This window comes from Patella vulgata, chromosome 2 (assembly GCF_932274485.2).
Source record: "Patella vulgata chromosome 2, xgPatVulg1.2, whole genome shotgun sequence".
NCBI classification, from domain to species: Eukaryota; Metazoa; Mollusca; class Gastropoda; family Patellidae; genus Patella; species Patella vulgata.
In genome coordinates, this window is record NC_065880.2 from 14,896,750 (window position 1) to 15,005,567 (window position 108,818).

General features: G+C 33.9%; 1 protein-coding gene across 9 annotated transcripts; it reads left to right on the forward strand.

The window, feature by feature from the left end:
* Nucleotides 1-13,136: 13,136 nt before the first annotated feature.
* Nucleotides 13,137-94,206, forward strand: LOC126811343 (paired box protein Pax-5). 9 transcript variants are annotated; one of them, XM_050536862.2, is made up of 12 exons: nucleotides 13,137-13,270; nucleotides 38,734-38,775; nucleotides 65,225-65,390; nucleotides 70,966-71,163; nucleotides 78,069-78,283; nucleotides 83,757-83,791; nucleotides 84,004-84,217; nucleotides 84,612-84,728; nucleotides 85,501-85,659; nucleotides 86,509-86,628; nucleotides 90,968-91,075; nucleotides 91,347-94,206. In XM_050536862.2, the coding sequence occupies exons 1-12, from the start codon at nucleotides 13,222-13,224 to the stop codon at nucleotides 91,409-91,411; spliced, it is 1,488 nt and encodes a 495-aa protein (XP_050392819.1). In that variant the 5' UTR covers nucleotides 13,137-13,221; the 3' UTR covers nucleotides 91,412-94,206. The 9 variants fall into 9 exon arrangements, with proteins under 9 accessions (XP_050392819.1, XP_050392822.1, XP_050392817.1 ...); XM_050536865.2 differs by lacking the exon at nucleotides 38,734-38,775; XM_050536860.2 differs by lacking the exons at nucleotides 13,137-13,270; nucleotides 38,734-38,775 and adding an exon at nucleotides 48,006-48,997 and having other exon boundaries at nucleotides 91,305-91,433.
* The last annotated feature ends 14,612 nt before the right edge of the window (nucleotides 94,207-108,818 follow it).

Genomic DNA, 108,818 nt, shown 5'->3' on the forward strand with positions numbered 1-108,818 from the left:
GTGATCAGTGTACAACTTATGCCTATTGTTAATGCAACAGTGTCTACAGTTTCAAATCGATCATTTTGATATTTTGCTGGAAGTTTCATGAGAAGAATCATATTGAATTTTAGAGGGTGTTTATCTATTGAAACCAAGAACCACATAAACCTTTAGTTCTGGCGAACTAACCAAACTTATTTTTTGAAAACAACACGAAGACAAAGTTCGCAACACAATATGTGAGTGTTAAGTTCTATACTTATTAAAGTGCAAATATTAGCTTTGGTTGGGGGGGGGGGGGGTATTGGGAATATTTGTTTGGTGTTCCTGAATGTAGACCCGACCAAGCAGGACAACCAGCTATACCAAAAGACTAGTTTTTCAGACGATGGAGCTTATTTGTAGATGGTAACCTTATTTGTAGAAGTGTTTAAATAGAACGTAGATCCCACCCCAGCAGGACAACCAGCTATAACAACTGACTAGTTTTTCAGAAGCTGAAGCTTATTTATAGATGGTAACCTTATTTGTAGAGGGGTTTAAATGTGACATAAATTGTTAGCTCATGAACTTTGTAAACAATAGGAACCGCCTTTCCGATCAAAAACGCCCTCGTTGCTAGGTATTTTCCACCATGCATAAAGATGGCAAATATGATTAAAGTAATTGTCCATAACCATCGCAACATCCACTAATAGTATAAAATTCAAAGTGAATATGATGGGGAGAGGGGGTCCTTTGCGATGGATACCGCAACGCTTTGGTTTTTATTTCTGTGTTCATTACTACCACAACTTCCATACATACATCACTTTAACTGGACGTGGTCGAACTAGCAAAACATATTAATTTATGCTCCCATAATATCAAGGCATTGCCCGAGAGGTCTTTACTTTGGATATCAGTGGAATCAACGACCAGATACACACGCTACCGACGGAGACTCAAGCTGTCTTGGTATTTACGTCGTGACCATTTATTAAAAAAATCCCCTTATTTTGTAGATCTCAACGTGCACACTGCAGACATATCCCATTTTTATTTGGACCCTTCATATTGCTGCTGAGTATGTTGGCAAAGCGGTTTGCAGATCTGAACATGCACACTGCAGACATATCCAATTTTTATTTGGACCCTTCCTATTGCTGCTGAGTATGTTGGCGAAGACGTTTGGGACATTTTGCTTTATAAATCTTAAAGGTTTGCCAAGTTAAAATTGTTAATCAAATTACAAAACTTACAACACACTGTTTACAAGAAACCATGTTTATTTTTCTAAAACTTTACATCTTTATCATTTACATCTGTATCTGATGTGTAAAATTGTTTACCAATAAAAGAGAAATGGACTAAAATATTTGATTAATTCTTTTGTGCGCTTGAGTATTTTGCAGTGTGTGTGTGTGTGGAAGAGGGCGGGGTGGGGACGTGGAAACTGGAGAACATGGCAAAGGCAAGGTTAGGCAGGCACATTTATTTCTTGCCATGTACCACCTTGAATTGAAACTGCAACAACCGAATTGGTCCACCTGGCCTTCTAGTTGGTGCAGTAGTATTATCTGAGGTTAGACGTCTGTTTCCACAGAAGTGTTCTGAAGCGATACCGCAAACAAAAACGTAGTAAAAGCAGAACCTGCTCCTGTTGTAGAAATATGATTTGGCCATGGATTGGTTTAGTTGGATGTGATTCCCTCTGAGCTCAGTTTCCGAGCTGCGGCAGTAGGAAGTCCATCTTGGAGAATGCATGTATTCTAACCTTTATGCATGTCTTGATTGGTGTTGGATTTGCATATCAGAACAGTAGGGCGTTAAACCTCATTTTATTTCAGATTTGCATATCTACGTCTGGAGGTTACCCGAATAGGTACGGGTGTGTCTAAACTAACGTTAACACCCATTATAACAGTAGTACTAGTCGGCCACCAATCCAACTCTTTCCGCAATAAATTATAACAGTAGTACTGGTGAGATGCGACCAGGGATAAGCTAACATGATATTATCTCATTTAATGTGCCATTCTAGTCGCTAGGTGTCACTGTGTATAATTTTGGAGATCATTTCTGTAGAGATAGACTCATCAAGACAATGGTAGGGTTTATTTCAATGGTTACATGTGCAGTGTGAGGGGATTGGAGGGTTGCTGGGACATCGGTTCTTCGGCCTACTCTAATACATTTCAAACTATCAAGGGTTCTTTTACATTCAGGCCTATATGTGTGCACGACTAGGCCTCGTTTTTTGCGTCGTATTCCAACTTTTCATGTCGCCACCACAGACCAGCCTTCAAAAATGCAGCAGGCTCTTCTAGGCCCAGACTGGGACTTTCTAGTCGATAGTCACGTCCCTAGATCGAATACTCCCGAGTGTTTTTCTCGTTTGACATTATGCACATTATATAATATTACTCGAATTAGTAAGAGACAAAACTTTTCTCAGGGGGCTCATTTTCTTCAATGTATTGTCAGACAGGATTGAAAGTCATTCGGGTGACTTGAAATGAAACATAATATGGCTTACCGGTGTTATTAATGAGAATGTATTTGGGCGATGTGGTTGAATATGAATATTACTCGTTTGGTTATGAATCATTGACCCATTGTTACCACATATACAGATGGAGTTCGAGTCCGAAATGTTCCAATGGAAATTATGGAATTCCAGCCTTTACAAAACCCATTTCCATAGAAAAACCTGAAAGAATATTTAAGAAAAAACTATAGTAAAGCAAACAAAATTGACAATTCTACCTTAAATCGATTAAATTGAATGGTTTGCATGTGTATAAGGTATTTATCAGAAAGTAGAATTGTTGCAATGACCCTGGCGATAATTTGATCAGTGAAGTGTTTAGCCTGTGAATGTGGTGGTCGTCGAACACAATGAATAATTCAGATAACGTTGTATAATTGTGTTATTTTTGCCAGGTAGATTCGGTCGCTTCCCCTTTCGGCGACAAGAATGTGAATTGCCATTATGCATCAGAAGAGGCGATCCCTTACAGCATAATTATTCTCCTCACATTAGCTTCAAGGCAAGCTCCATGAAATTTCTTGGACATTAAAAATTTGAACATTTGGATGACCTTAATCTTTAGAAGCACACATAGAAATGCCATGAAATGAAATGGGTTGTAACGTCCTACTTTTCTGCTCCAAATGGGATAGTGAGGACGGGCATACGTCACGCAGAGGGGGGAATGTTGCCCAGACAGTGGCGTTTTCACCTACTCTTCGTCGAATTACAACTGTCAAGTGTTCTTTTACGAACGTTTTGATGCTGTGTCTTGTCAGGCCCTCTGCCCTGCACCTCGGACAACGTTGAAACCCGAGGTATCTTGTTGGCCAAGGTCGAGGTCGAACCCGATTCCCCCTTGTTTGCGATCCAGTGCCATACTCACTGAACCACAGTGGCACCCATTACCACATGACTGTCACAATCGGTTTTGTTCTAGTCCTGGGGCCTGTGTCACGAAATTTTAACTAAGATAAAATCCAAATTTTAGTAATTTGATTGGATAATATTAGATTGATTTTAGTGCTTAGCCAATCCAAATTGAAGTATCTGCTAAAATTTTGATTTTATCTTTAGATAAGATTTCGTGAAACAGGCCCCAGGTCATAGAAATCTATATATAGGCAGTGACTTCATTTTCGTAGGTGACATCTTTTATTCATGTCAAAATCATGAATATTAACATAAATTTGGCGATTCCATCTAAAAAGGCAACAGAAATTAGCATGCGAAAGGGAACAAAGGGGGTGGGGTGGGGAAGAATTGCTATAAATAGACGGACTAGCATGACATCTGGGAAACAAGTACTAGTCTTAATCCTTATATCAAAAAATAACAACGTGCAGTTGTTGTTCTTAATTGTCGGCCGCTTCCACAAGTCTTATTTTTATTATCTTAACGCACATGCAGGGGTCTTTTCTATGGGAGGAAACCCGAGTATCTAGAGTAAACCCACGAGTTTGAGAAGGCGCCCCCTATCTCCAAGCCACGCACGCTCACATCAGGGACCGAAACCACGATCACAAGCCAGAGGTGACTAGCCAGCTAGAGCTCGAAGAGCGACACTCTAGACCACTATGGGCCACCCTAACTCCCAGCGTGCAGTTCTCTGGCGGAGCTTCTATAATAACAATTACCTTGTGTCTGGAAAAACCTGTCTATGACAACTTTCCGCTAAAAGGACTGGGACTAGTCATACACCCCCCATCGACTTGAACAATATTTAAATCAATGATATTTCTTGACCTATAACATTTTTGAACATTCCGATCATATTAAAGTAGCTAAGTCTCTAACTCAATATCATCTAAAGCCTTCGACATTGAAAACACGAATTATTTGTCAATTTAAATCAATAAACATTCTACCATTGGTACACGAATCGTGTATCATAATGCGTTTCAGCGCGATTTGTAAAAAGGGACTCGAAGAACGAGGCTAGACATATTCCACAAGTCATCTCAAACGGTGACATTATATTCTTATCTGGAGAGCATGCGCAATAAATACTAGCGGTGTAGACTGGAATAACCAGACGCTCAATAGCCTAGAGGTCGGGCGTTCGATCCTTGCATTGGCCGAGAGAGTTCATCCAGATTTTCCCGCGTGGTTCTCCCTAGTCAGTGATGCATGACGGAGATCATGACAAGGACAGCTGTCTAGTCGTTCGGATGGGACGAAAAATCGAGGTCCCGTGTACACATTGGCAGTTGGAATTCGATATAAGAGTAGGCCGTAGTGCGATTTAGCTCCTTTAATCTCTATAACCACAAAGAGTCCAATATATCACTATCCTCTGATAAATTATTGAAGGGGTTGACCGGTGCCCAAAAGAATCTATAAGCTGTAACATCCTATAAACTCATTTCGGGTTCATTTCAAACGGCTCATTATTTTGAGCTGAAACTCTTAAAAGGGGTGAAAGAGTCGTTTCAGTTTTCTTGTCTGCGATATCACCTCGGTGGAAGCGGACGTAAAATACAACTAACTAACAACGTTTCAGTTGCATATCTATACGATTTCGGAGATTAGGTGAAAACTTGGATCTTTTCTTTACGTCACCATGACACGACATTAAGCTAGCGGACCTGGCAAAGCTACCGATTATCTAAATGCCTTAAATGAAAACCCCCACAAAAAACCACAATAGTAAGCTAGCGGACCCGGCAAAGGTACCGATTATCTAAATGCCTTAAATAAAGAAAAACACAATATGAAGCTAACGGACCTGGCAAAGCTACCATTTATCTAAAAAAAAAAAGAAAACTTGTTATAGAGAGAGAGAGAAATGGGGTTTAACGTCCACTCGACACAAACTAGGTCATTTCGGGACTAACATGTGGTTTTAATTTTATTTCAATAATTCGCTTGCAAGAAGGGGTCTTTAGCAGTGGGAGAAAACCGGAGGTCACGGAGAAAACCCACGAGGTTGGACAGAAACTTGTTATAAACATGTTACATCATAGAAGACTTCGTTAAGGTTGTAAGTATAAACGTGTGTGTAAAATCAATCAACATCATCGATCTTTAACCTCACGTGGCGAGACGTGCCATCTTAATTCATAATAAAATATTTTAAACATATGTATCTCAACAAATCAATAAAATAATTAACTACATATCAAAATCTGCTTGAACGATTTGTCAATATTTACCAAGATGACATTTTTTTTAATACATAAAATTGATAATCGATGCAAATAAATAATTATCGATTTTCGTATCTAGCCTGGATCGCTTAAAAACATACACTCCAAAATAATGAATGTTTTGTTTCCATTTCAGAGTTTTGATGGTTGTAGTCACGTGAAGACAATGATACGAAACCGTGGAATCAATAAGGAACGTCCAATCAACTTCCCCATTTTACGTTCTGTCAAAGTTGGTGTTTCCGTCACGTGTCAACGTCTCTCGTCAAAAATAGAGGTTTACGGATAATTAGGTAAGATAAAGAAAGAATTATGCCTGCTTTCTATCGCTAGATGTCTCTGCGTGTCTCCCATCAGACAACACACTGGATGTCAGAGCATGTGAATGAGATTTTGTTCTTCCGAGGCAACGCTACCAGTACTTAATGACTAACATTCAATTGTAATCAAATACAATAGAAAATCGTTTTGCTTTCTCCATGTTTTCTAAACACTAGCCTTTACGTCTCCTTGTCTTTTATCAATATTAACTATTTACAAGTCTAAATGTCTCATCAAATAGAAGAAAAGGGATTTAGACCCGAAAACAAATTGAAATGAAAATTACTTTGAAGCTCTTTCGCTTAAATTTTTATTTATGCTTGCTTAATGTGACTTGACTCATAATAAGAAAATAGTATCATAGTACTGGAATTTCAATAAAGTAATCCGTATAGAGAAGTCACTGTTGTTTAGACTTATATGTGCTTAAAAAGCAGCGATAACAGAGAGGTATTAATTCAGGCCTAGAAAGAGGCCACTTGACACTGAAATTGTTAGGCACAAATTCAGACTTTACCAGGAACAACTCCTATGGTCATTTTAAGAATGACAGGCACTGATTGTCTTCTTTTCCCTTTTCACAGATATTTCGTGGAACAGGGACTGGTGTCCGAGCGTTTTTCGAAAAAAAAAAAGCCTCAGTCTCCGCCAATTAGATAGGATACTTGGCATGCTTGTTCCTTTGACAATTTTGAATTGATGGACGGAATGCGATTTTGATTTAACATCACAATTCCAAAACTGGTGCGATGTCGTCATGCTCGGTAGTACGCTACTGTTTTATAGATATTCTTATTGTCTTCTATAGAAACATACATTTAATTTTTTTTTAAAAACATGTTTAATGCATATGACACAAAGTTAAAATGTCAGGGACAATTTTTAACTGACTCAGATATTTGTTTATTCGGGTACAACTAAAATGTTTAATCTAGGTCTGCTAATGGCAACGAACCCAAGTACATATGAAAGGATAATAATGCTATTTTCAATTATTTACACTCTTCAATTTACACTGTTTAACAACTTTTCACATTTCATCCAATTACTCTTGAAGATATACCTGTTTATGAACGTTCTTTATTGATTGATAAGGCATTGTTCTAAACATATTGGTTATTTAATATTAATAGGTCTTTCGGTCTGATACCGAATTATAACCAGTCATTATTTCTCCCAAGATACGAAATAAAGACAAAAGGGTTCTGATGTCTCCCAGGAACTAACCAAGTTATTAGCTTCTTCAATAATCGATGTCATCAATGCAAAAGAATGTTAAGACAATTTTGTGAAAATGCCCGGGTAATTAAATTGAACTTCTTACTTTTCTTCACCAACTGGGCTAATAAAGACGGGCATGGGGGAAATTGTGCCAGACTCTTATTTCGATTTCCACGTATCAGGGGGTCTTTAACGTACTGTTTTTCGTACGTGAATATTTAATTAGCCCATACAGATCTAGAACCACCACCTAGTCGAGAACCCAGGAACATCAGATGAACGAAGATCTAGAAGCACTTCATCGCCTCTACAGAGACCTAGAACCTTACCTATTACAACATTTATATAAAACTAGACCCATGAGATATACGATATACACTAACCATCAGCATTTACTCAACTATACAAAAATCTAGAACGATAAGATATACACAAAGCTTCAACATCACTCAACTATACAATAATCTAGAACCATCAGATATACACCAACCTTCAACATCACTCAACTATACAAAAATATAGAACGATAAGATATACACAAAGCTTCAACATCACTCAACTATACAATAATCTAGAACCATCAGATATACACCAACCTTCAACATCACTCAACTATACAATAATCTAGAACCAGATATACACCAACCTTCAACCTCACTCAATTATACAATAATCTAGAACCATCAGATATACACAAACATCCCTGTCCGGGCAAAATTTCCCTCATAGCACACTGTATGGCGTATGCCCGTCTTCATTAGCCCAGGTTAGGAGCAGAACAGTAGGACGGTAAACATCATTTCATTTCATTTCATTTACACAAACATCCCTAAACTATACAATAATCTACAACCATTACATAAATGTACACATATCTAGAGCCACCACACGTGTTAAATACGATCAGGTGTATATATTTAAAGGGTTCATCTTCATTACAAGTCGAAATGTACCAGTTAAATTTTTAAAAAAACATCGTTAATACCCTAGCTTGTAGAAAGATTACAGGGTTTCGTTGACAAGGGAAATAACTATTTGCGCTGGTAAAAGACACTAGACAAAATGACTCTAAAGACATTATACTATTTCGGTGCCAGCCGCAATAGCCCCGCGAATAATAGGTTGTTTTAAATCGCTAAAAAAAACCAGTGAAATATCTAATGACTACAAGAACTGGACATGTTGATGAAAATATTAATTGTATTTAACTGAGCAGGAAATAAGTAACATTTTTAATTTTCGGAAAAGATACAAAGTTGGTTACTAGGGTAACCAGATTAACATATTTTCGGCTAATAAGGTGAACAATAGTCTAAAGACGACTAACTGTATTTACACCTTTCATTGACCATCTCAACAAAACCCATTTATCCCCCTTCATATTGATACAATAGATTCTCTTCCATTATTATAAATAGAACACAATTTATACATGTATTAATTATATCCAATTCTTTCCTCGGCTCAAGTACTTGTCAATATACGCCTAAGTTTAATCCTCTACGAGCCCCCCAAAAGGGGGTTAAACCGTTGTTTCGTAAAAACTTAATTCTATAATGACAATGGTCAATGACTGTGTACTATTGGGTATAATCAGACAAGTAAATATGTGTACTGTTCAAGGCATATCAAAGTCATATATCAATATTATTTTATTCTATTTTCTTGGATTGTTTATTTCTCACAGTCTTTTTATTTATATAATGAAAATATCAACCCATTAAGATGGCTGACTTCTTTAATCAACTTTTTAAGCTCTTATCAAGTGCATTTTATGAAATAAATGATATTAGACCAATAGTTCACAGGGTACTTTGGGTTTATAAAATTGATTGGTATGTTTTTAATCGGGTAAGGTAATGCACACCTAAACGGGCATAATATACATGGTATGCATAATATACATAATTTTTGTTTCAAAGAGATAATATCTAACCATGTCGTAATTGTGTATGTATCAGACAAAAATTCATCTGATTGCTTAGAGGTTATTCAATCTTTTATATCTCAATATGACTAATATAGGAAAAAAACATCTTGAACATATCATTTCTTCATTTTTCATAATTATAGAAGCATTTAACTTGGTATTATAAACCTTTTTTTTGTGACAACTGTGCTATCTACTGTTGAACTAGATGGATGTGTATTTAGAATGGAAATCTTCTGATCTGATAAAACTTGCGTGGGACAAATATTTTAAATAGTGGATAAACACAAATAACGCGGGCGCCTTCTTAACCTCGTGGGTTTACTCCTGGTACTCGTGGTTTCCTCCCAAAGGAAAGACTCCTGCGCGTGCTCTAAGATAATAAAAATGAAAAATAAGACTTGTCAGCGATATCACCTTTAGTGGAAGCGGACGTTAAACACTAAGAACAACAAATACCGCAAACGACAAGTTTACAGAATCTTATGAACAATTCGAGCCAAAATTGAGCAAAAATAAGTGGACTTTCCAAATGGGGAAAACAAAGTTAAATTGAAAATTGGTACGAGGGTAACCCGTTTGTGTCTCGTACGCGAAATCATTTCTGGATATTTAGGAATTGGGTCTATATTGTGATAGTTTTACTAACATTCTAATTGTCTAACTGGGGGTGGGGGGATGGAATGAGGGTTAAAATCTTGTCAACACACTATTTTGGTAATTTTCAGGTTAACATATGGTAATTTTTATTTCTATGGTTACCTGTGCAATGCTAAGAGGACAGTGGTGTTTCCACCTTCTTTTCCTCATAATTCTAAAGGCCCAGGCCACGGTTTCACAAAACATTCTTAGACTTAAGTTAGGACTTTACTCGAACTTGTTCGTCTTATTTTAACTAAAACGTAACTCATTATAAAACTTTTGTTGTTTTAATGTATCAAATACATCAATAAGAAACCAACTGCAATTTTTTGTGTTTCTGGATCAAAGGTATTTCTCATAAAAGTGATTGAAAGTTGAGTAAATCCTTAAGTCTGAGAATGCTTTGTGAAACCGGGGTCAGGGTCCATTAACGTGTACAAGGCTGAACCTCCCATCCGAACGTGTAGGCACAATTTTCATTATTAATCCTCACAGACTCTTCTTGCCCCATGTCGGGCTTACAACTCTAGCGGGTAGGCTAGTTCCCTACGGCTTGACTATACCACGGTGCGAAATTTGACTCCAGTCAACGCTAATTGGTAAAAGGTAACCTACACCGATGTCCAATACGAAAGCACGGGGTAACCATAAGCCATTCGCTATGTGGATTGGTGTGTGGCTTTCCGGAAAGTGAACACGTTCATAAAGTGACTTAAGTAGACGAGGTTTTACGACAGAAGATATAACCTGTACGGCAATGCCAAAGTGAAGATATCTCGGGTGCTCTAGAAATAGAAATACCTTATCTGTTACACCACAGCCATCATCGCATATATCTAATTGATTTGAATTTTTAACAGTGGAAACTTTGTTTTTTGTAATGGGTAACAGCAGAGCTACAGACCAAATATTTTAAATGCAAAAAAAATCATTAAAAAAAGAGAAATTGCATGTATGCAGTTAAAACGCCCACAAATGAACGCTGTCTGTCCAATTAATCTTGATGAACTGTTCAGATGATGACGTTGTAGTTGTTGATATGTTTTGTCGCCAGAGAATAACACGTTTATTTATCCTAAGGGGATCAAAGCGCGACACGTTTCAAATGCATAAATATGTTATTCTTTTGTTTTTATGGGAGCCATCGTGGCGATGCCGGGTTCGGTACCAGTGTTGGCTGAGAAAGTTCTTCGGGTTTTCCGGCATGATTTCCCCTTGTGAATGGTGCAGGACAGAAGGCTTCGCAAGTAGCCGTGTCTAGTCGTTCGGATGGTACACAAAAAAATCAGATCCTATGTACACGTTGCCGTGCACGTAAAAAAGAACACTTGACAGTTGCAAATCGAAATAAGATTAGGCCGTGGCGTCATTATCCGGACAAAATTTCCCGTATGACGTTAAACCCCATTTCATTTTCTCTTTTTGGTCTGAAAATAATCGCAACTGCTCGTGTGGTAAAACTGTTGTATTAAAATAGTGTCAAATCATGAATATTCCTAGCCATAGTTTTAATAGTTACACTAAGCATGTTGCTTTCTATTTATAAACATCTTTTGTTATGAGCGACATATAACGAAGAATTTGTTTTTATTGCCTTTGTTCCTCAGTGTATAGGTATGCTGAGTAGAAGAGCCGTCAAGTGAACGGGACAAGAATTCTACTATTGTATTCGTTTAAGTTGACCGGTACAATACAACAAAAACAACCCACAATAGGCTTATACGATCGGCTCAATATTTCTTTCTCATTTCTACCAATTGCGAATAAGGGTAGCGACTTATGAATAAATTCAAAACATTCTTATGTATCCGAATCCCATCAAATACGGGGTTAAAACATGGCGGATAGGTTCAAGATTTCTTGAAAACATTTATTGGCGTCCTCCATTACGACATCAAATTACGTAGAATCAGCAAGATTAATTAATTGGTAAAGGGACAATTGTTAACATTAAAGATTAGCTTGTTGCGTTAATTAGCTGAAACTAATCGCCAAACTTTCCTAATCCAGACGTGAAATTTCTTCACTGAGTAACGTTCAGTCCTGCTTTGATTAAATCTGTGACAAGTTTGTCGTCTCTCGACGTCTGAATTGCTTATCTAAACTAAAGGGACAACTTAAGTTTTTACTGCATTTACAAGAGCCTTTTCACACCGATGTGAAACATAATAAGATTCGTTAGCTTAATCAGCTAAACCCAATTTACAAATCAAGCAGACGATAGGAGACCTGGGAAAAATTGTGAACAGACGTCGTGTTTTAAACTAGATACTGGAAAACAAATCTTGCAGACGACAATATTCCAGGTATAGTGTATATTGAATTATGGTTTCATATCATATCATATTTTCAATGCGCGCACTTCCACGCAAGATGACAAACCACCGCCTGCTGCAAACTCCTGTAAAAGATGAGTGACAAAATGAAACGACAACCATTTTGGTTTATATCTCTCAACACGTCACCATTTTGCCCCAAGCTATATTAGTAAAGAATGTAATGGTGTAGTATCGTCAACATATTTCAACCCGTTACAACTATATATACCAGCTATAGCTTTAATGACGCCATCGCGCAATATAACCTGACCTACATTATTCTCCAGGTAAATCAAATTAGATTGAAAATGGCGAAGCAAATTTTAAAAAGCCCGAATTGTAAAAAATGACGATGGTTGATGAAAATTGTAGTAGTCTGGCCAAGATGGTGAGATTATACACTAAACAGCTATACGTTAACAAACCACTCACCTACCGTTTTAAAAGGCGAAGGTAGAGTCTCCGCAGCGCCGCGTTCCGCTCGACCAATCACGAGACGGAACGGGGTTTAAATATGCATGACATGGAAAAACAAGTAGAAAAGCTTTACAATGGAGAGATAGAATCCTGGTTGGCTATCAGCGCGCTATAACACAACACAACACATATATCAATACTTTTTGTAGGTAACGTGTAAAGTTGGTGAGGATCGGGTTCACTTCCAGCCATTTTGATCTCGTACTTTTCCCTACGGATCAGCCAAGCGTGGCCGAGCTGTTTTCACGGCTGATCGCCCAGGTGAGTTGACAAGAATACAACTTCTCCGTCTCATCTCAACGCCATTCGTTGATATATTTACGGAATATGGATGTCATCACTGAGGCATTTTCTACAACTGTTTAACAATGTAATATTTTAGTTTTTTGGTTATAATACTATATTTTCTTCTGTTTGTTGCCAAGTGGATTTGTCGACCGTGTTTTCATATTAATCTCTGAAGTGATATTATTTCCTTACAGGTGGATAATCTTCTGTACTTCAATGTGAACAGTCTGTAGATGACAAACATAGATCTGTTTATTCTAAAATAATATAAAAACGAAACTAGGATCTTTCGTTCTTGAAGTCTTCGTCATCTGTAACGTCTGGAGACCCATTAAAAGTTTGTGTTATTTTCAAGTAGCGGTGTTCAACAACGATCTATCAATGTTGAGACCCATGGAAAACATGTCGCAGTCCACTAAACAAGGCAAAGGTAAGATCACTTATTTTTAATTTTTAGTTGACAATATTCCGAGTGCGTTTCACGTCCTTTTTTCATTAACCCACCTCAGTGTTTACGCTAGTATGATTGTCACTCAGCCAGCAAATTGTAAACGTTTAAGAGAAATCCAAGGTTAGTTAGCACTGATGTTTATGAGACTAACACTGATGCCTTGAGATTAGTTCGAATTATAATCAGTCAAAAATTATGGTACGATGCTTTAAGAAAACTCTTTAGATTTTATATCCCTCTTCACACAGACTTTATATTCACATAGACTTTATATTCACATATCGTCCTCATCGCATTCTAAACGAAATGTCTTATACTAGCATAAACTACTATAGGTAGAGTATTCAGTTGTGTATTTATTTTCAACGATGTTGCTAAACTCTGCCCCGTATATTAAGTTTAGATAGTTTTTCACCGTGAATTTGAAGAGGCTCATAACGGTTCGTACAAACACAGAAGCGTTTGAGTCGCAGAGAGAGCAAACATTTGACAATATAGCATATTTGTAATGAATCTTTCTCATTTAGGGTCATATTTACATTCCGGCCTTAGATTTTTTTATATTTAATGTATTGTACTTATATTAAGACCTTGTTAGAAGAAAGGGAAATGTATGCTACACATGGTCGCATTTAAACGTACACACAGAGAGAGTAGACCGTCAACCAATCATACAAGTATATGATCATATACATATCATCGCCTTAATACATTTAATGTCATAACATAAATAGTTTATTGATGTGCCTGGTTGTTATATATATATATAAACACACACATGGGTTATATATAAGTAAATATCTATAAAATACACCTTATTACTTATAATTATCTATCTGTGCTATTCATCAAGATACATGACTGTCAACTTTTCTCGTTAAAATTAACACATTTTTTATATTATATTTATATCCTTTGTACTTGGACGTAGATAACATTTATACCACAGGCATGACATAATTTTACTTACATGCCACACCATTGTTACGGCCTTTACTTGTCTTATATAATCAAGTAAATATGGGACTTATGTGTGTTATGTCATAATGAAATATTTTCATATATATGTTCCTTGAATGAATAACCAACCAACAACTATAGTCCAAATCCGTTACAAATGTTTGTAGACACTGCTGTATGGTCAATGACGATATCATACAAACATAAACATTACTTTAATAGATAAAAATAAAATATAAAACAAAATCCTGTATGTTTTATAACGATTATTCATTAAATAACATTATCTATCTCCAAATCTCCGTTGCATGAATCTTACTTCGTCATCGTGTTTTAAATTGTTTTTAAATATTACCTTTGTACTGTCCCCATGTTAAAATTAATGGAGCATTTACTCTTGATTTTTTTGATACATTTCTATCGCTTACTAATAGTAAGTTCCGGACGACCGAACCATACATAATAAGCATAAACCAATAAAGACAAACACCAGAAACCAAAAAGACAAACCCGCGGACAAAGATACACAAAACAGATACTGCAAGCTGTATGCATCAAGTAATTTGTTAAATCTTCATTTAGTAGTTGAAATGATATGAAAGCTAATTCAAGCTACAGTGATTTTTAATAAAAGAGTATATAAAACGCCATCATTAATGAATGTTATTTATACGCAAAATAATCCCATCTGCTACCGATACCAGTATAAAAATATATGTACATCCAGATGTTAAATGTATATTATGTATTTTATTATGTTTCCACTACTTACATACCAGTATAAATTTTGTATTTTCATGACATATATCGTTATATCTATTAATAAACATGTTGTATTGTTCAGTTGGTACCAACATATTCATGTAATTATACAAATATAACATCTCTAAAATTATATTTGTGTCAACCATAACTATATTTTCAAATTTTATTAGGATTTGTAAAAGAAAATTAAAAGAAAAGAGTAAAATATTTTTCATATAGGCCTGTACGTACATTGTGCTAACGTTAGTAAAAGTTTAACATCAATATACATTTAAACATACAGATAAGAAAAACGTGCTGTGTGCTTGAATTAATATTAGTTTTATTGTTTCATATATAAATTTAATATTTATTGATAATAGATTTGCATATATTGTGATATATTATTGATATATATGATGGAATTAAATCGTATAAAGAAATCAAATTATGCCTAAATGCAAATATCAATCATAAATGATCATATTCATATATTCCTGAATTAATTTTATTAATAACATTTACATCATGTATAAATGTAGATCTGGGCAGTTAAAACGGAATCGTCATTTATGCCACATTGAAATTGAAAAAAAAAAAGAATTTTAAATAAACTAAATTAAAAATAATTTTAATTAATGAATTTTAATTAATAAATTTTAAAATATAATATACATTGTCAATACGACAAGGTGTTCGAATCTAAAATTTCCACAAATTGCCTAATGCATTGTAGCTTATCAGTTAATTAATAAATTGCTGGTTAAATCTTTGCTGCTAAATATTAGTAAATACCAAAGTTTATTCAACAAAATATTCAATTTTTTCTTGTAAATAATATTAAATGACAGAATATTTTCAAAATTATATTCAAAACAAGATGAAAATGCTCATAATATTTTATGTGATAAACAATAAAATGTTTATGGTCGATTTGTTTAAACATAGTATAAATACAGTGTGGGTATTGAACTAAATATAATTTATATAATAACTAATATTATAAGTCCTAATAATTTACTTATAGTCCATAAAGTAATATTACGTTATATTGTCGATAATTTGATATAAGACTTGTCATTAAAGCCTTGGTTTCACTTGACTAGTTGACCGTTACTGTGGTCAGTGAGCGTGATCACATTAAATTACTATAAAGCTTCTCTTATACAGATAATTGTCATACACCCACAGTTCAAGCTGGTTTGTGAAACATATACTCCAATAAAATTAAATTCCCATCAATAAAACTACTAAACTTTAAAAAATTAGCTGATGATTGTCGAAGTTAGTTCTTATACAACAAAACCTAAAAATAACACAATATATATTTACAATACAGGTAATTACATGCATATTATATTGACAATATATTCAATTAAGGACTAAATTATATTTATTTTTGCAAACATCACAATTGATATTTTGCTATGGAATTTTTTTTTTAGTTTTTTTTTAGTTGGAATTTATTACATATTTAAAGGGGTATTAAATAAGATTTAGATACTGAGTTAGCAGTTCTCGCTATAATAGTTCAAAAATAGTTAAAGATACATTATGGGAGATAAGATAAAGAGATGGCAGTTCTCGCTATAATAGTTAAAAACTAGATAGTGTAACGGTAATTTGCTGTAAATTTCAGTCAAATTGATCCACTATGAGCCGAGAAAGAAGCAGGTGAAATTTTTGCATAGTCTCGGTCATCATTACTAAAATCATTTTATAAACAGCATAGTCTCGATTATCCACTTTTTTCTGTTTTACTTATCAACGGCCGTTAGCGGCATATAGGAATCTAATCCAGCCAACATCGAAGGCTAGCCTTGACATCGAGAGTTTATTATGGTCTGGATAAGTTAATTAATGTCTAATTGATAATTTAGATAACATGTCAGGCCTAAAGAAACACTTGTAATAAGCAGATTTTGCTCTTGCATAATGCATGTTTAAGGCAAAATGAATATATTGAAAGTTTTATTCAAATTACTTTATTTTGAGCGAAGTTATCAATTGATGTGTGCATTGATCGTAACCACCGTACTGGTAATTCGAGTCTTAACCTAGCTCTTCCTCTCCATTTTAAAATTAAATCATTAAATGGCAGAATTGTCCTAATGTACTTAAAATCGGGGTCATCCGATGACTTCGAGAGCTGATAATGGTCTTGTCATATATATAATGTATGATTAATCATTTATATAACATTTAAGGCCCAAAGAAAGACATACAATAGGCAGCTTTAGCTCGTACATAATGCCTGTTTAAGTGTGAAATATTGTGACTTTTCAAATATTTTATCTTTCAAGTATTATTACAATCAATCTTTATATAATTCTTAATATGTGTTTAAATCATGTATAAAACTCTATCTTATAATGAAATATAAGACCTCAATAATTGTCTTAAAGGCTCAATACCACTCTTGTAGTAACTGAATAATATGTCCCAATCTTTATTCTGGCCAACAAATTGTACTATTTTACAATATTCCAATTAATTGATGATACAAATTTCATCTTAACACATCTAATTTAAAAAAAATGGAAAAATTTAACTAAATGATTTGAAAAGCCTAACGCAAACCTTTTCAAATGTGACTTGGATTTTAAAATATTTTCGAACCCTCTGGACAAGTATAATAGAATTTAATGGATAATTTACACAACAGGTAGGACACTAACACATCCAGTACTTAGAATAAGGCTATTTTTTATTTTCTGGAGCTGTCAAGCCAGCAAGAGTGTTATTGTCCCTTTAATATAAAATGTATTTAGCCTGGTACAAAACCCCTAAAAAATATTCAAAATTAACTGATAGAATAGAATTGCGTTTTATAAACAAAGTGTGCATTTTATTTTAGTATTAGCATAAATAGACATCTTTATTCATATTCATTTTTGATTACTGGACTGAACTGGGTTAACTTTTTAATTAAGGTCTATCAAATTTGAATCAATATACCCATAAGCAATTCAAAAGACCGACCCGAAAAAAACACGCTAGACAATCTTCAAATTCTTTTGATGTTGAATTTAAAATTCTGATATGTTAATAGGGAGGTGATAAAGTTAAACTCTGATTTAATATAAGCCAAAACACAGCTCCTTTAAAAGCCATTAATAATACTCCACAGTGGGGGACATATTTATTCAAATTTCGGTCCGGATTTTATACAAGCACGATTTTTGTTTTGATATAAGAAATCTGTAGGGTTTTGTTCAGTTTATCATTTTACCTACATTTAGGACAAACATCACCTTTAATTCCCTTTTCAAAGCATCTCGGTGTTTTTTTATGGAAAGATTTAAATTTGATAACATGCTGACGGGTCTTCTATAGGTTTCTTTCAAATTTCTAAACAAAATTTACTAGGCATGGCTGAAAGGGGAACTTTAAATAACAAAGTTTTAAGATGGGGATGATAATCATCTTTTAAACATCTACATATTTTTAAACACAAATTCTCTAAATGCGTTGTATTAAATCATAATTTTTTTTGTAGGCGAGCTTGATAAAGACTATAGCATTTAAAAACTTCAAGACCTTGATTTGACATTATAAAGTAAAGTACATGTAACTATATAACTTCATTCTAACCGTATTGAAGTCCCCTCTATTGTTAGTAATATAAAACCTAGGTCTATACTACTGATGGTATAGAATTAGTTCCCCTCGGATTTTTTGGCATGGCTCGTTTTACTGTTTTGTGAGCCTTGGGCGACGCTGAGATAGTCTTAACGTTCACCTTAAAAAAGGTGTATTTAATACCTTCACCCATAGGTAGTTATAACCTACCAAAAGGATTCCTCTAGTTTTCTATTGTTAAAAAACAAACCTTAGGTCAAATTTAGGCTCAGATTCAAGTAATTTTAGTTTAAGGGGAAAGAAATGTCCCAATAGAGAAATTTGAGTAGAAAATGACTAAATGAAGTTTTTAATGACCCACAAGTAAGCATTCATGGAATTACGCAAAGGTGTCTGATATAACAATGACAGTATTTTATATGTTTTATTTTTTTTCTTAAAGATTTGGTTAAAGGATCTTATAGAAACAAATTCTAACCATTTCATTGTTGACAATCTAGTTAAAACACACATCCTATTTCGTTTCGTTTTTATAGTTCAAAATTTCGTTTTACTTGTCTTTTGTAGGCCATCGAAAGTATAAAAAAAACGAAACGAAATATAGATCTGTACTTTAATCAGATTGCATTGTTGATGAACTTTTGAGATTCAATTTTGGTTGAGGGTTAATAACAGATACTATATTTGGTAGTGTCTTGTTCATTATTAAGGCCCTAACAAGATCCAGGCTTTCTGAAGGATTACAGGTATCTAATTATATATATAGGTGAATACCGTTTCCAGGTCATAGCTATATTAAGATACAGGATTTCTGATATCTGATCACAGATATCTAACCCAAAATCGTATACAGTTTTGATGGTACAAAGAGGGAATTGGAATTTTGTGATGGATCACGTGATATCCCCTCCCTCTTAATGTCAGATGAACAAACACCTTTATTTAATATTTCTTTAAATCTTGCTAAGTAAATATAAGATAATTAGTCCCTTTCTTCCATACCATAAATACGATAACTAGACACATCGATCATCTGACAGTGTCATTATCCATGTTCATACTTATTTCATAAATATATAATACCTATATTGTTAGAAACAATACACACTTCAAGACAGTAGAGTGTAATATTTTTTATCCTTGTAATTAATTCATGAATTATAAATCTATTTGATGGAAGGGAACGGTATGCTTTGAATATTCTGCTGTCGCCATTTGATATTGTGTGGCAGCACTCGAGTTGGCCCGTTCATTGTTACTCTAGCCAACAACTAATTTATACTCCAACTATTCTGTCGTGCCCTCCATTATCAGCTATAACCAACACATTGAAAAGCCCAGCAGGGAACTTGCATTAATAGCTTGGAAGTATCGGCGCTCACCTCAATTGTACAATTTCTACACAATTGCCGCCATATAAAACGTTCAGGTAAACTTGGCTAGTCAATGTACAAGAACACTGGTCTCTCCTCACCTACATACGCCTATATCTGGAAGAATATGGCGGTCATTACTTGACGAATAATGGAAACACGCCCTCTATTCACTAAACTTGACTGAAATGGTTTAGTTCTAAAACTGGTTCACGCCGATTGCATGCAAACTGCTATTACGTCCAAACTCACAAACTTTCAGATGAACATCTACAAGAGACTATAGAGGAGTTCCTAATTGACGCTTGCCATATGACATAACATCTCCAGTTGGCGTGTAATTTTATCATCTTTCAGTCAAATTTCTAAATGATCAATCGCCCATAAAATACCTGCTGTCTATGTATACACGAGCATCCACGTGACTCGCCTAAACCGTCTGCATATTTTGTAAGATGGTTCCATTTCCACCATTTAATTTGGTATTGCAGTAAGTTTATCAGAACACAACAGACGTCACCCGTATGGAAACCAGGTTCGCCTGTCTTCTTAATAAACGTTTTACATTATCAAATATGACTGTCATCCAAAGCTTGAACTATCCATATTTTATTTTTTAAAAAAAGAGGCGTTTTGTATATGAAACCGATAATAAATATTTTGATAAGTAGATCTGATCAAGTAGTTGTTTAAATAAAGCTGGAAGAGTCAATGGGGTGGTGAATGTTTTGTATGTTTTTGTTGTGTATTGAAGCTTAATAGACCCCTACACCAAGTTGATAAACGCTGAATGATATAGAAACATTCTATAATAGGTCGTTTTAAATCTTTGAAGCATGACCTGGACAACTTGTTAAGAATTGTTGAGCCAACTTGACTTGGAATAGTAAAAATTTGTGTTTAAACGACTCTCTCTTATTGACAATCATCGGAGTATGACGCCATTTTACCTAAAATCTAAACACGGAAATGGCTGAACACATGTTCAAACAAACCACAAGCCAGAGACCATTATAAATATACTGTTTGACTATAGATCATATTGAAACCTATATTATATCGAACATATTGTATCAAAACAATTATATTCATCATTACCGCAAGTAGAGGTTAAAATACGTCGTGCATGAGGAAGCTCATCTCATAATATTTGCTTTGCTCTTATCTTTTGACGACGGAAGGCAATAAACTTTAATACATTTAAGGTGCATATTCAGATTAAAGACCACTTTTACTGGATGATTGTGACTATCCTTATTTATAGTTAATAAAAGTATTCTGTAGATAGTAAAGTTTTTCTAGACGATTAAAACAACAAAACAGGGGCCTTGGTGTTCGTAGAGTTGCCTGATAAACGAGTACAAGACGTTAAAAATGGCAGTGGGGTGTCATGCAGAAAGTAATATGAACTTCTTTTATTAAACAAGCATCATGCAAGAGCTAAATCGGCCCATTGCATGTCTTTCTTTAGCGATGAAATGTTATCTAAATTATTAATTAGACATTAACCTATCCAGACCATAATCAACTCTTGATGCCATCGTTAGCCTTCGTTATTTAGTGGATTTTTTTATACATTTTGTGAAGGATAAGTTATCGTAAAAATGGCTAATGGAGACTTCGTTTATTATCGTACCAACGCTAATATCTCGGTTTATAGTGAATCAGTTTGACTGACATTTTCAGCATATTCTGTTTTCATTATCAATGTTTTAACTATTATAGCGGGAAATGTCAGCTCTTTATCTAATCTTACCTAACGCCCCTTTAACAAACCATAACTTATGGAAATATTGATCTTTAATAATGTTTGTACCAGTATGATTTTTGGTAAGAAATGAAATGAAATGGGGTTTAACGTCCAACTGATTTTGGTAAGACATTTTGAAAAAATATGTATAGTCTGAAAGTCTACATATATTTGCCTTTAATTCTGCAATATTTTGGGAATTAAGTTTCAAGTGAATTAATTAGCAAATTATCAAAAGGTGCGCATACAAAATCTGTATCATGTTATACAAGTTTAAAACATGAATTGAGTTGTATTATATTCCTTTAATACTTTTAGAAACAGTTGAAATAGTTTTAATCTGGGATTAACACCAAGTTCAAATACATAGGATTTCAAACTTTACTCGTGAATAACAAACAGTATCTACCACTAACAATTAAGTTGGGCTTTTTAATTTATGTTAATTCCGCTCTCGAGATCTTAACAAACAACTTATTAATGGTGCCTCTGGGCCCCTGTGGTCATCATATCAAACACACAGTTGAGTACCCATTTTGCCACATCACTAATCCGATTTGCGCAGTCCAAGTTACTGTCTTTGTGTCCACTATTGCCCCCGGTGGAGGTCAAGGCCAATACCAATAGGCTCTTAGTACATAGTGACCATAATTTTCTTTCAAATGTATCATTCCCACGAAAATAACTTGAAAATTCCTATGTCTGGATGTTGTTTATATTAAAGAAGCGTTTGTGTTGGGCGTGTTTCCATAGCTATTATATCTAATTTAATGTAGACTTACTAAGGAAGTACTGAAATAAAATATAAAAATAATCTGTCAAATTTGGGAAACTCCGCACCAGTATCAAAACACTATGGACTACATTTACACACATAAATAACCCGACAGTAACTTCATGCATTTCCATGTACATTGTTATTATTTATGGGACTTTTTTTACATCGAAAGTCAGAGATACATTTTTACGGGGATTAAATATGTGTGTTAAATTCAATAAGTTTGAAATCCTCCTTCTAGGCTGGCTTTGAAATAGGATAAAAAAAAATAGACGATTAATAAAAGAGGAGATAGAATCTGTAGGTTTGCTATTGACAAGTGGAGTCAAGATGGCGGAGTACCTGTAGCTCTCATCTTTAAATTACTATAGACGAATTCTAACTATATATCAAAATAAAAGATCGGTGGCAACGCCTAGCTCTAAAAGATATCCTCAAAAATCAATTTACCTATGTATATGTTTTTCAATTTGAAAGAAAATATCAAACGTATTGTAAATTCCCCATATAAGATGGGTGACTGGTCATAACTGAAGGTTTAATTCTTAAGCTGATACATCTAACAGTATTAAAATGTTGATGGGCTGCATCCTCATCAACACGTCACTTTAGAACATGGTATTACAGGGAAATATTTGTTGAATATTTGAGTCAAGTGCAATTCCCAAAACGCCCCCACAGAGAGAAATATTTTGAAATGTCCCGTCTTTTTGATTGTTAAGGCCACATTTATCAAAAGGTGACGACTTTCTTTACCTTCATTTCTCAATAGATATTATTGCAATGACGGGGACCTCTATTCAGTGTATCTTTTATGTGATCGCCGACTTAACATTGGTAATAAATGACGATGTTATTGAACGAAGAGAGAAAAGCCATTCTTCTGCTATTCTATAGAGGTATTCGACCTTTTGGTGCTGTTTAAGCAACCCATAGGAACATCTTCACAGCTTTTCTTGTGTCAAGCGGTCAAGGACTTTTTCAACCCATGATAATTTTACCCCTGCCATAAATAATGTGTTTTCATGAAAGAAGTTGAGCGACATGGAGTGTTTTATTATAAGAGTTATGGTAATGTTCGAATTAGATATTTTCTACTCTGTCTACACTGTAAACTCTTTTGAATGTGAAGAAAACAAATGCGTACGCACACTGCTCAAGCAGGACAAGTCATGTTATATTGAAAACTGTCTATTGAAGTGGGTTTATAAAGTACATATCGCGTCAATAACAGACTTTAGTATATATATATACTGAATAATAGTAAATAGATATATGCATGCCCTATCTTTTAAAATTCCGCAATTATATTTTGAGGTTTATTTAGTGTATGTCTTTGTGTTTTCGTAAACAAAATATGAAAAGAAATAAATGGGGTTAACGTACTACTATTTTGCACCGACTATAGGCTAATCAATTGTGTCAATGGCATTTAGTAATTGAACTTTTAATATACAGTTGATAATGACTAGAGAAGCCTAGTCGAAACGTCGCTCAGTAATAAGCAGTAATTATATTTCATAGAATTGTGACCTGTATATAGGCTAATCAAGACGGACATATGCCATGCAGTATGAGGGAAATTTTGCCCGGACAAGGGCACCACTCCTGCACATTTGCAGGGGAAAACCCGGGGAACTTTCTCTTTCAACACCGGGATCGAACCCCGACCTCTTGTTAGTAAGCCAGCGCATCACATTTTCCTAGTAATAATTTTAATTACTTTAAATAGATATTTATATAATTTATTTTTCAAATAGATATTTATAAAATCGATATTTATAAAATAGATATTTATTTATAATTCTTTAAGTTGACATTATTTTACGATTTTCAAGAGTTTTCAGTTCAAGTTAATAAAATATGCATTGAAATGGAATGTCTTTAATTTTATCAAAATATATAATGTAATTTACATGTTAATATTCACTTATTTTGTTTTGTCCTTTCTTCAGGCCATTCATTTTATTTCATTCGTCCTTCTTTACTTCATTTATTCATCCATCCATCCAATAATAATGGTAATGATATGTTACGTTTGACTGCCCAACTAACTGATGCATTACCACCATAAAACTTTCTATTTCAAACACTTGAATCTGGGTTGTTTTTATTTTGAATTGTGACCATTCTAGCATATCTACTACCACATTTCATCACGTGAACTTTATCATGTGGAACGCTGTTTACAATTCTTATTCGATTAAATCAGTATGAACAATTTATTGGAAAAAATTAGTAGACCAATATTTTAACGTCGTATTTTTCATCTGTTTATATTATTAATGTATAGAAATGATATTAATTTTTGGTTCATCATTTGTACAGGATTTCCAGGTTTTGATGAAATTTGGTGATAAGTTATTAAATTCATTTTCTTTATTCAATAGGGGGTTTGGATGGCCGAATGGTTAGCACATGCGCGCTGTATCATAAGGTCTGTCATTGAGTTAACTGGCGTGGTTTAATGTACAGAAATGATATTCATTTTTGGTCCATAATTTGTACAGGATTTCCAGTTTTTGATGAAATTTGGTGATAAGTTATTAAATTCATTTTCTTTATTCGATAAGGGGGGTTGGATGACCAAATGGTTAGCAAGTGCGCGCTGTATCATAAGGTCTGTCATAGAGTCAGCTGGTTGTACGTGACAAGGAGTAGGGTCATCTGTCCAACCTCGTGGGTTTTCTCCGGGTCTTCCCATTGCTAAAGACCCCTACGCGCATGCGAATTAATAAAATTAAACCATATGTTAGTCCCGAAATTGCCTAGTTTATGTCGAGTGGACGTTAAACTCTCTCTCTCTCTCTCTCTCTCTCTCTCTCTCTCTCTTTATTCGTCAATATATCCATCTGTTTGAACTATGGCGTTTATTGTATATATTATAAATATTATTGCAAAAGTTTATTTCCGATTTTAATATATTAAACACTACATTTTTTGTATTTTGTAGCTGTCGGTGTTATTCGACGGTAGGCTATTATTGTTAGGTAGATGCCAAGACTAGGCTATTATTTCACAGTTTTATAGTGGCTGCCGGCGGCCAAACTATGGCAGATATAAAAGATAGCGGGAACGATAAATCATCTAGTCCATTCTGTCGTATCTTGCCGCTAAATCTTCACTGCTGTTTCTTAACATAGGCTATACCTGATATTTATTTGACACCTGAGGTGAGTCAAGGCCAACCCAAATGACAATGCGACACAATAATATACGCAGACATCTAATTTGATGATGTCATAATTTGATGTTCATGTGTAAATAAGGAGCGGAGGGTGTGTATGATTTAAGGATATTAATATCAATATCCTGTTATTATTTTGTTGCCCACGACAACGGATTTAGATATTAAATTTCAAATTCCCCAAAATAATCTCATTGTTATTTTTGTTCATCAGTTGAAATTACTAGGCCTATCAAAAAATGTGATAATGGATTTCTGTGTGCATAATTTATCTATACCAATGTATTTGCCCAACTGTTTCAAAACCTAAAATAACTACCGGACTAATATCTATATAAGGGTCTATCTGAATTGTCGGGCCTATTAGGACATCCCCGAATCACGTGACAAACAGATTTCATAAATAAATCAGCCAACGTAGAAAGGATCTCTAAAAAATTCAATTTTTTTGTGGAGTACTTCCAACCTTGATACAAGAGATAAATCTGCCTATTACAGGTCTTTCTTCAGGCTTTATATGTTATATAAATTATTAAGTAGACATTTATTAACATAATCAACTCCCGATGCCATCGGATGGCTCCGATTTTTTGTAGATTGTAACGGTTCGGGCATTTAATAATCTAATTTAAAAATGGAGAAGCGAGGCTAAGACTCGAATAACCAGCACTGTCGTTACAATAATAAACAGTAAATCCACATATCTTGTCAAAAGTAAAAATAGTGATTACTTCGATCAGAATAAAGTAATTTGAATGAAATTTTCAATATTTCAATATTCATTTTAGTTATCTATTTTTAGACTTTCAGTTCTTTGTCTTAATCTTACATAATATATCTTTAAATGTTAGCCCCATATGTCCCGGGGGAAGAAGTGACGCCATTTATTGTTTATTAATATGCACAATTCAGGATTTACACAGAAACCAGATACTACACATGGTCTCCATGCGATATATATACACTTTACTCGGTATAGTTTTAATTCCGTGGTCGGTAACCATGGTATTGATTTATGATAACAAACAATCGATACACGTTTTTATCAATGAAAACTATCTTTTGTTATTAAAATGTGTCAATTAGATAACAATCTAAACTATCGTGTATCCATTGATGTACAAAAAAGAGGTTAGACTGACCAATAGCATTGTTTAGTCAACGGCGTTGTTGTGTCTAAATCTGTGGACATCCCCAAACAAAAACTCATTTATTAGCATTAAGGTAGCACATAAGTGCCATTGTATTGTGTTAATTCAAAATATAGATTAGCGATTGTGCAGATGACTATGTTAAAACACACTGAAATCTACAATCTGTATAGGCGTCATTCAATGTCCATTAAACACTCTTAAAGGTCATTTCATTTGTATAACTGTAAATTGCCGGAGATCGGGCGAGGAAATTGGACAGGAATCCCGTTACGTAAGGATAATTTTTACAACCTAAGCTCTAGATCTACAGGTTTATTCTCACGGACTATAGATAAGAACAATAGGATAGAATTTGTGTATGGACCTGCAGGTATTAAGATTACAATGACACTAAATTCCCCTTCTTCAAGTATGTATTATAACTATATATTTTAACAACTCATTGGCCCCTAATTACAGAATTATCAATTTATCCCCCGTTCTCGTTAGTTATCCGGACCATTGTAAAGGGTCGATAATGACCCCCTGTAAAGAGGATATGGCAACTACTTTTCATCGCCAACGTGTTTGAACACGAGGTATAATGTTCTGGGATACTTAATACATCAAAATGGAGGCAATTATTAAAGAATGTGGTATCATATATTCTACTATAAAAAGATGATGTGTAATAAACTGTCATGGACGTGGGAACATTTTCGGATGCCGTATTCCCTAAAGCTGGGCAATAAATGTTTATCGTTTTTTCTTTTATTTTTTAAAAAAAACATCAGTTGAATTTGTTAAGAATAACGATCATGGTTTTCTATTTTATTTTGTTTACAAAAATCTTTAGAAAAAAAATACTTGACGATGACTAACACCTATTGATGAATTGAAATCAGGCAAAGTTTGTTTTTAATGCTGTGTAAATCAAAGTGTTACAAATAAGACAGCCGCCGACTAGATCCCTTTACGAATCATAATGTAATATTTTAGAAGTGGTGGGTGAAAAACACGAGGCAGAGTATGCTTACCTTCAATGAACACCTGCTACCACTTGTATTATGGCATTTTGCTCGATTTTGTCAAATCTTTGTATTGTCTTATAGTCAGTAATGATATATACACATGTTTACCAATAACCAAATTTTTTTATAATTAAAAAAATAAATCGGATGTAACCATTTAGTTACTAGTGTGGGTTCCAATCCAATCGAGCGATAATTTAGTTACTAGTGTAGGCCCCAATCCAATCGAGCGATAAACTCTTCAATTTGTAACCAAGTCTTTAATTGGCTACTGAAATATAAACCAAGTTTACAACTATAACTATGTCTCTAGTAATTGACCTAGGTTCAATCAGACCCTCAAATCTTGTTTTTAGAGGACTTCATTTGACCTAGTATATGCCTTAGAGGATATTATATAGACCTATTATGTAGATAGTTTATTCACTTGAAATAGGTAAAATGTCCCATTGTGAAGCTAGTCTCGATAAGATACCATTTTATATGACGCTTTATGTGAATTTTTCAGATCATTTTATATGAAAACATTCTATGATAAATAGTATTTTTATTTCCTCTACCCAGGTATTGTTACTAAAGTCTTAACGTTTATAAGACTATTTTTTTATCCTTAAAATTGCGTTTGGGCAAATATGTCCCGTTTTCTTAACAAAACAGTTTTATGGTATACACTTTAATCAATGTATTCTATAGTATTGCTGTAAATGTGATGGTATTTGGCTCGCCCAAACACTACCCCATGCTATCTACCTGTCATTAAATGTATTATTTTACGGGAATCTCTTGTTACACCCTGTCTTCGTCTTTTGTTTGAGCGACCCCTTTTTAATATTCTATACATCCTTCTTGGTTTGACAGCGTGTATTTTGTGTTAGATATCTGATAGCGAGTTATTTCACGTATTCACAAAACAATGACACTGTACCTTGATTGATTATGGTAAAATTACCCAATGGTTTATTTGCTAGATTAGTTTATAGCTTACACAATCGTGATTTTTAAAACTTGAGTAAGTTACAACAGGTGGGCAAGATCTGAAAGATAAAGTGGTGGCACTCTAGGATATAGGCATTATGTATAGTAAGATTTAGATAGGAATTGACCGTTCTTGCTATAATAGTTCCAAAAATAGATAATGGAAAAAAATATAGTGACAATTTCTGTTAAAGTACTTTATTCTGAACAAAGTTTTGACAAGAAATATCCTAAATTGTTACCGACGGTTACCGATTGCCATTTAAAATATGAAGTCTCGACTTTCAGCCTTTCAATCGGCCGTCACCGTGATTGCTTCCATATTATCGTTTAACGCAGACATGGTGGGCATTGTCTAATCCATTCAAGAGCTCGTCATGCGAATACGTGTCTAAATAATTTATATAACATCTGAAGCCAGAAAAAAGACCTGCATGTTTTAACGCGACCAGTCTCTCCCTGGTTGCTAGTTCTAAAATGAAATTTGTTCTAAAACTTGTCAACAATTTAGCAAATAATCACTTTCAGAACAGGTGGTATCTTCCTGTATACTTCACAGATTTAGTCAGATATATCAAGTCTGAATTTGAGCCTCGGTTTTAAAATATCCACCGCTGTTTTATTCCCAGAGTTTATAAGGATGTACATTGTCGTCTCCCCTGCTGGCTGTCGACCTATCCTTTCTCCCTGTGCAGAATTCTTGTAAACCCTCTAACGATCATGCCTCGTTCAAAATGTCATTTTAGGAATTAGCTGAAATTAATGACACATTCATTATTAAAAACTAATAGGCAAATATATATACATTAAAAGTAATCTAATCAAAAAGGGGGGTTGGATGGCCGAATTGTTGGTGCGTGCGCACTGTATCATAAGGTCTGTCATTGAGTCAACTGGCGTGGTTTCGATTCCCTGGTTGTGCGTGGCAAGAAGTAAGATCGCCTGTACAACCTTGTGGGTTTTCTCCGGGCCCTCCGGTTTCCTACCACACTACTAAAGACCCCTACATGAAAGCGAATTATTGAAATAAAATAAATTGAACCATATGTTAGTCCCGAAATGACCTGGTTTGTGTCGAGGTGGCGTTTACCCCCCCCCCCCCTCTCTGTCTCCCTCTCTCACCAAAAAGCACATTAGTCTAAATATTATTAAAATCAATCGATCCTAAGAAAAATTCAATCCTCTATTTTAAAATGTCTGTCTGCTTCAACGACAGACGTCATCGAATGAACAATAACGAGAATTTGATTAGTTGACCGCCATAGCAGGTTTTAAGTGCTATAGAATTTTTGGTTAATTGCTGTATATACGAAGTGGCACATAAATATCGCTATTTTATTAGGTGATTGGTACCTGTACAAATAGGTGTCTATAGTTACACTACCACAAATACAATGGTATGATTTTCATATCATCTGATTACTGTGGTCATCAATTATTAATATCAATAGCTCAGATATCATGTAATTTTACACTAAATGATAAATTATGTTATCGTGCGGTGTGATGCCAGCTTATAACTGTGCTAGACTAAAGGCGTCAGACTCAAAAGGTGTGTATAATGTGAGATTAAATTGCCAGGGCAACTGGAAAAAACTATCCTTGAATTGAATAATGGACTCAACGTCAGACGTTTCATTGCATTTGCTAGCTACTCTAGTTCTGCTGTCGGAAGGGGTCCAGCACATTTTTTTGTATGTGGATATCCGATGTACACGGACATGCATGCAGAGAGTCGGTACTGGATGATTGCTATGCATTCTAACCACATTATCATTAGCTGCCTCAAACAATTGGAAGAGATTGGTTGTTGATTGATAGGTTGAGTATGAATACTGTTGATTCAGTCAGCCAAGACTACAATCTAGCTATAATATTACGGTATAGTAAACTTGCTGATATAGTAACCTATTAGCCCGTTTTTAAAACTATGTCGTCACGCTTTTTGATTTATATAGTGGACAGCAAAGGTATATTATAGTTATACATCCGTAACGGAAGAACGAGAGAGAGAGAGAGAGGGGGGGGGGGGTTAGGGGTATTTGGCAGTATGATGAACCCAGGGGGACCAAGATAAAACCCGCGAAGGTAGATAGGCGACCCTATATGTACTCCTTGTCACGTACATAAAACCAACAGAACAATATCAGTAAACATTAAATAGGAGCGACATGATTAATCGGGTTTTATGTTGTTTTAATTAAAGGGCGATTGTCAGATAATTTATATGGGCTTTAATACATATGAACAAAGAAGTTATTAACTTACAATACACTATATACCGCAATAACAGTTCATCTAAATGCATATATATAATGTGTCATGGAGACAGACGTTGGCGTTATTAACTGACAATATACAATGGAGTAAAAATCCGTCTAAACCCACCATTTGTAGTTTATAATCCGTTTTCCTATGTTTCTCACTGAAATTGTCGGGAGGTTGTATGGCCGAATGGTTAGCGCTGTATCATAAGGTCTGTCACTGAGTCAAATGACGCGGTTTCGATTACCCGGTTGTACGTGGCAAGGAGTAGGGTAGCATGTCCAACCTCGTGGGTTTTCTCCGGGCCCTCCGGTTTCCTGTCACTGCTATTGAACTATTGAAATAAAATTGAACCATGGGTTATTCGATAATATTTTATCCAGCTCGCTCTCTCCCTCCGGCCGTAGTGCTGTGGTCCGGGCAAAATCTCTCTCTCTCTCTCTCTCTCTCTTTATTCGATAAAATTTTATCCAGCTCTCTCTCTCCGGCCGTAGTGCTGTGGTCCGGGCAAAATTTCCCTCATAGCACACTGTATGGCGTATGCCCGTCTTCTGTAGCCCAGTTCGGAGCAGAACAGTAGGACGCTAAACTCCATTTCATTTCATTTCACCGCTCTCTCCCTCTGAAATTGTGCCTGGTAACATTACTATACTGGAGATAAACTACATACACAGTTGATTTAACTATAATAGGTAACGTGATGGTACCAGCCAGGATTATTTAGACACCGATTCATTAATATTTTGAAATGAAATTTACAAGGTAAGGATATCTACTCTTGATTGTCATTCCCATTCGATTGCGGAACTTGAAATTCAGGGTGTAACTTGCCAAGATTTTGAAATAGGGCACATTGTCTGCGGTATCACCCATCGGTGGCAGCAGACCTTAAGCCCACGAAACAAATGAAATCAGGCAAGATGCTCCCTTACAATTATTAAAATAACAAAATGTAATTATCATAATCAGTGAAAAATCGCTCTAAATATTAAAAAAAAAATATAACACAAAGTCTACTGCTCAATTTGAAATCGTAGAGATTCAAGGGTTATAACGATAAAGGGGGACTGTAGATTGGCAACAATAGTACTGTACTGACAAAAAATTAAAGCCAGGGCATAGTGGTAGTTATTCGTTTGTAGTGAGTTTTGTTTACTGCTCAAATGTTAAATGGAATAGTATGTTCTAAGCATACCCTGCCACGCGCATGATATATCTCTGTTTTATATAATGACACGAACCAAAGTAGTGGGAATCTTTCAATGTCACACAAGTTGATCCACCTTTTATAATCGGTCATTATTTTTTATATAAATCAATAAAATTACCTTTCGTAACTATTGTTCACCACTTCATTAATGTTGTTGAATCATAGGAAATTATTGAACGATATATTATTGGGTTACGTTGTGCTGGCTCAGCATCTATTGTTTTCTATATTCAACCCAGTTTCAACAACAACAAATTATGAATCGTTAATACGATGCATATTATGTTTAATGAAGAAAATAAACAAATCAAGTAGGCTAATCTAAACCCACATTCGAATAAGAGAAAATTATATTATAATTTAAAGAGAGAGAGAGAGAGAGAGAGAGAGAGAGAGAGAGAGAGAAATGGGGTTTAACGTCTACTCGACACAAACAAGGTCATTTCGGGACTAACATATGGTTTTTAATTTTATTTCAATAATTCGCGTGCGCGTAGGGGTCTTTAGCAGTGAGAGGAAACCGGAGAACCCGGAGAAAACCCACGAGGCTGGACAGGCGACCCTACTTCTTGTCACGTACAACCGTTGATTCGAAACCACGCCAGTTGACTCAATGACAGTCCTTATGATACAGCGCGCACGTGCTAACCATTCGGCCATCCAACCCCCCTTATAATTTTAACTTATGAGTTAAAACATAAGATATTTATCACCTTGAAGACAGTTAATGGACTCCACATGGGCGCAATTAAAATGTATTATCTACTTGAATTAGAATCTAAATACGAAACCATATTTATTGTTTATTGACATATAATTATACAGCTAATTAGCATAATAAAATGGCTGACACAGATGCTTGACGAGATACGACTATGATTTAATATTAAGCCTAGGTTCGCACAATCTGTTCTACATCATATTGTTTTGTCAATACAAACAATCATTTTTTTAATAAGTCCCTTTCAAATACATCAGTTATCCTCTGAAAAACACACACACCAAAAAAGAGACATAAAAGGAAGAAAAAAAAAATACACGAAACTATTATTTTGGAAGTAGTTAGATTTCTGATAAGACAAACCATTCATCGAGTGCATTAGTATATTGTCAAATTGTATAGTACTTTGATGTTGTTTTCATCTTCATACCAGTTAAAGCCTGGTACGAACTAAATTTAAATAAAGAAGGGGGTGGTCTTAATTCTTAAGTACCGAAGTCTCAACTGTTTTGGGTGAACTTTATCTTCCATCAGATAGTAAACTTGCCATCTTTACGAAACAGTGAGAAATGAATTTTCTCCGATATCAAACGACGGTAATGCCTTTTGGATGTAAATTGCCGTAATACCTTTTACAAAACGATCTTTTTGTGTACGATCCAGTTTTCTGTAGACTGTCCATGGTAGTTTGTAATATGATGAAAAAAAAACCCAACATAAACTGGTTAAAATAATTTAAGTGCATCTTGTAGAAATTTAGTTACGCGCCAGTTTGGTATAAATATAGAGTCATCTTTCCAGCACAAAGTCAATAATATGCTGCCCCTTGGCCAACACCTTGATATAGATAGATTCGTTTTTTGTATAATCTGTTATATACTTGGTAATTATATCTAGGTTTAATTTCTCACTCCACCTCCAAAACAATGTAGGGTGGGGTAATATTTTTTATTTACTTCAAAATATTTTACACCCTGGCAATAAAATGAATCAAGAATTTGAGTGGAGGTGGTTAAGCTTCAGTTACTAGACTATATGCTGAATATGTATGTAATCGGTATATAGTTAGTGATACCACATTAGGTAATACGATGCCACCTCGGTTTTATATAATGCACATATTCACGTTTATTATTACACTTAACACAATGATACAGCACAAATTGAAATTGTGTTGTCATGATATCCAGGTACTCAGATTCCAAATTTCCATGAAGATTTTATTGAGATGTATAGTAATAACCGTAAGATATTTATATTAGATTAGACATAAAGTATCAGTGTTACATTCCCTGAAGCCATACGACATTACTGTATGAAAACATCCTCCCGGGTGTAAATTAATTAAACTAATCCTTTTGGCAGATCTAGAATTTCATTTTAAAAAAAATGAGTAGTTGGAATATATATTGGCGATTTAAAATAAGCAAGTAATATCCCTAATAGTGTAAAGTGAGTAGATGTGGTTTACCAGGAGATTGTAAAGTGAGTAGATGTGGTATACCAGGGGATTGTAAAGTGAGTAGATGTGGTATACAAGGGGATTGTAAAGTGATTAGATGTGGTATACCAAGGGATTGTAAAGTGATTAGATGTGGTATACCAGGAGAATGTAAAGTGAGTAGATGTGGTATACCAGGCGATTGTAAAGTGAGTAGATGTGGTATACCAGGAGATTGTAAAGTGAGTAGATGTGGTTTACCAGGAGATTGTAAAGTGAGTAGATGTGGTATACCAGGGGATTGTAAAGTGAGTAGATGTAGTATACAAGGGGATTGTAAAGTGATTAGATGTGGTATACCAATGGATTGTAAAGTGATTAGATGTGGTATACCAGGAGAATGTAAAGTGATTAGATGTGGTATACCAGGGGATTGTAAAGTGAGTAGATGTGGTATACCAGGGGATTGTAAAGTGAGTAGATGTGGTATACAAGGGGATTGTAAAGTGATTATATGTGGTATACCAAGGGATTGTAAAGTGAGTAGCTGTGGTATACCAAGGGATTGTAAAGTGAGTAGCTGTGGTATACAAGGGGATTGTAAAGTGATTATATGTGGTATACCAAGGGATTGTAAAGTGAGTAGCTGTGGTATACCAAGGGATTGTAAAGTGAGTAGCTGTGGTATACCAAGGGATTGTAAAGTGAGTAGCTGTGGTATACCAGGAGAATGTAAAGTGATTAGATGTGGTATACCAGGGGATTGTAAAGTGGGTAGCTGTAGTATACCAGGGGATTGTAAAGTGAGTAGATGTGGTATACCAGGGGATTGTAAAGTGAGTAGCTGTAGTATACCAGGGGATTGTAAAGTGAGTAGATGTGGTATACCAGGGGATTGTAAAGTGAGAAGATGTGGTATACCAGGAGAATGTAAAGCGATTAGATCAGGGGATTGTAGAGAGAGAGTAGATGTGGTATACCAGGAATGTGAGTAGATCAGGTGATTGTGAAGTCAGTAGATAGGGTATACCAGGAGATAGTGAAGTCAGTAGGTGTGGTATGTAAAGGGGATTGTAAAGTCATTATATACCACAAGATAGTGAAGTGAATAGATATTTGTAGATTGTAAATTGAGCAGGCCCCAAGTTCACAAAGCATTCTCAGACTTAAGAATTAACTCAAAATTGTTCACCTTATTTTAACTATAATATAGTCCTTTATAAAGCTTTTGTTGTATCAAATGCATCAATAAGAAACTATGTGCAAAGTTTTGTGTTTCTGGATCAAAGATATTTCTCATAAACAGTGATTGAAAGTTGAGTAAATTCTTAACTTAAGTCTGAGAATGCTTTGTGAACCCGGGGCCAGGCGTGGTATATCAGTAACTTTAATATATCAGGGGGGCTGTTTTACGAAATTTTAACAAAGATAAAATCCAAATTTTAGTAATTTGATTGGATAATATTAGATTGATTTTAGTGCTTAGCCAATCAAAATGGAAGTATCTACTAAAATTTGGATTTTGTCTTTAGTTAAGATTTTGAGAAACAGGGCCCAGGGGATATAGTAAAGTGAGTCGATGTGGTTTATGCAAGGACTAAAAGTTTAGTTGGAAAATAATAATTGTCAAATACAAAAAGTCCAATAAGATTTAAGAAAATGTGCTGACACTTCAAAGATCTTTCAAACTGGAAAACGATTCTCCCAAAAATAACAAAAAGGGGAGATAACACACCTGTCCTTTAATCCCCATATGGGTAGCACTATTTGGTATGTGTAACCCGAGTAGATATAACATAATTATATAATGTGTAAATGTGATATATTATATGGATATCAGGGGATAAGAAGATCGTGTGTAGAAGTCTAGATGGTGATCGCATGTTTGTTGTATGGTGTTTGCTAATTGGATAGTTTCATGCTGGTACACAAGACAAATAAATTATTTATAATATCATTCAAATCTTTCTATTCTTTGTTTTGTTCACAATGTAATAATGGGGTTTAGATAATGTTTATAGTCATTGATCGAGATAGTTAGGTTTATCGACTTTTCGTTTTAAAGAAGACATCATGAATTATAAATTTTGATATTTCCCAAAAGGCGATCCTTATCTATCAGTCAATCAATTCCTTTCGTTTCATTTCTAGTCTTAACATTTTCCACGCCCATTTAACTATTGATATTTGTACATTTATTTGATCGTTATGTTTTGGTGACTCTCTCAAGACTACTGAACAATTCACTTTGAAGACACCATTTTACTTTTAAAATGGGCAATATCTTTAATACAAAAAAGCGGAAAACAAGTTCTCGTCTGAGAAAAAGTCAATAACAGACGCTACCATTTTTTTCAAAACAGAGAAAATTATATCAAGACTTTAAGCGACTTCAGAATAAAACCAAAATATGCATAATGTTGAAAGAATATTTATGCAAATTAAACAATGCTTTAAGTCGTTGGGTACATTTGGCCACATAATAACCACTTCTCCGTGCCTTTGGTAGCCAAATTATAAAGGGAGCGTGTTTTTTATTTAGTATTAGGATAGGTCCTGTGTATGCTGCAAATAGAAAACATTTAATTTCGGGTGAAAATATGATTGACGTTTGGTTTCTGGTAGTGGCCAATGACGTTTCAGACATTTATGACCGCAGTTTCCGGAAACGTCATGAAAATGCAACGAAACATGCTTAAGCCCTATCCTATTTATTCTCGTGGGTCAAACATATAATATTAATGTACACTATTATTGCTATAAAAATGTAAAACATAATATAACACAATAGCTGACTATTATTAAACCAAATTTTTGTATTCAGTATTGACTGATCTAGTTCACTCAGTACAGTTATATATCAAAGGAATTCAGTTTTTAAGAATGGCCATACCTATAAAAAAACGATATTTTTGAAACAATGTGTGTTTAAATATATACAAAAATGGCTTTGAAGTATAAAACCTCAACGCATTGTTTGTTATGTTACAATATTTTCTATGTTACACACATATCGGGCACCGATGCCCACCCCCTCCCTTCCTCATTTTTTAAAAAAAATGTAGCTTAAATATAAAAGGTAGCACGCGCTAACGATTTCTGGTCACCAATAACCCAAACAATCTGTCAAAGATAAATCGAATTTTCGCCGCCCATGATTTACATATTCTTGAAGTAGTGGACAGGGTTATTATCAGCTCATTAACCATTGCTACGGTCAGTTACCTTGGTCTGACCCGTCTGTATCCAGATTAGACCTGGTACTTTCTGTTAGAAAAAAACGTTTGTATCTACTGAATATATTTTAATTAGCTATATAGACAGACCTCTGAATGAACACTGCCACTCATAATCGTGGCAATGCCCAATGAGTCAATAATTTTCATTGCTATTAAGTTCACGAATTCGATATTTCGTCATACATTTTTTATTGTGATGCTTTGTAGGGAGCTACCGCAAACAAATAATCCTTAGTGTGGGCTGACCTTAAATCCTACAGTTCATGAAGGTTAAAAGGGAAGCTACTCCTGTCTGGGAACATTTCAACCATATCTGTACACTTTCTACTTAATATATTTGACTTGCTACAATCCAACTAATGGGCACCATAGCATAGCTTACATCTTAACATGTACATGGCTTTCCAAGACATGTATATTAACATTACACTGCTTTATTTCCACTGATATTGACTAAAAAATTTTGAATTAAGGCTATTTAATTCTAACCTCCACGGCGCGTATGAAATTAACACTTAATTTTGATAGGTTTACAAATATAACTGTATGTACTCGGAACAGAGGATATCTTGGCGGATTTTGTTGGGTTTTTTTTTTTTGGGGGGGGGGGGGGGTGGTTGCTTTTACAGAATGTGTATTTCTTGCACTAAGTGAATACAGCTTTAAGTGTTTCTTAAAATAATTGACATTGAAATGGCCAATATATCGGATTGCATTCTGAGATATGTAATGGAATATTTATTATTTTATTTTTTTCGGTACAGACAGCTACCGCTCCATTGTATTTAAATGGTTCTTTTAAGTTGGGAGACAAAACCAACTCATTAATACCTGATGTCATTAGAGTTATAAGATAATGGATAATCTTTGATCATTCTAGTATATCTAATGACTTCTATTGATTGCTTTGTTATTGTTACCATTCAAGAATAAAGATTGTTTAATTCGAATATAACCTAGCTTATTCTAAAAACATATATTCATAGCTTCCTCTCTTATATTACCTTTTTAACATTCTTTAAGTTTTGTGTGTTTTTCTCTTCTTTAATTCAGTTATGACGAATACAAATGGAAACGTTAAACAAGATGATAATGGTATGTGAACCCTTTTTATTATTTTATTTGTTGTCACGTGTTGTCTATATTTTTATCGTTTACGTTTATTATATATTTATCTCATTTTATTGATTTTGTTCGTTTTTATGTGGTTTTCTTGCTTGAGTATATTTTTCTCAACTTAAAAAAAAACCCTGTATTAATCTATCGCTTAAGATAATACAATAACACGCATGCAATATGTCAGCCATAAATATCTACAGTGAACTCTGTAACATCCGACATCTGAATATTACGACTGTCTGTGAAATCCGACATCTTTTTCATGTCCCGATTTATTTCCTTATTACTTCAGCCAAAAAAGCTTTTGAGTAATCCGACATATTGTAACGATCCCGTACGATGTCGGATTTGACAGAGTCCACTGTATACCCTAACTGCTTCATCTATGGATAATATACTTATATATAATCCAAAAGGGCCTCTATATGGACTATTAAAGTTGAACATTTAAGTAATTATTTTATATTGGGATATGGTTGTTATAATTAAAGGGACTATCCCGATTAGAACAGGGTCTCAAAAATTAAAGTCCGAGTACGTATAAAATATAAGCACCAAAATATATAGGAATGGTGTATCGACCTTGTCTCAAAATTTCAGCTCAAAATATTGAGTCGTTTGGACGTGAACATCAAAACTGCTTATCCGGACACGTAACCCTTTTAAGATTTCGGGTCATTATTTTCGTTGGGTGACCTGATAATCGATTCCCGTTTCTTGAGAGGTCTATACAGTGAATGGCCCATGCGCTGTACTTTATAACCGACGGTAAATTTCACCTACACATTATTTTTATAAAAAAAGGTCTGGTTTTATCCAGACACCATATAAGACAGTTTGAGACACCGGTCTCTATTTCCAGATGAAGACTGGCGGATTTAAGTTGATTGCAAACGTTCACAAATATTGAGTTACTTGCTCGGCAGGTAGGTAGAGGGTTTTAAGGTATTTTAACACAAAATTAAGCAGTTTTATTCCCCAAAAAATTATCGGGATTGGCCCTTTAAAATTTTAAGTTACATATATTACATAATAGGAACTTTTTATTAGTTTTTTTTAAGATCATAATCCCAATTTCCCAATGGGCGTAGCTACATACGAAAAATATATACATCCATGATGCTGTTTTTATACAATGTGCTCATGACAAATAAAATTTATTTTGATTCTGACGAATAGTTTGTAAGATGGGTCAATTTTAATTTCAGGATTTTTCAGTATGTGATGTTTTTGTTTACAAAATGATGAAATTCTATTACGTCTTGTTTATTTTTGTCTGCCATAAACAGGGTGGGGAAAAGTAAACAAGATGTAAACATTGAAGATCTGTCAATTTTATTAGCCCCTCCCAATAGAAAACTAATGATAGTAGTCCTTAGTGCCATTTAAAATTACCGTAATGTCAATCTTAATAGTTTTTGTCTTGACATTTTGTTGTGGCATAAAAACAATGTAAAGATTGGTGGCGCTAAATGCAAGGGGAGACTATGACGTCTACTCGTTGATCGTCTGTCATAATTTCAATTTGGGTTTCTGAACTTTTTCAGGTGTTTTTTTTTTAAACGGTAAAAAGATGGCGGATCTGATAATCATTATTAGTATTGATACATTTACAGTTTGTAACAGCCGATTCTCTTGGTTGGCACAGACCCCCAACATGACTACAAATGACCTCGTTCACATGCAGACGACAATACGGCATAAAATACTTGCCAGAATTACTCCTGCTGTGAAAAAGTCACGGGTAACCAATGACTTTCGTGGGAAGATGACAACAATGCTGGATGCTGTCGAATTATAGACAAAATAATAATCTACTTGATAGAAATTATATTGGCACAATAGTCAAACATATTTTAGGGGTAGTTCTAGAAATCTATATTATCTTGGTCCTTTCAGAGATAATATTAGGCTGTCAGTCATCAAGCACACCCAGTCTATTAATGTATCTACACGCGGTATTCTTATTGATCGTTAAAAATACTAACTAAGAAGACAAAATCGTCATCTTTTAAGAGAAGTGACCTTGCTATTTCTCTCTATTTATTTATTCCTAAACATTTTTTTTTTAAATTTGGGAATCAACTACACGAAATAAAATTGCAATGCCTTAAATAAAATTACAAATATAATCTGGTCTGAATTTATCTGATTCTTTTATGGCCATGGTTCAGTGTTCTATAGATCACGCTTATTGAACAGATCCTAAACTTTGTATTGATAACTGACAAACTGGTGGGCGTATACAAAAGGCATGTATAGCTTTGATTGACAACATGTCTTATTCAAATCTTCTAGCATTGGTCTATCGATTTGCTATCGGCTGTCATTCACGGCTTGGCTCATCGAATCAGGGGTCTAGATATGTTGCTTGCGTATTGTTGATGCTGTTAAGGCCCTTGAAAATTAGCTTCATGCAACAATGGGAAAAGGTATCATCAGATACTAGCTTAATCTAAATTACTTCTTTTAGGAAGAGACAACATCGCTGTTCTTTAATAAATTAGGAATTTTATTTGTTTGTTTGTGGTATGTGTCGGGGGGGGGGGGTGTAATGCGGAGGGGCAGATGGAGTCGTATATTTTACTCCAAGAAATTTTTATTTACCATAATTCTTTCAATCCGTTATAGATATAATAATATTGTTTTCTGGGATCTTAACGCAGTTATTCCCCCTTAGAAGCAAACATACACTATGCATATTGCTTCATATTTGTTAATTAAATTGTCAATAGCTATTCACCGTAAGATCAAATTTGATTAAAATATATTGTACAGTCTCTATTTAGAAAAAATAACCTTAATAAGAAGGCTGACACTTATACTTGAAATTTGATTATTTACCCGAGAAATTAATTCAACGATACATATTTAGATCTTGATAATTGAGTCTAGCTGAGAATTAAAAGTAAAGTAGTCTGGACAGGAATGGTGTTAAAACATGTCAACTTAACTTCAACGTATCAGATTTCTTACAATCTAATCTTTAATATTTTAATTTATTCATAGGCCTATAAAACTTTTAAAAAAAAGATATCGTTAAAGCCTTTTTTTTAAAAGTTTCTTCTTCAAAGTTTATTCAACATGGTTATCGTATGTATCAGTACCTAAATATCTAAGTTATTATTCTAAGGTTCATAATCACACAAAAACATCTACAGTCTGTATATTCCGTTGCAATTAAGAAATGGGCGGAGTTGTGGGCGGAACCACATGGGCGGAGTTACGTGATAAATCTTTCATGGGTGGAGATAATTAGCAAGCGCTCCGCCCATTAACAACACGACGACTATTTACCTCGCGCTTGATTTGTGAAGTTCGGCAACTCTTGAAACTGTAGCCGATCTAATAGTAAAAGGCCTGCTTGACTCTGACTTCATGATATTTTGGTCATAGATAGGTGTTATCACACATAGACCCGACAATTTACAAACCAAGAAGCATTTGGTGTGAAACTTACACGCAAGTCGGGTTGCTTAGGAAGCGCGTGATCCGTACCAACAGGGCAGCCTCAAACATGTCAATTAAACAGCACGCAATACACGATACAGAGAGCATGAAATTTATATTTAAATATCTCTTTAAATAATGAACAAACCTGATAAGATGTAGAATTAGTTCAACATTTATCGTCACTTTAAACATGAATATTTTATAGTTTTAAAATACATTGACTACGTATCATCTGTCATTTTCTATAAAATGGTAATGTTTGTATCCCTGCGGTCGTCTGCCCCAAGAAGAAAGAAGGGACATCAAATTTCAGAAGTCTAAGGTAGTTTGTTATTATTGTCATACGAACACATTGTCCGTTCCATTTTAAATAAATGAATTGAAAAGAAAAGGGGTTTAACGTCATACTTTTCTATACTATTATTTAAAAAATGAAATGGAACGAAAAAGGGGTTTTAACGGCATACTTTTCCTCACCATTTTAAATAAATGAAATGACATAAAAGGGCTTTTAACGGCCTACATTTCTGAGCCATTTTAAATAAAGAAATAACATAATATAACTAAAAACAATATGCAAATATAGATACCCGATTTAAGTCCGAGATGCTGTGAAACCTGTTGTGGTACGTTTTAGAATACTTGGATACTTCATAGTTCCATAGAGTTTTACTTTTAAAACAGTTATAGTAGAATCGTTCATTTATTGGGGGGTTTTAAAATTCAATTAGAAAATAACCAGTTTTATATATTGATCATAATAAGCAATAACATAGATTTACCCTCCGCAATGTTTGTCAGACACCCATTTAATTAAAACACAGGTCCTATTTCGTCTCGTTTTTTTCTCGCTGAAGTCCAAATTTTGCTTTCTCTTCCTGCAGTGAAGATCATCCAAAGTTTTTAAAATAGGAAACAAATTTGAATGTTTATCTGTTATTTGAGAAGCAGTATAACACTTCCTGGTTTCTATAAGGAACCCGTTAAACGCACATTATTTTTGAAAATAATAAACCCTATTTTTATTATTCAAAATGTATTATTTGCTTTTATAAGAAAATGTTTACATTGCCAAGAACCTTAATGTTTATTATCGCGATCGAGGACTTTAATGTAAATATTTTTGATGCGGTCATAGGTTTATTTCAATTATTATTTCAATATCTGCAGTAATCGCTGTTTCAAAAAATATTTGTCTATGCCATAAATTGAATTTAAAAGTAATCAGTTTTTGTTTTGAAGATAGGATTCTTTTATGTGAAATTATTGAATTCTGAAATTGGTGTGCAAATTTGTTGGGGGATATTTTGACGTGCGAGATTTTTTTGTTTTTTTAGTAATGTATTGTTTTGTTGATGTTGGTGATTTTAACTGAATTTGCCCCGTTTGTGAGATGCAGTTGGCGACTTGAAGCAAGGACTGGGGTTAACATAACGGTGTTGTTATTACAAGTTGATAGCAGTCATCAAATATAATATTTAATGCAACTATATAGCCAGCAGACATGGCAATCCACAATATATTATAAATGATGTCATTAATTGAGAAATTACGTAAATATTATCAAATCAATTTCAATGAAAGAAATGCAGAACGGATGAAAGGAAATCAGTAACTCACTTGTCATATTAGATGTCAGTAAACGACCTCACTATTCCCAGTACAGTTTCACTGGGGACTCATTTCGATTATTTTCTCTTTTCAATCCGCCCTTTTAATTTTCTCAACATTTGGCCACCATCTTTCAAACTAGCGCATTTTCTCGACTTTGCTCCCTTCTCGACCCAATCTTTCTATAAACCCTTCGAGTTTGAAACTGTCGGTAAAAATAATGCAATTTTTCAGCTCACTGAACTGATACATAGAGTTATCAACTAGCTCGCTCGCTATTCCTCTTATTACTATTCTCCTCAAATTGACTTGCCCTTTTCCGATGGCTGGCACAAATCTAATTAAAGTGAATAAAACTTCATTAATGATTTTCCATGCTAATTATTTTGTTAGATGATACTTCTGAAAATAGCAGTTTGCTTCATTGAAGATGTGTAGATGCCCTTTTTTTTTACATTCCGTTTTCCTCCATTTTTTGTTTTGGTAATTTCATATCAATGTCTTCCCTCTCCTCATCTCAGGACTAACACCCTTTCTTCTTTTTTTCTCAAGTTAGTTTTTATTGATTAGTTGAATGAAATAACTTGTTTGCTTTCAGCGCTTCAGAAAAAAATAAGTTATCTGTGGTCTGAGAAAGCTGTAATTTTAACTAAAGCGGCCAAAAATTGATGAAGCACGTTTAGGGATAATATCTTATGTCTTATTATATTATATGGTATGGTGAACGCTTCTTGGCTGATAAATTATTTGATTGGCTAAAATATATAGTTGCCAATTTTATCGCGTTCCGCTTTGTCACTTCTTGTTCAAATTGATTACGATCCGCCATTTCCCTTGATTTTATTGCAAAAAGGTGAAAATTTGGTTCATTCAGAATTAGGAAAGAAAAATTACCTCCACGTGTTTACCGACATTTACGAGATAGTTTAGGGTGATAATAGATTGCCAATTTTACTCCTCGAATAAAAAAAAACAACAACTACAAACTTAATTACCTTTACCGAAAATTCCCTACTTTTTAAAAATCGTTATGGACACATCCAATAAATGACTAATTTAATCGAGTCTATGTGTCACTTGTCGTTGTCGGAGAGATTTATTCCCCTTCATAAAGTTTTGGAAAGTCGTCTGGATTTTAGTTACTTGTATTTAAGTAAAAATAATGAAGACATTCGAGTAGACTTAATTTATAAATTACATAAAATAACATAATTATTGTAATTATAAGAATAAAACCCCAAATAGATCACGCCAGATATTATATAGGGTTGATGTATTTGGACTAGGTTCAAAATTATCGAGAAAGCCCACAGTATCAGTAGGGTTCATTTTAGAACTTATGCATTTAAAATAAAATAAAAACTGAATTAGCTAGTGAAAGTTAAAACAATCTGGTTAAAACACAGATCCTATTTCTTTTCGTTTTTATAGTTCAAAATTTCGTTTTACTTGTCTTTACTTCATGTAGTGTAGGCCATCGAAAGTATAAAAAAACGAAACGAAATATAGATCTGTATTTTAATCAGATTGAAGTTAAAATTATTAAAATAAGAACGAATCCAAAATATCGAACTAGCTATACGAAAACAATAAAGGAAGATAGTTGTTTGTTTTTTTCTGCATGCTAATGCATCACAAAACAGACGAACTCGTCAGTGCTAGCTCTAAAATTACTATCATCAAATCCCATAGAGCACTTTGTAGATGAATCCATCCAGGCTATTAACAATTCTATTACGAAATCTTCCCAAACTTCCAATTTGCTGAAAGTAACTCCACGAAAATCTTTTCTAAAATTAATTTGAAATTTTTAAATATTGGCGTATAAGAAATGTACCCCCCCCCCCCTCGCACCCCTGAATTTAAATCGTTAGAATACAAATATAGCTTAAATTTGGCCAGTGAAATCGGGTTTTCTATTCTAAAAAGTCTCTAAGTTCTACAAAACAGCTACATAAAGAGAGCACTGGATTGATTTGTTTAGGAATCATTTTTTCCATTTCTGTTTTGTTTTTTTAAGGCCTATTTGATTGGAAAATAAATTAGGCTTTGATTGTAATGGCAGCTAAGATACGGGATATTTGGGTTTAAGATAGTGTATAATTGCAAACTCGAAAGTGGTTGTTATGGATGACAATTTTGTTGTGTATTGTGTATTGTGGGCCTAATCACTACTGTCATGTCAATTGGCTATAATATTAATGGTTAGAAAACAAAGACGCATAAATTTGTCAACATTTAATTGAAAGCGATAACCATCTTGAGTACAAAGAGACTTTGGTGTCGAGAGCCACAGTTAAGGAAATTGTGTCGATCATCCCGCGGGAATCGCTACCGCCCCCTAGCGGCAAATATATCGCATCTTATCTCACGTTCTTGTCGTCAGCAATACAATAAAGTGTTATGGACTTTAATACGTGGTTATTAAGAAAATATGAATATAACAGATCCATGATGCCAAGTGGGGTTTTGGTGCGGTGGTTAAGCGCCAATTACTGCTACGAGATATCGCATCAGCACTCGCATTAACAGCTCAAATCAATTTCGCATCGTTAACTTAGTTTTCTGTTAACAGCCATCGTCTTCCTATTACTGTTAAATCCTCGCCAAGAACAGCAAGCACCAGGATAAAACCAAACACGACAAGGGACAATTTTCCCTCGTCCTTATATTATAGCTCATAGCTGTATCAATTTGCTTAAAAGAGTTTACTAAGAGTTTGTGTTTGTTTCATCGCCGGGCCGCCATTAAGCATGTCTATTACCATTAGCAGACGTCGCTTCTGGCAATACAACTCGTCACTAAAGAGACCCCGCCATAACCTCGGGATCAAATCGAAAGTTCCATCAAAATATTAAATTTGGACGGAGAATGGTATAGATGTCCATAAAGCCGACTACATTCTTCGCTGAAGGTTCGTCTGGGGAATTCAGAAGCAGGAAAATTTGTGTTCGAGATTTTTACCACTCATCAGTAATATTGACGAGATTATCAAGCACCTTAAAAGTATATTTACATTATATTAGTCACCATTATCACAGCATCAAAGCTTTTTATATTTTAAAAACGCAGTTATAAAAATGAAATAGCTCCATAGACAATTCCCATTCCCTTGATAAACGACAACTTCTACATCTGCTAAAAGACAAACCGTCACAATTGCATCGCATTTGTTCATTTCAAACCAAGGGGAAATCGATTCATTTTTCCTTTATTTGGATAAATTAAAATTATAAAAGAAATTTGTGTTGATGCCAATTGTTCTTTAGTAAATATAGGTACCTTGGGAAATTTTGTTTAAACTTTCTTAATTGGCCAGGTGTCGATTTCAAGTTAAAATGTTTGGTAAAAAAAAATCTTTATAATTTTGACCGAACGAGTTTTCAACTTAAGTACTTCCTAAACTTAAGGGTAGTCCAGTCTTCGAGACGGTATAAGCATGCTTGGTGTGAATTTGTCGCAAAACTCTTCAAATTTTGTTTTTTGTTTCCATGATTTCTATAAAATGTCACACGTTTCTGTGGTTTACGTAGACCATCATACATATGTGGTTTAATGTCGATATATAATTCTTCACACCTGAAGACACACCTGAAGAAATTTATTATATTCTATTGAAATAATCTGTTCTTGAATATATTTTACCTATACTATGTGCAGTCAACCACCAGTTTCAAATATAAAACGGCATATTTGAAAGGTAAATTACCAAATAGGTAAATTATTCCATACAATAGACTGTATCACATTGTATCGATTTCAACAGTTGATAAGAAATTCATTTTTTATGTCTTTCTCTTTTTTTTCTTTATGAAAATAATGATATTTTAATATGAAAACTGCACATATCAATAAAATACTCTTAATGAACACGTAATAGACACTATTTAAATAGTTTTCAAAGCGATACGCATGCCATTTCCTCTTATATACGTCGGTCGTCGACTGAAGTCAGAGCATTATTTTTATTCGGTTGAACGACGAGGCATCAATTGGCGTTTGTCAGTTTCAATGAATATGAGTTTAGATATAATGATTGATTAGTGTAGGAATGGTTCGTAGATTCCATGTAGATGTCCAGGATACAGACCGACTATAAGCGTGTATTATAAGTACCAACGTTGGTTTCTCTGTTAGTTACGCCTATCTGATCTCAAGATTTGCTGAAGGGCTTGATCAGGCAGTGTTAAGACTTTTCTCAACATCTTTCTTGCTATTAATACAACACATGTACAGCTAGAAGTTGAGTCGGTTAAAGCGTGCGTCACTTGACGGTACTCGTGAAGAAATTAACACTAATTGTGAAACAAGCGTTCTCTCTCGTCTCACCGCAACGCACATGTATTAATCAGAAGACAAACCTCGCCGAGGTGTCGAATTCTGGATTTGCATGCTGATCTCGGTGCTTGCTGTATGTATGATGAGCATTCCATCGCAGTAAAGAGAAGAGGGCTCACCATTTCGCCATTTGTCTCCTTCATTAATGGGCACATGAAAATTCATGTCCATTGGCAAGACAGTAATTTACACCGGTGGGAGAGAGCCTCATTTATTTGATAGCTTGTGTTGAATAACTTGTGTGGACTAAAGTTTTCAGTGTTGTCGCAGCTTCTAAACATAGTGCATCTGCCTTTTGTTGTTGTTTTTTACGGATGAGACTTGGACTACGAAACGATTAACAATCATTATTCAATTAAGTGATTAATAAACTTTAATGGGAAGATAAAGCTGTTCTTTAGCACTTTGAACAATTGCCAGTCATTTTGGAAGAGATACAGCAAAGTTATAACTGATTTGTGTTTTTCACCAACTGAAACTTGCTCGGACTTTTTTGTGTACTAGCTGAACTTTTGAAAATTGTTATATGGTAATTTCGTCGAAGTGGATAAAAGAATGGACATGATATATTTTGGGGAGGGTGGAAGTTATCCCTTTAGAACGGGGTATAACTACCCCCAAGTGAACCCTCATTGTAAATACGAATTCCCATCAGCCTGCTCTTATGCGAACTTTAATCAGGGGGCCGAGGGCAATGGGTACTTCTCCCCCACCATGGGACCTTACGGGCCTTTCAGCCAAGCAGCAGCGGCGACGTGTGCCAGTTATTTTCAGAGAAAAGGTGGTAGAATAAAAGGTATGTTTTGGTTCTCTTGATTTTTATTGGGGAATTAATTAGAATTACATTTTGATAAACTGTTAGTGTTATTAAGAAAGATGGAAATGTTAAAAGGTCGGATAAGTATATAGTATTGTCTATAACACCATTTAACAATTAAATACGATTATTGAAAATCTATTTTCTTGATCGTATCCTGTTCCAGAAATTAGAGACAACAACTTGTTCTCTTTAACGTCGTCTAATTTAAGTTGTTGGATGAAAAAAGGCATCTAATATTTTTGACAAATGTATTGAAATTCACTCGAACTTAATAAGCATTTTATTGATACCTGTCAAACTAAGGCATTTCACCTGTCACTCAAGTTACGATGTACGTTTCGTGGTTGTTAGCTTGTCTTGTCCCCCTTTCATGCTAATAAACCGAGTTGCTTCTTGATGGCAAATGTTTGGGTTATCACCGGCTACAAGTAACGTGGTATTTTTAAGCTATCGAAGCGAGACGTGGACTAATGGAGTCTCCTATATACTTATTTCCCGTCATATTGTTGTCGAAGATTGAAAACAGTTTGGGAGGAGCAGAACGACGCGGCTCTACGGATATGAGCCAAGTGCAGTTTTTCAACTTCTATTACTTTTTCTCGTGAAACACTATCTCCAATTTTATGTTTTTGTTGATCTCTCTGGCAAGACTTGGCTTAAGTTGTAATTAATCTGGAAATAAGTGAAAAGCGACCATAATAGAAGGGAAAATAAAAGCCGATTGGTTTTAAATAATGACGATATAATTGACTTTCTACGATTATGTTGACCAAAAGTCTCTTAATTATCTCTCCAATATCTCCTTTTTAACGACTATTTTGATTTGATCAACGAAAAAAACTATATACAAGTTATTATTCTAAAAAACCTAAACTAAATTTATTCCGGTCTTTGAGTGAACAAATTTACATTTCTCCAATTAAAAATATATATATATATATATATATATTTGTTAATGAAAATTGTGTTAAAATGTGTTTTTATTATCCGGTCTTCATTATCCCGGTTTGTGCATAAAAGTAGGACGTTAAACCCCATTTTATTCAATCATTTTTATTTTCCCGCGTACTTTTATAACGTATAAATGTGCTAATGGCGTATAAGGGAACAATAAACCAATGATGATATCGCTTGGATTTATTAATTAATTGTAAATATCATTTAAATTGATCATTAACGAGAATTGACTGTTCCCTCAGACTATTGGCGATGTCACTCATTGTTAAAATAAGTAACTATGCTGATATATACCTTTAATTAATACATTTAATTACCTGGATTTTAATTTACAGACGCGTTATGAATATAGATTAAAATACTGATTTAATATGCAAAATAGAGCTTTAAATTAATCTCAGTCTTTATTAGGAAAACAGATCTCCATCAATATATCTAATTTTAAATATACTCCCAATAGAAAAAATGCAAAAAAAAAAAAAGTAAATAATTTATATTCACATAGTGTAAAGTTTCAATTTATAAATTCAATTGAATAAAAACCACTCTTTAAAAAAATACACAGAACCTAATGATCCCGTTACAAAAATAAATTCATTAGTAGTAGTGAAAGTGAGTTATATCGGAATCTATTCAATATTTGACATCCTAACTTACATTTTTTATTCTATAATATCTTGTATAATTTTTGTAATGAGTTGCCGAGTTAATATATCGCTGACTTCATGATTTTTCACGCCTTTTGGAGCGGTTGGAAAATCAAATAATTTTCTAAATTAATTTACTCGAAGTTTTTTTCATCCTCTCAAAAATCTGTGTTTGAGCGACTGTAAAATAACTGTCGCAGATCCATTGGACAAAAATTCCTTTTTTTTTCCACACAGTAACTAATGAACGATGTTCTTCAAACTCTACATATAGGCATCGAAGCTGATAATTTTCAGACATGCATCGTGACTGATATGTTCAGATTTAATGTTATTGTCTGTTGATTGGGGAAACGAACGGGAAAGCTGCAGATCCCCTTAGGCTTTAGAAGAGTCTGGAGGGAGGGCCATCGTTCCGACCCTCATTGAAGTTCCTCGAGGCGAAACCTCGCGGAAAATTAGCCGCGAGACGAAACTTTGTCTCGAGAGGCGCGATCATTATATAGCGGCAAGAACAAAAACAATCGTTGGATAAAATAACTGCTTTTAGAATCCACAAACGAAACGCAATTCCATATAACTAATGGCGGTAATAAAGGAGATATATCATTTGTGGTTGTAGGCCAGGGTAATGATGATTTAATAACTGAAATTATATTGATATCAAAAGGAATTAAGATATCCTGCTCAGCCAAATCCCAGACACAATAAGGGGATATTAATTTTCTTACATTCATATCTGAAAAAAAATCACCCGCATTTATTTGTGGTAAGAGCGGAACGAAGCTTATTCTCCTAGGCGAACTTCTTTTTTCATCTATAAGCTTAATGAATGCTTTGTTATAATGATATATAGATGGCAGTTTCTATCTCATTATTAACTATATAGAAATTAATCAGAGAAAAATGTTTTTATTTAATTAGTAGAATATAACAATCTTTAAATCCTAAATCAATTGTTTCAATATAAGAAATCGTCTTGCTATCACATACATTACTTATATCGCTTCCATCAATGTATCCCCCAAAATGCCTTTAATATAGGAGTCTTTGTTAAGAAATCTTGATTTTAACGACAATAATAAGCATGCCCTCAAATTATCCCCTGGGCGTTGGGTGGCCGAATGGTTAGCACGTGCGCGCTGTATCATAAGGTCTGCCGTTGAGTCAACTGGCGGGGTTTCGATTCCCCGGTTGTACGTGACAAGGAGTGGGGTCGCCTGTCCAACCTCGTGGGTTTCTCCGGGTCCTCCGGTTTCCCTACGCGCAAGCGAATTATTGAAATAAAATTGAACCACGTGTTTGTCCGAAAATGACCTAGTTGTGTCGAGTGGACGCTAAACCCATTTCTCTCTCTCTCTCTCTCTCTCTCTCTCTCTCTCTCTCTCAAATTATCCCCCAAGATAAAAGTTGAAATTGTTGGTTTTTGTTGAATATTATAATTTTGAAATCATTTCAAATGAAATAGATTTCATGAAAGGTTGGATTTGTCAATCCGTTATTTTTCTGTGGTTAATATTTATATAAAATGTATATACCAATAAAATACTTGAGTGAACTATGGTCTTATTGTATATCGAACAATAGAAAATAAAGATACGCCTCTAACAGATCCTTCAGCTAACACAGTCAACTAACTCTATATAATATACAATAATATTAACATTAATCGTACAAGTGCTTTCATTTTATCATAATACAAATCAGTATTTTCTTAATATTCAAGTATTTACTCTCCGATTTATTCTCCGTAAATTCCATTATTCATAAATATATGAAGCCTATATATCTATTTCTAGAGCTGAAGTATTTGACACAGATCGGATTTAGGATTTTCTGGATTAAAGATACATTATGTAAGATTTAGATAAAGAGCTAGCCATTCTTGCTATAATAATTCGAAAATAGATAATGTAAAATGAATAATTTGAACATTTCATTTAAATTATTCTATTGCGAGCGAAGACATTAGCCTTTGAAGGTTTGACAAGACTTGTGCAATAATTTGAACCACCGTACTGGTTGTTCGAAGCAAAGTCTCGCTCCTCCATTTTTAACTTATATGGCTGAACTGTTTTAATCTATTTAATATCAGAGAAATCTGATGCCATCGAGAGTTGATTGTGGGCTGGATAAGTTAATTAATGTCTAATTAATAATTTAGAAAACATTCCAGGCCTAAAGAAAGACCTGCAATAGGCAGATTTAGCCCTTGCATAATGTATGTTTAATGCTTCCAGTTTAGAAAACCAACATCTTGAGAGGAAGTGGTATGAAATGTTCTAGACAGAGTAAACACACTGAATCTTGATACTTAAAAAAAAACCTGTTTGATTATGGCTAAATTAATATATTAACATTTTGTTTTGGCGCAACTTGAGAGTTAACAGGGCTGATTTTTTTTGTGATATTTATTACATTTTTTACAAGAATAAATTGACAAACATCCTCGGTATAGAAGGTCCAAGTACAGCAGGGGTAATATTATATAAATTGAATGTACCTAATCCTATTTAGAGACGAAAAGTTTTGAAATTAAAGATGCTCCAAAAATTGAGAACTCTGTTTCATTTGAATTTCATAATGAAGTTTTAACACCTCGGTTAGCAATTATTTAAAGTTGAACAATTTCACAAGAATTGGATTTACATTAAAACTTTACAAATTGTACTCAGTGAAAGCCATCAAAGTTTTACAATTTTGTAACAGTTTTATTTTCAAAATTTAACCGCTTTCACCGATTTTATAGGAAATACATAAAGCTATAGTCATTTGTTTGTATACAAATGGATTCTATGGATGTCATGTGTTAGTTATATAGTCAATGGTCACTTCGTTTGTCATGTGGCCGAAATTAAATAGTGACCAGTACAATGGTCAGCTAATAAAAGGCCAATGGAAAGTAATTTGTCTCCTAAAACTTCATCTTTTAATTTGCTTCGGTCAATGATGCTAGTCTAATACCCCTCATTCAATACCACATGTTGCAGTGGTCACTTAGTATTGGCCATAAAGAGATAGGCATGATTGACCATTGGGCAGTAATGAGTACTGGACATAGTTATTGTACTGACCGCCGTTTTGTAAGAATTTTTGTCAGGTGTCGTTGAGTCAATTAAAAAGTAACAATACTGTTCAATAAGGTTAGAATAATGTGGCTCTTCTTTTCTCCTCCCTCGGCGATTAAACGATTTAAATGACGTATCATGTGTAACCTTATACATATATGATTACATCTGTGTTTATGTTTTAGTGACACAAGGGAACAATAGAAGAGGCATGTATATGTCGTTTATATGATTCATTAAGAATATATATTGCCATCCGATCTACATAATCATTATGCATTGCAAACATTGATGAGCGAATAAGTTTTTGTATTGGGTTGTTAGCCGACATTGTCTTTTCAAGTTTTTGTTATCGTTCATCATAACTTTATGCTTGTTAATATTTGTATAGAATGTCGCATCGTTTAGATTAACCGTAACGATATTATAGAAATTGATATCATATTATTTGTATTGTTTTATATGCTAGTTTAGATCTACATTGATACTTGTTTAGTCAGTCATGTGGTATTAAGCATAGCGTATGATAGGACTCCATGAATCATTCTTTTCGATCATATGCGACACGTATTTACCATTTAATTTACATACGTTTACGTGTGCTCCTTTTTTTAAAAATAAAAATACATAAAAACAACATCAATTTCATCTTTCAAACGTCAAATAAGGATAACTTTAAAGCAGTCAAGTTTAGTTGGAATTTTAGAACTGTATGTCTAAATAAAATTAAGTCTTTTGTAGTGTGTGGCTTACTTTTTCTAGATCACCTGATAAATAAACTTCCTCAAACTTCAAATCATACTAAACTAAGGCTGCCTGTTTATAGTTAGCCCCGCTTGAGAATAGACACTAAGCTACACAACAGACATTTTAAGTCCTAAATCGACGATTTTAGCCGAAAACACCAAGTGTACTTCGAGAATTTTGAGAAGTAATTATTCTGATTCCATTTAATGGAATGGGGTAGGTTTATTTAGTCTTTGTGTGTATGCCAGATGTAAAACGGAGTAGAACCGCATTACAATACAATATACATGCACAACGGCGGTCATTCAGGACAGAGATTTATTTTCGAAGTAGATGGATCTGTTTGTGCAAAATGACTTCAAATAATAGTATCTCAGCAGTACCGGTTCCCATTTGAGAACTCCGTGTAGCTAACCCATTTTTGTTGTACTGTTGTATTTATTATGTGTGTTCACGTTAGTACTGGGCAGAGATAAATAAACTAGAAAGTCTATAAGTTGTAGAAGCTTAATTAGGCGATTTCAGTTCTAACCATCTTGAAAGTCGCTCGTGAATAAAGAAATGTTGTGAGACTTGGTGGAAATGTTTTCAGGGTTTATAGGGCTACCAAATTGGACAATTTGTCCTTTGAAAGAGGCCATAGTTTATGTGAGAATAAAGCCCTACCAGATAACTCCATGATTCTGTTAATTTATTCTGTTTCTTGCATTGATAATTTGATTTCAACTGTTCACACAAATCTGATCACCGTAAAATATTCAGTCATTATACATGTTTGGGATTGCCCAATATTCATGTACGATAGTTTGTTACAAGTGTTCAACATCAGCGGTGTCGTATGAACCTTGTCAAAGTTGTAAGGATAAGAGCCTTCGATACATTTTACAACAATGCATCCAGCATTATGAACTGTTAATGTACCCTGTTAATTGTCCGCTCCTCAAAATGAACAGCCGATTTCTCAATTGGATCAAGAGGGAGTTTTTTTTGTCATTTACAAATCGTTCTTTGCAATTTAGATTACGAATCCCCTTCTTAATCTGTTCTTTTGTAAGGACCGACGCTTCACAATACAACTTGTTGAAAATTCCATTTGGACCAGCATTTTAAGCGGCTGTTTTTTGTCCACTTACAAATAGAAGGGTCTAATTCCTATTATCATATAGATAGTCATAGATTGCCTCTCAATAATTTACCCTTTATTAAAGCCGCTATACATCACTCTGTGGGATTCGCCGCCTTCTTTATGCGAGAGAAAATTGTCATTTCTGAATTTGGCGCCATACGTGTCGAATCGCTGTTTATTTTAGCTCACGATTTTTTGTCAACAAATTGGTTTAATTCATAAGGTTGGGTAAGACGTTATAGCGGCTGTGTTATTTCTCTGCGTCATGTTAAAGAATGTTTTATATACTTCATTTGAGGCGTTATGATGCTTCTGGAAATTTGTATACATTTGTCGGCAAAAACATTCCAGCTATATGTTAGAAAGCCGATTAACTGAGATTGATATAAAATTGTGTATTATATAGTATGTATATAAAGACCGGTGACTGTATGTTTTGGAAATAAAATCACTTCCGACATTCAATACGAGATTGAAATAGTTAAATTCTTACTCATCTTGTTTATTTTACACAGTTATTGTTAAAGCAGAAATAATGAGATTGCAACTTTGTGCTTCATTTTTATCTCTCTGAATATTACGATTAAAGGAGCTAAATCTCTATTCTTTGGGATCTAGAAATTGACACAAATGGGTCACAATGCATATAATAATATAAAGAATGTCTATAAACTGATTTACATTCAATCGTTTCTGTTTTTACTGTAATTTCTAATCAGTTATGTTCGGCGAAATACGCCAGAAGTCACAATCGAATGGTAATCTCTAGAGTCTGTTTATTCCAGTCTACACCGATAGTATTTATTACGCATGCTCTCCAGATAAGAATATGGCGTCGCCGTTTGACATGACTTGTGAAATATGTCTAGCCTCATATTTCAAGTCCCTTGTTACAAATTGCGCTGAAACGCATTATGGTATACGATTCGTGTACCAATGGTAAAATGTTTATTTTGTCTCAAATATTGGATATTAGAAGCCCATATTTCCCCGGTAAGATCACAACATCAATGTTGATTTAAATTGACAAACAATTCGTGTTTTCAATGTCGAAGACTTTGGGTGATATTGAGTTAGAGACTTAGCTACTTTAAATATGGTAAAAAGTCAACGTTACAAACGTGAAATGAAATGGGTTTACGGTCCTACTGCTCTGCTCTGCCTGGGTTACGAACGTAATATTTAACTCCTAGTGAAATCACCAAAGGCAAAAATTCTTTAAAACAAAAGGCAAAATCGAGTAAATAGTAGGTGGGCCTCCTAAATGGAAATGATCAAAATAATAATAAAATTCAATAGGGGTGTGGTATCGGTTGTCAATAATAGGTATACTCTACCCCATGCGCGACACCCGTCACAACTATACTCATAGAGCCTAGATAGACTCAGTGAATTACAAGCAAGTAATCATAGAACTAAAATTTCTTGAATAATTTCTTGCATTTATTATCTCTGAATGTTAACAATATACCGTATACCAAGAAACCATTATATAGCGTACAAACTATGGCGTGTTATTCTTGTAAAACCATTTACAATGACCATCTGGGATATAGATGGAACTGTACACTAGAAGGCTTGGTATCAACAATACCAACAAATTGAAATTCGCTTCACAATCTTGGACTTTTATTGAGAATATCCTTTTAGTATTGTGTTGTTGGCCCACCCGCTGTTAAATATGTGATGGTACCCGCTTTACCCTGCTCTGACCAGAGTAGTAAAACATATGTTCCATTTTAAGCAAGCAAAAATACAGTCAAAAGATCCTAACAGTATCAGTGAGTCTGTCTTACTTCTTACTCTTGCCATGAACACCTGATAACACTTTTGATAAAATCCTATTTATAAAGTCCGCTTCTTATTTACTCGATTTTCACTTTCAATTTATGGACTTTTTGCCTTTGCTTATCCTCCAGAATTTATTACGTATTTGTATTTATACTGATCAACTCACCGACTTAATGTTTCATAATTATTTTAGGATATCAGTTACAAGTTTAATAGTAGACTTACCTTGCCATTGATGCCAATGATGTCCTAGTTAATTTGATGTATCTTCTAACCCTGAGAAAGTATTCTGTTATAATTTGTAAATCTACGGTTATCTTCTCCTGTTCTTGAGAATTAAAAATCACTGTTTGGATTATTTATTTATCAGATAATGAAATCATTGTCAACATCTTATTTGCTCTTTTATTGTTTTACAAGATGGCCGGCATATTTAATCTGCTGCCTTTCAATGGGCAATTAATCATTAAGATAAACATCGGAGTTGTGGGACTTTTCTCCTTAGGATGAAAGCGATCTATGAAAATTCATTTCCTTCTTCTTAAGGGATCATATAGATTAGGCTACCATGTGCTAAGGATTTACCTGGGATTAAACACCTTGTTTCTACTAATCCCTCATGGTATTAAATAATTAATTGTAACTGATTAAACTAGGTGTATATATCATTGTTAGGTCATTAGGAGAACGTTCAAATCAGATTGATATGTCAATGTGCAGATAACTCTAAAATACGCTCGAGGCGCTTAATATTAGCCGCTGGCTTAGCAGATGACGGTCCGGTGCTCAGATAGGCATCGGAGCGCGAACACTGGACTGATCGGTTTTTGGCACTTAAGGTGACCAGTGGATATCGATGCCCGAGTGATTTGGAAATGAGATTAAAGATTAGGACACTGAATCCAATGTTCTGTAACACCTTCTGTTGTATGAAGGTGATTTCGTTGTGTTGATGTCTTGCAATAACAAACTGTTTTTGCCTTAAATCTTTCGAGAGGTTTAAAATGACATAAATGTGTTGATACATGGGACTAATATGATTCTGTTTGGATAAATCCCATATTCTGTTGCACCCAACCTCCTTTTCTATAATTTCATTGCAAGTAATATTGAAATTTACAGTTACATATCTTTTCCATTTAAATTACCTGCAAATATTTCACTCTTAAAAAGGGTAGGGAAACTGACAGAAATGTTAATGAAGGCAATTTAATAAATTAGAATGAAAATAAAAAATCCCAACCTTTTTAACTAAAAGTCTTATTGTCCCATTATGTGTAATTTGTCCCTTATATAAATGTATACTTATGTCAGTTATTAGTTTCTTGTATATTTGACAGTTAAAAAGGGGTTATTATCGATATGTACACTTAGATAGAACTATATCAACAAAATACTTCTTAAAATATAATATAATAGCACTGAAATTGACATTCATCGTGAAGATATTTTACTGGTGACTGATCAACAGCCTGTAAGTGATTGACAGCCGTATCTGTCACGTGATGTCCATATACGGCATATGAGCGCGACACGATGGATTGCCCGAGCACAAATAAATTTCATGCAAGAGCGAAAAACGGGAGGTGCTTGGCGAATCGATAGGCTTCGTGATATGCAATCATTTGCTAAATCGCTGGTATTTCTTTGAATTTATGTCAAACACAGGGATGCTTTCTAATATTTCATGATCCGCGCTTGAACGGCTTCTCGTAAGCCAACACATATACGCTACAAGAAGTAATTGTGACAGGAGTGACGGGGCGAAACCAGTGTTCCACCACGACTCTAATCTATAGAATTGACGATTTATTCTGCTACCTGTATGTGAAAGGTGATCTCGACGACAATTAAAAGCACTTCCAATTGTGAAATTGCATACAGATTCGTAGAGGGTCATCGCACTCTCTTGGACTGGACGCGGTAAGGTGTCCTCGTTCAACGACGTTATATATCATAGTTTGATGACAAATTAACTAATAGATTATTCTATTCAATAAATTATAAAAATTTAAAAACACTGACAATGGACTTAGCGGCAGCTTATCGTTATCATCATCACCATCATCATCATCATAATGCCAATTTTTCTGTGATGGACTACTACCATTCGTGTAAAAGTAAGTGACATTCAGACATTATATCTATGTCAACCATTTTGGTTTTTTTATATTTTATTAATTATTTATAAATTCTATATTCAGTCATATCTAACTCATGATATCATATTCTGATATTCTGTGAGAGAAACATTATTTAAAACTGATAATGTATTATTTTGTATGAAAAAGATAAAGAGTCAACGCAACACTACTACCTCTGTTAAACAATATAACGGGCGTTATTTGGATTAATTTGATCTTTGGTTGTGGAAACTTAATACGTGTGTACACGCGTGTTGTGTGTATTCCTTGCATTATCCATGAGATGTATATCTACACACCATCGATGACATATCTACTATAGAGTTGAATTTACTTATGATTAACTTGTAATAATAATAATAGGAACCAAATAACATTAGTCATTGGCGGGTGAAGTAACTCATTTCGTATAGATATTCGACGAGTTGTAAAAATTACATTATTAGCTTTTCTTGTAAGGACAGTTTCTCTTGACTGACAGTTGTACTGCTTCAGTAAACTCGATTACCTTCTGTATTCAGATTCCCCTCACTATTCACAACGCGTACAATTCTTTTTTTATTTCCCCTCTTTTCTATCATTTTGTTGTCACATTTCCTCGGACTAGTATTTTCTCAGATTTGGTTTGAATTTGATGAGATTTATTTGGAATGAATTGAGTATTTCCCAAACAAGAATGAAGTTGTTCCGTATTTGAACGACGTTTCTCAATCAGTGGCTAAATCATTTGCCAGATTTCGTCAAATTTAGTCGCGACACCGTCTCTGTAATGTTATATACAAATCTTGTAAATCTACTTTGCTTACTTCATATTATGAAAATGTAATTGAATTTATAAGAACATAAGTTCAGTCATGTTCCTATGCTGGATGTCAGCAATTTCTGATGACGCTATAGGTATACACTGTAAGCATGTGAATAATACGTGTATTGTATGTTTATATCTATATTCTTATCTGATTATACACTGATGTAAAAATGCCATGGGGTCTGAAGTAATGCGCCTTTGATTAATATCTGTTTTATGAGTATTTTTAGGTCAGTATTTTAATACATTTTATAATGTTTATACAAGAAAAATTAAGCTAATAATAGTAACTTGATTTAAAAATAATTTTCAATTATTGAAGGTCCGTTGTATATTAATGATTTATATTTTTATTGTTTTGTTTTGTTTGGATACATCATGTGGGGTCCCATCTTTTGTGATATTTGTATTGTGGATCAACTGAAGATTAACATGCAATATACAGGGTATATAATTTTTACCTATATTAATAGATTTCTTTATGTAATAAATAGTCTATGAAATATAATATGTTATATAAAGTGGAAATCCGTAACGCCATAGTGAAGAGAGACTCATGTAGCGGTTAATAGTTTCAAAGATATCATCGAAATACTAGTCACACGGAGTTAGTGACGGGCAACCACTCGTATAGTTTCGCCGACTAGTTTTTAAAGCCTATCAATTTCAGGTGCGTTTTGTCGACAATTATTTGAACATGCATTGAAATGGCACATTATAGATTTTTATCGGATACGTGAAAAACTGACATCTGCAACAAAATGTCGTCTATTTACACATAATAAAAAGTATTTGATTTTTTTTTTATTCTCAGCCTGAAGATGTATATTGCAGATATATTTTTTACTAGAATTATACAAATTAAAATGAATTGTGTTAAATAATTGCAGAAATATTGATGTATTTCTTTTTTTTAAATAAGAAATATTCCGTTTTTAATAGATCACTGAAATGCATTTTTTTTATTATTTTATAGTATCCATAGCAATTATGTCTTTGTTTCCTTCGATGCATATTGAAAACCGAATATATCTAAGAATATATATTCTTTTTCACACGTGTTTTATTAACATTTATTTTTTCTTAATTTTTAAAAAATATAGAACAGGTAATATCTTTTCAAAGGGATTAGATTAGTAAATAGATATAATATTATTAGATTAGAGTAAAATGAAATAAGCTAATACCACCATTAGTCAAATGTAACTAAGCATCAACGAATGTGACATGCGGTCCAGCATATTGATGGGTGCCTTAAATTTAAATCCCTTTTTTAAAAAAATATGGCTTTGACCCTCAGGCTATTTTATAATACCAATGATCGAGGCAGTTTTGTTTTTTCAAAATGTGCTAAGTTTATTGTTGAGTGACCCGGAACCCTACAAAGAGCCGATTAGTCGAATAAGTGATTATATGAGACATTTAGGTACCTCCCCCTCACAGCGGGTCCATTACGCTCAAATATATTTTTCAGAGCCCCTTTAGTTGATATGACCCTCGGTACTCGCACTATTTAGGAGACTGGTCAAAGAGTTGGACGGTTCTGCCCGAGTGAGTTTAAGCGACCCGTACTTTGTCGATGACAACAAGTATTTAGTATCTTTTAATATTTTAGTCGCTTCGTGGCTCAGGTGCGGGACATACGTGTTTTACTATTTATAAAAAAAAGGAGACTGAACAATTTATACATCGTGAAATATGCAGACGAGTTGGCCGAACTTTAACCCGGCACCTCATTTTGGATATCGCTGTACTTCTAATTTTATGAAAGATCAGTTTTCAGGTAAAGCGACCATTTTTATATTTATAAATTATATGTTCATATATTGGACATATTTAATAATAACAATCAGAACAAATGCCATACTGATTTTTTTTTTAATATGGCCATTTCAAGATTTGATTTATTTTATTGTCAATTGATTCATTTGCTAATGATTTTTACGATTCGTTCTCAACCTCATTATTACACTAGTAATATGAGATAATTTAATAGTAATGTGTATAGTTTATAACTAGAGTATAATTTCACACGAGAATATATAATTTTATTTGAACAAGACCATTTACTTCATATCTGTTACAGCATCACCAATAATATAATATGGCGTATTTCTTCTATTTGTCTAATACAATTTAGCTTGCCATTTGTATAATTAATCGTGATTTACGCTATTTTCCATTCTGATTTTTTCTGGCTTTTTTTATTTGTGAATGAGCTTGAGTTACTTTTGTCTATAAATTCCTGTATTCCACATTCTCCTGTTAAAGTTATTGTGTTAAATGGTATGTGTAAATAAAATGTATTTCATTTGATTTGAATGAATATTTAAAGCCCTGTAACGCACTTAAGGGAATATCGGCTTGATTTAACGGCAAGTTTTCAGCGTTCGGTTTAGTTGACTCTCTTGAGGAAAAAATGGCTGACTTTTCTATACGTTTATTATGCTCAACGATGATAGTTATAGATACATAAGATACTTTGGTTTACATAGTTTACATATGTATGTACGATACGGAAACAACATTAGGTAACACAAGAGCTTTGATCTGTGCCTCTCGACGACTCCAATATTTATTTACACAGCGCCAATTGTTGTCTTTTTCTTACCGTTAAATACATACTATGTTTATTTCATATGCCTGGTAAACACATCAACGACAGGGTAATTCACTGTTTTCTAAACATTCGCATAACATTTGATGCTATGATTTTCTGCTTAGGTCTTTAGGAAGCGATAGTTTTTCTCTAGTGCGTAGAATGGTTTATTTTTCCTTCGCCTAAAAAAAGATCTGAGGAATGTATTTTTAGTAATTATGTTCAAATGAATATTTTCACGCCTACGTCTTTCTGAAAATATACTTAACAACACAGAATCTACAACTTGAAATAATTTAATTAGAGAAAGTGCATAATGCAAGTATTATGCACTTACTGCTGTCTTTATTAACACTTAATATTCTTTATTTATTCTGGTTTATGGAATTAGTCTTTAAAGAAAAACAAGTTTAATAAAAATTAAAATTAAATTGCGTATATGTTAACGTTCTTTATTATTTTTTTTTACACTATTTTTGTTCTAGGTAGCTTGGTATACAGGGTTCTATTTTAGTAACTTGAATTCATCAGTTTTTAGTCCTATTATTCAGTATTCAAGTTTGAATAAAATTTCTTAAATTATATCATATTTTAAAAATATTATAAGAGCTGAAGGGTGTTTTTGTTTAGAAGAACATGTAATCGTATCTCATATTCAAGTGAAGATCCACTTTTTCTTCGCTTTTTTAAAAAAAAAAGTAATAATTAAAATGAACACTTAGCTTACTTGTATAGCTATTGAGAACGCCTCTATCTTTATCATAAAGGGGGGAAAACTTAATATAAAATAGGGGGACTAGTTGTAGTAAATTTGTATGAGACTTGTTGAGTGGATGATTGAATCTCTTTGTATTATAGCATCTCGTTAAAATGTTAGTTGAAAGCAGTTGAGTAAGGTGGGTTGGGTAGATATACTACATAACAACACACAGCGTTGAATAGGCTTTTGCTTAGAAATAAATGGAAGTCAGTGAAGCGAGCGAATAACTCCCTTGTTAAGTTCCGTGTGTCTTCTATGTGTAAAATAATGTATTTTGTAATATGTTTTTGTATTTTAATACGAGTACTAAAACTTGAGACAGACAGGCGATATAAATGTTTTACCTATGGAAGCTCTCACTATACTAACAATTTACCAATAGTGATTCGGCGATTTCAGAAACTACCACGCTGACTGGCAATTGCTGTCTACAGATTCTTTCAGAGAATGAGTTTAAACGGTTGAATGTACCGTTCGTACGTTTTTGGTAATTCCAGATATGGGACACCAATGTAATTTCCATAAGGCCACTTGGGACTGTTGTTTATTTGATGTTGAAGGATGATTCCTAGTTTCAAATGAATCTCTGGGAGTGCTCATCCATCTTATTACAAACATTAAAATGACAATTTATAAAACTAATCAGTTTGAAATTTTTGTTCCATATTTCTGAAATTTATGAACTTTTTGAACTTTCATATCAGCATCATGCCCAAATGGCCTTAAACATTGAGGTTTTTTTCAGGTTCAATTTAAGAGTTACTAAGAATTTTAACTCACACTATCCGAAACACAATAACCTTAACACTAATTAAAGGTTATATGACAACGTGGATAATATTTGAATATGAATACTTTACATTTAGCTCTATCAACAACCGATTGAGATTTAAGTAAAATAAAAAATATGCAAACAGTTTTATGGCTGACTACCCAGACAAACTCTGATATAACCAAGAATATCTGTAGGAATCTTATTTTCTGCAAAATACCAAATATCCATAATAAACATATTAAATAAAGTTAGATATTCCCACATTATAGAACGTAGGACCAATTAAGATTTTAAACTTTGATAAATACCACGGTCGAATAGACATGTTAAAAGTTGAAACTTGATAAACGAGTGTTAGATGATCGATGCCAGGATGATATGAATATATATGACAGAAATATAAGATAGTTTTCTCAGTGTGTCGTTAATGCATTACTCATTACAAACGATGGGCTATGCAGAACAAACCATAAACCACAAGTTTCCATTTAGAGTTGATAGTTTTAATTAAAACCAATTCACTGTTTACAGATATTTGAATTTAATATTTTAGACCAGAACTAGTTGTATATCTTCATCAAATTATCCACGACCTAAAGATCATAGCTGCTATGGTGGTTATATTTTATCTTTATCAAAATGGTCGCTCTTAAGGACAATGAAGAATTGAGATATTGTTTATTGTCTTTGTACTTCTCGAGTTTTGGAATAAAGATTTTTGTTATCAGGTAAATGATGTTGACAAGGTTAATAATGTAATATGATATTTTGTATATTTTAGGTCATGGAGGAGTGAATCAACTAGGAGGAGTGTTTGTAAATGGTCGACCTCTACCAGAAGTAGTCAGAAATCGTATTGTAGATTTAGCTCATCAAGGCGTAAGACCATGTGATATTTCTCGTCAATTACGTGTTTCTCATGGCTGTGTTAGTAAAATATTAGGCAGGTATGTACACCTTTTGAGAATCTAATCCTTAAAGCAGAACAGGGTAGAGTAATCTCCTCTTATCTCCAGTTACAAATACAGGAAGGGGTTTCCTCTATATAATTACAAATACTATACCCCTAATTTGAACTCAACCGAGTTTCCTCTTAAAATAGTAAGATAGGAAGCCGAGGAAAAATTTAATTGAATGCAAAATTTAATATATGTTGATATATTTAACCAATGACAGAGATTTTCTCGACTTCCGGTTAGTATGTTCATCTTAAATTAACATTGGTTCATCTTTCTAGAACGTTCTAATGCAACCACTCGAATCCACGATCCAAGAAACATAATATCTATATTATCACTAAATGAAAATTAGATTTGTATGTTATAGTTTCTCAACAATTGTGTGTTCAATCCATTTCTCTGATTTACACAGATAAAGACCGTCTGGTCAGCCCGCCTACCACTTGACAAGCATATAATAACATCACTACACAAAAAACAGTATATAGCAATATGATGTATTTGATACCAAGGCTGTATATAACAGTGTAGTGTTAAAACATTGACGACCTTCAGTTCCCATTATAACACCTTTTACTGATCGAGCCCAATTTTCTAGATGGCCTTTAACTACAAGCGCTACTATTGATGAAATGTTTGTCATCCATATTTTCCCTCTATTGTGTGACTATAATGTTTTGTGTTGAAACGAACAGTCCTGATATGAAAAGCATTAATTTACTTGATTGCACGGTCCATATTCTCTTGCCTGCTCCGGGCTACAAATATTATCAAAACTTGCTATCAGTGAGGATAAAAAGCGACTTGAGCTCTTGTCGTTCTGATAATAACGATTTGTGTTTATTTCAATTATCCTCCTTCGGCTCGCCATATTTTTCCTCCAGTAATGGTAGAAATTTTTTTCATTAAAATCGACGAGTTTTCTTTAAACTAGAAAATATTAATTTCACAGGTGTGCTAAAACACGAAGAGACAAGAGAATAGTTCGGTTTATTTTAATACGAAAATATATCTCACGCGATTCCAATCTAACTCATGACTATATTTAGTCACCAACTTTCCGAAAAAGATTTTTTTTTCCTGCATAACTTATTGTCTTTACGAGTCACACTTATGAAGATTCCATGAATTTTGAAGAAAATTAAGTTTAAGATAACAATGAATAGGATTTTCAAGAATCAAAATATCCATTAAATAATTACTAAAACGTTAAAATATTAAGCTTGATATCGACAAGTCGATAAGAAAAATATCCGTTTAAAAACGACCCTGTATAGATTTTTATCGAAACGATAGTTGAATGTATTATTGGAGTATGTCGTGTCGGTTGCATGTAAAACGTCTATATGCTGGAAGGTCGTATAATAAATCAGTTCGCGTGACTCGTATCGTTCAGACGCCTATCACAAGTCGAGTTGATAGCAAAGTCTTCTCTTATGTTATTTTACTCCAATTTGGCATCAATGATATTTATGGTTTAATATACGTACAGGGTAAAAAAAACTATCTGGCAGTGATTATTTAGAGGAAGGAGCATGCTCATGTTACTACCAAAACTGAGACATTTTACATGGCGAAAACAGCAACACGCAAACTTAACACTGGATTCTAATTACTTGCTATCAATGCTATCTGATCGGATACGAATAGTCTTTACTCGGGGAATGTTAAATATATTGGAAATAGTTTATATTTTAGAGACATTGGGTACAATATGGTCTGTATATTGGGTTAACATTGAAATTATTAGAACCTTAAATTGGTAGTCATTTATATCCAGTCTTTATTTTACGAAACTAAATAGAACGAATTAGCTTGTTGTCAGTCTTGAGATTGTTAAGTGTATCTGTGATGAAATTGTTGTATTCATAATTGACCATGTGAAGTGGTGTGGAAGAGGGGCCACGGGCGGTGGAATCTTGATACTTGTTAATTCACGAAGCACCGGTCCGAAACTTGCCCAAACAAATGTCATTCGGTACATAACAGAGCATGTCTATTCACAAAATACATGGCGATTGTGTTACATGCCTAGAAATAACATAACAATTTACTCACAAATAGGTATAGAAAATAATGTTACTTTCCTGCCCCTTAATTGCGCCATAATTTCTGAAATGTTTATTTCTGAATGGATAATTGCTAGCCTATTAAATTGTTAATAGCGATTTTAAACACATTTTTTGTCTATATTATGATTTATGAAATGAGTAATTATATATTTGTCATAAAGTACAGGGACATCAATGTTTATTTACATATCAAAATATGAAATAATCAATAACCACTAGTTATTTAATCAAGTCGGTTCTGTAAATAAAAGACTGTTCAGACATTTTTTAGGTCACTTAATCAGATTTTCAGGCCATTTTATATTGAAAACCTGGTAAACAGGCAGGTGGATATTGATAAGAAACTAACTATATAGTAATGAACAAATACACTACCTCAAGTCATTGTGAAAAAATACAACAATTGAAACGAAAGCCAAATAATCGATCATTTAATAATGATATAGTACAACATATTTTCTGCTATACGCATATTTTTATTTGATTTTTCATTCATAAATTCGAGTATTATTAGAATATGCTAATTTCTTGGAATATAAAACCTTAAAATTACAATTTCTTGAGAAAGAAAAAAAATCATCAATCGAAAATATTAAACTAGCAATAATTGTTATTGAATTTCGTATTCTGCATTTTTTCCACAATCTTGTTTTTTTTTCTTTTACAAAGAATCAAAATTTGGTGTCGGTAATAATAACGTATGCGACAGGTTGTTTCCTAAAATATACTAATATTGGAATAATTTACTCCATTCATAAAAGAGTTTTTCTCTGAGTTCAATCAATGTCTAACACATGTTTATAATTCAACTTTTACTGATTGTGAATAACAATTTCTTTAAACTATTGATTTCGGTTTTTTGAATATAGAATAGTTTGAAAATGAACCTGTTACTAAGTTATTGTTCAATTCGTGTAGACTTTGTGCAGGGGTCGTATTAACAGACACGTGGCCTTAATTCAACACAGTTAATTTTTCCACGAGAACATGTTTTTTTATTATCTAAATAAATTTGTATTGGGCATTCGTTCGGGAGTTATAAAATATATTGTCTAGATCAAAATACAATTATTATAATAATTTAAAATCCCTTCGTACTAATTCCAATTTAAATTGATAACAGGCCTTGCCATTGCCAAACATATTGTATTTCGGAAAAGTAAACACGCTCATTTTTTAAAGAATTTACGTCATTTTGTTGGTTCACAATACGATCAATATTGTGAATAAATAGTCGACGCCGTGACCATTATTTCATAATATACATTAATTCATATAAGTCAATTTTCAGAAGACATTGACTATTCATAAATTTATTGGTTTTGCCGTTACATTGTATAGTAAACTAACAAACAAGGACCAGCAAACACCCTTTAAAATAGCCCTCTATTATATGGTAGAGACGGTTAGTCTATGGGCTTTATTGTCTTTTTTTAAAAAAAAGAGCAAGATGTTGGAGAGCAGCGACATCTATGATTGTTGTGATGGAAGGGTAGTTAATGAAGGTATAGAAGAGAAGAGGGGTTCAGGTGTTATATTATCTATGGGTTTATAACAGTGATACTGTAAGAGGGGGTTTTATATTGATCTGTCGGTGTCTAATGAAGTGTTTGGGGTCTTTAGTTAACGACAACATGCCAATAAGAGCCTTAAGCTCAATCCCTTTCTTCTCTCATTTTGCTTCAAGTTGTCGTGGATAGAGAAACCATGTTAAAAACATAATGTTCTACTTTAGAGGCTACATATATATATAGCAGCTGCTCTTATCAACACACTATGTTAATAATACATAATAATAAACATTCTATAATAACATAATGAGCATAATAATAGCACATTATACCAGTTTAAGTACATCTTATCACTAGAAATTATACCCTACTAGGTCTACATACCATCCAATTACACACTTCTCTATACACTATTACACTATAAAGGTTTTTTTTTTTTAAAAATCCAAAAAAAAAGTGAATGCCAGTGTGTTTTTTTTTATATATATAATTTTCTTTCTTTGAATACAGTGTTATTATTTGAATCATTAATTCATTTCATTTTTTACGAGTTCATTTTATTTTATATGCAATTTATTCAATGTAAGTTTATTCTGTTTCTTTATTAAATATTTTGCGATATCTTTAGTCAAATAACGCAATTTATTTAATGATTCGAAACAGTTTAGGTTTGTATCAATAATTATGTATAGCATATATTCGCTTCATTTACTAAATGATGAAATATAAATAATTATCATAAAAAAAACACCACAATAATTAGATACAACGCGAAAAGTTATAAATGAAATTTACATTTGTTTTTCTAACTAATAAATTATACCTGAATCTGATGGGGTTTTTTTTTCTTCAAACGTTAATACTGAACGACGTAATACAGTAGTATGCTATGTATCTATTTCTTGCTAATGAAGTATATAACTATACGATGCATGTCAATCAACGTGATATTAGTAAATAATTATTCACAACATTAATTTCTACATATAAAATTAATGATATGTATTATTTTTGCTTACATTTGTTTGAAAACACTGATGCAATACGTTTATCGTAGTATGACATCGTTAATATGAAGGAAGCCTTTACAGTATTTATCACTATGGCATCTAGTTTTAGGTAGTAACTTTTATGAAAGTTAAACAACCATAATGTTTACCATACTTTATTTGAATTATAAATTATGAATTATTAATAAGAACATATTCTTTTTGTTAAAATGTTATTATTATATCGGGTTTTGAACAATGAAAAACGATAAAAAATATACAATTTGTATAGAAAAATGTTTATAGAGTGCTTAATTTGATATTCAGTTTGTATCTACCGATTCTCTCCCTTGGATATTTTTCCCTTGATATTTCCAGTTTCAAACTCATTACTTCTCAATGGTGAATATAAATAAAGAAATTATGTTTTCATATTATAAAGAATAATGGCTTCTTTCTCACTGTATACTTATCATTGTATACGTATATGCAAATAATATGGTAGAAACCACCGTGCATGTAAATTGCAGATTATACAATGAACAAATATATGTATATACATTTTTCAGTACCTACATTAGGTATACAAACAAGAATTCATTATATATTGCTGTTTTTATATGCGGAAACATAATCTAGGAATAGGCAATGAAAGAAACGTGATGTATATTATCTAATAAACCAGTTACTATTAATGGTCTATTTGTATCCACAATGGGCTGAGATTTCATTATTAATTATTGATTATTTATACATAAATTGTACATAAAACTAAAGTATAAGTTTATTTATAGAGAGATATGATTCATATCCATATTAAGATTCACTGTAACTACCGATTTGGCATTAATTTAGTCAAATAATCCCCCTAGCCATGCCCCACACCTCCGCCTCCAATGTATTTAAAATATCAATTAAAGGTATATGCTTGCTGCATCTGTTGTACAAGTTTTGTCAGAAGTGTTAAAGAATATTTTTCTCTCTGTTTCAGATATTATGAAACTGGTTCTATTCGACCGGGAGTTATTGGCGGGTCCAAACCAAAGGTTGCCACTCCGAAAGTTGTGGATGCCATCACACAATATAAAATTGACAATCCTACAATGTTTGCCTGGGAAATTCGTGATAGATTATTAGCAGAAAATGTTTGTTCCCAAGATAATGTACCCAGTGTGAGTTCAATAAACAGGTAAGTCCAAATGTATATCAGACAAGTTTAGAGATTTCAGAAATAGATTGATAATGTTGCTGGACATTCGGACCCTTATTCAAGGAAACTTCCAACCTGCATTGATTACGGGTTTAAATCCTAGAACAAATTTCAGTTTTTAGTCAATGAAAAGGTTGCTTTCTTAAACTATTTTACTTTAAGTTTTCGTGATTAAGGGCCCCGATACACAGTCAAATTGTATATATTCTGTAATAACTGTCAACTTGAGAGATCTGAGTTATCCTGTCTCCATAACTCTCCAAAACATAAAGAAACAATTAACACATTAAAAACCATATGTAGACTGTCAGTTCCGAAAGTTACTAAAATTTTATTTAAATTTCACATCATGTTGTATTGATTTAATATCGCCATCTTGAATTTCTTGTAATCGTAATGTGACAGATTGAAAACCAAATTTAGACTGTCAGGTCATACACAATACAAAAAGGTAAAAGTAGTCTCATCAAAATGTATATCAACAGAAAGATAGTAAAACGTCTGCAGTGCATTAAAAAACCATAAGGAAATCATAATAATAAACAATTTTTTAAAAACATTTTGAAACATAATTGTCAAATCTTGAATGGAAGACGCCATAAAGGGATGAACTATCTATAAGAGTACCATTATTACAAATCAAATAAAAGTATAGGTAAAAGGTCAGGTGATTTAGAGAAATGCCAATTATAATGAAAGGTACATCTAGCAGGTAATATTTAGGATTAATAGTAAGGACGTGTATTTATAATTTTATTTGTATTGAGTTGTATATATGTCAAAAGTTGATGAGATGTCAGAGGAGAATCAGCGTATACGGAGACGTGACACAAAGATACTATATAATTAGACACTTATAGAAAATGAAAATAGTTCATTGAGGTTCGCAGCATGTTGGACTGACTGACAGACGGTTAAAGGGGTGACGAGGGACGATTTTTTTTCTTTTGTAAAAAGTAGGTAATAATATATTAAACGTAATTAAACCACCAGCTTCTACAACTACATGTACTATAAAAATACTCTTACTTTTTAAAAAAATGATAAGTGTACAGTTCATTCAGTAATATTTTCTTTTCTCATAGAGATGTCATGTCAAGTTTAAATCCCTTACTGCATTACGAATGTCATTGAATTAAATAATTACTTGACTTCTTCAATTGTAATTGAACAAAATTAAATTTCAGTTCGAAAAGAAATTCAAATAATGATCAATTTCTGAAAATAACAATCATAAATTTATCCTTGTTTTATGTTGAAATATGATAATGTACCCCCACCCTTGTTATTTAATTATTAAATGTTTTATTTGACTGATATCTTTTATTCCTTTTTTATTTCTGAAAGAAAAATGAAAGTAAATCATTATTTTTTGGAAGATCTCAATAGAATACCCTAATTCCTTTCACAATGCGAACCTATAAAAGTCCATTTGTACTCTCTTTTAACAAATGAACAAAAAAAACATGGGCTATCTAATCAACTTTTATTCAACGGCCAAAAAAATATCAAAAGTGATTAACTTATCAAATTGTTTAAAGAAAAAGAGTGGAGATTAATGTCAATTTTCAATGACTTTTTTTTAAAAGTCAAAACATCTGTTATGGATTTAGATTGTTCATTTTATCTTAATCAAGTAACCCCGTGGTCAGTGTCATCAGGGGTAACGTGTTAGGGTGTTATTAAGGGCATATCACAGAGGGGGTTGGACACAATACATGCTATGCCATTCCCTTCCCTCCCTATTTTCTTTAGAAAATGTTTTATCGAATAGTCTAAGATGCTTTGTTGATCGTCAGTACATTCGCTGTATGAGTTTTGGCTTCGCAGTATTGCACTGCAATTTAAAAACTAATAACATTTTATGTTAAGAAATGAAGAACAGTTTACAAAACCAGAACTAAAGATATTCCAAACTAAAATTGATATCGTGTGTTATTGTAGGTCTAATGTAAGATTTAATCGGTGACACCATCTATATATAAAGTCTTTTTTGATAATCTTCAAAGCTCAGAAAATCCATTTTTTAATGGATAACAGATATAAATCAGGCTTCATTTTGTGCTTACTGAATATCTGGGTTATATGAATAGCCTAAATATTTACTCGAACAGAAAGCATTCCTTTATGTTAATTATAAAATGGACCAGTTTTATTTAATGTCAGTTAGAATATACACGTACCCCAATTGTTTAGAAATACACGTATATTAGTAATCACATGTATAATAGGTACTTATAGTTTGTAATTTAAAGCGAAAACAACAAAATTCTCATCCATCGTGATGACTCGACCCATTCCTCAAGATTTATAAAGTTTTAAAAAGAAATCAAGGTGGTATATAGATAATAATAGACAACAAGTGGTACGCTGTTATCATTTATCAGAATCTCCCATACTACAAGTCCCACCTACCATTTGGACTCTAAATCTACCCTTTTAACTTTTAGAACACAATGAGCTATCAAAATATACCATATATATCGCTATTTTCATACCCCCCATTAACTACCTTTTTATCCCAGATCCCATCTTGCCGCGAGCTATATACTACTTGGACGCTTTTATTTAAACTGATTTATCTTTATGCAATTTCCATTTATATCTCGATCGTCTGTTCTTCTCTCTTCTTGCTAAAACCAATCCTTCATAGTACCTTTTAATGTGGTTGCAGCTAAAATCATATCTCCGAACTCCATTCAATTCGGTGGACTTCAAAAAGAATCATGTTACTGTTATGTTTGCATTTTATTCTTGTGTCCCAGCCTATGTATTTATAGTCAAATTTTATGTTCCCTTCAGATTTGCTCTGAGACTATAAAATCGTCTTTACCGCCCCCTATATCGGTTGGACATATTCGCCATTTGACTATTTCGAGTTACGATTACAATGAATTACAGATCCTCACACGAGTCAAGTGGTCCTCGAATTCTAAAGACTGCTGATCTAGTATTGTCAGACACTTCGTTTGTGGTCTTTGAACACTGGCTCAGTTCCAGCAATGGCCTACAAGTTCAAATCACCCTCGATTACAAAAGAGTTACGCCACACTTCATGCCAGATTTGTTCTGTTTGGGTCTATTATTTCAACAACTATGAGATCCCTTTATTGCCGCGCACTACAAATGTTCAAGTTATACACCCAAGAGCGAGGTGCCGCCATGCGTAAGGGCCTAATCAATCAAATGCTCTTTAAATGTTGCCGAATTTTGCTACAGCTGTCAGGAATATTTTCTGTTTAGAGCGTTTCAGTTCTACAAAATGCAAGATTTGCCTGACTTATGCGTATCAATTTTTACTAAATTACTTTTTTGGGATATCTATTTACTTCTGTCATCTGGGGGGTCATCCAGTGTAGAAACCTCAGCTTGGCTTATATACCGTTGTTTGATTATTAATATAAAATTGGACATAAACCTTCCCCCTGTCTCACACCAATCGCTTGCGCTTATATGTTTATAATATAACATAAACATCTCAGCAGATGGGATATAGGGGTTCCCCTTCTGCTTCAGTGACCAGTAAGAAATTATTTCATGTTGTCGACTGGCTGTTCAAGAAGAGAAGAGTCGAATGTTAATTAAACGAGGCTAATTTTGCGCTAACAATTGAACTGGAAAAGTATAATGAATACAACTAATACTATTCAAACCGTTATTTCAACTTCTTAATGATTACGCTGAAAAAAGCCCTGGCCTCTCATTACTCTTGTCCTTTTCAGCGTTTTACGGCCACTGCGCCTTTAATACTGTACTCAATGTATTCTTACCGGGCGAAATCGAATTTTGCGAGTCGGTGATCTTCCTCTTAACCGATACAAAAACCTTCCATATTTTGCCTTTGTCATTGGTGTTGAAAAGGATTAATAAAAAATACAATATAATGTTGAATAGTTGATGATGAATTTCAAGTAACTTAAGATCTGTCTCTCTCTCCCACATGTCACATATTTTCCTCTTAAGAAATGAGAGAACTTCGTGCCCCTCGCTGTCAACATGAATTAATTTTCACTTTTTATCTTTTCAAAACATTAAAGACATGCAAACAAATGATTATTAATTATAAGAGCCAAAAGCCCCACTACAGACATGGAACGCCCTAACAATACGAATAAAGACAACATTTTGTTAGGCATTTGGTTTCCTTTACGCTTTTGATATTGACTTCTGAGTTCGGCATTGTATGGAAACGGTCATAAAAACTGTTCATTCGAATTTGTTATATGTATATTATTTAGCTAGAGTTAAACTTTAATATCTGGAGGATCAACAGACGGTATTTTTCAACGATCAAAGGAAAAAGAATTATGTCCCCTCGCTACACTTTATATCAACATATCACAACAATAACGTGTTTAGTTCGCTTGAGAAGAATACAGGGGGTGCGGATTAGTACTAATCGAATGATTAGGTTCACTATAATAAAAGTAATCCGTACATCTCAAATGGCGTTCCCCGTTCAAAATCGACCGTGTGTATCCATGCGCGGCCTATCATATTGCCTATTTCGTCCCGTTGTTCAGTGCGGGGCAGGCGCCCCGTCCCGAGGCAAACAGAACTTTACTTGCGCGTGACGTATCACTTGTGATCCTACATGCTGCCGTGACATACCATGTTACGCGTTCACACTCTCCTCCATCGACTTTTAATTTGTAGATTACTGAAACTGTTTAATAGAGTGGAAAATTCACCACGATAAAATAGCTGATGTAAATTACATGTTAGACTTTAGTGCATTATGTATTTAAAAACTACCTTGGCTAAAACGGCGACTGTATTGTATGGCTGACAGAAAAAAACATTATCCTTTAAGTGGATTTTAAGAAAGTACCGAATATCATTAAGCATTCATAAATGGATCTGAAAAAGTAATCTGGAAGCAGGTTTTCTCTCCAGGGGAATATCATTAAGTAACATATTGAAAAATAACAACATTTTGGCTACATATTCCAAAATGGCGGCATATTAGTCTGCACCTGTTTTTTGACGTCTGAGATCAAAGTTCTGACAACATTTACAACGTTTTCGATTCTTTTATCAGCAGCATTCTCCCCGGTTGGCTATCTCGTTAGCAATAGGGAGTTGAGAAATTCATTAAGTTATGAAAAATGAGAAATGATGATGTTATTTCTTCTCGATAAACGATAACACCTTGACTTGACGTTAATCTCTTGAGTATTCTACCTTCTACTTTGCCTCGTTTTTACTTACTCAACATATGTTATTGGCATTCATGCATAATACCTGTTCGAAATGGGGCGGTAAATTTCTATGACATGCCCGCCTCTTTTTAAACTTGTGTGAAATCGCAGACAAGAAATTATTTTAAAATCTGGTGGCTCAAGAACAACATATTAGCAAAGTGATTTACAGTATCGGTGATTTGATCTGGTTAATTATATGTGAAATTAAACATCCACCATTATAGGTAGGACCCATAATCCCCTGTGCTATTACAACTTCTATATCAGCAATGTACTCGAAAACGCCCACCTAATGGTCCATGGCTCGGAAGTTGTTGGATACAGATGGCAAATTCGTTAAATAACAAGAAATCGATTCTTAATGATCATCTCAATTTTCAAAAGAGAAAAAGCAAATATTCCGATGAAAGCACACTGGTTTAATATGTGCCAGCTATTTCTAATAAGAATATTTATAGGGTGTCGGCGAGTGCAATCTTTCTGGTTTTGTTTTTGACTTATATCAAAAGATTATTTGAAGTGATGTATGCGTCATTAAGTTACATCTGATAAAATTACGTGATTTAATAGGGTTTTTTTATTGATTTGATGACCGTCAAAATGTAAAAAACAGAATTTAGTTTTAACCTATACAGCATCTGATCTTTGAACGCAACTACTCATTACGAAAGGGCCATAAAGATCATGTTAGTTAAATTGTAATACCTTTAACAAGAGATAAAAACAACCCATGTTAATCGCATCTTAATACATACTTCTTTTAATACAAAACTAGTTCAGTTAGAATCACCAAGCCTAATGGAACTCTGCAGAGCTTCTTCTTCCCTTTATTTACTCTTACGGGCGGGGAGGGGGGGGGGTTGGATGGCCGAATGGTTAGCGGGTGCGCGCTGTACAATAAGGTCTGCCATTGGGTCAACTGGCGTGGTTTCGATTCCCCAGTTGTACGTGACAAGGAGTAGGGTCGCCTGTAAAACCTCGTGGGTTTTTTCGGGTCCTCCGGTTTCCTCCCACTGCTACCCTACGCACAAGCGAATTATTGAAATGAAATTAAACCATATGTTAGTCCCGAAATGACCTAGTTTGTGTTGAGTTGATGTTAAACCCCATTTCCTCTCTCTCTCTCTATTTGTTACATTTTGTTTAATTATAATTATTCTGGGGCTAGAGGAGGTGGTGCCAGTGGTGTAACTTGTGCACCGCTTTAGATCAAGTGTTGTTGTTTCGATGACTCGTTATAGGTTCGCCTGTCCAACCTTGTCGGTTTTCTCCGGGTCTTCCGGTTTCCACCCGCTGCTAAAGACCCCTATGCGCAAGCGAGTTATTGAAATATAATTAAAACATGTGTTAGTCCCGACATTAAAAAACCCATTTCTCTCTCTCTCTTTCTTTTTGACTCGTTAGGAGTTTTCTTGGCGTCCTTCGGTTCCCTCTCCCTATGAAAAAGCCAGGGTCATATGCGAATTATTGAAATATTATCCCCGAAATAACATATTTTGTGTTGAGTTGACATTAAACCCTATAATGTTTCCAATGATATGATCTAATCTGAAATCTATATTGATTTTGACTTGATCATTGTTTTGTGAGATGACCTTTCACGAATAAGTTATGAACAACGGTATAATTGTACAAAATATGATTTATCAATGGCATTTATCCATCTTTCTTCCATTTCAGAATTGTCCGAAATCAGGCTTCAGATCGAGCCAAGTTGGAACCAAGTCACGAAAACGAACATCAACAGAGTCCAACATCAATGACTGGCGATCTAGTTTCTCACTCCTCTTCCTCCCCTAATGGCGACGGTTCACAACGACCCAGTGGTGGTTACACAATAAGTGGAATTCTCAACACACCAACAACAGCGAAACGAAAAGGGGATAGCGATTCAGGTAAATTACTAAAATGTATTTGTATAAAAAGTAAAAATGAGGGGGAAAAAACGAAACATATTTATTGATATGATCTCTGTTATTATGACATACTGCAATATACCAATTTAATAAATAATTTAAGTGTGAAACACAGACTAAGGACACCTGCGAAAATACCACAATACTCAATGATTTCTCAAAACAATTATTTAAATATATTGCTTACCCTGTACGTTTTTGCAGCGAATCAAAACATGTGTGGTTCAGATTCAGAGAGTGTGAATAACTGAATAGAACTAAGACATTGGTATCTAAGAATCCGATCTTGACAACCCAGTCAATGGGTACTTGGTCAAGGACAATCACACATATTGCAAAACATTTCATATTCTGTGAAATACATCAAAGCGTGCTTCTGTTTTCTTTATGTCGATGCCAAATTTCTTCAAGCAATTGTAAATCAATTACGTAGTAAACCAAATGGATACCTGCTAGTACAACTATTATTATATTTAATTATAACATAAATATAATAGGAGAAAAAACATCACACTGTCTTATAATTATCATGAGATAAATATTTTTTTTTTTATTGACTACTTAACAAGTATTTTTTTTAAGATAATGACTCGTTCATGATGGTATGATAACCTAGCACAGTGCAACTCTTATATCTATTATTTCTATGTTGAAGGCTGCGAAAATCGCGGTAGATAAAAGAGAATGTAACACCTTATTCTAAAATCCATCTCTGATAAGGTTTTTTGGGTTTTAAAAAAATAAATGTAACTAATTTTAGATTGATAAAGTCTGGGACATCTGTTTGTTAACCAATCTGATTAAAACACAGATCCTATTTCGTTTCGTTTTTATAATTCGATATTTCGTTTTCTAGGCCTTCACAAATATAAAAAAACGATACGAATATTTTGTACATTGCTTTGCAAATCAACTTTCACCGAAAACAAAAAGAAACTGATAACATATTAACAATTAATAGATTATGAATAAAAATGTCCCATGAAGTCTGAAGGTGATTTCGATTTTTGCATTTTATCGAATCCTGAACATCTAACAATTTAAACTTTTTAGCGAAATGATAAACAATAACCTTTAGATTATCAATAGCAGCTCTAGGGTATTTATAACGTTTTATTGTTTTTATTCCCCTTTAAATTTGTTTGAGAAAAAAGGTCGTTGTATGTGTAACACCTGTGAAATGGTCTACTTTTTAGAGAAACTCTTGAAGATGATATTATATTAAATCTGGGTAACGGACAATTCATTCCCATCTGTACAAGTTATCAATACTGTAATTAAATCATTTTTGTTCTCATATTACTATACAAACTTCACCATGCCACAAAAAACATGTTCGATTAAGAAAACAAACATTATGTTCCCCTGAAAACATCGCTTTTACATCAAGTGCATGAAAAGAGGGAATTTCGTTCTATCATTTGATAATTTTGTTTTGTTTGATAATATCATCGATCGCATATTTTTTATATTTTTTGTCCAATCGTCAAATATTCTCAATTTAGTTTTTTAGTCGGCTATGTGATTTTCTCAAAGCTTCCTTCATAGAAAAAAAAATCATGTGCGGCGAAAACAAAAGCGGGATTACATTGTCTGTTACGGATAGACTTCGATTGTGTCATCCTCGCACTTAAAGGGTTCATGGAAGTTTAAAGCAATTTCCACTAATGTATAGTTAGTTGTGCGTTGTGGTGCCGAGGCAATAGGGCAGGAAATTTGTCGATATTCTGTCTAAAGACTATGGAATATTTATAAATACAGATATTATTATACAAGAGATGCGAAGAGAATCGAGAGAAAAAAAAATCGAATTTAACGGCGTTGTCACATCTGTGTTACGGCGCCATCTTCGAGTAATATTGACCAACTCGGCATGTCAAAGTAAATGTTCGTTCTCATAACTGGCATATGATAAATTTGTCAACCGCCATTAAAGTATAAAGAAAATATGAATAGAAGAATAAGACGTTGGCCTGGCTTTTGTTTTAGTTTGTGTTGAACTACGATTTAATCAGCAAATTGACTCACGGCTGGTAAAACGACTCGATGAATTATTTATTAAGAGGCATATAAGGAAAGTAATGTGATTGTCTCTTCAAGTTGGCCATTTGCTTTCAAAACGTTTCGAATGTCAAGGGTGACGCCTATGATGTTACTGTCGTAATGTGAGAAAAACGCTTTGAAGTTCCAAAGGTCAGTGGACATCAAAGGACCTTGAAGCGCAGGTAGAATTGTCACAGCAATTCACCATATCCGACATTTTAGATTTGTGGAAATAACGCGTGTTTTTGCATACACATTTATATTTAGCTGTCTTGAAGTAAAGAATAGAGAATTACGTTGCGGTTAATCGAATATAGCACGGATTTCTTTTAATGACAATAACTATACCTTTGTTGTTAATTTAGCGCAATTGCTTTGCTTTCAACGTTTTGGTCCTAATAACAAAGGTCAGCTGTATAAACGGTAATATGCGGGCTGTGGACAGCTGACCATCTAAAATAATTTTACAATGAGATATTAAACATTCTTGTATATTCCTACGCATCGGAAAGTAAACCCCAACAATGAATACCTCTTATCTTTTCTACAGGGATTTTAATGTACCAGTGTTGAAATGATTATATTTTTTTAAAAAGCAGTCAACAGCTTGTCAGTGTTTTGTTAAAGCATAGTTGAGCATCGTATTGGCCATGTGTATAAAATTGCATTGGGTCGTCCTTCTTAAGATGACTGACCAAGTGGAACCATGGGTTTGTAAGGCCTTGTCTGGACATCCACAGCAGTTGTCTTCGAGATAACATCAGTATGGAAGTGACCTTGTTTCTCTATAATTATGGTCCTAGCAAGTTAATTTTCCGCATTGTTCTCTGATCGAAATTCACGTCTGCTTTTTGACGTCTGTCACAAGACGTGGGAGACGATGTTTGTTTCACGTACACGTGACATACCAAAAATGAACGACGTCTGCACTTGTCAAACCGTATGCGTTGTACATTACACGTCTTCAGGCTCCATACACACCAGACAAAAGATGAACTTGAGTTGGAGAAGAGTAAAATGACTGAAGTGCGTGTGTCGTTGAGAAAATTGGCACAATACTATATTTACTGGTTTCGCTTTCGTCCTTGTGACTTTATTAAAAGAGGTAAAATTGAATGGGCATTACAAAGACATTTTCATTACCGTCAAAGCTGACTTGTCCGTAATTAACGTCATTCTATATTAACCGCAAAAACCATGCCTACTACTCGCTGTTCACAATACTACAACCACCTTTTCTAAATTTGATACGCCTTGCCTCATGCACCAGAGCGTATATTATTGACACACGAATCCTATCGATAATTTTAATGAAGAGAAAACAATCAATTTCTTCAACTGCTATTCTTTCAACTGTCAATTAACAAGAACATAAGTTTAACGACTGTGGTAATTTTAATTTCCGCCTTCCAATAAGACGCTTGAGACGCCTTTATCTTTAATTAACTGACATCGGTGAGTTGGTCTTCATCCATTTGTTGTGGAAACGAGTTGAAGATGAAAATGGAGTTTATGTACAGTTTTTAAAGCCATATAAAAACCGTTTCTTGAGGATGTTCGAGTATTTTCCTATTGGCAGGTAACCTTTTGTTGCACTGCATGTACTCGAGTACAATAGGCATCTATAACATTAAGACGAAGGTTAATGTTATCAACTATAACAACACTATAGCACGCTAGGCCAATTTCCGCTGAAACGTTACTGTCGATGGAATAGTGGCAAATCGTGTCCGAGCGCTCATTACACTAAATAGCTCGACAGGGGGCGCTACAATCGCTATCGACAATACACACTGGCGTGTTGACTTTTTGCGAAATCGCCTCCCGACATTCATCTTAAAGAGACCAATATTTAGTAATTAGGGTTCGATCATCCCCAGAGAGGAATTATTTCTTCCAAACGAGATTTTGGAAACGATTGATAAATCTATACATTTTACCGCATGCACCAATTATATGGTCATATATTCTCTTATTCACATTCATCTTAAATGTCAAAGTCGGTAAAACCACCATTGTTTCTAATATTTTGATCTTCAGACAAATTTTAAAACACAAAGAAACTTGAGAGAGTCTATGAGATGATAAGTTTTATGCTGGAAAATCTTGAAAGTTCTGAACTGACGCCGGGATATTTGGAAATGTCAAAGTTGAGGATATCTATATCAAGTTTTAAGACCTTTATTGATTTATTTAATGGAATAAAAGCCGTCATAGCGTATAATAATTGATTATTATGGAAAGTTTCCATGCTACACTGTCTACCTAAACTAACGACTACATGGGAAGTTGATAGAGTGTCTTTTTCCCACTAATGGCATCATTGAGCAATCCTTGTTGGCACATCGACTACATATAACAATCAATTTATCAGATTCGATTTTAATAGTTTTCACCTATATGGGGGGTCCAAGTGATGCTAAAAGACATTCTATGAGAAGCCCCCTTGTGCATTGATACTGTTAATGAGAATTGAAATTTATCCGATTGTCAATTAGACAGTGGAAATACCGCCCGTCGAGGACTTAGTCACCTGTTATTGCCCAGCTTTTGTTTTCAACCTTTATATTGGCGGCAGGAAATGCATTTGAAATAAGAACCGATGGAATATGCCGCGATACGAAAACAATCTCCTCTATTTTCAGTTCCCTGACTGCTTACAAAAATATCGATAACCAAGCTCGAGTTCTAATTCGACTTCATTGTATTTTGTTAGTGGTTATAGATTCATTGTTCTATAGACAGCGCAAAACCCAAAGCCTGTTTAAAACGCCAGAAACAAAACAAAAAAAAACCCTCTGTAAGATTTGTCGACATAAACCTTAAGCTGACGTATTTAATTCGACAATAAGACGCTGATAATGTCAGGCCACAAATATGGCGGAGTGATCCATTGAATTGACTTCCGGTAAAGTGGTGTATATTACGCAGCGTAATAGAGTACAGGATACAACGCGAGCTGTTCTATTAAGTACGTCAGAATTTGGAGTCGTAATCCACTATAGATTAAGGAAATTAACTGTAATTAGAAATTTAGTTAGCGAAGGAAAAGACGCGAGTCTGACACCACATCGCGTGCGTGACGCTCTTCCGGAAGTAAGCGTGAATCGTGAATGAGGCCATTTATTTGCTTTCATTTGAGTTTTCCTTTTTGCGTGGATATCTTGAATTTGTCTCAGACTGGGGCGGCCATTACTGAATATCAATTTGTTGAATTGCCGTTTTCTTTTCTTTATTGAAATCGTCTGGTGTTTTAAGATATCACTTAACAAGTTCAGCAATTTTCCCTTTTCCCGAATAAATATAATGTTTCATTGCTTCTTAATGAGTTGATAACCCTTACACAGACCACAATTCTTTTCCCATTTCTGCTTTTGGATAAATAAATAAATTAATTCTTTCGTTTCAGTAACGAATGGAAATAATGATGGAGAAAGACTTGACGTAAGTAAATTAAGGTTTCTTTGACGGACAATAAAATCCAGTACGAAATTTTAATAATAATAATATGTTTATCTCAGTAGTTTTAATGTGAGGTATTTGCCCAAATTTAAATTTTTAAGTATGATAAGCCCATCTACAATATTCATAACGGGAGTGATGAAGAAAAATCCATTGAACTGATCAAGTTTATTTCATATATTTTATTAAATTAGTTATGGTATGAAAGACAAGCTAAAATTCCCCGAACCGAAGATTCAAGCATAGAACAAGCACAAATATTACCCAATGGTCAAGTTGCTGTTTACGCTACCGGTTACCCTCAATTCACTGCTAATCCCTCTACAGAAGTAAAACAAGAATTCCATATAACAACCGGCAATAGTACAGATTCCCATAATTCAGCAGGTGCATACAGCCCCGCTATAGGTGAGTTATAAAATCATAAGGTGTACTTTTATGTTGTAATTTTGTAATATTTTTTCTGCACGACCTAAGTTTTATTTTCGTAATGTTTAACTGAAAGGGTGAATCTATATTAATGTTGTCGTGTCCATGCTTTCTAACTTTTTTTTTTTGTTTGTGCATTTTGAAATATTTTCCAAGGCTAGAAAAATGTAATTACTTACGTTAAAAACTACCAAACGGTATTGACCAAAACGGGACCATCATTATTTTGGTGAACTTTATAGAAATTTGGAATTTAAACTTCCCAAAGTTAGAAGTTTTATGCATTTTCCAGTCTTTTGTTGTTGTTTTGTTGTCCAGTCTTATTAGATAGTGATTTTCTATTGCACGTTTTGTTTTCTTTTTCGTTTTTGAGGTTCTTCAATCTCACCAATTAACACTGCTGCTACCCCAGGCATTAATGAACGAAAACCAGTGATTGTAACAGTTATATCAGAACATTCGGAAACGCCACCTCTCAAATACGAAGAAGGTAAACAAATAGAATTCCCGCTACTACTGTTTTTTTCTTTTCCTTTCTTTTTATGTACGACGCACTCTTTTAATAATATATTCCTATTGCATGAACGATATTATAAACATTGCTGTAATATGTTGTTCATTCTTTCGACATCCTGTATTATTCGAATTGCTCTTCGGTTTTCTGCTTTCTTACATTTTGAGCTCTTTGATGTTACAATTTTTTATAAATAAGGATTCTATCTGCATTATTTCTTGGGGTGGGAGTGGTTGGCTGGGGCGGGGGAGGGGGGTATGATCAGTTAGAATACAAAAAAGAAATCTCTAAAAACAACATAATTTTATGGTGTGATGGGAAATAGGAGCAATTCGAAATTTTTAATAGTGGATTGAACCGATTTGAAATGGACTGTATTATAAATGTTGCATGGTATCTTATTATTTTATCTAAATATTATTTTGAAGTGAATGTGATTTATGGAAGAATGGTAATGTGCAATTGTTGATATTTATTATCTGTCATGTTAGAAGGTTGTTTGGTTTAGAAAAGTAAATTATACGAGGGTGTCCATTTCACAAAACTTCGTCCAATTTCTCCGGAAACAGATTTTGAAAATTCGAAAAAGAACCGCCAATTGGAAGGCGGTACCTATTTACGAAGTTATGTGAACTTGGATATTTATTGTAATGAGGTTGTATATGTTTATATAGTAAACCCTTACCATTATTATTTCTTGCATGGTTGGTAACCCAAACATTTGCATGCCTTGCTTATCCCTTTCCAGCCACCAACAACAATGAACCCTCTCCCACCTCCAAGAGTAGCACCCCAAATATATCCGGAAGTACGACTTTTACCGAGTTGAAACCAGTTCCGTCGGTCACGCCAATCAATCAATATACACCACTTCCGTCTATTGGACAGTTTTCAAGTAAGCACCTGGGTAATCAATTTTAATAGTTTTATTTTTCTTATGTTGGATTCTTTAAAGAATTTAACTGACAGGAACTCTATATTATATGACTCTTGTTTGGTTTCTGGATGTCTATTTTATTTTGTATTTATATTTTATGGTTGCAATATTTTCATTTGGGTTGCTTGTTTGTTTTATGTTGTAATTTATATATTATGTTTTTCGATTGAAATACATTCTTTCAAAAAAAAAACAACCCAAAACACACACACACACACAAAAAAAATATTACCTGTTTAATACATACAGCAAGATTTTACATAGAAGCCATTTGGTTTTTTTTATGATCTATGAACATTTTTTGTTTGAAATTGAAGTAAATAGGACTAAGTTTATTATTAGAATGATAAAGAATGTATTAAATTATCGTCAATGAGAGCGGGTGTCAACAGGTCAGTGTAACACAGTAATTGATGATTGTCAATGTCATAATATGACCTCAATCTGGTGATACTAATTATAGACAATGATGTCATTATTCATAAAGCACGTGTAGGCAATATTGTTTTAACACGTGACTATAAAATTCTATCGTGTCGAGGCAGTTATTGTTGACAACTAGATCAGGGGCCAGAATCTCGCACGTGCCCTATAAAAATTTAATTGAAAATATTGAGCCATTAGAGGTTTAATGAAATTGACTTAAACATGGTTAACAATGGCTTTATTTATACAATATTAGCTGATGCCACCGTGATATTGTTTAACGACAATCTTGTGATGTGTAGTAGCTACTCTTCTTTACATTTCCTTTCGTTTTATTTAATCTGGGTCTATATATTTGTGTATAAATCTAAATGTAAAATGTCCTTTTTCCAGCACCAGCCATTAGTTACAGTACAAACCCTACACCATATTCTAGCCAATCAGCAGTGAATAGCACAGTTCCCCTTATGTTAAATCAAGTTGGCAGTATATATAATACCGGAAATGTACCAGGTTAGTATAACTTTAATGCATGCACCTTTAAACACAAATGGCTGAAAATTAAAATGGGTATGTATCGGATTTTAATTTGAACGACCTTAAAGTTTAAGTACATACCTATTATGTAAATTCTTTCTATACAAAGTAGGTTAAGTAAGCGTTTATTAATGACCGAATGTCTACCAAATTTGCAATGTGTTTGTGATTGAAGTGCACTAATGTTTTTATGATGAAAATAATCGCTATTAGCTCAAGAAATACGAAACGATGGCTATCGGGGATCACGTGATAATGTTTAGCTAATGGAAATGATATGCAAATCTCAATCTTCTATTTGCTATCACATGTAATTCAATAATGGAGGGGAAATGAATTGATACCGTAGCACAAGTTAACTGTCGACTAAATTATAGGATATTAAAGCTGCTTTTGTCATGGAAATTCTGAGCGGCGAGGATAAGCAAACTATCAAGTGGACGAGGCATGTTAGGCAAACTCATAACTCAAAGAGACGAGTGGTCTCCGCCATTTGTTGTAATTACTCAATCACGCAATGTAGTTAACATTTGCCACGTTTGTCAATAATTCATCAAATGACTGTATCACTAGACTTGACTAGCTTCCTAATTCTCAATATGTTATAAAAAAAACATCCTCTCAGACTGTAGACAGTATATTTGAATCTGTGGCATTTAGGATATCTTGTTGGCATTGCAGATCGCATGTATTAAGGTAAAATGGTCTAAAATTTGTGTAATGTCCGATATGCAGATGTCATGATATTTTCGTAATAGCATGGTGTCTACTACATAATTTGATGTTGGCATATAACCAATGCATAAGATTACACATTCATGCATTTCAAATTTCGCATCTTATGAATTTTTCATTCTCGGATTTCGAATTTTATTCATCTAGTTTATAAATGCTTAACCCTTTTCCGGTCGTGATTGGAAGATAACATATCTCAACAAGTCGTAGAAATAATAATGGGGTCCAAAGGGTTAACTGATGAGTTTAGTTGTTGGGTGATTATCAGAGATTTAATTTCACTAATCACTCTATTGGTTAGTTGTTTAGGGAATTCAGGCAGACGAACTAAAAGTAGATGGTCTCCAAGCGGAATTGTATGAGCGCCTGGCAATAAATTTATTGGGAGGGTATAGGATAGTTAATGATTACCGTGAAATCTTGTTTGGACTATGAGGGCACAGGCGTTTGCTGGTAATACAATTACAAGACAATTGGATAAATTGCATGTAATCATATCAATGGAAGATTGTTATTCCCCCACTGAGATGACGGCTTCAGTATTGAGATGTGATTTAGTTTGATGTATTGCCTCGTCTGGTCTGGAAAATAGGCATGTGAGAAGTGAGATTGCCTTGCTTTCACTTGATTATATTCCAACGGTATATCGTGTTACGAGCTGTAGTGATTAGAGCTGATTTCAAGTCTTTGACTGATTACCAACAATTCCCCATCAATACCTCGCCTTTATTCCAATTCTCTCTCGAGATACCAGCCTCTTTTTATTCGGTAATATTGGAATTATATCGCCGACCGGCTCCGATGTTCATCTTGAATGGATCCTTTTGTCGCAAATTTTCTCAAAGGGAGAGAGTAAAAAGCTTCCCAGATCAATAGTAATGTAGTCTTATATCAAGATATGTCAATAGCGAAATAGATTCCTAACTTGAATACACCACTCATTTTTCACTAAGCATCACTCCAAGGCAAAGTCTGTGTTTTGTTTCAAAAGAGAAAAATAGACGTCCCCAAAACCTCTTTATCAGCTATCATAATACATTAAAACATTAAACACACTTGTCATTGGAATGAGATATCGAATATTGCACAATTTTAATATTTTAACGGTGGGATGCAATTTTTAATAAAATGCCTTTATTATAATTGATAAATGTGAATATGAGACACTTTTTCAGGTAAAAATCGATCATGCAATTAAATTGGTTTAAAACTGTGTGAAAGTTTATTGAAAATTTCTTCTGAAAAAAAAACAACATCACCAGAGCACCTTTGGGGTTTTTCTTCGATAATAAATTAATTAACTTATTTTATGAATACATGTATTACATTAGCTGAAAAAGGGTGTCCCATGCCTTGATATTCTCATTACTAATTTAATTTAACTTTAATCTTATCATTTTTAAGTTCTTGCTACAACACGTTTAGTGTTATCGGGCCATTGTTCTCAACCTGGACATTTTTTTTTCTCTTCAAAACTTGTATTCATGAATAAAATGCCACATCCATTAAGAATAAAAACTCCATATTTCTTAATGATATATTTGATATATTATGGCCTTTATGGCATATATCATGTCATCAAAATTCACTTTAGGCAATGAGGCGTTAACTATTAAACTATAAAGAAGGGAATTATTGATACAGATTTCAACAAAATGTATTTACCCGATCTGCTGATAGCCTTCTTCCCCCCGCTTTTTCTCTTCAACAGCTCTTGCTAATATATGACTAGTGAGGACAATTCTAGCACAGCGGGAGACTATCATAACAAATGTGTTGAGATGCGAAATAATATGATCTTTCATATTAAAGCACCCCGAAAGCATTTTTCACGAATTATGAGATTTTTTAATGGCACTCTAGAAGATCTCTTCGGAAGTGAAGTAGCGAAAATCACTTAGATGGACTCGTCATTGTTTTCGCCGAAAGCCGTATAATAATTGGTCCTTAGGGAACCCGTCTAATTTTGCTGCCTCGTTGTTTTACAAATCACAATTCCTATTAATTAGTTAGGCCAGGTTTGGTTTTGTTGTTCGTCTTGTCTCGGCACCCGGTCGGCCCCATTAATTCCCGATAAAATACGATTGTCTTTATAGCTCACTCGTCGCATCTTTTCTATATTTTGTTTCACAAAACTAACTTGGCTCGAAATAATAAGGTTGGAATAATATTATTTAGAGTAGTCGATGTTGAAAGAGTGAAGGGGGAAATAGGCTTTATTGTCGAAGTTTTGATCTAATTTTGCCTGTCACTTGCCAATGAAATGGAAGTTGCTATGAGCCATAACCCAATCAGATGGAAGCCTACGGGGACGTACGATCAATTAAGGCGCTGTCTCGATTTACTTCATTTCATTATCCGCGCGGTCTTGGCAAAATACATGCCGGACGCGCCGTGTTTGAGAAACGTTTAATGGCAATAATGTTTAGGTTGCGAAAAATAATAGTCATTTCTGTTGGCACACACCTCACGGGGGTGAAATGGCGGGAAAACTATTGTAAATTATACCCTTGATAAATATAAACAGATTTGTGGAAACTGACACCGTATAGAAAGACTTGTATGCACCCAGCTGTTATAGCATTGTTTTGGATAATCTGCGGCTAAAATATATTGTCAACACCATATCCCACGACACGCCAAAACAAAAACTAGGTTGAAATCAGATGACTTCTCACTGCGATGTTTTTATTGCACACTATTCCTCCGGGGTTTTCTACCAATATAAAAGTTTGGAGAACAGGTCTTAATATAAATATATTTTGTGGAATAACAAAGTGCGAGCTCCCCTTGGTTAGCCTAATACAACGAAAATTTAAAAAAAAAACCTCTAGCTTTACCAAAAGTATTAGATTTTCTGACATAAGTAATTAAAAAGATAGTCGTTACATAAGAGCTAAATCTGCCTTTTGTTGGTTTTTATTTTGACTTCAAATGTTATATAAATTATTATTTAGACATTTATTCGCACAACAAGCCTATAATGAACTCTGTAGACTATCAGATGGCGCAGATGTTAACGGATTGAAATACGATCGCCATTTAATGATTTAATTTAAAAATGAGGAAGTGACCGAGTCTCGATTAACAAGTAACTTTGTTACGATAATAAACAATCTATGTCAAAACTTCAAACAGTGTGATAACATCGCTCAGAATAAAGAAATTTGAATGAAATTTTCCATATATTATATTTGAATTATATATTTTGCACCTATTTTAGCAAGAACAGCTAGCTCTTATCTAAATCTTACATAATGCATCTTTATTTGCGTTGGTTGAAATGAGTATCGGTTTACGTTTCAAATTTTATATCCACAATTCCAACTAATGGCGAAATATGCCCGATTCTGTGTTCAACAGTCGACAGTTTAAGCAAGCAAAACAAAACCGAAATTAAAATAAGTAAAATAAATCGACTTCCGTTTGAGCTGTCGACTTGAAAACATAATCCAAAAAACACATCAGGTCAATCGAATCCAACTTTTTATTTTGAACTAAATCAAAAAACTCCAGTTCCTTTAAGAATATTAATTGTTGTATATATTTATTTACATAAATTATTTTTTTCTATTTTCAGCAGGAGATTATACAACGTATAACTCAGTCCCTTACACACAATATGGTTCAGCACCCTACACAATAGATCCATCTTACATGAGATATGGAGCGCCAAGTGGCCTTTTAAGTGAGTATTGTTATTAACTTGCCAATTTCTAAAATTAAATTTATCGTTTCCATAATAAAATAATTCATACTACAAATTTAAATTTAAAATTTTGATTTTAATAAACAGGCTAAGCTTATTTAGTTAGATATATGAAACGATTTCTATTTTAAATGCTTCCCGATCGTGTAAAGACTTTAAGTCAATTGAGCAAAAAGTAAAGCTTTTTCTAACCTATATATACTAACAGTGTGAGGACAGAAAGAAGAACTAGGCCTTTTACTAATTACAGACACACCCTACTACTACCCACATAGTGCCCGAACAGATACTACCACGGCCATAGGCAAGAGTTAGAAAGTCAACTACTGTCACCACCATCTTTATTACGTCATAAGACCACTTCTCATCACCACAGATAGTCTCCGGTTAAAACGATTGGATAAAAATCGTATGCATCTGGTGGAACTTTCTTTTTCTTGGAGACATGCCAGATGACATGGAATAAAATGACGTAATTCATTGATCATACAACACTATACATTCAAGTTCATGGGCGTAGCTTCGTGGTAGAATTGAATGGGGTATTGCAGTTGACTGAAAACAAAATGGCTGACATTAGAAGCACGTGTTGATCATGTGATGCAGATTTCCCACTGCTCCTACGTGGGTGCGCCCATAACATGATTTCAGTATAACAATGAAGAACTTTATGTGATATGCATTACTCTATTTATATACATGTAGGTAGTATTTACCATTTATATACAAAATGGTTGAAGACAAAGTCCCATATATCTAGTATATATACGCAATTTATATCATAAATAGAATTATATATAATTATATAAGTACAAACAGAGAGGGATATATATATAGATGAACCACACGAGAGGAGTTACATATATATCTCTATATATATAAATACAGAGAGATTATTATGTGTATTATTTATTTAATATTGAACAAAAAAATATTAATTAACATGGCATTTTGTTGATTTGTTTGTGCCATATAAAGAAAAAAAAATAAACCGCTTTGACATCTCCTGAGAACATCCATGTAAACAGCATTTAGTAACACTTCATACCGCGTGGTGTTCATATATACTAATCAAAATATTATTTTGTGTGCAATATGTAGGTAAAACATTGTCATTGTGTAAAAAAAATCAATAATTTACTTCATATAATAACCATTTTTAATCTTAGCCAACGCTTGCATCATTTAAGCACATGACAAAGCTACGCACGTCTTTTTCCTTGTATTAAACTAGTATAGCAACTGTTTTAAAATGAGAGAAACAATTTTATTTTCTATAGTTTGGCGATTATTAATATTTAAGTCCTAGCCTATATCTACATACGGTTTTAAGTTTTCAAATGCTACCTTAAGTTGTAAACAATAAAGCAGTGAAATGCGTTTAGCTGCTTTTGTAATTGGCTAAAAATAGAAGTAAGCTCATTGTTGTCTAGCTATATATGGAATTGAAGTTAGCTATATGGCCAGTAAATCGGATATGACGTGATTAGCTAGCTTCCGTGCCCTAAATTAGACCAAGGGTTTAACGGAAAAGCTAGGAACCAGATATGAGATGAGACTGCTGGAGCTAATAATTGGGTATGAAGTGGTTATCTAGCTTTCATACCCTAAATCAGACCAAGGGTTTAAACGGAAAAGCTAGGAATCAGATATGAGAATGTAGAAGCTAATAATTAGATATGAAGTAAGATATATTTAGCTACCATTGAGCTTAACTATAGCCAACATTGGGATTCTGAAGAATTGCTCAAAGTAATTATTTAGTATATACTTACTATATAAGAAATGGTGTAGATTAGTGTACAATACGAAAGTAGAAAACATGTACCAAACCGAACATCTCGGTCACTTTGCCGGTCCTCGGGTATTTAAACATTTTGGACATTTGCTCAGTTTTTTTTTGCATAGTTTATTATTACAATTATTATTATTTTAACCAGACAGAATATATACATCTACATATATGTATGTCTGTAATTGTATTATAATCACTGTAGATATTTTTAATAAGATAATGCTTCATTTGTTTAATTGTTATGTGTGTAAAAAATAAACAGTCTTTTTGAGATTATATATAGACCTAAACTCTACTTCGTTGGAGGGAACGAATACTCCTTCGATAAGACTACGGGCGCCCTCTATTGTGTAAGTTCCCCCATGAAGGGACATAACTCTAAGGGCCTCGAGTTTTATCGACTTGTTACATAATAATTTTCTTGCCAATATTCATTGTTTGCATTTGTATATATGTGTGAAAATGGCTCATAAATTGAAACGTCAGTAATATAATGCGTTTCTGTTAGAAATTTCAGAAACCAATCGACACATTAAGTTAGTTAGAAATCCGAACACTTTTAGCTCTTAGTTATATACCACACATTTATAAGTGCTATAAACTGACATCGTCTAATATGTATATAATGAACATATTATCTAGATTTTTCTATGTTTTTTTCCAATTGTGTCTCGAAATAAACGGAAAACAGAAAAAGGAGAGAGTGCCAGTTATTATTAATATCAATAAATAATATTAATAACAATAAAAACTCACTTGTACAAAATTCATTAATTAACACCCTTGTTTGAAGTATTTTAATCTTATTGTTTTCTGTCCTTTATTTGACATATTATGTATTATATTAAGACAATTTGTTACTATATATATATATATAAACTGCTGAAATATTTGTGTTCCCTTTTGTTCTCCATAACATTGTCTTAGTTTTAACGTTAACTTCTCTCTTTTTTTTTTACATATTTTAACCCGCACAAAACATGTAAATGATATCAATACAAAGTTTTAAAAACTTATTACACTCATTGCAAGTATCATTTGAAATAATACCAATTTTATTTTTAGGATTATTAGTAATTTCTTCTTTATCAATAAACGAACATAAGGCGGTCATTTTGTGATGATCTGTAAGATGTCTCATATTCCTGTCAGTATATTTTAAGAGTTAAATGTTATATGTGTTAATTCAGTATTTGTTCAAATGTTTTTAAGAAACCATTGCTTATTATTATATCTACAGATACCTTCTTCACTATAATATGTATAGTGTGAATTTCATATGGAATAAATCTCATATTATTCTTTTATTAAAATAGCTTGTCGTTGTTTTTTGGGTTTTTTTAAATTATCTTATGTCTGTTTTATATATATATTTTTAAAGGATCCTGGGGGGTTTATTTTTCAATTTATGTCGGTCGATTATCGCAAATCCAGGCATCTTTGAAGATGCTGAACCATTCCTGAAAAAATATGTTAACTGAAAATTACAATCTTACAACAACTAGATTGTCGCTCAAGTTCGTTGTCTTCAACTATATGCCCCACCCCCATGTCTGGCTCCAACAAGAAGTAGAAACCAATATTTTATAGGTTCTTCCCTCTGGAAAGAACTCAAAAGGTGGGCACTACCATTGGTGATTTAATTTAATAATACAGTATAGGACACACCAGAGCCGGTTGCAGTAAATGCGAGGCCAGAAGTTACAGGATATTACAATCTGGTTAAAGCACAGATCCTATTTCGTTTCGTTTTTATAGTTCAAAATTTCGTTTTACTAGTCTTTACTACACTTGGATCTGGAAGAATTGTTATTTAACTCGTGTTCTGAATGGTGTCAGGGATAAGCCAATAAAACGGTCTGTTAATCAAATGTCTGACGTCATAGGTCAAAAGTTGGTCTTTTGACCCCTGACGTGACCTATCGCTATAATTTGTCAGATCTTCATGTAGTGTAGGCCATCGAAAGTAGAAAAAAACGAAAAGAAATATAGATCTGTATTTTAATCAGATTGAGGATATTAACACATTGCAGGATATGAAATACTTCAATCAGGCCTATATTCATTCATTTAAAACCAACTATGCTTTACTTCACAATCTAATTAGTAAAATTGATTGATACCCGAAAAAAGTTGGTGACCTGCAGGTCCCTTTTTCTCGTGCGACACCCATTTTGAGGAAATTGGTCAAATGTGTCCAAAACCGGCTCTGCACACAGCTGGCTATAAAGCTAGACTCGTAGCCCTCCACCTCCCCTGCCATTCAGCCTACTGCTGTAAGCTGAATATGAGACGTTTTCCGGGCACATAAAAATTTGAGTATTCGTATGAAAGACATTGACAGTAATTTGTTGAGGGTATATCAATTCATTTGATGTTCGTAGGTATTTCATGGAATGAGTACCAACATGCCCCCTTCCCATTCTGGCGTAAATGTAAATATTGATTTTAGAAATAAAACCACCTAGGTTGCATTAAAATAAACCTTTCAGTCTGGGATAATCCGTGTAATTTAGCAATATACACTATTTTTACCAATTCTGAAAGATCATGGAAGAAAGTGGTTATGTCAGTGGCGCTTTTCAATGCGTTATGTATTCTGAATAACTCACAGGGGCGTAGCAAGGTTGTTGCGATGGGGGTCTCCATACCATCGCTATGTTTTACGACATTTTGTTAAAATAGCACAATGAAGGAAGAAATAAGCAAAAAAATGAACTACATTTTAAAATGTACCAAATACATTTTATAACAAGCATAACTTTAAAGTTATCTTTATATTTGTGGAGCAATATAATTTATAAATCTGAAAAGGAGGGGAGAGCATAATTATATTCTCTCTTGTACTTGCCTTGCCACCGAATGACCACAGAACTATAATACCTCATTAGCCACGTCAAGTAGTATAAGGTCTTCTACAAAGAGCAAGCCTCGTGCACGACACTCGTTCTCATCATTTAGACCGATGACGCGTGACACTGGACGCAAATACAGAGACCGTTAGTATTATTATAAAGCGTGCAGCAGCAGTTACAAAAATATCCCCGGATTAAAACTCTGTCCGAGATCAATGAAAAATATGCAAATGAGACGACACAAAATTATACGCAAATAAAAGTAACATAGATTACGAATATCAAAATGGCGAATAAGAGTGCATCGCCAATGACAGCTGGTAAAGATGAAAATGATATATTTTCTATATTATACAATGTGAATGGTGTTGTTATTATTACATCAAGATAAACTTCAACAATAAAGTAAAAATAATACAGTCCAATATATTTTGATATCAATCTTATAAAACTACTCTCATTACCTTCTGTTAACTTCCAATATTTTACCGTTAATCTAGTCTTGTATTTAAATACAACAATATATTTCCCGAATCTTTGATTCTTCTATTGTTAAACCAATACACATCTCGGGTATTTCCTCTCTGGTCTTAAACCACAGAGGATATTAAAATATTCGATTTTTTTCCTCACGGTACAGCTTTATACTCTTTTTAAAAGTTAATTTTCAAAATATGCATTGAATAGAAAACAGCTTGTTGGCACGCGAGCTGGAGAATTGGAAAGTTTCAGGTGCAAGCTTGGTTAGATTTTTAATCCCTGATTAGAAATGGAGGGTCACAGATTATTTGGTTTGCAGGTTGTTTGATTTATAATATAAATTCCCACTTTAATATAAAAAAAACAGCATCGAATCCAAGCTATTTGTATTCGTGCATAGCCATGGGAGATAAAACGATATAAAATAAATATGAGCTTACTCCTGATCACTATTCTTATTACAGAAGTTTTTATTGCTCTTTCAATCCCATTGTTGTGCAACTCGCTTCAATATTCAACTTCAAATATTGATCTGTAGCAAAACACGAATTTTCTCAACGATCTTAATAGTAACTCACAATCCAATCACAAGTTATCGCCCTTGATTTAGATGACATCATCCATGTATATTTATTACATGCAGCTCTTTTTTCGTCCTATTCGAACGACTAACTCTGTTCTTGTCACTCCCGCAGGTACAATCCCGAAGTTTCTTATCGGTCCACTCCGGATTCAAATCCTTGACACTCTATTCGAGAGTGACCAATGTCCCCAACTTCTTTCTAAAAAAACCTATAAAAATATGATTTAAAAGACGGAATGGAGTTGATAAACGAGTTATCGCCCCTTGTAATAAAAAAAAACTGTTAAATTTATGTGTTCATTATTCTTATTTCGATAAATTAACATCAAAAGCAACATAAATTATAAATTCTATAATGTAAGAATTCTGATAATTAATAGAAAATTTTACCATCAACACTCCATTCGAATTTCCCATGCAAAAAGCAAATATTTGAATCTTACAATGCAATGACGAAGAAGTTTCATCCTACAAAATAAAAGTTTAATATTTTTGAGTTAGTAAACATTACTTATATTGGATTTGTTTTTTAACGCGGCAAATAAATATAAATATCTCCAAAGCCTTTTGTGACAGTAGTAGATAAATCGTTACACGCTTTAATAAAATTTATTTAAATAGTTGTAATTTCAAGCACAACCAACTTTGAAATCCGCGACGTGATTTCTTTTACCATAATTCCGATTTCACATAGATAATGGTATGATAATTAATATTTCATAAACCAAGCCAATTACCACTCTTTTTAAAACATGATCCTTTCTTTAAATCTCTCTGCTTAATTGATGTATGTACCATTGAACAATGAACATTGCTTTTAATATCTAAATTATTAGTCTGTCGCAATAATACCTGTCATTTTCCCCATTTAAACTTTTATATACCTGTGCTGGATTTTAAGGTGTACGTATATATCGACTGGATATAAGAAGGTGATTGGTATAATGGGGTTATTAATAAAATATCATCCAGTCCTCTTCGTTTCCATTCCATTGTTGTCTTCATCTTTTCATCGCCTGCTAATGATTTTGTCACTGGCACGACTTGTCATCAATAATGCATGACACGGTGTTAGTGTCAAATAGAAATATTATGCGAGTAATATGTCCTGTAAATTATAAATGTAACTGATAATGAAGATAAAAAAATTCTAGTAGGCCTATGAGTATACCGAGTACAAATTGTCCTTGAAATATTTTGATATCCGGAAGCAGACTACTGAAGGTCTTTAGTATAGGACAATAACACAGCTTGTCAGGAAAACAAACATCTTTGTGTGAAGAGGTTACATAGATTTCATAATACGTTTAATTTTGATTATTTAATATATTTGGAGGAAGTGACATAGATTAAGGCCATGCTTTCTATTGTCTGGATGGTCGTCTTACTTCCTGGTTGCATTTTAATTAACTTCAAATAGTAATAGCTTATGTTCTTTATATAAACGAACGTCGTCTTACGGGAAAGAAATGAAATGGGATTTAGCGTCCTATTTGTCTGCTCCGACTGGCCAAATGAAGACGAGCATAGGGCGGAGGGCCTGACAAGGAGAACTGTCTAGTTGCTCGGTGGTACGAAAAACCGAGGTCCCGTGTGCACGTAAAAGATCCCTTGGCAGTTGGAATTTAATATAAGATTAGGCCATAGTGCCGTTCTCCGGGCAAAATTCCCCGCATAGCACACCGTATGGCATATACCCGTCTTCATTAGCCCAGTCAGAGCAGAACAGTAGGACGTTAAACCCCATTTCATTTCATTTCTAATGAAGACGACCTACGAGAAAGAATACCTTAATCAAATCTGACGTATCTGACTCTTTACCTTGATCCAACTGAGATGTTTAATGGCCATTTGTAGGGGAGACTCAGAAGATAGAACCATGTTTTTGTCATTATATTTCCGAATCCGTAAGAATGTCGAGTTTTTTGGGGGTTTTTTTTTTTGGGGGGGGGGGGATATTATATTCTGTCACAGAAATACGTTTCATTATTCACCGTCCGAAAATGGATCATTTACCTTTCTGAACATGTATTTCCGATTTCTTTGCGTATTAAGTATAAAGTAGACAGATCGCTTATCGATATTTCTAATGCGATATCAATAAGTAGTAATGTTTTGCGTACAACATCCCGCGTAGAAAGTATGAGTTACATCTCTAGAAACTAAACTCTCGATTTGTGAAACATCAATCTAATTAAAATATAGATCTATATTTCGTTTCTTTTTTTATACTTTCGATGGCCTACACCAAGTGTAGTAAAGACAAGTAAAATCGAAATTTTGAACTATAAAAACGAAACGAAATTGGATCTGTGTTTTAACCAGATTGGTGAATCATGGGAGGTGATCCAAAGGATTCCTTGTAAAAGTGTCCGAAAATAAAACTCCGCAGCGTCGAAGATTTGCAAACTAATTTAAGAAATAGATTTATCGTCCGGACTTCCAAAGCCCTGACCGCTATAGCTCTGAAAATAATAGTAGAGCCTAGGTGAAGAATCGAACATTTTAGACTGATATGGATCAAGCTGAAGAAAGGATTATGGCTGTTAATATGTTTAGCTTATATAATCTAGAAACCTATCGAAGAGTGATAAATACTGGAAAACAAGTGTACCACGGATAACTAAAATTAGATATATCCTTATTTATCAAATTTGGTAGGCCTATTTCAATTATCCTACAAAATAACATATTATACTAGTGGATACAACTAGGTAAATATGGTCTGAAATAGACACCAAAATCACAAGAGGTAACCTGTTTGTGGATGCACGATTTTAAATAATGGTGCAGTGGAATTGTATAACCAAAGATTTATTATGATTTATTGAACCCTTGGCAGTTGGAATTCGATAGAACAGTAGGCCATAGCGCCACTGTCCTGGCAAAATTTCCCCCATAGCGAGAGAGAGAGAGAGAGAGAGAGAGACAGAGACAAACAGACAGACAGACAGACAGAAGGGGGGTTAACGTCAAAAACTAGGTCATTCAGGGACTAACATATGGCTCAATTTTATTTCAATAATTCGCTTGCGCATAGGGGTCTTTAGCAGTGGGAGGAAACCGGAGTACCCGGAGAAAACCCCCGAGGTTGGACAAGCGATCCTACTCCTTGTCACGTACGACCGGAGAATCGAAACCACGCCAGTTGACTCAATGACAGACCTTATGATACAGCACGCACGCGCTTATGCCCGTCTTCATTAGCCCAGTCGAAGGACAGCAGTTAAAAGTTAAACACCACTTCATTTTAAAGTACAAACAAAACTTACTATTTGTAATAAGTACTAAATTGGTAACGCAGCTACTTTGTACATTTGCGGGTATATTGTCTTCCCGTCCAACTTTTCTTGTGACCAGTTTTCGGAAATAAAAATGAAAAGAAATTGGTTTACGTCCTACAATTTTTTTTTTTACCAACCTGACTAATGAAGACGTACCACTTTATTGACTTCATATCTTGTCGGAGTTTTAAAAAAAAAAATCAGGAAAAACGTTATTCGAATTTTGTAGACCGCCATATACGGAAGTCGATGCTGGTAACATAAAAATGTTTATTGTTAATTAGCATGATGGTAAAAATTCTCACACAAATATTTATAATACAACTCACACAAACATCTGACATATTGCTAGCGACGACTTGACCACCGTGCATGTGAAAAATCATCAATGGTCGTTTTGTATTATTTGTGTTTAATTAAGCTACGAAACGGTGGCCATTTTATCGGCTGATATTTAGCATGGATAATCTTAATGACGATTTTATTGCAAAAGGCAAGCGTTTATCGGCGGGAGTCTAACTAATGGTACAATTGTTCAACATATTTAGGGCAGGGGGGAACGTGACGACTTAGCTCTCCTGTAGAAATTGACCATAAAGAAGCGACAGGGGGACAGTGGATACAGCCTAACAGGAGTAGTTTAAGAGACCATAAAGGAAAAGTAAAACGACATTTATAAATTTGTAAGAATAAAGATTTATGAGTTGTAAATGGTGTAGAATGAACTTGCTTGTCTGTCATTAAATATGTTGTCAATGATTAAGCTAGTCGTATTAAATAAATGTTTATCTTGGATTGATTTTTCTCACAGATAAACTGTCATATCATATCGCTGGGAGTAACACGAACATATTTTACATAAGATTTTATGATCGGCTTACTATATACCTGTACGCATGTATGAAACCTTCTCGTTCATGACATTATTGTAAAGAGATCTTGTAAATATCCGAGGTCATTTGTATGCCAAAAGGGGGCGGGAGGGGTCTAAGCGGACTGTTTATATCTCCGTAGATATTTTTTTCTTCAAGCAAATAATTTTTTATTCGAACAGTATCCAAAATATACATTAATTGTTAACCTGACCCTTACATAGTCTATACTGCGATTCCAATCAAAACAAGAACAAAATATATTTGTAATGACAGCGGATGCCCATGCAAATACGTATCGACAATAGTGCATGGTCTTTTCACTGGTGCAGGGCGGGGAACTGGCAAGAAACAGCGTTTAGTTCGGATGGGACGAAAAAAACCGAGGTCCCGTGTACACTTTGACAATTGGAATTAAATGTCTAGCTTATGCCCGTCTTAATTATCCGAGTTCAAGCGGAATAGTATGACGTTAAACCACGGTTTATTCCTTTCCTCCATTTTCAAATAAATCAAAACGTTGGGTATTGGACTGTTCAGACTTGGAACGTCATTTTCCAAGTTTCAAATGTTTTTTGTGGGTTATCAGGTCTATGTAACAGACTTTAATTATTTATGGAAAAATCTAGAAACGTAACAAATTAAATAAATAACCTGATAAACTTAATCACATTTAACATTTTACCCACTTAATCAGTAAAATAAAGGAGAATATTGAACAGGACCGATTTTGACTTAGATATCTGCATAAATCATAAGATCACACAAGAGAATTGATCGACTCGTGGCAGTGAAATTGGCATCCTGCTGATTTCAATCTCACAAAACAAACTATCCTGCAGAATTCTATTTTGGCCAGTGCAGGTATCGTTTTCATTTTATTTCATTTTATTATCCCGTTGATGTTTACTTATGTAATATTGTCTTTGTCTTCTCGTACCATCCACAATTCCGCGTTCTCGCTGCTTGCAAATTTTCTCTCAATGCTGTAATTACGTTCAATAAGAAGCAGTCATGTAGAACGTATTTGATTTTCTCTTTATAGTTTAATGATTCTGGTGGCGAACTAAGAACGAAGCAATTTACAATCTCCTATATATATATATGTATGTAAATTTACATAGAATCACAGACAAGACAACTGTTAATAGCCCCGTCCTTTTACCACAGAAGAACATAATATAAAACTCCCTGCTTTTAACAACTTATTCTCTGTTTTCATCTCTAGGCTATCTAAAAACAATTTAACCTTTAGCCTAATTGGCCCGACTTTGCCAGACGATCGTCAAATAGAAACATTTAGCCCCAGCGATACAGCCTTTCAATTTCCATAGATCATGTAATGACGGTATACACGGTTTTGATGTCGTTTGTCGAGCGAAATCAAACTAAAGGAGGAGAAAGGGGTTTGATTTTATCTATTTTTGAAATATCTTTGATGTAGTAGCAAATCTCGTCTGTGATTTGTATTAGTCTACAGTAGTCTTCAATAACCAGACCTTGTTTTATAAGATAATAGGACATATACCAAACACGAACTCATAAAAAAAACAGACAAAATACAAACAAAACTAATCAATATTGGATATATAACTAGAGCCTTTGATGTCCGTCAAATCAATTAATAATTATACCAAACTAGAAATAAACCAAAACACTACACAAAATATTGTATAACTTCTAATTTTTACTTTCCAAGAAATATTGTCGATCCCCTCCCCTAAAAGAACTCATAACAAAAATCAAATTCTCGCCCTTCCTATGCTACCCAAATATTTGCTGCTCGTTTAGAAGTTAGATATGATCGGGCGGTGATCTTTTAAATACACTCGGCAAACCTCAGCAGATTCCAGTACCCCTTTAAACTAAGTAGAGGGTTGGATGGCCGAATGGTTAGCATCATAAGGTCTGTCATTGAGTCAACTGGCTTGGTTTCGATTCCCCGGTTGTACGTGACACGGAGTAGGGTAGCCCATAGGCGTAGGAGCTCAAAGTAATTCAGGGGGGCATAAGAGAAAATTGCCCGAAATCAATACCGTTTTTTCGGGCATACATATCATAAGAGAGCTTCGGGCATATTTTCGGGCATGCAGTGGACAAGAAAAAGACGAGAAAATGCTTTTCGGGCAGTGTGGATCTCATAGAAATAAGTTAGTTATATTTTTTCTCTAAACGTTAATAGACAAAAAAGGTCGTGGAATTTTTCATTGCCCGAAAATGCCCCCCCCCCCCTGCCCCCCGGCTCCTACGCCTATGGGGTCGCCTGTCCAACCTCGTGGGTTTTCTCCGGGTCCTCCGGTTTCCTCCCACTGCTAAAGACCCCTACGCGCATGCGAATTATTGAAATAAAATTAAACCATTATGTTTGTCCCGAAATGACCTAGTTTGTGTCGAGTGGTCGTTAAAATCTCTCTCTCTCTCTCTCTCTCTCTCTCAATTAAGTTTTTAACTGAATTATGATATGTAAATGTACATCGTGTAACACTTTAATAAACACTTCGTCTTCTTCTACATGTATATGCAGATTTACGAATATTTTTGTGGGCGCTGTCACGTGGGTGTGGTTCGTTGCTACGGATATGTTACCATGGCGATCATTTGGTATAGAGTTTTGTTCTTATAGATAGATATTTATTACCAAATAAACGTTAGCTTGGTCAGCCATTTCTTGATTTAATTTTAAATTGACTACTGTTTAAATCCAGCTCTGTCTCCAAGCCACTCGAGGGTCTACATAGTTGATTTTAAGCTTGCCATGTAAATAAAGGTTTAATTAATAATTTCTATAACACCTGAAGCCTAAATACATTGTATAACGTATGTTTAAGAGACACAAGAGAACTATATGATAAATAGTATTATTATGGAATAAAATAAATTTGTGGTCTAATATGGTATAATAACAAGAATCTGACGGATTTTGCTTTATTCGCTGGGTTGAAGAAAGACAAAAATATATCCTTTCCAAATTCAGATTTGTAGAGTTTATAATTTTTGTCAATAATTGGTAATCGTGCAGAGAATCACATGAAATGATTCCACTAATTAGGTAATAGATGATGACTTTCATGTTCTCTTCGATTTTTTTTTTATATTCCATAATTTAACAGAAGATTTAATGTGCTTATTAAACATGGCGTGAATTCTCTTTTTTCCCCGAGACTGTCAGTATTAGGTATATTGTTGACTCATTCGTAGTTTTAAAATCTTTAAATGGGTGGTCTTTTATCTCCGACTTCTTTGATGTCCAACGGATAAGATTAGAAGAAAAAGTGAGGAAACATTTAACAGAGATAGAGCGAAAGTAAACGGGGAGCATTAAGAAATTAGGACCAAGTCGACAAAGAATAGAAAAAAGAGAAAATTGTCCGCTTAATTGACAAAATTGTTCTGTATTAAAAAGAGGAAAGAGGACATTTTCATTCAGTCTGATAACAAAGTCATTATTTTTTTCCCCAAATTCATTTTCATCGCAATTTCTTTTTATTAAGTATGATGTGATATTTGAAAGAACTGGTATATAGATTACATATCTTGAAGGAGTGGGGGAAGTTCCAATTCTTTATTTTATCAAACATCTTTGCGATATACGATAAAGAAATAATAGGCCTGTAATATTATTATATGTGAACTTTTTTTGACTATTTTGAAAGATATTAACATAGCCTATATATTATGTAGATAGTATTTATGTTTGATAAGTATAACGGTTAGTCTTCGTGGATTTTGACTAGACATTATATACGATTATTTATGGATAATAAAGCGCTGAAAAGTATGAATAAAGTTAAAGGGTTATAGTATTAAATAATTTTAGTTAAAACCCCCAAAATGTGTTAGATATAGATAGAATCTAAGTCGATAAAATGATAATTTAGTATAACATTTCGTTTAAATATGATTTTTAAAATAAAAATACAAAATCCCATTTGTGTAAAATGGAAACTAGATTCCATATTTATGTATGGTTCTATGACTGATATTGATAATTACTCTTTAAATAAATGTTACTTCATAAGAGAATAATTATTGGTAGTAGAGTACAATTTTGATTCGTCTAGTCACATTCGGGGATTATAAAATGGGCTAGTGCCATCAGAGATGATATTAATTGGTGTGGTACCGTTTAAAACAATATCAGTGGGCCTGCTCATCTTTGAATTGGTATGTAGCATTATAAACCATACCATATTTTGTTCTAGAGAAAGAAATCTTATATTTAGGTAATGTAGCATCATCTAAAAACTTTTCATATGGTATTGGTTTATATCTGGTAACATTTCATATGGTATTAATTTATGTCTGGTAACATTCCATACAGTGATAATTTATATCTGGTAACATTTCATGTGGTATTAATTTATATCTGATAACATTCTATATGGTATTGATTTATATCTGGTAACATTTCTTATGGTATTAATTTATAACTGGTAAACATTTCATATGATATTAATTTGTAACTGGTAACATTTCATACGGTATTAATATACATGTATCTGGTAATATTCCATACAGTATTACTTTATCTGGTAACATTTCATAAGATATTACTTTATCTGGTAACAGTTAATACAGTTCAATGTATCTGGTAACATTTCATACAGTGTTTTAGCTGGTAACATTTCATGCGGTATTAATTTATATCTGGTAAGATAGCATACGATATCAATTTATATCTGGGCCCTGTTTCACGAAATTTTAACTAAAGATAAAATCCAAATTTTAGTAGATACTTCAATTTTGATTGGCTAAGCACTAACATCTAATATTATCCATTCAAATTACTCAAATTTGGATTTTATCTCGGTTAAAATTTCATGAAACAGGCCCCTGGTAATATATCATATATTTGGTAACATTTGATACGACATTAATGTATCTGGTAGCATTTCATACAATATCAATTTATCTGTTAACATTTGATACGATCATTTGATCTGATACACTGTCGATCGGTCTTGTAACTTCTGATACGATATAATATCGGTCTGGTAACATTCAGAGTGGAAACAATTGCTATGATACCAATTAGTGTTATTCCGCTGTAATACAGATTGATGATAAATTAGAACTTGAACTTACTAATTAGTTCATTAAGACAAATCCCCAATAACTGAACAATGTTTATTTGTAAGACACCACTGACAATACACATTCACTCATTTTTAAAATACCAATGCGATCTTTATGCAAGATATAGTACTTATCATCTTTCCTAAGGTAGTACAATATGTTTCTTGCGATGTCAAGCAAGGTGTCTTACTGTATTTCATTTATACTTGCTGATAATTAAACACATTAGATTTACAGATATTATGGAAATTAAAAGCAGCATTTTTCATTAAAGCACCACTCTAAGAAAGTTCGAGTTTAAAACAGAAGTTTGGGGCTTTAAATCATTCCAATATTTTTCGCAATGGAAGGAAAATTGCCTTCTTCATAATTAGTTAAAAACACCCGAAGGCACAGTGTCTTTTTACCGCCCACCTAAAATATTATTTTACTAATGATAAGCAACTAGAATATATGAATTTCTTTGGGAATAGTTCGGTCATTATGGCGGGATTTACAGACCGTTTACCTCAAGAACTCAAGATGCAAAACACAAAAGACAAATGTCATTTTGCAAAGTTGCTTTGTTGAAGTGTATATGTGAAAAGGTTGTGCACATTAGTGGATTTTTTCCAAAAAACATTTGTAATTTGACATTTGACTTTTACTTTAATGGTATTATGTATTTATCATTATAAGTATAACGACATATGTATTTTGCATCTTAGGTATTAGGTATTTTCTATGATGTATAATAACACTTTCAACATACATTTAGTTTTGGCCCTTAAATCCCGCCCTAGGTCATATGAATTTTTGCACTGCTTGGAGATGCTTGATAGATGGCGTTGTTGTGTCAATGGCAAACCGTGGGGGAATAATTCGACCCTGATATTGGTAGATTGCTTTTTGTTCTTCTAGGAATGTTTGTCTTCAAAAGTCCAAATATAGCCACCCACAATAAATCAAATATAAAATGGGGAATCCAAAGAAAACAAGAAAAGGAAGAAGATGAATGAGCTCTGGTAGAAAAGATTATCTCTTTGTACGTTTTCTTTGGTAACCCAGGGGTGAGAAAACGCGTTTCTGTGGTCGGTCTCAATTGACACGTATTCATTCCTGTCTTCTCGCAGATTTATTACAGCGTTCGAAGCAAACGAAGCACAACGGAGCCAATCAAGTTCTATTCGCTGTTTTAATCTATTTGCTAACACGGAGTAAATTGATCAGTATGGGATTAAAACCCGTATCGAACTGCGACCTAGCTCTCTTGTTTGTTTGATTACATTTAATGACGCCATCAAAATTGGTAGTATGGGCTTTATTACCAACATCAGGACCCCCAATAACAGATATTAATGAACAATGTCTTACACATAGTTCGCCGTGTAAATTTCGTGGTCTAACATGACACATGAGGTTGACACATCATCATCAAGAGAAATAGATTACCAACATTATGTTAGGTTTTTTTTTTAATCAAACCAATCTGTGCTCAAACAGATTGTCTAGAAAAATATTTCATCAAATTATTCTTCCTTTTTGTTCATTTTGTCAAAAAGACAACAAAACTATTACGTTAAATTAAAGGAACGTTTTAATTTTGAAATGGTTACCATTTTGTTTTTCTTTTATTCTTCTGCAATATATTATGCATGATTGTATTAGCATGCAAAGCAGCCTGCCTTACTATCGAAACACAAAGATTTGTTAGCTATATGTAAACTCTTCAAGGATATCACGGTGGCTAAGTGGGTAAGACGTTGGCTCGCTAGCCTGGAGGTCGGGTGGTCGATCCCTGCATTGGCCGAGAAAGTTCATCCAGATTTTCCGGCGTGGTTCCCCCTTGTCAGTGATGCAGGACGGAGGGCCTGACAAGGACAGTTGTCTAGTCGTTCGGGTGGGACGAAAAACCGAGACCCCGTGTACACATTGGCGTGCACATAAAAGATCCATTGACAGTTGGAATTCGATAGGCCATAGTGCCGCAGTCCGGGCAAAATTTCCCTCATAGCACACTGTATGGCGTATGCCCGTCTTCATTAGCCCAGTTCGGAGCAGAACAGTAGGACGTTTAACAAAATTACATATCATTTCACTTCGTAAACTCTTCAAATGAGATTTGATTGTCGTTGTTCTAGAAAGAACCTACCATGACCCAAGAACGATATTGGTCAGTACTTGAATAGCTAATTGGGGGAATAGGTAACCTTGGTGCTAGGTCATTTCTTGCATTAAGCACTTCCATGGTTTTTATTCGTGTACATTTTCCTAACTTGTATTTTGTTATATCAACTTTACTATATTCATTTTATTTTTATTTTTTATTTTTTTTTATTTTATTTTTTTTTTTGGGGGGGGGGGGGGGGGTAGCGCCGCGCACAACGTTGCGCAGGTGGCGTTCATATTACACCCACCCTGGCACCCCCTCACACACACAGACATCCCGAATTGAATTAAAACATATATTTTTGTCACATTCACATATTATGTATGTGGGGGTTTGGGAACATATGTCTGATTGTGCTATGTTCTGTTTGTTATGCAGTTCTCCTCTCTGTTAAAGCGTACAACAACCTTATTGTCGACTGAAGTGTCATATACGCATTCGTTTAATTAGTTTTATTGTTGTATAAGATGTTATCTGACTTTAATAGAAATACAAATGAATAGAAAGATGAATCTGCCAAATGAAGGAGAAGACAAGTCATCTTTATTTATTCCCTTTCTCGTTCTATTTTTTTATAAATCGAACGAAAATCAAAACACGTATAATATTAATAGGCTTACCAACATGT

Coding starts and splice junctions, on each gene's coding strand:
- LOC126811343 (XM_050536857.2), top strand. CDS start 48,757: ATGGACATGATATATTTTGGGGAGGGTGGAAGTTATCCCTTTAGAACG. Junction 48,998..65,224: donor AAAAGGTGGTAGAATAAAAG/GTATGTTTTGGT, acceptor TGTATATTTTAG/GTCATGGAGGAGTGAATCAA. Junction 84,218..84,611: donor TGCATACAGCCCCGCTATAG/GTGAGTTATAAA, acceptor TTCGTTTTTGAG/GTTCTTCAATCTCACCAATT.